General features: G+C 46.6%; 1 protein-coding gene across 2 annotated transcripts; it reads left to right on the forward strand.

The window, feature by feature from the left end:
- The first annotated feature begins 63,077 nt into the window (after positions 1-63,077).
- On the forward strand, positions 63,078-115,439 carry FMOD (fibromodulin). 2 transcript variants are annotated; one of them, XM_078644694.1, is made up of 3 exons: positions 63,078-63,196; positions 103,732-104,688; positions 113,618-115,439. In XM_078644694.1, exons 2-3 carry the CDS (start codon positions 103,758-103,760, stop codon positions 113,767-113,769), a joined length of 1,083 nt encoding a protein of 360 aa, XP_078500820.1. In that variant the 5' UTR covers positions 63,078-63,196; positions 103,732-103,757; the 3' UTR covers positions 113,770-115,439. The 2 variants fall into 2 exon arrangements, with proteins under 2 accessions (XP_078500820.1, XP_078500819.1); XM_078644693.1 differs by lacking the exon at positions 63,078-63,196 and adding an exon at positions 77,874-78,262.
- Positions 115,440-144,179: the final 28,740 nt, after the last annotated feature.

Here is a 144,179-nt window from a genome sequence, read left to right on the forward strand (position 1 = left end):
CTTTGTCATGTTTGGGCTGGCCTACTATCCTGTTGGGGTGTGGCGTTCCCTGTTTGGCCCTTGTGGTTCTTGCATTGCTTGGTCTGGGCACTACTTTCTCTGTTCTGTTCCCCTACTGGAGATGTGTGGTTTGGGCTCCGCTGTGACTGGGGGGGGTGGTCGCTGGGTCTTCCACTGCTCCTTCTCTGTTGTCATGTGCTGGATGCTTTGCTGTCGTGGCCCCGGACATGGTTTCGGGTGAGTCCTGTGGGCAGGCTTCATGGTGTTCTGCTACGTGTTTGGGACTGTTTGGGGTTCCCTTGGCCCTTGGGAGGTGGGAAGTCTGTAGACTTTTTCCCCTTTTTCCTGTTGTTGGGGCTTGTAGGCCTCCGTCTTTCTGTACTCTGTGAGCGGTGTGCTTGATGGGGGGTGGAAGGATGTTGTCACGCTTGTTTTTCCCCTGGCTCTGGCGGTGGGGTGTCCTTTACAGTGGTTCGCTGTGGTGTCCTGGCTGTAGTGATGGTCGATCCCTGCTGGCTGGTGTGCCTTCTCGGTGCCTGTTGGTATCTGTGGGTGCCGTTCCTTCTTATTCTGTGGTCCTGCTTGTTGCGTGGCCTTGGATCCATCTTTTTCTGCCTCTGGTCCTACAGTTCTGTCTGTGCCTTGCCCCTGCTTTTGGGTTCGGTTGCTTCTCTGTGGCTGTCGAGGTTTCTCTGCGGCCTACGGCCTTGCCTCCCTGGATTCGCCTGCTCTGGTCTGCTCTCGGGAGTTGGGCATGGTCGGGCCTGGTTGGTGCCTGGTTGGGAGGCCGCCTTGGACTACCGGGTGCTGTGGGCTACGTTCCCTCTGATTCTTTTTCCAGGTTGGGACTGCTGTTGCGTTTCCTGACGGATTTGTCCTTCGGTTCCCTTGGTACGGCGGCGGCTTGGTCCTCTGTGGCTGTTCGATGGCTATTGTGCTTCTGGCCTGGGGAGGCGGTGCTGCTTGTGGGGCTGCTGTGATGGGGCTTTCCTTCGGGGGCTCTGTCCAGTTTGGGGTTCCGTTGGTGCCCTAGTTCGATTTGGCGGCTGCGGTCGTTCTTGTTGGCTCCAGTCCGATTACTCGGTGTGGGTAGTTTACGGGTTGTGTGCGGGCTTTTGGTCTGCCTTTCGTTACCTTTGATTGCCCGACCCTTTTGTGGTGTGGTGCGCGGCCGGTGGGTTCCTTCCTTCCACATGTCCCGGGGTTTTCTGAGTGCTTCCTCTTCTTCTGGTCCCTCCTTGTTGGGCTGGGCTACTGGATGGGTTCTGCGCTGCCCCTGTTCCGGGTTCTCTGGCGATGTGTCGGACTTTCTTTCTCGGTTTTCGGGGCTTCGTTTCTGTTGGGCCTGTGTGGTACCCTCTTCATTCCTTCATGATGGTGTCTCTTCGGTTGTTTCTTCTCTTCCTGTTGGTGGGTTTTCCTGGATTCTCTGGTTCTTTGGGACGCCTGCTTTCATATGACAGTTCACGCGGCTTCGTGGTGGTTCCTCCGTTCTGTGGGGGTGTTCATTTCCGCTTTTTGGGGCTGCCTTTTGGATGGTCTGCGTCTCCTGGTGTGTTTGCTGACCTTTGGCTCCCTGGGTGGTTTTGTTCAGCTACTCTGTTTGCCCTGCTCTGGGGTTCCGGGTGTTCCCATCCTTGGCCGGTTGGTAGATTCTTCCTCTTCTTTCCTTCCGGCTCCGGCCCTTTCACTGGGTGTTTGCTGGCTCCTGAGTCGGTTTGGGTGGATTCTGGTCTTGGAGTCTTCCATTCTTTGCGCCACTCGGGTGCTACTGTTCGTTGGGTGGTTTCGGCGCCTCGGTTGGTGGGGTCTTCCCGCCGGTGCCCTGCGGGCTGGCTCTGTTGCGAGGACTGCGGTGGTTGTTGGGGGCTCAGTCTTCCTCTTCTCCCCGGCGGCTCCATGTTAGGCGGCTGTTGTCTGCTGCTGTGGGGTTTGTTCCTTGGGCCCGTTGGCGCTTGTTTCCTCCTGGTGTGTCTTGCTCTGGGGCTTTGGGTTCCGGCTTCTTTGGGCTGTCTGCTGTTGTTTCCGGGGGGTGTGGCCATTGGCCGCGGGTGGTCCTGTTGGCTGGTGGTTCGCTCCTCTTGCGTTGCTGCCCTTTTATGTCCCGTGAGCGGTTGCCTCTGTGACTGTCTTGGGCTTGTTGGGCGTTGATTGTCCTTGGACCTGTTACTCTATGGTATGTCTTGTGCCTCTGCTGCCGTGGGCTCACTCTGGAGTTGGGTTCATATCCTGCCTCTGCTTTCGTGATGTCCCTTGGTGGTTTTGGTTCTTGTGGTGCTTTCATTTGACCGGAGAGCTTTAGCTCGATGGTTTGTCTTGTGCCTCTGGTGGCGCGGGCTCGCACTGGTGTGGGTTTGGGTCCTTCTTCTGCTTTCTTTTTCTCCTGTGGTCGGTTCGGTTGGCCTGGCCTCTTTCTGCCTTGGCTCCTCTTGTGGTTCCTGTCGGTCTGGTCGGACTGTGTGGTGGTACCTTGGAGCTTTGGCTAGTTGGTGTTTCTTGTACCTTTGGTGGTGCCCGCCCTCGGAGGCCTGGGTTTGGATCCTGCCTTTGCTGTGACTATGTCCCCTGGTGGTACTTTTTGACATTCCCTTTGGGCTTTCTGTCTGCCGGGGGTTTTGTTCTTGTGGCGACTCACCTGCGTGGGGTGTTTCCCTCCCGGTCCGTGTTGAGCCTCTTGCTGGCCTGGTTCGAGGTTCCGTTGTTGGTCCTGTTTTGCATCTCCGAGGATCGCCTTGGGTTGAGGTTGTTCTCTGGTTTGGTCCGGCGCTGTCTGGGGGGTGGTTGCCCTGTTCTTCTGTTGGGTGGGGGCCTGCTGTGTGCCTTTCCTCTGTTCGGTTGCCCTTCGCCTCTCCTGTCCTGTGCCGGTCGTGGGGTTTTCCTTCCTGGTTTACTGTCCGGCACGGGGTGTGTATGCATTGGATTCCGGTGCGTGTCTTGGGTTTCTGGGCGGTTGGCTTCGACTTGAGTTGGGCTGTGTCCTCCCTGCGTGCTCTGTGGGCAGATGTGTTGGCCGTTCAGGGTTCGGGCGTTGGGCCGGTGCGCCCCTTGGTGTCCGGGTGGTTTTGGATGGTTCCTCCTGGTGCCGTTCTTTCGTTCCTTTGCTCCTCGTTGGAGTTTCTGGTTCTGCCTGTTTTCTATCCTGTTCCTCTTTCTGGGGTTTGGGTGCGGCTAATCTGTTTGACGGCTGTGCGGGCTCTGGAGGTGTTCCTCCTTCCTGCGGTGCCTTTTTTATGGGGTGGTTTTCCCTTTTTGTTGCCTTTAGTCTGGCTGGTCCTGTTTTGGGGCCTTTTGTGGCTGCTCTCCGTCGGTGGCTGTGTCCGCTGTGCGGCCTGCTGTTGGGCTTGTGGTGTGTTGGCGCCTGGGTCGGTTCGAGGTTCCTGGCCTCGGGGGTGGCTGCTTCTTGGGCTTGCTTCCGGGGGGCCTCCCTGGCTGTGTTCTGCATGTATGCTGCTGGGTGTTCTCCTCGCGCTTTTATGTCCTCTTGTCGTTGGTTGATGTGTGGGACTGTGTCTCCTGGGTTTGGGGACGCTGGGTTGCGTTCTGCTCGGGTTGTGTGCCTTCCCGCCTGGGCGACTTGAGTCTGTTTTACTACTGTGTGAAGCCGATTCTTGCTTTGGTATCTGCTCATTGGTAAGGACTGGGACGGGGAGGGCTGACGAGGAGGTAATGACCGGTTACTCACCGGTAATATTCATTACTCCGAGTCGTAGCCCTCCCCGTCCCAGTCCTGGTTCCCATCCCTCCCTCCCTGTTCGGCTTCTTGTGCTTGGTGGTACAGGATGTGGATGGGCGGGTCACATGGTTATATGCCTTAGGGTGTGGGTGTGGCCTGGAGGGAAGGGATGGGTTTTTAGTTGCTTGGGAGTTTCTGGTGGGAGGAGCTATGCTCATTGGTAAGGACTGGGACGGGGAGGGCTACGACTCGGAGTAATGAATATTACCGGTGAGTAACCGGTCAATCCCTTGTTCCAAGGCTTTCTGTGCAGTGTTTGTCTATGGGTTCGGCGAAGCTCCGGTGGTGCACCTCGGGGCCTCGCGGGCGCGCAGCCGCAGCGGATTTCTCGGCCTGGTGGCCACTTGTTGGTGTCAAATCCTCCCATGTCCGTACATTTCGTAGTGATATGCCTGGTATGTGGCGTACGACTTGAGCTAAGCGCCAATTTTAGGGTGGTGTGTCCGGCGTCTTTTGCGGCTTGCGGCTGGGTTGGACAGTTTGGCAATGGGTTGAGTGGGTCTGCGTAGGAGCATGATGCGCCACTCCAGGTCCCACGTTGTGGAGTAAACTAACAAAATTCTCTTATTCCGACCTTTGCAGGCCCGATTCTCCCCCCCCCCCCCCCCCGCCTTTTTGCACTTCTATGTGCTGTACGAGGTCCCACAGCTTCAGCCAATGGTGGCGAGGTTTGTATTCAGCGAAGCGTGGGGGGACATCTTAAGATTGAGTCGGGTGGGTGAGGGATCATGTGTAATGTTTGAGGCCTTACGTTGGCCGGGGTGTGGTTCCGGGTTACAAGAGTTTCAGTTGCCTGTTTTGCTGCATATACTATTTTCTTGTCTGAATGGTCTCTCCAGGGTAGCTGGCCGGGTAGCATGCCATGAAACCCTGCGCATATGTTGAGTGCAGCCCCGCCCACAGCTCGCCTATTTGGCCTTCATCTCTTGTGAGGGGTAGTTGAAAGTATATCGGTGCGTGACCCCCCCCCTAAAGTCTGCAAGCTTTTATTTTCTCGAGTAATATGGTTTGATGCGACTCCTTGTTCAGCCTGGTGTAAGTGCGTGGCTGCATGGTGCTGTCGACTATAGTGCGCCGTGAGGGTGCCTTGCCCCCACAAAAAAGAACTATCGCAGAGCTAGTCAGCCATTGCTCCTTTGGAATTGTGAAACCAGAGTTGACCTGATTCCAGTTATAACAGTTGTTCCTGAAACGAAGTCGTCGCAATTCTCCCTGCCTGTACTTCCTGTGTGATTTCCTTGGTCACTTTCTTTCCTGACCAGTTGTTGTCCGCCATGAGTTCTTGTTGGGTCATAAGCAGTTGGTTTTCGTTCAAGCTACGAGCGCAGTTTAACCCCCCCCCACCCCTCCTCTTAGTTCCTGTTGCATATGTGCGGGAGGTGCCGGTCATACTCGCTTCAGCCTCAGGAGATAGAACGGCTGGCAACGTCTATCGATGGTTAGCAGTAAAGTGACCGGTGGCCCACAGCCAGGAACTAACAGATGTAGATAAGTTAGACACGACAATATACCGACACACGGACGGCGTAATTGTTGCTATTCCTGCCCCATTATCACAAGATACCAACACGTATGTAGTTCCAAATGTGATTTCTGGTAGGAGTTCTGCTTTCTTCACTGTCCTTGCAGGTGGGGGCTATTCCTTGGGTTCGACTATGCTGTTTGGGGATCTGGCTTCTAGATTCGAGTATAGGGAATGCGCAGCAGTAAGCAAATTGCGCTACTAGATACCGGAGGGAAAGGTTTCTTCTGCGTGCCTATGCGAGGTGTCACCTTCACTGGGAAGGCTTTTTCTTCCCTACATTACATTATTCTTTATTGAGTGGATAGCCACCAAATCTTCTCGTAGTCTCCCTAGATCGGGTATTCGCGCCTATATTTAGCTGCGTCCTTGTCAGGGTGTGAGTGTTCTCTCTGGCTCTTGCCCCGGCGTTTACCGGTCTCCGCGACCACGGGCCCCGTTCTAGCGCTATGATATCGCTGCTATATGCAAGGTAGTGTGGCCCCCTCCCCCCCTTCTTTACTTGTATTAAGTGGACAGCCACCAACTCTCCTTGCATTCTCCATAGAGATGGTATTCGCGCCTATCTTTCAGCTCCCTTCGGGTCTGGGTGTGAGTGTTCTCTCTGGCTTTCTCCCCGGCGTTACCGGCCTCCGTGACCCGGGCCCCGCCCTAGCGCTGTGAACGTCGCGGTCGGGTCTATAAGTAAACCGGCCACGGAGGGATCTGCACGACCGCTGTGTAGGTGTCAGGGGTACAATAGAGAGAAAATCAAAGCTAGTCTGGTGAATTAACTATCATCAAAGACATCGTCTGCTCCATACGTAGGGCCAGAAAGCTTAGCGGGCTGAGTACTTCAGGCAGGCGGCCTTGGTGTCTGTCGGGCCTACTTATGGAATCTTTACATCTCCATAGGGCCAACACAGCTTTTCATCTTTCTGCCACCAGTGCAACGAGCACCTAAGTTGTGCCTTATAGATCTGCTCTCTGGGGCGGAAAGTGCTGCGTTCAGGTCATGTGATCACACATTTTAAAGCTCTTAAAACAGGAACAGTTTCGCGTCAGTCCTGTATGCCATATGTTTCGCTTTACGTCCTTTGGCATTTGTGTGCTGTGTCTAGTGTACGGATGTGTGTATTATCGAAAATCCACTTTCACTCAATTCTGTGAAAACCTGTAGCCTCTATCTGGGTATAGCAGCACGAGGTGGTGATTGGTAGATGCAGTCACAACCGTTGTGCCTTCATTTGCGTATGCTCATTTACATAACAAATCCAAATCGCATGATGGGGTCCTTGGCAGCGCGCAGGTAACTTCTATCAATTTCTTGTGGCTAGGTCCCTCCCCCCCACCCCCCCAAAGTGAGTGGTATAGCAGCAATATGTTATTGGTGCAATATTGGAGAGCCACACTTGTGCTTTTAGGAGTAGGACGTTTTCACATTTTGTTTGAACAGTTGCGCTTCTATGTTCGGCCTGACCTGCATACAAAGAGCCTCAGTCTTTCAAAGCCAATCACTGGGTAGTCACCGTTGTCTGTATGCCACCATAGTGTAAACGATCTCATACGCAGGGGGGCCTGGTCAGAAACAACGACGAGGAGCTGCATGGAACAGGCACAGGGTGAGGGCTGCGCAGCGTACATAGGAATGAACGCCTGTCTCCCGCAGGAGTGATACTGAGCAATGGGTCTTGTGTGCACATATGTCGTATGACTGACTGCTCGGTCCAGGCGAGGCGCGGAGTGGTGAGCTCGGTTGATATGTATGGGTATTCTCGCCTGCTCCTGCGCTTTTGTAGGGCCATGCATAGCGTTGTGGAACCCCATCTATCATCCCCTAAAAAAGAGGTTAGTTCTACTATCTGGACAGATGTACGTAGAGCACAACAGGGTAATCAGTGTGCCAAAGGTGTCAATATTCAGTCACGTTTATGCTTTTGGCGTCTTTTAGGTCTGTCCTAATATGGCTGCGTGGAATTTGCTTTGGCCCCTGTAGTAGTAGTAGTAGTAGTAGCAGTATATCGGGTATGCAGTCGGAAGCGTTCCTCTTTCCACATTTAGTGTTGTATCTTTGCATCCACTGCCGGAGTCTGGACTGCCAACAGTACCTAGACGTGGGCTCGAGTAGACTGTCAATATGGAACTGCTCCAGAAGTGCAGTTACTGCCGCACAAGCGTACATAAAGCGCAATTTACAGCTGAACTTTGTTACCTGGTCAGCAGAAGTTTTACAAGACTGGGTGGAGTCTGCCGAGGCGGTGTGTGTGGTGGTTTTCAGAGGCTGCGCTGGCGCTCCCTCTCTATTGATTGGGAGTGATAGCAGCAGGGGAGGCCGCCGCTTCCCTCGGTCTCTTTCCAGGGTTATGACTTTGCGTACCTGGGGATAGGTACACTATTGCTGGGGGTATATGCTGATTAGTGACTGAGGGGCTTTAGTTTTAGCAGGAGTGTCTTCCTACGTATAAACTATCTCAGAGGTAGCATGGCCATACGTCATGATGTAAGGCGGGATCTTAAGAGGGCACTTGGTTTCAGTCTCAGCAATCCACTGTCGGTGGTCCTAAGTTTTCCCATCTGACAAGCTATCTTCGAGGTAGCATGGCCTAGCTGCCTCCAGGCTTCATCCCGAGAGGACAGGTGTGGCCCGCCGTTAAGACCTGTCAATTCTGTAGTGACATTTGTAAACATCACCCAAGTCATAGGATAATTTGTACCGTTCTCTTCTTCGTCCCTGCGCTCTCTCTCTCTCGAGTTTAGCAGCACAAGCGTTCCTTGTAGGCGCCCCTTTCGCCATGTTTTGCAGTGAATGGCGTTTCCCCAGTAGGGGTAACAGCGGGGTTTGCCGGGGGGTGCCTGTGGTGAAGGATGGGGTTGAGTTGCAGGGCATGTGTGGTAATGCCTTTGATTAATAGCCTAAGTTGCCTTCTGTCTACAACCCGAGTGGGCATGTGTTGCCTGCTGTTACGCCAATCCTGTATTGGCACATGTAAGACATCACCCGAGGAGTATAGGATAAGATGTACTGACCCCCTTCTTTGCCCCTGTGCTCGTGAGCATTGCTGCACAGGCATTCATCGCAAGCACACTTTCTCCATGTTTGGCGGAGGATGGCGTTCACCAGTCCTTCCGTATTGGGGCGGCCACCTCTGCATTCAAAGCGGGGTTGCAGCCAGAGAAAGTTCAGAAAGTGGGGCGATGGGAGTCATCCTGTTATAAACGGTACTTTCGCCCTTGAACTGTTGTTGTTCCCATCAAACCTCTTGTACATATGTTTGCTGTGTTTTGGTCATAGATGTGATGCTCATTGTTTTGTGCACCCTTTCGAAATAAACTTTTGATGTAGATTGCGTTTGTTTCTTGACAGGGTCGAGAGTGTGGGTCTTGGGGCATTCCATGGTCGCCAGATTGGGTCGGTGGGCCACGATCAGGCATTGGACACAGGGCTTCACTGACATGGACTGTACTTGGTTGGGTTTTCCTGGCATGCGCTGGAATAGTCTGCTGTAAAGATTACAGGTGGCGCTAGCCACAGAGAGATCTCCACCTCATCACTTAGTTATTCACCTGGGAGGTAATGACCTCACGAACTGGGGGAGGTCTACTTTACTCCAGGAAATGAAAGAAGATATTGGGGCCATCTGTGGACTCATGCGTGAGTGCGAGATTTGGTGGTCTGTAATTGTACCACGTAGAGTGTGGGTAGGCGCTAAGTCATGCCAGGCGATTGAGAGGACCAGGAAGAAAATAAACTGTGCCATGAAGAAGTTTACACAGCAGAGGGGGCTGGGTTTCATCAAACATGATATGATTCAGGACAAAGTCAAAGGTTATTATGAGGCCGATGGAATTCATCTGACGCCTGTGGGCTTAGATTTATTCCTCCTGGATTTGAAAGAGGCTCTGCAGAGCAAAGGTTGCAGGTAAAGTTATAGGTTGGTGGGGGGCCCATGCGGCGGCGGGGACCATCGCATGGGCTGTGGCGGAGTTACAGGGCAATCCGGAAACAGAGAGGTGCAACACTACTTCAGCGGGCACATAGGGGTGCCAGAGCCTAACCTAGAACCTCATGGGAGGTCTAGGAATCCGAGTCGGCGCCCCAGTAGTCCTTCGGGCGGTTGCGGGCCTGCGCAACCGGGGGTTGCTTAGTTACGCCCCGCAAGGGGCGTGAGTATTATTACCATAATGTTCATCAGCTGGGTGGTTCGCCACGGCGCTGATTGGCTCAGCAGGTGGCGAGAATGCGGCCTGCCCTTGGATTGCCCGTAAGATAACCCACCGTGATTACATAATGTTGTATGTAATAATAAACCTGCAGCATATTTTCCCAATCTTAACAATCGTGTCTTGGTGTTATTTGCGGGATGATGGTTATGTGGGGGCGGGGGTTTTCCTGTGGCCCTGAAGTGACTATGCGCCTGCCCGAGGCCACCCGGTGGCCATCAGGAGGGCGGGCCCTTAGTCGCGGAGGGCCGCCCCGCCCCTAGACAGGGTCAGACACCCCACCCCCCCTCCGGGCAGAGTCGCCTGGTGGAGGGGGCGGCCCAGTGACGCACGTCCGGGGGGCGGCAGGCATGAAGAGGGTATATCTTCCCCTCGGGCCACTGCGGTGGTCTCTTTGCCGCCCCGGACGTTGCGTGGACGCTTGGACACTCTTTCCCTCCCTACCGCTTAACCAAGAGTGTCAGCTGAGGGGGGGGCTCCTGAGGGAGTTTTAATGTGTTTCTTTTTTCGTTGCAGGTGGAGTTACAGGGCAATCCGGAAACAGAGAGGTGCAACACTGTACTTCAGCGGGCACATAGGGGTGCCAGAGCCTAACCTAGAACCTCATGGGAGGTCTAGGAATCCGAGTCGGCGCCCCAGTAGTCCTTCGGGCGGTTGCGGGCCTGCGCAACCGGGGGTTGCTTAGTTACGCCCCGCAAGGGGCGTGAGTATTATTACCATAATGTTCATCAGCTGGGTGGTTCGCCACGGCGCTGATTGGCTCAGCAGGCGGGCAGGTGGCGAGAATGCGGCCTGCCCTTGGATTGCCCGTAAGATAACCCACCGTGATTACATAATGTTGTATGTAATAATAAACCTGCAGCATATTTTCCCAATCTTAACAATCGTGTCTTGGTGTTATTTGCGGGATGATGGTTATGTGGGGGCGGGGGTTTTCCTGTGGCCCTGAAGTGACTATATTTGCAGTGCAGTCTCAATGCACCGTAGACACTTGTATGGTAAGCGTATGATGTTGTGAAGTATCGAATGATTAGCACTGCATTTTGAAAGGCCTCTTGGCTCAGGCAAAGCGGCGATGATCCTGCAGGAAAAATATGGAAAATGCCTGCCGAAAGGAAAGGAGACCAGAAGCGAGGTGGAGAGGGGGGGGAGGACGGAAGGAACTGACAGGGAAGGTGAGGACCTGAGGCAGCAGAAAGGAAGGAGGAGAAAAGAAGATGGAAAGGAGTAAGGAACAGAGGCAGGCTAATGGAGGGAGACAGGAGTAATGCAGTCCTTACTTTGTAAAAAAAACAAACAAGCGTGCATGTTAAAGATGTAATGTTTCAATTGGAATGCGCCGCTCTTGCCATCATCAGGCAAAGCGGCAATGATCCTGCAGGAAAGTTATGTAAAATGCCTGCTGAGAGGAAAGGAAATCCGAAGTGATGTGGAGAGAGAGTGGGGGGTGCTACGGCGAACGGAAGGAAATGACAGGGAAGGCGAGGGCCTGAGACAACTGAAAAGACGGGTCCACAAAAATGATAGCAGATTTTTGCATTAAAAACGTGCTGATAAACCCACATTTTACTTTAAAAAACACAGTTACCCCACTGCACAAAGACATGGGCAAATGATATCGGACGTATACAGTATAACGTTTTCCACACAAAATGCAAATATGAAAACTTAAATACTAGACGACTGACCAGCTTAGCGTATGTACCACATGATGCCTTCATTCAACAACCGCAAGTGATGAACTGCGATTGCATTTCCAATATCGGACATAACTTGTTCATTACCATTCCTCCCTCTGCCACAACACTGTGCCAATGGTCAACATTTATCCACGATTCAGGATATGTCTGCACTAGCGTTCTAAACGCAACAACAGAGACCATCTGTGGTTCACTAGCACGTGCGGTTCCTTGCACACTTGTCAGGGCCATTACAAAGCTGCATTAATCCCAAGTGCAGAAGCACATTTATTTTCTGCTAATTAGGCGCATCAAGTAGATATTAGGCTACTTGATATTTTTAAATATTTAAACAAAAGCCTAACGCTCCTACAAACAGTAAATCTTCCACGGACCTGTGTGCACTAGTGCCATCAGCCCGGTCGTCTCCCGTGCACTTTGTTTACGCGGGCGGCACAGTCTGGGCTGCCAGTGACCTGGACTGGCCGAGCAGCCAGCCCATTTAGCATCAGCAAGACACCATCAGACAGGAACCTGCACTCGCGCATACCAGCGGCTATGACTCATCGGCAGCTGAGCACTGCGAATCAGATATGAGAAAAATGTCACAGCAATGCAGCTCCCAGCAGCAGGCCCGAAAAGGGATATGCCAAGTGATCAAAGCGCAGCATCGCACCGGTGGTAAACTAGCATGTTACAACACTGCTGCTGCAGGCAGGAATTTTACTGAGACAACATGGCCTACCAGCTACAGATCGCACTCGGATTTTAACTGGGCATAATTCTGACACACGTGTCCGTTACCCCCTCCTTGGCACTGCACATCCCATATTAAAGTACACCCTCAAATTCCGAGACGAAAACTAACGTGCCCCAACCAACTACTGAAAGCTCCATATTACGTCAAATGAACCCACCACTAAGCACAATCGCAATAACCTTAAACAAGCCAGGAAATAAGTTGTAAAAAAAAAGCTATGATTTAACATTTTTATTGACGGAGAAGAGATCGAAGAGGAAATGAGAAAAGGCAGGAAGAACAAAAATATCTGCAACGTAAGTTCATGGAAGGCCACAGCAGTTTATTGTTGAAGATTTCTTTTGACGACGTGACACAACGCCCTCTTAAGGCTTGGACGGTTGCTGCCACACTTAATCATATTTTCCTTGGCACTGTAGAAACCTAAGCAACTCCAGTAGTAATGCTTACTTGCTGCCGAGACACAAAGCTCACTTTCAACCAGTCCAATAGCAGTAGGCACGTTGAAACCTGTAATTTTCCTTTCTTGGAATGATTAGTGCCTATATGTACAAAATATTAGCGATGCAACTGATCTAAGAGCCATGATATTTATAAAAAAAATAAAAATCACGAAAGAATAACCTTGTATATCCGGTCTTCAGCGGATAGGTGATTAACTAATTCTCCGGCAGCGCGGCAGCCGCAGGCTACTCTTGCAGAGCACACAAACGCGCCCGGCACTTCAGAAAGATGCATTACTTAACGAGGCCTGACACGCAAATCGGATTTCCGGCCGGGAGAAAGGAGAGGCGTGACACGCACGAAGGAAGGAAGGGGCGGAGAAACAACGGAGCGGACTGCCGAGTCTGGACACAGGGAGGAACAGGATGAGAGGAGTATAACAGACTTGGTGAGGGGGGGGCGTCGGGGCACATTGACGGTGCCTGCCCCCCCTGTGATGGAAGCCCTGCGTGTGCCCGGTGAGTGGGGTTGGGAGGGTGTGTGTGTGCGCGTTTGTGTGTGTATGTAAGCCCTGCGTGTGGGGGGGGCATGTGTGTGTGCGCGTGCGGCGGCGGGGGGCTCTGTATGTCTGTGAGCGTGCGTGTGTGTATGTGTCTTGGAGTCTGTGTGTATGCATGTGTGTATGCGTGTGTGTGTGTTTAAAAGAGGCTGATGACTGTGGGGGGAGGGGGTGTGTGTGAGCGAGCGAGTGTCTGTGTGTGTGTATGCGCACGCATGTTGCTGAGAATGTGGACGGAGCCGACGTGCGCCTTCAAGCAGGCAAATCCAGCAGCAGTAGCGCGTGACACCCTCCTGTCCCTAATTCCCCCGAGACGGGCGGCTATACGTCTCTAGCTGGACGCATCCTTCGGATGCTACTCCAGCGAGACCTAAAAAGGAGACTGCTTAAAACCTTCGAACTATAGGCTTATTGCCCTGCTTGACCTCGAAGCCAAGGCTAACACTCGCCTTCTATTAAAGGACTTGGAGGGGTGGGCAGAAGATAACAGCATTACACCATCTTATCAAACAGGGTTAAGGTCAAAAACATTGACCATGGATAACGTACTGGCACTGGCCTATTTATCCACCCAGGCCACCACGAAGAATCATCCCCCACTTTTCTGCTGCTTTGTGGATTACAGCACATCCTTCGATAAAGTGGTGCGAAGAAGATTATGGTGGAAGCTAGATAACTGGGGCATTCCACTGAACCTATTGAAGGCAATAAGATCGCTTTATGAAGATACCTGGTGGGTAAGAGTCAAAACCAGCGCCAGCACTGTGTCCTCGAAACTCAACAGGGAGAACGGGCTCAAACAAGGTTGCGTGCTGGCTCCCATTCTTTTCAATCTTGACACGGCAGACTTGGGCAATGCCCTAAAAGGAGCCAGCCTAGTAACTCCAAGACTAGGAAATATGAAGTTGCCGGTGCTCCAATACGCTGACGACACTGCCATAATGGATCACACAAAAGTGGGTCTCCAAAGAGCCCTGACTGCTTTAAATCAATTTAATAACATCAATAATCTGACAGTAAATCAAGGAAAGACCATTGTTGTCATCTTTGGGTCCTACCATCAGATAAAGAAAGCACAATGGCATTTGGGCAACCTGCAAATCAGGACGGCGGTGTCATACAATTACCTAGGGGTCTGGCTGACGGATCGGGCCAAGGCGACTGCCCATTTGAAACATCAGCTTATTACAAAAAACAGTGGACCCTAGTAGTTTCGGTGATCAGGGTAAGAATAGACACAAACTGAAATAGTATTTATGTCCTTTGTCCAGCCGGACAGGAATTTATTTGGTGATGCACACAATCAGAAAGTAATGTCAAGGGGACACAGCCCGTGACCCACAGTGAACAAGACAAAACAACAAGTATAGGCAAGAACGAGCAAATCGGTCTGTATACTTATAATCAGTGAACAGACGTGATTATAGTTTGAGTGACCATTGTACATTGTATTCACAAGCATATTCAGTACATATGATCCTATTGTGTCGACGACGTTTCGATGCCGAAAAACAAAATAAATGGCATCATCTTCAGGACAAATATATAAATCATGTTTGTCTTGGAATTATAAACAATTGCCTTTCATGCAAGACAGATCCTTAGCCGGGGAGGTAGTACAGGTCGAGAGAAGTGGATCGATTTGGACCAATGGTAGCGTGTATTTCAGATTATCCCGCTTTTGAGTCAATTAGACCGCCCAGATCACAGCTCGAGTTGTGCCTATTGCAGAATCGCAGGACGCGGCATCTCTGGCGGGGATCGCTTTGAAACATCAGAGCACTAAGGCCAACAGGGTCATATATTCACTCAAACAACTAAACAATCAGCTGATTAGTCCAACCGCCGGCCCAATACTGAAAGCTATGAAAGCGAAACTGTTACCTGCAATCAACTATGGCCACCAGGCTTTCCCCGGGTCACTGCAGGCCTACTTAAATAAAGCGCAATCTAAAGCTTATAAAACAGTGTTTCAAATCCCAAGGGCAGCAAGGCAAGCAAGGCTAAGATTGGAGCTGGGAATGGCAAGGCCGGACCTGATATGCCAGGGTGACATCATAAAACTCTACCTCAGGATTTTAAGGGCTCCGGCATACTCCTTAAAACTCCAACTAAAATCAATCTCTGAAGAGCCTTGCACGCCCTGGCATTCTGCACTCGATAAAGCGATTCAGACATTGAATATAGTGAGAGAAAGCATTTCGAGGCCGGACATCCCCCTGAACATATGGAAAACAGTGATAAACAAACAAGTGTGTGAAATCTCATTTGATTTGGACCACAAATCCCTTCGCTCAAGTACACTCTTAGTCTCCTTGAATAGTTCTTACACAGTAGGAAAAGCCCAGGCTTATTTAAGTGACGCCATTACACCATCAGTTCGAAGTAAAATCTTGTCCATGAGACTAATCACCCTAGGAAATGTGGATTTCAATCCTGAGTGGGCTCACAGAGGGGAAGCCACTAAATGCAGACTCTGTCCATACAAGAGGGAATCGTGGCTCCACCTGCTATGTTGTTGCCCCAGTCTTATCAAGGAAAGAAGGAGATTACTGCGTCCTATTTGCTCCACTAATGGAACAAAATCCTGCAGCGAAGCATCAGCCATGTGTTTTTTCACAAACAGCACGATGATTCTAGCCAGACTGGGGAAATTTGTCCATCATATTAGGACTGACTTAAAACTGGCAAATGAATGCAATAAAACCCGGGAGAAGATCACTGCAAATCCGGCGCAAGGATGCTGAGGTGGCATAGTCCATGCATCGATGCTTGTCTGCACTTCCAGCATCCCAGTCAGGAAAACCTTTCTCATGGTGAATGGTCTAGACGAGGATAAGGGGAAGGAATCATAACCTTGCAATGCCACCTATAGAACAACATGGGAGCCCGGGCCAACCTTAAAGCCACACCTCCGCAAACACTAACTCTGGGGAAGACCGACTTTGGTGGAACTTGGGAGGGGAGTTAAACTTTCTTTCTTTTTTTTTTTTCTTTTTATCAAAACGTATTTTAAACCTCTGTTACAAATAATAGTTTTTAATCATTGTTCTAGCTGTATTATGATGAGCACTTTTTACTGTTATGATTTTAATTAATTGTACAGGTAATAAAAAATAAAAAATAAATTAGCCTTTGCACTTATCACCACCACACTTGTGCTCCAGACAGCACCTAGAACCTCTGGAGAGTGAGAAATCATGAATCCTGGCTATTGTGAGGCGTCTTTGGCTGGGTTCCATGAGTCTGATGGGATCAAAACCTTTGTGTTTACCCACTGGCTCCAGAAAGCTGATGACAGAAGGGTTTGCCCGCTGCATACATCTCCCAACCAGCAGGCCAGGGCTTTGCTATTCTCTGAAGCACAGCAAACGCAGTTTTCCAAGAATGACGAATACTCTCAGAGATTCAAAGTATACAGATACGTTTTTAGGTAAGCAAAATGAACCGTGGGAATTGTTCTCAAAGCTCTCTCTCTCCAGCCTGTGCACAAGCATCAGCTTTTAAATTATAGAGAAGGAAAGCCTATAGCACTTCCCACACACCTGCTCTGCATAATAGGTCCATCCATATTTCCTGGATCTGTTGAGCAGAAACTTCAACCTTATTAGGGTTCTGATCAAGCGCAGCTGGCATTTGACTTGGTGACCTTTGCAGTATCTGGAAAGCCAAGAATACATGTGTTTGAGCTGGTACTGTTCGAATTTGTTGTTACGCCAGTTGACACTGAGAGTATATCAGAGAATGAAAATAGCTGTGCACATGGAATGGGATGTCAGCCAGTGTTTGCAGTGCAAATTGAATGGTCTTTGCACATGCTGGAGTTTGTTTTACACGTATAGACCCAGGAATTGATGAAGATCATAGGGTTCCAGAACAAGGAAGATCCTGTCCCTTTACTTTTTCACAATCATGTCGTTGGATTAGTAGCTTTTACTCTTTTTAATAAGAACAGCAGGTACTTACAACTGCTAAAAGAAGACTTTCTGATGCTCTTCTAGGATATCCACAGATTTTTTTTGAAGCAGCGGTGGTCCTGATGAAAACAACTCTAGATATAGACCCTAGCCACCACAGACAACAGAGAAGATCCAGGAGTACTGCATGATTTAAGTCCACTGCAGAAATGGAGGAAAATCCCTTGTCTAACCCACAGGAGTGGGAAGGAATGCTAAAATAATACCTGAGTGTCAAGGGAGTCACTGGATTTATTTTGGTTTTTATTGAGGCTGGACTGCTAGACTTGGTCCTGCCTTTGGATATCATCTTCAACTGTAAGGAGGATGCATATAAGAGGAATGCACTGGCCAAAGGATTGTAGTCAAAATTAGTTCACACCTTGAAAGAGTGAAAGACAGAAAGTTTCTAGTCTGGTTAGCAATTCTTGGAAAGGGTCCAATGGCTTTGTTGTCTTTTTAAAGCTTGTGCATCTCTTTCTTTGAGGGACTGAAGATATTCTTCCCATCAAAGAACGAGTTCATCACCTTGTCCTGAGACCCCTGCTTTATGCTCGAAGACTGCAACCGAACCCGGTGCTTTATGACAGTTTGAGGACATGGCTCGAGACAGTATTTGAGCCACATCTTTCCTAAGGTTGAGCATAGATCTACACATCTCCTAGACTTCTGTTAATAAAGGGGAGAGCATGCTAGACTTATAACAGGACCCAGATTGGCAGCTTAACTTGCTCTTTATTCCTGTTATACCTTAGCCCATTGTATAAGGTAAGGAACCCCAACCAGAAGCATTGGTGATATCCCCTCAGCCCAGATATCAAGTTCCACAACAACAAGGTGATGGATGGAATGCTTGAATTAATCTCAGCCACTCGCAATCGCTTGGACCCACATTCTAGTCCATCGATTGATATCAATTTCCAACCTCAACTGAACCCCAAACACAGTCAAGCAACACGCATCTTGTAACAATCACTACCTCACAGGCTCAGGAGGAGGTAAGATCACAACGGAGGAAGCTTGCTCATAGGCATACACTAGTTGGGAAACAACATCTCTCCCTCTTCCCATAATAGATAACCCTCATATTAAACACAAGCAAAGAAGGAATGTTCTACTCACGCACCACAGAGAGAGCATGTATCTTCATAGTGCATCACTGACATTCCATACACAGACACACCTCAAAACAGAAAACCAAAGAAACACATCTAAGACATCACAACAAACAAAACTATCCCTTCCTTCTAAAGCATAACACAATCTACAAAAGAAATCCCACTACAACAGTACATTATTACAGTGTCCAAAACACCACACTGCCATAGAGAATTCCAAGGATCAAAACACAACTGCATAGTCATATCGGCATCACCACAAACCAGGCTCCCTGCCGTTAGCATCCTCCCTAACAACAAATACTGCCCCTTACACCATGGTGGTAGCTTCCTCAATCGAACAATCAAATATCAGAAACCTACGCTCCTCATACGTACTAACTTCTCCTGTACCATGTGTACCAACTTCCCATGCACATCCTTAACCCCAATAGATGCCATGTCTCCTGCACTGTGGACACAAACATCCCCTTCTAAGCCCCACCAACTATCACATTACAATAACAACTTTGCCTAAAAAGCAACGAAATATCGAATATCCTTGCTGAATACTAATTTTGCTTACAAAATAGGCACTTAATTTTTACAAAGAGCAATAAACATTGGCCTTCCACACACTCGGGACATCCGCCTTGACAATTTCAGCAGCCTCCTCTGCTTAAAGAATGATATACACCAGTGATAACTAAACCACAAACTTCACACAACTAGATGTAGCACCCATGAAGTTGATAATTCTAGTGATTGCATAAATCACGCCTCTTACTGGCATATGTTATAATAACACCACCCATGCTTTTAATTCTGTTTTGAAGCCTGCAGCACATAAAGTGTCAAATCCACTTAAGTATAAATGTTGTTTCTGAATCCAATCCTGTAAGCGCAATAAGCATTATAATATGCAACATTTGCTACTCTCTCCAAAATTCCTTTGAAAAGAATGACCGTATTCTCCAAAGTACCTACACTAATTATAGCAATTAGCCTGGCCTTGGTGCAGAAAGGGACATCTTTGAGTGGGACATAAGGGGGCCACCAGACAGACAACATGGTTTCTAGGCGGTCAGTATAACAAAGGAATGGGTACTGCATATAGTAGTGTTTTCATTGTGCCATGTTTTGGCATTGGTAGCCTATTATACACAACATTGATATTGTGCTGCTTTTGACAGACCCATGCAGAGTTTGATAACAGAATAATTCTTCGACAGCATTTTGCTGCCAAGCTACACTAGTTTGAAGAGGCAGGCCACAGTGATGCAATGCTTAAATAAGGGGAGGGCTGGATCCTTCCCCTTCATAGACACAATCCCAAAGACATACATTGAACAAATTCTACACCTATCTTATTATGCACTCTGAGAAGCTGATCACAGAGGTGTTTGCTTTAGACAGCAGAGGTGTGTCTGGTTAGACATAAATTGCATGTGCAGGTGGCACCTAGTTGAGCTATCTCTTGGTCAACCCATAGGTAAGGTGCCAGACACCTGAGCTTTCCCTTGGGTGACAATGCTCTCTCACCATTATTTCTGCTTGATTTCTTCTAAAATTGCTACTTACCCTGCAATTAGTGCTTGAAGGAACCCACGAAATATATTGAAACATATACATGCAAGATATGGGTTGAGCTGTTATTTACAAAGTGCAACGAACGCCCTAAGGTCAAAATGACTTACAACACCAGGAAAGATATGAAGATAATCAATAAAATAGCTGAATTTTAAGAGCCTAACTAAACATAGAACGGTTTTCTATTTTTCCCAGGTCAAGAAGAGTGCATTTCCCACAGAGAGAGCATCAAAAGAGAAGGAACATCCCTCTCTCAGGAGGGAAGTTCTAAAATGAAGGGATCACTTAGAGTTGGAAGCAAACACATAAGCAGCAAGGGCCCTGTTTCATAATTGGCTCTGTGTGGAAAGTGGAATGCCCTCTTGAAAATGACAATCTTATGGCAAGCCCCAGAGAATTCCTGAAATTCTTGACAGGTCTCACTGCCCTATTTTGAACACCTTGAAGCTTGTAAATAGCTGACTCAGGAAGATCAAACTAGCAAGTATCGGCATAGTTCAATCAAGAACTCACAGCTACATTAACAACACAATCTTTTAATTGGCAAGAAATAAAAAGACGTCTTTGTAGACGTGGTAGAAAATGATAACGGGCCTAGCGTCCATACTGATCTATCCCCAGGCACTATAAGTAGCCCAAAGCAAACACAAAGAGATGATGGACAGAGCACAGAAACTTTTCAGACACTCATTCCCAGACACAGATCTGGGTTGAATCCCTCATCGTTCTTGAGCTCACTTTGCCATCCCAGTTCAGACACAGCTATATGCAAATCAGACTTGACCCTGTACCTCTTTGAACAGTACAGCCTGAAGTGCCAAGCCATGTCTTCCCTGGACTGGATATAAGCATCCTGGGACTAATTTCGGGCTAACACCCCATTTCAGCCAGGCTAGCTTGAATCCAGTGGCAAAATGAGCAAGGGACCAACATCTGGGCATACCCTGCCAACTTAGGGTGAACAAAGCAAACACAAGGAGATGATGGACGGAGCACTGAAACTTTTAAGACACTCACCCCCAGTCACGGATCTGGGTTGAATCCATCATCTTTCCTTAGCTCACTTCGCCACCCCAGTTCAGACACAGCTATATGCAAATCAGACTTGACCCTGTGCCTCATGGGAACAGTCCAGCCCAAACTGCCAACCCATGTCTTTCCTGGACCGGAAACAAGCATCCTGGGACCGGTTTCGGGGTAACACTCCATATCAGCCATGCTAACTTGAATCCAGTGGCAAAGGGAGTAGGGACCCACGTCTGGGCATACCCTGCCAACTTAGGGCGAACAAACCCAAGGATAGAATAGACGGAGCACTGACATTTTTCAGACACTCACCCCCAGTCACAGATCTGGGTTGAATCCATCATTGTTCTTTAGCTCACTTCGCAACCTCAATCAACCAATCAATCAGGGAATTGTAAGCACGCTACTCACCCGTGAGGGTCTCAAGGCACTGAGGGGGATGGGGGTTGTCCACAGATCTGTTTAGCCGAAGAGCCAGGTCTTGAGGGTCTTCCTGAAGGTTCAGGGAGAGGACGCATCTGATGTCTGCCGGTAGCTCATTCCAGGTCTTGGCTGCAATGTGAGAGAAGGATCTTCCGCCTGCTCTGGCTTTGTGAATGTGCGGGGTTTCGGCCAGTGCGAGGTTGGAAGATTGGAGGTTTCTTTTGGGTATGTGGAAGTTGATTCTGTCATTGAGGTATTTAGGTTCAGTGTTGTGTATGCATTTGTAGGCGTGAGTGAGGATTTTGATAGTGACTCTTTTCTCCACGGGGAGCCGGTGCAGACTTCTTAGGTGTTGGCTGATGTGTTCGTGTCAGGGGATGCCGAGGACGAGTCTGGCTGCGGTGTTCTGTATTGTCTGTAGTTTGTGGAGTAGGGACTTGTTGATTCTGGCGTAGAGTGTGTTTCCATAGTCCAGTCTGCTGGTGATGAGTGCGTGGGTGACTGTCTTCCTTGACTCAGAGGGATCCACTTGAAGGTCTTGCGGGGGGATGTGGAGGGTGTTGAAGCAGCTGGAGTTGACGGCGTTGACCTGTCGGTTCATGGTGAGTGATCAGGTGAGTACGATGCTGATGTTCTTAGCATGGTCTGAGGAGTTAGGTGGGTTTCCGAGGGCGGTCGGCCACCAGGTGCTGTCCCATGCAGAAGGGGTGGTACCGAGGATGAGGACCTCTGTCTTCTCTGCATTGAGCTTCAGGCAGCTGTTGGTCATCTAGACTGTAACGTCTTGCATTCCTTTCTGGAAGTTGAGTTTGACAATGGTGGGGTCTTTGGTGAGGAAGAGGATGAGCTGGGTGTCATCGGCGTAGGATACGATGTTGAGGCCGTGTTGTCGGATGATGGCTGCGAGGGGGGCCATGTAGATGTTGAAGAGGTTGGGGCTAAGTGATGAACCCTGTGGAACTCTGCAGGTGATTTTCGTGGGATCCGAGAGGAAGGGTGGGAGTCTGATCCATTGGCTTCTTCCGTTGAGTAATGATCAGATCCAGTCCATGGCTGTTCCTTGTATGCCTGTGTCGTGTAGACTGGCAACTAGTGTGCGGTTGGAGATGGAGTCGAATGCCGCTGATAGGTCGAGTAGGATGAGGGCTGTGGAATGGCCTTGGTCCAGGAGGGTGCGGATGTTGTCTGTTGCTGCGAGTAGGGCGGTCTCTGTGCTGTGGTTGCTTCAGAATCTGGATTGGGACGGGTCGAGGACGGCGTTCTCTTCAATGAATCATGTCAGTTTTCTGTTCACTGTTTTCTCCACAACTTTGGCTGCTAAGGGGAGGAGCGAGATGGGCCGATAGTACTTGAGGTCGGTGGGGTCAGCTGTGTGCTTCTTGAGTAGGGGTCTGACTTCTGCGCGCTTCCAGTCAAGGTGCCTGTTTTGAAGGTGGTGTCGATGGTGCATTGTAGTTCGGGTGTGATGGCGGCCGCAGCACTCTGTTAGATGTGAGGGGGGCACGGGTCAGTGGGGGCCCCAAGTGAATGCTTTTCATGGTCGAGGCAGTATTTTCGGGCCGTGATCGGTGTCCAGTTGGAGATGGCGGGCTGGCTGGTGTTTCTGGGGGGCGGATGCCGGCTGTGGCGACTGGTGGATGGTCGATGAAGTTGTCGTAGAGGTTTTCCATCTTGAGGTGGAAATAGGTTCAAGTTTGTCACAGAGGTCTTGTCTGTGGCTTCATGGAGTTGGTAAATTCTTGAATGACACTGAAAAGTTCCTTGGAGTTGGTGGGGTAGGCCAGGATTTTGTTGTGGATGAAGTTCTTCTTGATGGCTCTGATCTGGTTGTGGTAGTCCGTCATGCGTCCTTGTAGGTCGTGTGGTTTTCAGTTGTCTTGGTGTTTCTCCAGTTCTTCTCCAGGTGCCTAAGGTGCGTCAGGCTTCTTGGAGAGCGCTGGTGAACCAGGCGGCTTTTCTGGGGCGTTGTCTGTCGGGGTTGCGTAGCTGGGCGAGCTCATCTGCGCAGTGGGAGATCCAGGTGTGGAGTTCTCTGGCTGCAACATTTGCATCGTTTGGGTCAGGTGCCCAGGTGTGGTTGACTTGGATGAGGGTGGAGTTAAGTTGCTCATCTGTAACCTTGATCCAGTTCCTTCATGGTGGGCGTGGGGCTGGTTTGGGTACATTGGGTTTATTAATGTCGAAGTGTGCGCAGTGGTGGTCAGTCCATGGCGGCTGCATTGTATTGCTCAATTGGAGGTTGTTTCCTGCCCTGAAGATGGGGTAGAGCATGGGTACTCACAAACTTTCTCTCGTGGCCAAATTTACAGTGTGGTTTGTGGCCGAGGGCCACACCGGTGGGGGCGGGGTCAGTAGGGGAGGGGGCGGGGCTCGAGCAACAAAAAAAACTGGTACCTTGAGGTTGATCACTGGTCCCTGCAGCGGACGCCTTCGTCCACTGAGCCACCTGACCCGGCATACACACATCTCTCTCTCTCTCTCTCTCTCTCTCTCTCTCTCGTTCTTTCTCAGTCTCTCTCTCTCTCTCTACCTCTTCCTCCCTCTCTCTACCTCTCTCTCCCTCTGTCTCTCTGTCTCCCTCTGTCTCACTCCCTCTCACTCCCTCTCTCCCTCTGTCTCACTCACTCTGACTGTCTCACTCCCTCTCTCCCTCTGTCTCACTCACTCTGACTGTCTCACTCTCTCTCTGTCTCCCTCTCTCTCTCTGTTTCCCTCTCCCTATTACCCTCTCCCTCTATCTGTTTCCCTCTCCCTCACTCTGTTTCCCTCTCCCTCACTCTATTTCCCTCTCCCTCCCTCTCCTTCCCTCTCCTTCCCTCTCCTTCCTTCCCTCTGTCTCCCTCTGTCTCCTTCCCTCTCCCTCCTTCCCCCTGTCTCCCTCTCTGTGCTTCCCCCTCCCTCACTCTGAGGTCTCCCTCCCTCACTCTGTCTCCCTCCCTCGCTCTGTCTCCCTCCCTTGCTCTGTCTCCCTACCTCACTCTCCCTCTGCCTCCCTACCTCGCTCTCCCTCGCTCTCCCTCTGTCTCCCTCTGTCTGCCTCTGACTCCCACCCTCGCTCTTCCTCTGTCTGCCTCTGTCTCCCTCCCTCGCTCTCCCTCGCTCACCCTCTGTGTCCCTCCCTCGCTTTCCCTCGCTCTCCTCTGTCTGCCTCTGTCTTCCTCCCTCACTCTCCAAGGTTCTCCCTTTGTCTCCCTCCCTCGCTCTCCCTCACTCTGCCTCTGTCTCCCTCCCTCGCTCTCCATCGCTCTCCATCGCTCTCCATCGCTCTCCCTCGCTCTCCCTCACTCTCCCTCGTTCTCCCTCGCTCTCCCTCTGTCTGCCTCTCCCTCGCTCTCCCTCTGTCTGCCTGTGACTCCCTCCCTCGCTCTCCCTCTGTCTCCCTCTGTCTGCCTCTGTCTCTCTCCCCCTCTTCCTCCCTTCCTCTCCCTCTGCCTCCGCCGGCGCTGGCTTGGATCTCCTGAGCATGAACAAGTGAGAGGACATGCATACTGTGGGCCTGGTGAAAGACCCTTGGTCGAGGGCAGCCCCAATAACAAACGTGCTTCAGTGCTGGGACTGGGTGTAATCTCGAGGTTTGGTGGGGGAGCCTTTGAACATTAGACAACACAAGTGATGAAGCAAAGCTTCGCATATTTTGCGGCTTGCCGAAGTCAAGAACCTCGTTTATGTGTAATAAGGTAACAAATGTATGTTTTACTAACGTTTATGTTAAGTTTGAACATAGATAGTGAAGCTTGCACATGTGTTATACTAAAATAATTTACCCAAGTCACCTAAAATGGCCGCCGCTTGTATTCAGTTACTGCGCATGCGTCAGCCACACTCACGTGTCCTGACGCGTCTGCAGAAGTGGAGGGAAAGTTATGCGCATGCGTAATTCATAGCTGTGCTTATCATGTGGTACTGCTCGTGCCACTGCTCTTGTGACTGTGTCAATGTAGCTAACATTTTAATGCAATAGTTTTATTTCTTGATGATGAGTCAAAAGTACAAATCCTGTGATGTATTTTCATAATGACATTATTATGTATTAATTTGTTTTTCGCTTACTTTTTATGTACCGCGGGGAATGGGGTTTGTCTGTGCCGAGAACCATTTTGGAGGTCCTTCTGCGCCTGCGCGACCTGCCAAGGCGGAACAGACCTTGAATGATGGAACTCAGCCAGTTGGCAGTGATGAGCAAGATGCTCCTGAGAACGACCCGAAAACTCGGCTGAACCAATCACATGTGCTCACAGAGCAACAATGTTAAAGTTGCCATTGTATTTCTGCACCAGTTCTCATGAGAACCCCAATCTAGTTAGGCGGTACCCTATTATGCAAATGAAGGCTTGAGACTCTATGTCGTGATTGGTGTGCTACCCAAATCCTACCTTAGGACCAATCCAAATTGAAGGATTCTGACACTTTGCAACATTGGGGGGTGGTACACTGACCCCAAACTGTATATCTACCCTGGGTTCACCTAGTGAACCGTCCGACTTGTCTGGTTTAGCTGACCTGTCACTGACCCAACGCACTCAATAGGTGACTGAAGATACAGAGCGCTGCGAAGCACTCTGTCCGAATTTGACCATAGACTGAGGTTCTACTGAGCCTTAAAGTGCTGGCAAGCACTTAGCTGGGAGTTCGCTGACCCAATCGGGGTCTTGATCGATAGCTGCAGAGCGGGTGGAGCGCAGGCGTTGCTTCCGAACTGTGGGTTCCGGTCCTGTCCTGAAGAAGGTCCTGTCCTGAGGGTTTGCTGTCCTGTCCTGAGGGTCCTGTCCTGATTCCTATTCCGAGGGTATCCTGTCCTATCCTGGGTGTCCATTCTGCACCTGCTGTCCTTTGAGGGGTATCCTTCCTTGAGGGTTTCCTGTCCTTAACTGACCCGTGGCCAGGGTTTGGTTTCCACACCTTTCTAGGTAAATATTGCTCTGAAAAACTCTTTTAAATCTTGCACCTTCTGAATTTCTGACTTTTGCTTTAATAAAGTTCATCATTGCATATGTTATATTTTCCATGCCTTTCCGCAACTATTGAAAGTCAATTACATATTTTTCCATAAGGTTTTGTTCCTATGTCTTCTCACTGGTTAGAAATTATATTTTGCATTGCAGTCTGTAATTTTATGATATGGTCTAGAACTTCATTGCCTAGATTGTTCAAAGGCCCATTCACCTTAAGTGAAGCGTGTTACTCTTTATAGGCCCTCCCATAGTTATTCATGCATAAACTGTCCATGCTTAAACATTTCTGAGATTTTATAGTATTTTCCATCTGCATTTCATATTACATTTGAATGATTACCCTGTCATTATTTCTTTATGCCTATATAATTTACGTTATCTTGGTTATTGATTGCCTTATTTTACTGTACCTCCTGCAAGAAAATATTGAATTTAGATAAACATTTTAAAACTTCCAGTTGTCCGTGGTCATTTAAACAGTATTTGAATGTTATTGTTTGGGTTTGCATTTTGCTGCCTTTCCTTTACAGCTAGCTCCCTGATTCATTGTGGTCATTAGATACCCGCATCGGTGGATGGTAAGTCGGGTGCACTGAAAATTATTAGCAGGGAACACACACACATCAACCTGGTAGAGCTCGTGAAGTCACCCGATCGATGTATATGGTTGATTTGAAAGTATATGGGCCCTGAAGCCGGAAACGGCGAAAACTATTGGTCGGGTGGCCTCGCGCGCTCTATCAGTTTTCTGGTAGCTAGAGGATGGTTAGGGACTAGTTGAGAGTAAGGCAGGGATTAGTTGGACTAGTTGAGTCGGAAGCTGCTATTATACTGATGCTGCTAGAAGAGCGGCTGTTCTAAGAGACCTGATCATTCTCTTGTGAATACGCTGCTGAAACTCATGAATTTTTGCATTTTTATTATTCTTGTTCTTATATTGTTATATGTACTAATCCATGCATTTGTCAATCGTTTAGTTTCATGTTGTCCGAACTCCCCAGGGAATTGAAAGGGCAAGTGGTGAATAGAATCCATTGTCGTGAGGTCACAGGTTCGAGGAAAGTTAGGTGCAGGTTAGGATAACCGGGAAGCACTAACTAGGGTTTTCTGAATACATGTGTGAATAAATGACAGTAACGGGGTTCATTGGCAAAATTCCCATAGTGGCGTAACCTAGTAAGGGTCACATCGGAAGAGTAGCAGGTTCCTCGGAGCTAGCGTGAAAGCAGAGGGGTCCGCTGAGAAACCTTAAAACTCGGAATATATCCCGGAAAGAAGTGGATGAGTTTAGGGGAATAACAGGTTCACCGATGATAGAGTGAAGGGTAGGCGGAAGAGATCTGCCCGCAGCGAGTGAAAAGTAAATGGAAGTAGTTTACTTGCAGTAAAACAATTCTTTCTCTGTCTAGACACTTGAGCACTGTGGCGAATGTGTATTTGTTGTAAAATAACCAAGCACTGAGCACTTTAAAAGAAAGAAAGTTTCCGTTACCTTGTGAAGGGAGGGAGTCAGTCGCGAAGCGCCTCTGACGTCACTCTGTGCCGCGCTGGGATTGGTAGAAGCAGCGGGCGGGTAGCGGAGCTGGAATTGTAAAGGAGGGGTGAGCGCCGGAGCGTGGGAACTGTCTCACGAAGGGGCCGCGCACCCATTGGCGGAGCTTATTTAGTGTCGCGCACCCATTGGTTGCACGAATTTCTGAAGCGCGTTCTGATTGGAGGTAGTTTGTAAACAAAGTTTAGCGCAGAAGTCGTATGTGGCACTCGCAGACTACAGGAACTCGACCTGATCCAAGGCACCTAGGGTTTGAAAGGGATCAGTGGAAGACTAATAGATACGATATTATGTACGGAACAAAGAGAAAAATGTCCCTTATAAGTAAGGTGAAAAATTATTTTAAAACGGACAAACCGATTAAATCTAGGGAAGGTGTTCTTGTCCCATCGCCTAATACTCCTGCCTCATTCATGATGTTTGACAGAGGGTACAATACCTGTGTGTGGTTGGAGAATTGGGTGAAATACACAAAAGATGACGGAGTATTGGCTTTCCCGTTAGATGGTACTTTCAATGGTAGGATCCTATTTAATTTAAGGACTCGGATGAACGAATTGCATCCCAGACCGAGACTAACGCAGTATGAGGCATTAGAGGAATGGGAGATTGAGGCTTTTGAAAGAGAAAGACCCCGAATGGACAAGGGTTTGACCAAGTGGTACCCCAGGCAGAAACAGGAGTCCAGGGACAAAAGGATGAAACAGTGGAGGCAGAGCATGATTTTTGAGGGTCTGTTTCCCATGATGCCGGCATGTCATAACATTGGAGCGGGTGAGAAAAGTACTGAAAAATGTAAGCATTCGGGGGCCCTGGGGGAATCAGATGATGAACTAATAGATGACATCTGTACCAGAAGTCCGCCACCTTACAATGAGGGAACCCGACCTTCCAGTGTAGGAGATGTTCCCCGACGCCACTTCCTAAAGGAAGAAGACAGGTCCCTGGGACTGGGAGGGGGTGGTCAAGTATTGCCCTATCCTGAAAAACCCGAACCGACGGAAACAGGGGATATATATCCCAAAGTGCCCGCGAGCCAGGAAGAAAAATATTCACGTACGAAAATCTTTTTTCCCAGACCCTTGTATGAAAGCGAAGAGAAACCATCGAATTCAGGACTGCCTTTTGTTCAACCTCCATATGGGGAAGAGCGCAGGTCCTTTAATACTGGAACTTTATTCCCGAAACCAAATTATGGGGGAGGACCAAGTGAAACGCATCCTACTGCCCCGAGTTTTACTCCTCCGTTGACCCCACAGATATTACATGACACAACTTTAAGAAGGGTACTAGTGGAAAGGGAGCAAGAGGCTCTAGCTAGACAAAGGACAGAAATAATTCAGAAAATTTCCCAGTTAAATACCAGTCCTGAGGCATTGACTATTCCAGTAACTATTGGACCGGTGGTCCCGTTATACGGAAATGGTCAGGGAAATCCGATTACTCCAGTTATGACCCCAGTCATGGCAACCCCGAGACAGGAACCGATCATCATAGATGATCAGTCCAGTGAGTGCGAGTCTGAAGTTGCGTTCTTGGAATTGCCCAACAAACAGACTGGAAAGGGAATACAGCAGAGGCATAACCCTTTTAATACAAAAGAAATTAAATTAGAGACAGCAACAGGTACTAGGAATGTCTCTCTGGTAACTCCGGATGAAATTGAGAGTTGGAGTCGTGAATTAGAGAAACAGACTCCGCAAACAAAACCTTTAGACCTCTACAAGCTGAGGGTCGAAATAGAAGAATTAATGGCAGGAAATGTGGGGTTGGATCGATTGAATACCTACTCTGAAGAAGAGTTGTCGTTCATATGTAAAAGCTTTACAAGGAACACCAGAGTGCTCCACGAAAAACTGACCGAAACAGCAGTTAGTATGGGGCTAGATATCTCAAAATCCAAGCCCTTACAGAAACCGTACAGAGCAGACTTCTCAGACAAGGATATAGAACACCTGAATGTGGCAGGGAAGAAGTTGCAGATTAAAGAATTAATGGGGGTACTGCAGAAATGGGGAGATGTGGAAAGATGGAGAAGCAGGTGGGCGAAAAAGAGGGAAGAGGTTCGCTCCCGACAAGTGACTCCTGAGTTTGCTTTAAGGGAGGTAGAAAAACCTGAGCAGTTATGCCCCATGCGCGAAGTTCCAGGAGGGAAATATGTGCATGTCCCCTGGTCTAGGCAGGATATTGTGTCCTTCACGAACGATTTTCCAAAATTACGAGAGAAACCAGTTGACTGGTACAGGCAGGTGGAGAGGTTCGTGAAGGTACAGAAATGTCTGTGGAAAGACCTGGATGGGTTTTTCGACATTGTGGTTCCAGTAGATTTATGGACCCAGTGTAAAATAGCCATAGACTGGCCCAGTGAGGAGTACCCCAGAAACAAGGAAACTGGGGAGCCATCAAAGGATGTCATGCGAAAATATGAGCAGGTAATTCAGCATTTGAAAGAAAAGGTGCCCGCAAAAGAAACTGATTGGACAAAAATAGATAGAACAACTCAGGAAAGGGACGAGACAGTGCACTCCTTCTATGAGAGGTTATTGCAGGTATTTAAAACATACAGTGGTATTGATAACATCGATTTGAAGGACATGACGCACTTTATTTACAGGTTTGTAAATGGTTTAAGACCTGAAATTTGTCAGTGGATAAAAGATAATAAAATCTGTTGGCATACTAAGAAAATGGATGAGGTCCTGCGGTACGCTAAGTACTGCGAGGACGAGATGGCAGAGAAGAAAAAGGCCCTTAAGGAAAAGGTGATGTGGGCTCAGGTGAAGCTCGCAGAACAGCAGGAAAAACAATTGAGTAACATGGTTAAGAATGCTGAGAACAAAAGTCCTGGGGGAGGGGGTGGAGGAAAGCCCCGGCCCAAATTTAGCAGGGAAGAGGCTATGAAGAAATTTCCCTGCCATCAGTGCGGCGAAATTGGACACTGGCGAAACGAGTGTCCCCAATTAGTAGATGCTAATGAAAAAACTCCTGATTTAACTCCACAGACGCAGAAAGAAAGACCAAGAAAGACTCAACCCCAGGTAAAAACAGTCCAGGTGCCTCGAGCACCCAAGCAGGTATACAGGGGAAGACAGGCAGAAGATGAAGAGATAGAGGTTTGGGAAAGCGGGGAGAACAGAAATACAGCAACTTCGCAGTATCTGCTAAATGATACCTTCCTTTGTAATGATCAGGACTGACGGGGCCTGAGAGGGGAGGACGAGGAGTGCGTACTTGGCGCTTCCTTGCCGGTAGACCAGTCTGGACCATATATTGAAGGAAAGGTTGACGGAAATGATGTCACCTTTCTGTTGGACACTGGCGCTACCCGTTCTACTGTAAGAACAGTGGACATTCCAAACCTACCCCTCTCGGGAGAAAATATCCAAGTAGTGGGTGTATCTAATCAATTGATTAGTACTCCTGTTACCGAACCAATGGAGATTTCAATTGGAAATTTTAAACAGATGCATAGATTTGTCGTCTGTGACACCAGTCCAGTGAATCTACTGGGTCGTGATTTGCTGTGCAAAATGAACTGTACCATCTTTTGCACACCAAAAGGTGTTGAAATACAGACCCCAGATGAAGATGGCATTTATAAATTATTGTTACTTAGACCTGACTCAGAAATTAAAAGATTGACCCTGCAGGACTTGCCCCAAGAACTCCAGGAAGCCGTAAAGCCAGAGGTGTGGGATTTCACTGGAAAAGATGTGGGGTTGATGAAAGATGTGGACCCCATACAGATAGCCATCAAGGACAATGCAGTATATCCTAACACTAGGCCCTACCGAATGAATGCTGAAGTGAAAGCAGGTGTCACTCTGGAAATACAAAAATTATTAGAAGGAGACATCATACAGGAAGTGATGAGCAGCCCATGCAACTCACCGATTATGGGCATCAAAAAGCCTAGTGGCAAGTATAGGGTAGTGCAGGACCTGAGAAAGGTTAACAAAATTGTAGTTCCTTGCTGCCCTATTGTCCCGAACCCTGCAGTGATATTGTACCAGATTCCTTGGGATGCTGAATGGTTCACTGTGATTGATTTATGTCATGCATTCTTTTCGATACCCCTGCACCCCGACAGCAAATTTCTTTTCTCATTTGCCTTTGAAGGTCACGTGTATTGTTGGAACCGGGTCCCTCAAGGGTATACAGAGAGCCCCTCTATCTTTAATCAGATCTTGAAAAAATGTCTAGAGACTTTGATCTTACCTGGGAACTCTGTGTTAGTGCAGTACATAGACGACCTTCTACTGGCGTCTAAAAGTCATAGGGACTGTGTAGTTGACACCATTGCCCTCTTAAATCATCTGTGTGAGAAAGGGCATAAAGTGGCCCCTGACAAACTACAGTTCTGTGCGAAATCAGTGAAATATCTGGGACACCAAATAGAAAAGGGTGTCAGAAAAGTCACATCAGAAAGAGTGAGAATAATTCAAAAGATGCAGTTGCCCCGTACTCAAAAAGATGTCAGAATGTTCCTGGGTGTATTAGGGTACTGCAGGCAGTGGATTCTGGGATTTGCAGCATTAGCCAGACCCTTGATAAAAATGACCACGAGAGGAATGCCAGATGTTGTAGAGTGGGACGATGAAAGCCTAATGGCTTTCACAAGACTGAAAAACTGTCTGTGTACAGCCCCTGCGTTGGGAATGCCAGATTATTCCAAAGAGTTTGCCCTATTCTGTGACACTCGCGATAATTGTGCATTGTCAGTCCTGACTCAAGAACATGGCACGACCAGAAGGCCTGTGGCCTATTTCTCTGCCACTTTGGACCCAGTAGCTGCTGGGTTACCAGGCTGTCTGAAAGCAGTAGCTGCTACCTGTGCAAGTTTGGAACAGAGTGAGTCCATTGTCATGGGACATCCTGTGACCGTGTATGTTTCACATGGAGTGGTAATTCTATTGACCAGAACTAAAACACAGTATCTCACCCCTAGTCGGCTGACTAAATACGAGAGGATTCTTGTGGGTGCAGCAAATGTAAGCATTGTTAGGTGCGGTATTCTGAACCCTGCCACTTTACTCCCCGACCCCTTGGAAATAGAAGGTGGGGATGATGATGAACATGATTGTATTGACCTGACAGAGTTCAGTACTAAACCACGCCCAGACATAAAAGAAGTGCCATTGCCTGAACATGATAAAGAACTATTTGTGGATGGTTCCTGTCTAAGACATGAACTCGGAGGCTTGAGTGCTGCTTATGCAGTAGTCTCTTTCACAAAAATTGAAGAAGCAGGTTACCTATATAACATCAAGTCTGCACAAGTAGCCGAATTAATAGCTATGATAAAAGCTTGCAAAATTGGGAAGGACTTACGCATAACAGTGTATACTGACAGTCAGTACTGTTATGGAGTTGTGCATGACTTTGGCCAATTGTGGCTGCAGAGGGAATTCATGACTTCCTCAGGTACTCCCATTCGGAATGCAAAAGTTGTTCATGACCTGTTAGAGGCAATCCAGTGGCCCAAAGAACTGGCAGTGGTAAAATGTGCTGCTCATAAAAAGAGCATGGACAAAGTATCACTGGGAAACGATTATGCTGATCGAGTGGCCCAATGGTGTGCCAAAGATCGGTATATTGTAAATCCAAAACGAGGGGGGCCAGGAACCAGCTGCCAGCTTCAGGTGTTTGAAGAAGTGCCTACATGGGATGAAGTGAGAGAGTGGCAGGAATCGGCTCCTTGGCAAGAAAGAGAGAAATGGAAGGAGGATGGGTGTAGACCGAGGCGTGTGGATGGTGTGATTTTGGGCCCAACTGGTATGCCTGTGTTACCCCGACACTTGCTTGGCGCAATGGCAAGATTAATACACGAAGGATCACACATTGGTAGGGATGCCATGATTCTGGTATTTCAACAGACTTGGTACAGTAAAAAGTTCAGGAAGGTAGCAGAGTCCCTCTGCCAGAGGTGCCTGTCATGTCAACAGATGAACCCAGGCAAGAGGACAATGGTTGAACTGAGCAAGATTGGGAGATCAGGGGGTCCCTTTATAAAAATACAGATTGATTTCATCACCATGCCCCGTTGTGAAGGAAAGCGATATGTCCTTGTCATTGTTTGTGTATTTTCAAAATGGGTAGAAGCTTACCCTACTCCCAAAAGTGACGCTCTGACAGTAGCGAAGTGTTTACTAAAAGAACTGATACCTAGATTCGGCATACCATACATTATTGAATCAGATAAGGGTGGACATTTCCAGAATGAGATACTGGCTGAATTATGTAAGGCCTTCGGAATAAGGCAAAAATTGCATTGTGCATACCACCCAGAGGCTTCTGGAATAGTGGAACAAGTAAATGGAACTATCAAAAACAGACTAGCAAAGCTGACAAATGCTACTGGCATGACCTGGGTGAAGGCCCTGCCCCTGGTCCTGATGGGACTGAGAAGTGTTCCTGACCGCAAGACAGGCCTAAGTCCCCATGAAATCATTATGGGAAGAGTGATGAGACAAGCATGGGTGCCAGGAAGCAAACTGTTGAATATTACTGATGATTTGGTGCTTGAATACTGCAGAAGATTGGGTGATCAAGTGCGTTCTATCTCTCGCCAGATTGGAGACGACGGCATCCTCAATCCAACGACTCCTCTCCACAGCTTGGTTCCAGGAGATTGGGTCAAAATAAAGAAGCACACTCGATCAAGCTGTCTGGCACCAAGGTGGGGAAAGAAACGCCAAGTAATCCTGGTAACAACCACTGCAGTGAAGGTCGCAGGTGTTCCCCAGTGGATCCACGCTGGACACACCCAGAAGGTATTACCAGACAGAGGATTTGAAGAAGAAGGGCAACCAGCAGAGGACCCTGAAGGAGCCAGACCAGAAGCAACTGACAACGAGCAGCCCAGCACCAGTCAGGTTGCAGGAACAGCAGACGTTGGCCCAGGAGTAGTTGACTACGAACTGCCAAGAATCCAGCCTGCTGAAGAGGTCCAGGAAACTGAGCCAGGAGTAGCTGAAGACGAGCTGCCAAGCATATGGCCAGAAGAATGGATACCGATGATTGATCTGACCGAAGATCCTATCAGAACAAGAGAGCGACTTAGTGAAGGTAGAGAGTGGACTAGTCAGGAAAAGCAAGGCACAGGCGAAGAACCTCAGCCGCTTGAGATTCACATCAAAACTGAGGAAGGAGAAGGTCAGACAGGGACAGAGCAGGTGTTCGATACACCACCGCTAACACCTGATGCAGATAAAGGAGAGACTAGAAATGGAGTGATAGTTCGAGCAGAAGAAAATCAAGAGATCGAAGTGCTTGAACAGGATCAGAGAGGGTTAGAAGAACGGGTTCAGGAAACAGAAACAGAAACAAAGACAATCGAAAGCCAAAAACAAAATATTCCTGAACAAGGCCAGATTAGCAACCAGGCAGAAGAATTTGATGCTAGCCCTGGAACTAGCCAGATAGGGGAAGTAGAAGAAGAAAGTGGAGAAGAATTACCACAAGATAAAGAGAACAAGAGAATAAGAGAAGAAAGTGAAGTCCAAGTACCGACTAAGAGACTAAAGAAAAGAAACAACCTTGAGCCTAGGTTTGTAAAAAGATTGAGACTAAGGATAAAGACAGTGGAAGAAAAACGTGCAGAAGCAAGAAGAAGTGTTCGGATAGCAGAACAAGAAGAAGACTCTTCCAAAAGAAGGAGTGAACGAATAAAAAGACAAAACAAAAAGTACAAGTCTCCTGAATGGACACTGGTTTTGGAAGAACTTGAAGATCTTGATATAACTGACGTGAGCGACGGAGAGCCCGTCCCTGAGTACTCAGCTGAAGAAGAAGACGAACCACCGTGAATTTGCACAAAGTAAGCTAATTGTGTAAAGCCAAAAAGAGGGGTTCGAGAAACTCCTTCTGAGCCAAAATGTCTGATTCAACAGTGAATGGTAGACCTAGTTGCAGCAGTTTTAAGACGTGTTGCAAGGTGTGTATATGTAGTGTAGTAGTACTGATAGTTATCTGGATAGGATTAACAATTTTCATTCCCTTTGCTGTAAGTAAAGATACTAACATTGTCCCTACTGAAGTTGTAAATACTGACAGTGAGGAGCTAACAACACAGAGTGTAGCACGACATGAAAGAGCCCTGAGACAAACAAAACAGAACTTAGAAGCATCAGATGAGGGAGGACTACATTATCATGGAGTTAAGAACAAGACACACTTAAATGTTTTCGCAAACTTATTAATACACTATGTAGAGACTATGGAAATTGAAGATTGCTATGTCTGCATGAAGCTACCTACTTCTGTGGCTGAAGGCGTGACATACCATCACCTGCCATTGACATATGGAATCTCCTGTAGCATTTTAGCTAGTTTATTTTACAAAAGGGGACCGTTACAGTATTATTACTCTAACAATGACGTGATCTTTTCTGAACTTCCTATACGTGGGAACTTGAATCCGGTACATACCAAAAGTGACACCATAAGATATATGGGAGACTACTTTCTGACTATAGGTAACATTGACATAGCAGACGCACACAGAGATAACTTGACTTGTTCTTTGCGTGAGCAGGAAAAAATGTTCCTGAACATGGCAGAGAAAAGAAGAATTAAAATTCAAAAGAAGGCTAATGACGAAAGTCAGAAAAAGCCAAAGTGGGCAGAGAACATGGAAGGCACCTCATCTGGTGGAGCGGGTCCTGCTCTGTTGCTGGATTTTGAAAAGAAAGGCAAGCTATGTCTTCACCGCGAGAAGACTAGCTATTATAATAATGTTTTCATTGGTTCCAGTGAATGCGAACATAATTACAAGGTAATTGGAGGTTGGGGTTTCAAAAATGGGTCAGAGCCTGTGTTTCCTGGAATTTATTATATTTGTGGGGACAAGGCTTATTTCAAATTGCCGGATCACTGGTATGGAAGCTGCTACTTTGGCATTGTCTTCCCGAAAATATACCATGTGAATGGGAAAGCTGGAAGCAATGAAGATACTAATGGCTTAGTGCGTAGTAAAAGAGAAAGTATAGGTGAAATTATGGGTAGTATTTTCAGTGCACTGATACCTGGAGTGGGAGTGGTTCTGAACACTCACAGAATTTGCAAATTGTCTACTATAGTAGATGTGCTGTCTACTGAAACAGCTCATGGATTTCTGCTGGTCAATACTGAAATGGTTGCGATCAGATCAATGGTTTTGCAGAATCGACTTGCTCTTGACACCTTATTAGCGAAAGAGGGCGGAGTTTGCCGGATGTTGAAGGCGCAACATTGTTGCACTTATATTCCGGATAAAAGTGTACAGATCAAAAGGTATGTGAAAAACATTACTAATTTGGCAAAGGAACTCAAACCACTCGAGGTTGATAGTGCCTGGAAGAGACTGGTAGATGGTCTCTCAAATGTAGGTCATTGGCTTGCTAGCATAGGAAAAAGCTTATTGTTCAAAATTCTGATGCCAATTGGTATTATAGGTCTCATTATACTTTCCATTTTCTTATGCTGTAAATACCGCAAGCGCACCAAAAAGCACGAGGTAAATGCAAGAGGAGTGAAACGAAGTGTGGATGAGATTGAATTAGAGGAAGTGAATGATCAGATATATAAAAAGGTGAAGACTTCTCACCTTGCTAAGACTGAGAGAGAAAAGTTAGAACGGTTGCTGGAAGAAATAGAACTTTATAAAGTGTGAGAGAAAGTTGGCATCTGGTTCCATTATAATTTGTGATGATAGTAAATATCATCAAAGAGGGGATTGATGAAGCAAAGCTTCGCATATTTTGCGGCTTGCCGAAGTCAAGAACCTCGTTTATGTGTAATAAGGTAACAAATGTATGTTTTACTAACGTTTATGTTAAGTTTGAACATAGATAGTGAAGCTTGCACATGTGTTATACTAAAATAATTTACCCAAGTCACCTAAAATGGCCGCCGCTTGTATTTAGTTACTGCGCATGCGTCAGCCACACTCACGTGTCCTGACGCGTCTGCAGAAGTGGAGGGAAAGTTATGCGCATGCGTAATTCATAGCTGTGCTTATCATGTGGTACTGCTCGTGCCACTGCTCTTGTGACTGTGTCAATGTAGCTAACATTTTAATGCAATAGTTTTATTTCTTGATGATGAGTCAAAAGTACAAATCCTGTGATGTATTTTCATAATGACATTATTATGTATTAATTTGTTTTTCGCTTACTTTTTATGTACCGCGGGGAATGGGGTTTGTCTGTGCCGAGAACCATTTTGGAGGTCCTTCTGCGCCTGCGCGACCTGCCAAGGCGGAACAGACCTTGAATGATGGAACTCAGCCAGTTGGCAGTGATGAGCAAGATGCTCCTGAGAACGACCCGAAAACTCGGCTGAACCAATCACATGTGCTCACAGAGCAACAATGTTAAAGTTGCCATTGTATTTCTGCACCAGTTCTCATGAGAACCCCAATCTAGTTAGGCGGTACCCTATTATGCAAATGAAGGCTTGAGACTCTATGTCGTGATTGGTGTGCTACCCAAATCCTACCTTAGGACCAATCCAAATTGAAGGATTCTGACACTTTGCAACATTGGGGGGTGGTACACTGACCCCAAACTGTATATCTACCCTGGGTTCACCTAGTGAACCGTCCGACTTGTCTGGTTTAGCTGACCTGTCACTGACCCAACGCACTCAATAGGTGACTGAAGATACAGAGCGCTGCGAAGCACTCTGTCCGAATTTGACCATAGACTGAGGTTCTACTGAGCCTTAAAGTGCTGGCAAGCACTTAGCTGGGAGTTCGCTGACCCAATCGGGGTCTTGATCGATAGCTGCAGAGCGGGTGGAGCGCAGGCGTTGCTTCCGAACTGTGGGTTCCGGTCCTGTCCTGAAGAAGGTCCTGTCCTGAGGGTTTGCTGTCCTGTCCTGAGGGTCCTGTCCTGATTCCTATTCCGAGGGTATCCTGTCCTATCCTGGGTGTCCATTCTGCACCTGCTGTCCTTTGAGGGGTATCCTTCCTTGAGGGTTTCCTGTCCTTAACTGACCCGTGGCCAGGGTTTGGTTTCCACACCTTTCTAGGTAAATATTGCTCTGAAAAACTCTTTTAAATCTTGCACCTTCTGAATTTCTGACTTTTGCTTTAATAAAGTTCATCATTGCATATGTTATATTTTCCATGCCTTTCCGCAACTATTGAAAGTCAATTACATATTTTTCCATAAGGTTTTGTTCCTATGTCTTCTCACTGGTTAGAAATTATATTTTGCATTGCAGTCTGTAATTTTATGATATGGTCTAGAACTTCATTGCCTAGATTGTTCAAAGGCCCATTCACCTTAAGTGAAGCGTGTTACTCTTTATAGGCCCTCCCATAGTTATTCATGCATAAACTGTCCATGCTTAAACATTTCTGAGATTTTATAGTATTTTCCATCTGCATTTCATATTACATTTGAATGATTACCCTGTCATTATTTCTTTATGCCTATATAATTTACGTTATCTTGGTTATTGATTGCCTTATTTTACTGTACCTCCTGCAAGAAAATATTGAATTTAGATAAACATTTTAAAACTTCCAGTTGTCCGTGGTCATTTAAACAGTATTTGAATGTTATTGTTTGGGTTTGCATTTTGCTGCCTTTCCTTTACAGCTAGCTCCCTGATTCATTGTGGTCATTAGATACCCGCATCGGTGGATGGTAAGTCGGGTGCACTGAAAATTATTAGCAGGGAACACACACACATCAACCTGGTAGAGCTCGTGAAGTCACCCGATCGATGTATATGGTTGATTTGAAAGTATATGGGCCCTGAAGCCGGAAACGGCGAAAACTATTGGTCGGGTGGCCTCGCGCGCTCTATCACAAGCACAAGAATCAAACTATTGGACAGCGTCCAGAGGCGAGGAATAATTCTCCTGAACACCCTGTCAGGCGCAGGGCATGAATATTTGAAGTGGGCACAAGGAAAATGCATGGCTGGAGTGCATGGAAGTGCATTGCCGCCGATGAGAAAACCCGGCACACATGATTCGGAGGTGCGGTTGATGGGTTCAACGAAGAGACTGCTGTCTGGAATAGTGGACAACCAAGAGACATTAATAATTCACACCGATCAAGTAAACTAGATATAGGCTGATTTTCTACCCATTTTATGTTCAATGTGCCCATTGTAGAAAAAGAATAAATACTGGGCAGATTATTAAGATGAACCTTGATCGTTGTTGTCCTATGTACATAGTGTTATCTTCAATAAATGGAATATATGATTCCAGAGAGAGAAAATAAGACATAATCGTTCATGTAGTTAATCTGTGCAGTCTTAATTAAATAAGACAGGCCTATTCATCTTCCTGTGTTTTATCAATAGGATACCCTTGGATTGACTTTGTAACGAAAACCTCTTATCCTCAAATTCGTTTTTATTTGATCCCTATATCAATAAAGTGGGACCTTTTAGTAAGTACCATAAATCGTATCCATAATAGTCTATCTTACATTTTTTCAACCTAATAGTCCAGTATGACTAAAAATTTCTTTATATATGTATATTTCAGGAAAATAACTACCATAAAGCTAACAGACTTAAGAACATAAGCGACTTTTAAAGTTTGTCTAGACTCTACTTAATAGTAAGTAAGTAGATTTGAACATCTATCACTATAACAGACTAAGAATTACTTTTCTTTATATTCACCCCCTCAGATATTCTTCTAAAATGTTCTCCCCCTTCTCCTCTTTATCTGTTCTACGATCTAATTCTGCCAGTTTATTCTTGGGTTTATTTGGTGTAACCTTTCTCCCTCTCACTTCACCATTTATCTGTCGCTTTATTATTACTATTTTACTACATACCAGAGTACTCTCTTAATAGATATGGTTTAGTTTAAATCATTGCACGTCAATTGTATAAACGAACAATGGAGTGGTACCTCATTAACAGACAGTATAGATGGATGTTCATAGATGCATAACTACATAAAGTTTGCCTATTTTTAGCTATTAAAACTGTACAGTCTATTGAGATAGGTATTCATATGGTGGACTATCATAGACTAAGATAGCCAACGATCAATAACTGCTATGTAATTAATTGATTATGTGGTGGTTATATAAGTATATAAAACAAATACAAATTTGTAACATTAATTTTTTATTGTAGGTTGAGTTGTAGTAATTTCCTGAAGAAGGCGTCCACTACGCCGAAACGCGCGTCGAATTATTACTACCTGATTCATTATTGATTGTATGAATTTTTACTGCCTGATTTACCACTGATTGTATAAATTGTACTGTTTATTGATTGGATTATTATTATCCGATTTATTATTGATTGTATAATTTTATTAGTTATTGACTGTATTCTATATCTGATTTTATTAATTGAAATTTTAAGTTATGATTGGAATGTATTATGATTTCTGTTTTTAACTAGTGATGTATTAAAAATATGATACGTACCTTTATGAACATTTCTTATTGTCTTTGATTTTTGTGATACCCTCTGCTCATATATTTGTATCCACTAGGATTGCCTATGTATTGTTTTTTCACATATGTTATTCCCTGTCCTAGGAATCGCATGATTAGAATTCAGGGGGCCTTTGTTTATTCCCTACACGAAGAGCACGTTTACCCACATGTTGGGTGTGGAGAATCTGCTACTGTGTAAGAGCAAGGCTTCAGGACTGTGGCTGCAATGAAGTTATTTCCCATCCACAGAATTAAAATTCACATTGACTCTGTATGCCAAGGGGAGGCTCTTGACCAATATAAGGCACTCACACCTGAGAGGGTACTAGCGCAGATTTCCCACCAACAAGTGGTAAAACTGCATACGATGTTACCAATGCCCCAGCACCGTGCAACTAGTGATCAAGGCGTATGTTTCAGATTTAAAATGGGAATATCCTTCGGGTCACTCTGTGTTCCATTTAGAAAGAGGTGAAAATCGTTAGCACTGTATAGTGTCGAGTTAGGGGTGCTGCACACTGATATCCACCGCACAATGCAAGATTCACAACACAACTGACAACTAGAGGCAACTGTGCCACATACAATAAAAAGTACACCCAACTACCAGTAACATCCACATCATAATAGAAAAATAATTCCATGAATACAAGTGGCATTCACAGTAGAATAGAAATAACCTTCGAACCAGTCACACTACAATAACAGTGGGCATAGCACGACTACATCACAAGACCATACACACTACAATCTCCAAGTCCCATCATCAAAAGACACAGTGACTCCCACACCAGAAGTGTAAATGTCAGAGTGTTGCATCCACACAATCAAAGAACGGAAACCTTTACTTCACATAGTAACAATGATACATCATAACCATGCAGAAAACACTGCTTTACATACTAACCAATCCCGACACGATTTTATGAAAGTGTCACCCACATGGCAGCTGTAAAAGTCATACAGCTGCTTCATACAGAAACTTCTACATTCTGAAACTGAAAAAATAAAGAGGTCGACTCTCGAATGGCAAATCCATGTATTCACAGAAAATATACCTAACTGTACAATCATGCAAGCAAGTAAATCGCCCTAAGGAAACACAGTGTGAATATCCAGTTGTCAGAATATTTAATTTGCACGTTATGATAGAAATACCACTATATCAAAACATTTCGCTGAGAATATTAAAATGCCAAATTATTCAAGGCCACATTTCCATGGGTACACTATTGTACAGCGTTTTGTCTAACAGGCACTTCGCAGCACTGCTGACAGCACTTAGCGGTGTTTCACCAGCATTTAAGATCACATCCACCTTGATGGAGTTATCTCCATGCCTTACAATCACAGCATGTGTTCCATATATAGAATTATATTTATATTTATTATATATTATGTTATTATATTATATATATAATTATATTTATAATTATAGATGGGTAGCTGCAAATTACGGGGATATTTTTTCGCTGAGGGGTTCTGAGTGACACCAAATAGCCAACAAGAGGGAAGCTCGAATTGTATATGATGTCAATGAGAGCCACAAGGTGAAAACCATCTCTGCAATTGACTTTTTACCCATCTGTAATTGTATGTTATGTATGGCCCTAAAACCATCTGCCCAGGCTTGCAGTTGCAACTGGTAGACAGTGGCAGAGGAGTAATGTGGGAGCCGTACATAACATGGCCTCTGTCTCTGTCCCAAAGATTTTAAAAAAAACTTACCAGCCATCCTTGACCAACCCCACCACCTTTCCTGCCTTCCTTTCCCCTCCTGCAGCTGTACTTTCTGCTTTCAGTCAAAGATGACAAACAGTGCTGTGAATCTCTTAGGGAGGCCTTAACCCTGCCAGGGAAAGGGAGATCAAATGGGCACTCATGCACACTGGCGCAGCCTGCACAGGTAACAGCAGTGGGGCGATGGGGGGAGAAGTGGACAGACGATGGTATAGGGAAAGTAAAATAAAAAAATAAATAAGAACCACTTACCTGGTGCGCGCCACATCACGGAGTCGGCGATGCGGCGAGCGCAAGATAAAAGGTTTTTACATTTTTTATTTTCCTGTGCCTATCCCGTTGTCAGTCCGCTTCTCCCCCACCCGCCCCCACCCAACCCACACCACTGTTACCTGTGCCTGCTCACCTGCGTGCACAGACTGATTTCAGTAGAAACAAAGAGATGGCACCGAGGTAGGGCTGAAGCATTACTGCCTAGAGGGAGGAAGGAAGACACAGTGGAGTCACTGTCACACTCCAGGTTATGCTGAGGGAGAAAGGAATAGGCATTCACAATGTCCAGAGAGGTGTCATTTCAGTGAAATTCATCAATAATTATACAATACTTTAAAAATCTGTTGCCATGTGCACCAAGTCATTCAGTACCAAAATGACCAAAATACATTAAAGAAGAATTTCTTTACTTTTTATGTAGTCAATTGCAGCATAAATGAATACAAAAAAGTATGTTCTCAATGTGTTAAGTTAACACACTGTGTTATTGACTTGGTGCACAGAGCGATACACTTTTTAAGTATTGTATAACTGTAGATGCATTGTTCTGAAATTATACCAATCCGGATATTGTCGTATGCCTATACTTAAAACCTTTGTCCTTTTGGTTCTACAGATAGCTCATGTTGTGAATATTAAGGGAGGAAGGAAAGCACAGACACCAGTGCTTAATTTGAGCCATGGTTTCCCAGTGCTCTACACCGGCACTTAATTGTCAACACCTGCAGTTGTGCCAGTCTGCCACAAGATGCCGCTGTCTGGTTAATTTAGAGATGACCACAACAACAGGTAATTATTAACTCAATATGCATGAAAAATTACTATTACATGCCGCCTAAGCCATTCTTATATCTTTGGAGGCCTGAAATAGTTTGAATTGTCACACTTGTATAAGTGATGGTTAGTAGTTGCGTTGCAACTATTATTGGCAGCATGACCGGGGCAACGTGTGGTGTAAGCTGCTGTGGCCTCCTGAACAGAGCCCTGGCACTTAATGTTTTACTAATCAAGCACTGACAGACACTTTTTTCTTTGTGTGTAGTAGTGGACTTGCAGCAGAGGCCATAAACCAGAGGGCGTGTTCTAGCCTTGGATAGAGTATCACTAAAAGGACCTGCAATTTTTCTGATGCTTTTTTTGTACTGTAGACCGAAAGGTGTGGGGCACTTGCAGGATTCGAGGGGACCTCAGCCTTTGCCTCTTCCACATGCAATGTGGCTCTTTGCTCACTACTTATCTCCTAAGCCCACGCCTGCACTGAGCATGTGCGGAACACAGCCGGTGGAGCAAAAGGTGGCCGAGAGCAGCACCGGTCCTGTCTGGATGTGACTGATAGGACCGGTGACTCCCTAGTAGGAATGGAATAGCCATTAGCCTCATCTGGTGAATGTCTAGTTGGTCAGCGAGCCCTGCAGGGTTATGGCTTCTTCACTGAATGTGATCATTGTTTGTTAGAAAGTCCACGCATGGCTGGGATAGCAGTTCCACCCTGCTGCTACTCAACTTGGCCTGTCCTGCACTGTGTTTTTTCTCTAGGTCTTCCAACGTCTATGAGTACATCGGAGAAGCTCTGTAATTGTTGAAGATGTTTGACCCCGTGTAGCGCTCTAGTGCCATTTAGATAGATTCATGCTACGCAAATACCACATATGCACATACGTAGAACAAAGACCTTGGCACTGCTGGTCGGGGGGGGGGGGCACACAAAAAGCACTCACGTTGAAAGTTGTCACTGCCACTCATGCCAGCCTATCACGAGAAAGTACTTGGCTTCAACTGATCAGAGTTGAGGGTACAGTCCTTTTTCCCATTGAGATCGCAGCCTACCTGTTCTCTTCTGGAAAATCTTTACATTTCCCCTTAGGCAGAATCATTACTGCAGAGGGTTGGGTGTGCTTGTGTGTGTGTGATAGAGAGTGAGTGTGAGAGAGAGAGCAAAGGAGAGTGAAAGATAGAGAGAGAGCGCGCAAAGGAGAGTGAAAGAGATAAACTAGGAGAGAGAATGGTGTCACAAGGAGGTCTTGAGTGTGCCTGTATTAAAAGCTGCCTTCCTTCAGGTTGTCTTTGTCCTTCCCTGCGAACAAGACAAGCTACATGGGGCTCTGACTCCGAGACAGTGTAGGTGTCTGGTGAACTCGGGGAAGGTACATCTGCTTTCATTAAATGCAGCCTCTGTCTGTCACAGTACATAAGATTCCCTTCCCAGCTTTGGTTTGACATTGGCAAGGTCTAGCAGGCCTGGGATGATTGAATCTGAGTGAGACCCCCCTTTCCTTTCATCAGTTGTTACCAGCTCCTCTTCAGACACTCCAGAGGTCCTTACGAGCATGTGAATATGTATTCTTTCCGGGCAGGAAGAAAACATGGACTTCGGTTGGCCTTGACTTCTTCCCAGTGCCTCAAAAAAGGCTCAATACTGGCCCTAAACAGACTGCATTGGTTCTTCATCAGGACTTTGAATGAAGACTCAGTACCAAACATTTTGCACAGACAGGCCTCTGACTGCTGCTGTTTCCCTTTTAGCAAAGAGCAGGCTTTATCGCTCTGAAGAAGCCCTGATGCTGGGATCTGCGCTGTGAGAACGTCTTACCCAGAGACTAGAGTTGAGTTTATTCAAGACCCAGAGGACAAAGGCCAGCTGACTGAAACCTGTGCATGTCATCTCAAAGAAGTGAGCCATCTGACACCTTGCAGCCCAGCTGGCCAGAATGGATCCAGGAAGCATATACATGACCATAGCATCAAATACCTGCAAAGAGCATTGCAAGGATACATCTGTGGTGATAGGCATCTTCTCCCACGCCTTAGCCCATCCCTGACTTTGGAATGGCCATTATTTGTACCCTGGTATTCTCAGAAGAATGTGGAGGGTACTTTTTGTTCACCCCATAACTTAGTGTGGTATCCTCGTGGCTGTAACCAGTCTTCATGAACCCTGACCTGTTCGCATGATCTACCCAGGCCTTACAGATCCAAAGATGTCATCATCTGAATCTTTAGTTGGACCTTATCCCTATATCTACATCCCCTAGTGCCCCTATGGCAACTGGTAAGCTTGTGGTTCCAGTAGGTGCCCTGAGTGCTTTACTGCACCTGTGTACCAAACTTCTTGACCGCAATTGTCCATTATCAGTTCAGTTCCCTCTGAACTGTGTCCAATTGTGGCACTGACTATGGGGCACCCACTTGATCCATTAACTGGACACTGAGGGTTTGGGAATAAGAGCATTATCACCCTTCTACTGACAGTGCACTGGACCGAGAACCCTACTGATTTGATTTGCAAAGTTTTCAGATTCGATTGAGTTTAGGCCATTATTTTGAATTCTCAGCCACCTGGGCTTAAACCCACTGAGTAGCTCAGCTTCACATTCAGGGCTACTGAGAAACTAGAGGAGGCTTCGCAGGCATCCATGCCAACTTCATACATCTCAGAATCGAGTCTGGCACCTCACCTGTGTGGACGATCAGGGGTTAAACGAACCCACAGTCAACTTAGAAGTTCAGAAGTCTGCTGAGACAACCAACCCTTTCTCGGTACATAATGCTGGCCACAGGGCTCCATGTTATTTGTAGCGGCGCCTCGGTGCCTGAGGGGCTCACCTGTGTGTTGTGCGGCGTAACATCTCCAGAAAGGGCAGAGAGGGTCCGTTTTTGTATTGGGTAGTATTTGAACTGCTCTTCCTAAAAGTAAGACATTATTTTTCTTGACATCGAGGTTACTGAGAGCAACTACACGTGTTATGTTATTTCTAGCTTCCCTTTACCGCCTCCTGGAAAGAGATGTCCACAGCTTAAGTCAGTATCCTTGTAGAACCAAGGGAGCAAAGGAGCAATGTGTTGATTCAATGAATGAGCAATAGGACCTGCGGTCTCGGTGCATCAGGGGTAAATGCCAGCATCCCCCATGGATGCTGCCTGGCAACCACGCACTGCTGCAGGACCTTGAGGGAAGGCCACACAGTCACAGCCCCCTGCATCGTTCCCTCGCACCAGCCCAGACCTCCATCTTTAGAGACAATCCAACACACTAATGTTTAAAAGCAGCCTCAAGAAAGAACTATTCTTAAACGTCGCCAGCGTGACACCTGTTGCACCACAACACTCTGACCGCCCAATGTCACCCGAGTAAAGAACGGGACCTGAAAGTGTTCTGAGCCCCAGACCCTCCCGGGCCCTGGTTTCACGGTGGGGAGTGCGGAGGGGACATGGGGTGGGTTAGCAGCCGGGCTGCAGCTGCATCCTGCTCAGGCAGCTGTTGTCTTCTCACTGCTCCATCTTACAAACCCTACGGGTCCGCGGAGCTGGGAGAGCCTTGGTCCTCAGAAGGAGTGCTCAAACTCAGTGCAAGTAGGGTTACCAACTGGCATGGTGCAAATTCAGGACGGTCAGTGTAAAAATTCAGGACAAAGGGTCAAAATTCAGGACAAAAAATCAGGACAGAAGGTCAAAATTCAGGACAAAAATTTGGGACAAAACATAAGTTTTACAGACATATCGGAGGAGGTGGCACAATAATATATAAGTAAGTAAATAAACAAAATAAATAAATACAAGTCAAAATAAGGTTATATATATATAAGGTTGAGCCAATCGTGCACTTCACAGTTTTTCAGTATGCGAGCAGCTTTGCAAAGCGACATCGGGCCCTTTCTGCAATAAAGATTTGTGCTGGTAACAATAAACATTAATAAATAGTATGTTTTATTTGTTTGTTGAAATCCGTCTTTTAAATGTACAGTGAAAACGCTGTTACTTAACGTATTTTTATTTTCTCCAGCATGGCGCCAAGACAAAAGCAGAATGCTTTGCCCTAGTCCCATGCAGGAGAAGGCACATGCAGTCACAACAAGTTGGCCCATTGTCATTCCAAAATGCTAATCAGCTGCAATCTCAGAATGACAATGGGCCACACCACAGTGTGCACGAGGGAGGTCAGGGAGGGGCCGCTGAAGGCAGCCTCTTCAGTTTAAAAGATAACTGCGAGAGGCCCCGAGTCGAAACTTTTTAACTCACGGGACCTCTCGCATGGGAAACAGCATTCCTTACTGAGATTTCCCATTTCGAATTTAGTATGATGTCTTGTGGACATTATACTAAAATGATGGACGGTCCGTGAAATTTACGGATGGTTGGTCACCCTAAGTACAAGAAACAGGACAGAGGCCCCAAGCTCAGGAGAACAGGTGCGCTCCATCCAATGACGCGGTGGACGACTGGGACCACCGCACCCGGGAAGGATGAGTCTCATCCCAACCGTGGTACTGTGGTTCTGGAGATCTGGTGCCAACTCCATGACATGGCAGCCCCTCCTTCGGCCATGGAAGCCCCCTCCCCTCCCCTCTAAGGGCTTTAAGACTGGCGCCAGCCAGAACTAGACATTGTGTTCCAGGAGCACCGCAGTGGTGTGAGAGGGGGCTCTTGCACTACTGCGAGCGTGAGCTCCAGGCTGGAGTGGGAAGACCCATAGATTCAGTAGCTACTACTCCCAGATGGGAGTAGTAGGGTGGCGAGGGGGTGGGAGGTGGGGTGGCGTGGCGTGGAGAGTGAATTTAACAAAATGGACTTACCTGGAATGGCTGGTCGGCCGCCACCTCTCCTCTAACCTCATCCTTTTCATCTTCCTTCTTCCTGTCCCGGGCAGCAGCAGTAGGCACCCGGCCTCACAAGCTCCCCTGAGCCAATCACAACGCTGCAATGCAATAAGGACAGGGAGCCTGTGCTCGATCCTCACCAGGCTGTGTAAGGCAGTGTGGTGGGGAAGATGCAAAGAGTACATGACTGTTTGGTCAGCCCAAGAGGGCTGGCCAAAGAGTCATGAGCACTTAGGGAGTGAAAACCACTCCTTCCCCTGCTCTGGCCAGCCCCGTCCCGCCACTGACTGCAATAGAAAAAACCCAATGATAATAAAGTTACGTTATTTTCATTTTATTTTTCATTTTGAGCAGTGGGGCGATGTTCCTGCACCTCCTTAGCGGAGGATCCGCCATTGCTTAGATAGCATCAAGCCAGTTCTTCAAGACCTGGAGACACAGACATACTGGGCGATCCTTCTGAGAAGTGTTGCTTAAAACCCCTGGCACCGTGGTCTCAGTACAACAACAGAGAACACTATAAAATGCAGAGAACCACCTTTGTGGGCCTTGACTTTGAAAGCAGAGGTTGGGTGTTCAAGGCTAAGGCGTGATGTAAGTTTAGGAACAAATGCAGTTAGGGGCATATTTACAAGTTCTGGCGCATCTCTGCAAATCAGCAGGGATGCGCCAGAACAGATGCGTCACGCAATCCCCTCCATGCGTCACCACAGATGCGCCGCATTTACAATGCGGCGCACGATGGTTCAAGGAAGGGCAGATACGTGACGTATCTTGTGGTGTACGGGCGGCGCATTGCTGGAGTCGCGTCGCAAGCGCGACGCAACTCCTGCAAGGCACAGGGGCCACCCATACTCAACGTGGTGCGTCACTCCTTACTCCTGCTTCAAGCAGGCATAAGGATTTGACGCAGCAGCGTTGTAAAACTGACTCAGTGAAATCTTGTAGATTTCACTGAGTCAGTTTTACGGGGCTTTCCTGCGAGGGAACGCCCACCCTGCGACAGAACGCCCACATGAAACCGGACGCAGGTTTCATGTGGCGCAGGGCTTTACAACGTGACGCATCTGCCTAGATGCGTCACATTATAAGTAAGTCGCGACGTGGCGCATTGTTTACTCCGCCTCTGCGTCACAAAAGTGACGCAACGGCGGCATAAAAGTGTCGCAAGGGGCTTGTAAATCTGCCCCTTAGTACTTAACTCCATGCGCGCTGCGGGTTTTCCCGCTGTGCGCTGACTTTTTTAAAAAGCTGCGGTTCATGACGAGCTCAGCTCGTCATGAGCGTACGACAGGCGTACCTCATGACGAGCTGAGCTCGTCATGAGCATCGAAGGGGTTAATGTAACTGGGCAAAAAGTTGATTGCCTGTGCTATTTAACAAAAAAGTAGGCATTCATTTGCATATAGGTTTTTAGTAGGAAGAATAGCTTGTAGCTAAGTCAGGGATTTTAATGATTACAAAAGGCTTTGCTAGCTCTGTGCCTGTGCAATCAGTAAGGATCTGAAAACCACTGTGTTACTCTGCTAGATCACTGCAGTGGGCAGTGGAGCCAGGGCACATATAACCCACCACCAACCAATGGTGACTTATCGGGATCTGCACACCAGGCCGAGCACGGCCCCATTCACATCTATCATGAAAAGGAAAGCTAGGGAGGTCTTACATGATCCCTTGAGAGTGGGGAGGGAGTGGAAACTGTGAAAATAGGACAGTAGAAGCTGGGGATCTGCAAAAGACTAGACTGTGTAACAGACCTGCCATAGACATTCACTTCCAGGTTAACTAGATTTGTTCTGGGGTATCTGAGGCAGAACAATATTTCAAGAATAACAGGGTATGTAGTAGTAGCGGGCCGTGGAACAGTGAGTTTTCTCAGCTTTAAACTGTGCTTAAGTTTACAGTCCCTCACCTTTCTTTTGTTTTTCCCTTTGTGGTTTTCCTGTGGTAAGGATTTTATTTACCCTTTTTCTGATTGTATGTTTATTGCTCCTGTTCATCTCCAGCTGAGTACATCCAGCCAAGACGTCCATCCAGCGACACCCGTGGCTGCACTGTGGTTTGGGGGCACCGCTCGTAAGTTACATGACACACCGCAGTCTGGCTCGACTGATGCCAGCTCCAATCAAACTGCATTGTTGCTTGCACCATGACATTTCAGCACCGCAACGAGCACCGCCTCACGACACCCGCAGCCCTGATCTCACCAAACACTGCTGGATGACCGTCACTGAGCCCTTGCCTGCACTGCGACTTGAAGGCACCACAACGCTACGCTTCACATCGCAACCGCGATGGTGGCCATGACCAGCTCGCACCAATGCAGTCGGCCGGAACCAAAGATACTGTTTACGAGTCTGCTGACACTAAAGTCAGTCCGCACCAACGTAGTCGGCCGGAACTGTTGGATTCTATTGTTTTCAGCACTGCTGTAGCTCCAAACGGAGCTACCGTTTTCAAGAAGCTGCATTTTTGAGTCATACTTTCAAAGTGCCTATTTTTGATTACTGTATGTTGGCCTTTTATCATTTTGGTCTTGGTTGCACAGATAAATATTTATTCATTTTCTAAAACTGATGTGGTGTGATTTTGTAATGTTTTCACTGTATTACTGTTGGTTATGTGTAAATGCTTTAAACACTGCCTCTGAGATGAGCCTGACTGCTCATGCCAAGCTACCAAGGGGGTGAGCAGGGGTTATTTCAGTAGTGTATCCCCCTTATCCTGACTAGAAGGATGAGTCCCTATTTGGACAAAGGTGCAAACCATTGCCAACTAGAGACCCCCATTTCTAACACAGTTTTCTTCTTTTTTGCAGGTTGCGTTGCTGGTCCTAGCGTGCCGTTATTGCCAATTTGGATTATTGGGCACTTGTTTCTTAAGTGGGCATCGGAGCAAGTTGACACACAGCCTTTTAGGAAGAAACCTGGCTTTTCAGTAGCTAAACTCAAGATTGGCTCGTGAGGCAGAGGAGGGATGAAATGGGTTCAATTATTGCTGTGGTTTTCCAATTTGGTGAGTGCGAGGCCTTGCCCGGATGCGTTATTGATTCAGCTGAGCAACCGTGACCTTGTGCAGTTTTCAATGAAGAGTGACCAATCATCATCAATAAACTTTATTTCGGTTTTGTTTGTAAACCATAAAAGTGCAGGTACAGTAATATAAAATTCATTGTTCTTTAAAAAATAGACCATATCAGGATACTGAAAAAATACAAAAAACAAAATAGACATCACAGCAAAAAGAATACATGATGTTACCTAAATGTAATAGATACAAACTTCAAATAATTTGATTAAAAAAGCATTACAAATCCAGGCATTTTCTATACTTAACAGTTGATTTAAAAAATTCAAGTACATGGAGAATACTGTCACTGTGTAATAGTTGTAAATACAACATAGCTGGTCTGATCTGACAAAAATTGAGTTTTCTTAAAAGTGACACCAGGTAGCATTTACGGGATGTTCATAAAATCTACATAAAAACATAAAATGCAGCATGTCCTGCGGAGACTTTCCGTCGCAGCCGCAGGGAGCTGCAACTTTACTAAAAATAGCAGTTCTTGGCCTAACAAGCAAATGATGAAATAGATTCAGCCGAAATCTGGTAAGTAAAAAATGTTCATGTGAGGTCAGAGTGCCCATTAAATAAGGCTCAGTAGATGCAGATGTTTTTAACATGACATATTTTCTGACACTCGGTTTCTGAATCTCAGGGGCTTCCCTCTGAATCTTTCTTTCCATGAGGAAGGCCAATTTTATTGCCTCCGGGTCCCTCTTAGTAATACAGTCGGGAATTTCAAACAACTCACTACGCCCTAATCTGAGGAAGCTTGTCTTCAGATATTTCAGACATGGAATAGCGAGTGCATTATCCTGAGACAGACAATCTTTTACAATTAAGTGCATGAGAGGGATATCAGAATTTAACCATATGTTTAACCAGCAGGTCAGTGGGCGTAAGGAGAAAATGTCACTAACATATTGTGTCCCCAGTTCTTCATGGACAGCTAAATTAGATGTGCCCGGGGGGACACACGGAAGATGTTTTAAAAACGAATTCTCCACGATCTGGAGTTGCTCTCCCTCAACATACCCCCAAATTTCACTGCCATATACTGCTGTAGCCACTGATTTGGCATTATATAATTGCAGCATAGCACCAGTGGGTTTTTTCCCCAGTTTGGATGCAAAGTTGAATATCGATGCATTCACCCTGGCAACGCCCCCTTTCTTTTTAAGAACATGCGGGCCCCAATTCAGTTTATTATCAAAGAGGACCCCAAGATAGGAGAACGTGTTGGATATAGGAATTGTTGCATCACCCACTTTGAATAAAAAATCCTTCTGGGATGCTGACCTACCTGCATGATAAATGATTTAGAGTTATTAATCGATAAATCCCTATCAGTCATGAAGGATTTAAAAGCAGTTAAAAGAGCTTGAAGGCCTCTTTCAGTCCTAGATTTGAGGACTGCATCGTCCGCATATAAAAGGACCGGAATACCCCGGCGTCCGACTTTAGGACAGTCAGCCGCCACCTCCTGAAGAATGCTGTCTAGGTCATTAATATAAAAATTAAACAGACAAGGAGCCAGAATACATTCTTGTCAGACTCCTCTTCTAATATTAAAATTCTTTGTCACACTCAGATCTTGAGAGAATCTAACATTCGCTCTGGTATTGCTGTGTAGATCTACTAGAAAGTCTACAATACCACCATCAACCCCCTTCGCCCTCATGAACTGCCACAACTTCCGTCTGTTCACACAGTCGAAGGCTGAGGACAAGTCCATGAAGGCGAGGTGGATGGTTCCCCTATGTGCCACTATATATTTACTTAATATTAAAAAAAGATTAAGACATTGTGTTGTCGTAGAACGACCACTGCAGAAGCCATATTGGGAGATAGACATAATGTTGTTATCCTCAACTCAGGTTGTAAGTCTTTGCAGCAGTACCCTTCCTATCAATTTCACCATAGAATCTATGAGTGAAATGGGTCTGTAACAGTGTGCACTACGTTTATTCCCTTTTTAAAAACAGGTACAATTGTGGAAACCCCCCAAGATTGAGGGCATCCACTATGTGCTGCAGCATTAAAAACGGACTCCAGAATTGGGGCCCAAAAAGAAGGCTGAGACTTAAATAAATCAGGGGGAATCCCATCTGGACCAGGTTCTTTCCCGGCTGTTAGTCCTAGAATTCCTTAAAGGATTTCAACCCTTTCAATTATGATTTTGTTATCACTACAGTCAGGTGCCAAGCTATCCGTTTCTTCCAAGGGGCAAGCATACAGATGCTCAAAGTGGGCTTCCCAATCCTCCTTAGGTATTTGGCATTGAAGACCGTCTCCGGTCTCCTGGACAAGAAATGTCTTTTTTATTGTACCCCAAAACTTAGAGCTGTTCTTGAGGGTTTCAGGGGCAAGTAAATCATTCCAAGCCTCATCCTTTAAGGTGGTCTCCTTGCATGTGGCTTACACTGTCTTATAATCCTTACGACATGTTTTTACATTAGCCTGCACTCTTGGTTTGGAAGCTAAGGCCACCCTTAAATTCTTAGCTGCTTTTGAGCAGTGCTGATCAAACCACTTGGGGCCCTCGTTAGTCTGTTTTCTATTTGGCACAGACAGCAGCTCCGTAACCTTATCAGAGATCGTCTGAAATGCCACCAGCACCTTCGTATGCTGGTGCCACCCCTGTGTGCAGGTAGCAATTTCATCTGCACAAAGCATTTTAATATCTTTATAAAATAATTCAGGAGTAACTTGGGTCCATTTAAGTCTGCGCTTTCCATCAGTTGTGCTTAATACTCCCTGTCTGGGATTTGATCCCACTTTTGCAATCCATGGTCCTGTTAAACACAGAGAGAGAGGATTATGATTGCTAAATTCACTCTCCTCAATTAAAAAAGAATCAACAAATATCTGCATAGGGGATGAGATCAGCACATAATCAATGAAGGTCCCCTTCCCGTGGCCCTTAAAAGTGGGTACCCCAAATCTAGTATACGGGTCCATCAGAGCCATGGTGGGTGTCATATCACAATCATTCAACATGTCATTAAGCAACTCCCCCTCAACCGAATGCTCAAAGTGCAAACCATGGATCCGAGGGCAACTCAGTTCAGAAATACATGTGAGTAGGGGGTCACCACAAGGATGTATGTTAAAGTCACCCATGACCATGAGATTATGCAGACTGTGACTCATAGATGTATTAATAAAAACATTCAAAGCATATATGTGACTATGATTCGAGCATGAAGACAGTGAATTATAAAAATTTACCAGGCCAGCTATACAATTCTCTCCCTTTAAAATTAAAGCAAGAATGCCTGGGTTAGAAGATGACACTATACGTACCATACAAGACAACACTACAGAAATATAAATAACCAGTCCCCCCTTTGGTCTTCCCAGATTGGAGGCAGTTGCTGGAACAAAATATGCCTTATATCCTTCAAGGAGATGGTTGCATTCAACCGACCATGTCTCCTGCAAACAAATTATCAGGTACTGCTTAATATAGGTGATCCAAGTAGGATCGTCCATCTTAGCAGCTAATCCTGCAATATTCCAGGGGACAACATTATTAGAGTTCCCCTTATGTGGTCTGTCTTCCATGGCTCCCAGGATGTTCAGTCTCCCTCCTCCCTGATCATCAGGTACCTTTAGTCAATCACAGGCTTCCAGGCCAGACAGAAGTTCAAATCTGTTATGAACTGGAAGTCCGTGCCCATACATAATTGGGTCGCTGAGGGTATTCTGTTGTAACCTGGAGAGAGAACAGTCAGCGTGAGATCTCACCCTCGACTGATCTCCCATACGCCAGTTTCCACCCTGGTTGAATCTTATCGTACCCCTCCCACTTGAAGGCCTATAAAAGAACCCTAAGGGTAGTAGTTCAATTGCCGTGCCAGTCATTCGCTGGTGGCATTGACCACTTAATAATAGCCGACCAGCGATAAAAGAGTTATCAAAATTAACAATGATACAGTCCCCGCTACCTGTCTTATTTGATCTACCTATCCAGCTGACCCTGCGTACCATTATTATACTGTTAGAGATATTCATCCCACCTGAGGTATTTTGACTGAGCCAAAACGTAGTTTTATTCCGTAATTGTTCATAGCTCTCAGTTTCTCCTGGAGGGAGAACAGGAGCATGGCCCAGTATGACCACATATGGGGTCGCTTCTGGATGGAGATCGATAACTACGGGTCTTTGTACCACACTAGATCCCTCACCAGTCCTTTGATGAGAATCAGGTATAGGTGTTTTCCTCCCTGTGCTTGGTGGATGTGATGTAGGGTAATTCCCTCTTGTGTTTCCACTGGAATTACTGGTACCATCTAGATCCATAGGGCTTAAGCTACTTGGTGCTGGATCAGTCACCTTAGAACTATTGCCATCTATCCTATTATTCATGCTTAAAGGGGGTATGTTTTTTGCATTTATATGTGCTGTGTCTGTCACTTTCAGGCAGTTCACCATTGAGGACTCCTAGAGCGAAAGCCTTGACTCTACCCCACTTAATTTTAACATGATAGGTTCCAACAGGATTTGCATCATACCTTCTAGATTCCCCCAAAAGTCTCCCCCACCATAACTGCAGTTCAATAATCCACCATCGCACCGGACATTGGCAGTTATACTTCTATCATCTCTTTTTCCAGTGTCATGTATTTCCGCCAAGGTTACCACCTTACAGCCTGCATCTGTGTGGTTCTGTTTAGTTACTCTACCTTTTTTTGAGATAATGGTGTTTTTTGAAAGAGTTAGAAGCTAGCTTTTGTTTCGGTCCTCTAGTCCGTAGTCTAGACTTTACTGGGCTAGGTGCAAGCTCTGGCGACCCAGAGATCATACTGTCACTTACTGAGGAGATGTCATCCTCTATCTGGGCAACCATTATTTGGCCCGGAGGGGGAGTAATTTGTGTCTGGTTGTTAATTGGGCCAGGAGTAGTTGATAATCTACCAAATGTGGGGTCCATAGAAAGCCTATGTTCTGTCAAAATGATTTCCTTGCTAACGGCTGATTCAGCCCTAATCAAATAAGCATCTAAAGTCCCAACAATCCCTGAAACACCTGCATCTTTCCGTCGTGCCATTACTGGATGCTAGTTAGTCAGGGTATCCTAGTTAGAACAGAGGGCTAACCTAAACCTAAACCTAAAGTAAGGGAGTGAGCCTAAAGGATGGTATCGGTATTGTTAGCACTAAGTATGGGCGAATTTTGCGAATTCGCCATTCACGAATTTGCGTATGTACGGATTCGCAATCCGCAAAATTCGCGAACTTTTGCGATTTTTTTTGTGTTCACAAGGGTTTCTGACAGTTCGCGAGGGTTTTTTACGAGTTCGCAAACTTACTTGTCGGGTCACAACGGTCGCGACCATGTTGTTTCTACGTCTGATTCATCATTCACAGCACCCTCTGTTTCACCACTGCCACCCTCTGGTTCACCCATGCCACCTCTGGTTCATCACACCCTCTGGTTCATCACTGTAGATTATGGGGGGAAAAGCACACCTGCCCTGCCTCAACTGACATGAGTTAATTTGGGGCTGTTAAATGTGTCACTGAATTTGATCTGGCACCTGCTTCCTTAGCTGTAAGTGCTTCCTGATTAATGATGAGCTTTCAGTTTTGCAAAATTCATTAGCACACCTGCCCTGCCTCAACTGACATGAATGAATTAGGGGCTGATTAATGTGTCACTGAATTTGAACTTCCAGTCTGGCACCTGATTCCTTATCTGTAATTGCTTTCTGTTGCAGTGTAATTTTTTTTAGCAGGACCTTTGTGGCATACTTGTAGCTATTCTCTGAGCCTGCTGTGAGGGTCAGAGCAGTGTCATAGAATAGTTGCAAGTAGGCAACTGGACTCTGGAGGGGCCCCTCAGGAAGCACTGCAGGGAATGGTTACTAATAATGAGCTTGAACTTTTGCACCTACTGAGTGCTTTCAGTTTTGCAAAAATCGTTTTTCTGCAATTTAGCGTGATTCGCGGGGTGCGAATTTGCGCGAGATCGAATTCGGAAGCCGCGAATTCGTGCGAATATGTGATTTGTTTTTTTGCGGCGTGTTAGTTCGCATGATTTTTTGCGTTTTCGCAAGCCGCTTGTAGCGCAACGACGCGAAGTTACGCTAGCAGTCGTACATGGGCATGGCCATCTTGTTTGCGTGACGTATTTCCATTTCCGGGCGCTATGTGTAATCTTACAAAGTGTGCGGCTCGCTAATACAAGTTCGCGTGTGATCGCGGGGGGAAATCTCACGCGAACTTACCCACGCGGTCGTGAATGGGCGCGGCCATCTTGTTTTTCATTCATTGCTATGGTTCTGGGCATCCTTTCTGTATCCTCTATCAATCTCTGCCATCCTTTGCTTGTTTGAAGTTTTTTTAATCTATTTTACTTATTATCTATCCCTCTATTTTTCTAGCTCTACATTTTTGTGTTTTCTGCTACTTTTGGTTAATTTTAAACTACTTTTTTAAACTCTTTTCTTTTCTTCTTCCCTATTCTATTTCTTCTTTATTATTTATCTTCCTTTCTGCCCGGACCATGGTAAAGGGAGCCGGGAAGCACCTCGAGAAGGGGAAGGGTCCCGCACCCCGTGCCCCTGCTCCCGTGCGGGCGTTTGAGGGGGGAGCTAGTGATGCCACGGGAGATCTTTAGCGCGGAGGAGGTGGCTGCACTAGTGTTCTTTGTACAGCGCCGCCTCCCCAGGACCATTGCGGCAGGTTGCAACATCGCAAGCGGCTACGGGCTCCGGGAGCGCCGGAAGCGGTGGGAGAAGGTGTGCCGGGCCATGTTTGAACACTCTCGGGTCCGGCGCACCTACAACCAGGCCACCCACCGTTGGACGGATCTCCTGGACCGGGAACACGACTTGCTCCCCGGGCTTGGTGAGTAGTAGTAGCTATTTCATCACTACTCTGTTTTCTCCTGCTCTGTGTGTTATTATATTGCACATTTTTGTTTTTTTTATCAAGAGCAATAATGCTGCCGATTACATTGTAGGTAAATTATATTTCAAAATCTTCTGTGTATTTCAGGTGCACTGCTCTCCTTCTCAGTAGCGTTGCTACTATGCTTATTTGTTTTCGATTTTGTGTTCATTTCATTGGCCTGAGAAATTATGTTTGAGTGTAGTTTACAGAACTGCAACACTAAGGGGCAGATTTGCAATTACCGGCGCATCCCTGCAAATTAGCAGAGATGCGCCAGTAATTGTGCGCCACGCCACCACCACCCATGGTGCGCCGTATTTACAATGCGCACCATGGACCCAAAACGTCACCGAAGCGTTACGCATCTGTGTCGTAAAGGCGGCGCATTGCTGGAGTTGCATCGCAACGATGGCGCAGCTCCAGCAATGCTCTGGGGTTCCCTTTCTCCCCAATGCTGCGTCAAGCCGTACGTCTGCTTCAAACAGGCGCAGGGTTTAAGTGACGCATCATTGTCCTAAAAGTGACTGATTGAAATCTTGTAGATTTCCCTCAGCCACTTTTAGGATGCATTCCTGCGCAGGAACCCTCCCTTGCGCCGGAACGCCCCCTGATGGTGCAGGGCTTCACAACGTGATGCATCTCCCATATGCGTCATGTTGTTAATATACGCCGCACCATGGCACCTCTTTTGTACTGCCGCTGCGTCACAAAAGTCACGCAACAACGGAGTTAAAGAGCCGCAAGGGGCTTGTAAATCTGCCCCGACTCAAGTCCAGTCCTTCCTTTGTACACCTGGCAATAAGAAGAAATAGTGGTGGTGGATTGATAGTTTGAGTATTTTATTGACTGGTTAATGTAGTAGGAAACTTTTTAGTGTTGTCACTGATCTGCAATCACAATGGAGTTTGTGTGTCACTTCGAGTGCTGCGGACTACTGCCTGCCAGTCCTAGGCGAACCTTTTTAGTACTTTGTTTAGTGAGTTACATAACTTTCCAAGTCGACGGTCCGCAAATCGAGCAATACTAATATCGTAGTAGACCACATGAGATAGGTCAATATATCCCGTGGGATAGTTGTTTATTTGCTATTTCGCAAAATATTTCGTTATTGTTCTTTTGAAATGTTTGATTTGGTTGACAACAATCATCCATGTTTTCGGGTCTTTCTTTCTTTCATGTTGTACATCAGCTCCCCCGAGGGGCAAGAGGACAGAGGAGGAGGTGGTTGTTGCTGCTTCTTTAGAAGGCCAGGATCGGTCAGGCGAGGGCTCCTTTGCTGGCCCCAGTAAGTTTTCATTTTAATATAGAGTACCTATTTATTCCAAGCGTTCCTCATTCGATTTTTTCTAAATCGTCTTTGATCTTCTTGTAGACTGTATCTAAATTCTTATCCTGCCTCTACTATGACTCCCTGTGGTATTACTAGATTATTCTTATTAGTCTGTCTGTGTAGCTAACTAAGATTGCACAGTTGGCAAAAGGTGTCAAACGAAACTCCCATTCTAGTCATCAATAGCTCTATGAACTGAGTGCAGTCCTCTGGGATTGTCCATAATGTCTTTTCAAGTCTTCAAAATGTTTATGCTTTGACAACTCCCAACAATAAAATGCGAATGACCACCAAGAAAGAATAAGATACTACTTTACTTTTGGTTTGGATAGGAGGACAATCCATACTACTACTGTTGCAGGGACAAATCTGCACAAACAGAACTATGGACACTAAATAGTGCATTGTTTATCAATTATAATTAGGGCTCCCGGTTTTATGGTATTTATTTTTTTGCCATTTCCGTCTGTATTTATCCATATTTATTTTTTGGGCATTTTTTCTGTATTTATCCGCATTTATTTTTGCCACAAGCAAAAAATGAAGCTACAGCTAGTATTTTTCCACATTTATTTCAGTCCCCAAAAAACACGGACACAAGAGCCGAGGGAACAACAAACTACATGGCAACAAACTCAACACACAACGATCACAATGAAAAAGGGACACCACAAGCCACCAGGCTGCAGACAGACATGGGGTTAAGTGTGCGTCCAGCAATAAAAGTTGGATCTAGAACTAGTTGTTGCAGACCCAGAACATGAGATAACATAGGCTAATGTTTTCCCAACATTCTGGGCCTGACCACATTATTTCAGACAGCCCTCAGCACATACAATCATCACTCACCATTAAACACTGTACAGGCACATGCGGCAGAGGAAGGGCCTATTGAGAGACCGCTGCCCTGAACTCTAGCTATTTGCAATAGAAGGTGTTCTTGGGGTAATGAGAGATAACGTTTTATGCTGGGGAATATTGTTATCAAATATAGGAGTGGAAACTGTGACTGGGACAACGCAAAACCTCACACCTCTCACAGGTGCACACCTGTCTACTTAACTATCGAGTACTCTCAATTTGAGAATTTCTGTTTTCCTCTGTGTAACTGCGTTTGCGCACTAACGTTTATTAACATTTTTTTTAATGAAATGTGTACATGTAGAATACCAGCCCTTAATGTAAAACAAATGCTGCTTGGCCAAAAACTATTCATCCTGCAGTGCATTATTTGGCATTATGAAAACCCAGTGCTGTTCAGTGTCATCACAGCATGGTTGCAGAATTTAAAGTGTGGATACAGAATATGTAATGGATCCTGACATGAAATAACTGATGCTTTTTCAGTTGATGAGTTAGTGTGTTTGCCCACTGTCACTCTGGGCGGGCAGACACTTGGAATGGGACTGCAAGATGGAGGCGGTAAATGGTTCTGAAAACGTTTCTAATTTCTCCTAATTTTAGTAAAGTTAACAATTTGCACAACGCTGCTTGTGACATTCTTTCACATTTCATGACAGAATTTCTGTGACTCATCAATGATGTCAGGCGTCATGAAATGTGATTTCCAGCTATTGCAGGTGCTCTCGGTGCAATGTGTGCTTGCGGGCCTTTCGTTGGTGGTGGCAGAGTCGAGACCCGTCCACTCTCGCAGTGTCTGTGAGGAAGAAGAGCATTGGCTAAGAGGGCCCTTTATTTTTCATGAAACAACCCTGGGCAATTAAATACACGGTCCAGGGTAAAAGCACCCAGTAAAGTATGAAAGGCATTTTAAACCTTTACACTTGAGTTTACGCAAATTGTTTTACAGCTCTGAAAATAGGAGCATAAACCACAACAGTGAGATAAAACAGGCTTCTGTGTGGGTGTCAGTGTTTGATTTTCGAGTGCCCTATTCCCCTTTTTATGGAGATTGATGACACAGGTTGCCTTCCTTTGGCGCCTGATGTGTAACACCTCCTTGATGGCTCGCTAATGTGCCCTGCCAAGAATCCTTTGTTTTGCAAATGCCCTGCTCCCTTCTACCTGGGCTGGGATGTAGAGCCAAATTACGGGGTGTGTGCTATGAAGAATTTCGGGGGGGGGGGGGGGAGTGAGGGCTGATTCTCCCAGCAATTTGCAGAGCAGAGATGCAGGGACGCTATGAAGTGAAGAGGTGAGAAAACACAACAAAGCCTCGTTATTAAATAAATGGTCTTTTAAAGACCTCTGAAGTACTTGTGCAGCTGTGTGTGACCCGGGAAGCCGGGCTGACACACAGGGGGGGCAGCGGGGGTCACACGTCTGAAGCACTTTGAGCCCCTTGGCGCTGCGCACCATTAATCTGTCCCCTGAGGCCACAGAAAGAAACTTGTCAACAGATGCGGAGTTCAAAGGAAGGGCTGGGGCAGCAACAAAAGGAACAGGGGCATGGCAACTCTGGGCTGAAGCACGGCCATTTACTAGTATTTACCCGTTTTTACATATAAATACAGACAAAGGAAAAAATGTTTTCCGTCTGTATTTATATGTAAAAATCCGTTTAAACGGAAAACCGGGAGCCCTAATTATAATAGGCGCAGGTAGACTTTCCACATACCTCAGTGATAACAGACTTTGAAGAACCCCCAATCTCCTTACTGACTAGATAGTGTGGCAGAGTCATTTAGCTCCCGAATTCATCGATGATTGATCCCCAATGATGATTATCCAACGCAGGACAAGAGTACGGAGTCAGAGTCCAGAAGTGTCAGAGGCACGGACTCATGCTTGCAAATTGCAAAACTTTTTTCTCAGTCACACTTGACCAAAAACCACAAAGTCTATTTAAGTTTTAAAGCTTTATTAAAAGTAAACACATTTATTAAAAATCAAGTTTGTCATAAAACATAAACGGTTGATTAAAAATGGGAAAGTGCTTACTTAGTGATTTATTTCACACATTTATTGTGGGCGAGCCGAGCCCTCACCTGGTTTGAACTTTAATTTTTCTTTTTGGTTCTGAATCATTGGTCACTCCGTCCTAGTGATGATGATCTGATCTTGCTCTTGTTCTTAGAAGTGAAGCTTCTGTCTGTTATGAGAAAAATGGTGCGTGTTAAAAAGGAAGCATTCATCAGTTGTGCCAAAAAGTGCAGCAAGACAACACCATTCCCTGGAAAAATGGACATTTTTACTTTAGAGTAGACAGTCACAAATTATTAGATTGGTTTCTGTATTCACATTTCTTCATTCCTAGACAAAATACTAGTGAGTGGTATATGTCTATGACATCTAACATTCTTAAATGTACTTTGTAGGTGGAACATCTGGTGCCGGGGCCAGCGCGGAGGTGGAGGAGGACACTTCTGGGGAGGGGGCGGTGCAAGTGCCGGAGGATGCTGCTGTGAGGGTTGCCACAGTAGTGGCGGGCAGTGGTAAGCTCTTATATTCCTTACTTATTGAGATTGCAGACTGCAGAGTGTGCTCTCTGCACGGGTGTAGTATATATGTTGTACAGTCAAGTTACTATATTGTTAAGAAAACTTTCAAAGTTAGAACAAAGTTTTTATCAACCAGGTAGTAGCCTCCTCTAAATGTACTTCAACTGAGCGGTGAATTTTTTTTCGAGAATCCAAATCAGATCAGAGATAAACTTGATGGATGGGATGAACGAAAAGCGAAAGAAGGGTGTAAGTAAGTGTGGAAGGACGAGCAAGTTAAAAGTAATGATGACTGACAAAGAAGAATGATACGTGTTTGATTGGTGCCCGAGGTGGCTGGGAAGGAATATGATGCATGGCTGGGTGAAGGATGAAGCAAGGATGGGTGGGTGGAGAACAGCCTTGGTGGGTGAAACAGAAACTGTATGTGTGCGCAATATATCCTTTGGTTGAAATTCAAGTCAAGAACGGATGTATGACTTGCGGTTTCCCAAATAAAATGAAAAGGTTGTTTTCCCGTGAGAAAACGTAAGGTTTGTCCCGATGAGAGACATGAAGAAGAATGATTGACATATAGTTTGAATGGATGGATGCCTGGATCATGGTACTATCTGACTCTTAGATAGCATATGTGTATCTAGAGAGAGTAGACGGTCACTGAATGAACTAAGTGTTACTTTGAAGAGCATGTACCACCGCACCCGCATGTCCGTTCCAGTGTAGGAAAGGCAAGGAAAAGAAGTTTTAATTTTGTCCGAATACTACCATGAATAGTAGCAGTAGTTTGTATTGCAAGCACAGCATATATCCGGCTATTACGATGGCCACTCACTACCTCTGTTAATAAGCTTAGTAGAACTCGGTCATTCATGTGTGAATGTATCACTGTTCACTCAATAAAAAGCAAAGCACCTAAAGTCATCCCATATGTAAGAAAATACATACCATGTGCAGTGATAGATAATCAGATTATTTATCTTCTTCATTTTCCTTTTCTAGTATTCATTGGCACTGTAGGGTAAAAGTTAAATTAATTAAGCAGTAGATCTTGTAACAGAGTATTCTCGGTGCCACCGGTAATAGAAAAGTAAGAGCATCACCACCTGCATGTACTGGACCGGTACAGTAACGCGAGTCTGTCTCACTCATCATGGCGGGCGTCTGTTTTTCTCGGGTGCAAGTTGACTGCGCTGGCATTATGCTGGATTGCAGAAGTTAACGTACCAATTTTGCTAAACAAGAGAGAAGAAGAAGAATAAGACGGGTGTACTGTTATAGTCGACTCTAATCGAGTGAGTCCATAGTGCTTGTAGAATTGATTCCTTAAACTCCCACTAATGTTAGAGCAAGGATGAAGAAGTGGGAGGCTAGATAGATACTGGCCACAATAGTTATGTACTGCGCTTGCAAGTTGCTAGTTCTACTGTGACACAACTTTCTGCTGAATCATTTTGTGTTAATCTTAAAGAGCATTGGTTACAGACTATGTCTTTCTTTCTTCATATAGATGCTCCTTCCAAACCAACATGGAAGGAGCTGGCTAAAAGGGCCCGGCAACGGAGGCTGGAGGCGACTGTCGCCGAATATCGGCGGCTGGTGGCCCAGGAGGAGGGGGACACGCAGTCGACCACAACATCGACCGGTACAGCTGCATCCTCCTCCGCGCTCCCTGTGTCAGCCAGTCAGCGCAGGTCTCCAGCGGTACGGAGCCGGGGTACCGCAGCCACCCTCCACCACCGAGCAGCAAAAAAATCAGCTGCCCCCCACAGCAGTACCAAAAAAAGGTTGCATCGCCTTTCACTGAGGGTGTCCTACCTCGAGCAGGAGCTGCTCAACACCAAAACCCTGCTCGAGACCCTCCGCAAGGAGCATGCCGACCTGGCCCGAAAAGTCAACAACAGCCAGCAGTAGGAGGAGACTGTCCCTTGCCCCTTTTTTTAAAGACTTCTGGGGGGTGGGAATTGGTAGTTGGGTTTTCTACTTTTTTGGACTTAGTTTTCATGGACATTCGTTGGGGTTCGGGAGGGGGGTGGGTTGGGTCTTGCGGGAGATTATTTATGTTAGGGCTATAAATATACTTTAAACTTTATCTTAGCATATGTGTTTTTTACTGCTTTTGAGGCTGGTGGGTGGGGGTTTAACAGTAAGTTTGTTTTCCTGAAACTTAAGTGGCATCTTGATTCAAGTTGTATAAGTAATTGCCCAAATGTTTTCAAAACTAAGTGCCTCTCACAGAGTAAGTGAATTCAATAGTCCTAGGACCGTCAGTCTCTCGTCTCTCCTAATACTCCATTATACTACCTCCCCCCAAACGCTTATCTTACCTGTAATTTGTGTTTGGAAATAGGGCTAGGCACAGGGCTGGCTGCACGGGAAATGGCGATTAAGGTTGGCAATCCTGGGCGGATGAAATGTCATCATTGCGGTGGTACTAGTGGTGTTACACAGTGGCAGTTGCAGCATCTGAAAAAAAAGAAAATGAAACCTTGTTTGTCCTTACCGTAGCATTAGAACGGTACGATAGAGAATATAGCAGGTGACAGTACACTAGAACAATGCCACAATGTAGCCTAACAAATGGTAAAGTATTGAAAGTATAACTACTACTTGCGTTGAATTTCTTTGACATTGGCTACTACTATAAGAAATAGTACTGAAGGTGAAGGACACAGCAGCGTAATCATTTGCCATGCCTAGGAGGAGGATGTTCTTGATGAGCAATCAAGTTGATGGCGCACATGAAAATCTGCTTTTATTTGCCAATAGTCATGGGTCTGTGTCAAGCTGAGTAAGATATATCCTCGGATTCCTTCACCAGCCTGTTGCTATGACCTTATCCTCCCCAGCAAGTGTGTGGAATTATTGCTGTCATTTAGTCACACATCAATCAAACAATAATTCAAGATAAACAAATCTTTGAGTACAAAGCTATCCATAAATCTTTTAAGTGACATAAAGGAAGTGCATGCACTACTGCATGCATGGTTACTGAAAAGTAAGTAGTACTTTAGACAACCGTGAATGAAAGAATGCGACAGTACAGGGCTGCAGTAATTATACGTTTTCACTTGCCTATCTCTGCACTCAGAGTAACACTTCGTACATTAAATTAGGTTTGAAAAATAGCAGAAGTAAAACCTATACAATGGCTGTAGGGATGAATTTAGAAGCAGAGATCAAAGAAATGCAGAGTCACAATCATAGAAGTTCACAGCAACAACATTACTTAAAAGATAATTAGAAAAGAACGGATACTGTATCTGTATGTTGTTGTAGTTGTCCTGTTGAATTTGGGAAGTTGCATGCATCCAACCATTCCTCTTATTAGCGGGACTCCTCCATTCCATCTGACGCTCCGTCCATCAATGTTGGTGACCAGAAGACACCCTGTCCACTGCCTGCCTGGCGGATGCTGAATTGCGGCTCGCTAATGTGAAGCCTGACTTCATCCTTTTTTCCCATTGCACAGGCTGAAACCCGGCCTGTAATTATTAATGGAAAAACAGGAAGTTATATTAGAACACCACTGACAAATAAATATAAGGTATCTACGCTGTGTAGTGCAAAAAGTCACACTTTGAGTTTCCTAATAGACAGTACAATATTTTTGAAAGTGCGTACTCTGAGTCTCCTTTTGAAGGATAAATAAGTATGGGCGAATTAATTTAGCGGATCTTTCCCCTCAAGCTAGGTGTACTGTAAACTGTGTTTTAGAACAAAATTAGACCTTCCCAGCAGTGCTCCCAGACCCTTACTAAACCCAGTCACAAAAATGTAGAAGACCCCCAATCAGATCTCAAAAACGTGCGATACTGCTACCTGTCAGAGGCCTAGTAGAAAATGGTGACCAAACGTATTTTGAAAGTAAAGTAGACCCAAATCCCCCTTTACCCACCATGGATTGTATTCAAACCACTTGCAAGCACGCAAAAGTATCCATACCCAGCATTGCTCCAAGACTCGCATACCCCCCCACAAACACCAGGAACCCCCACAAACAGCCCCCCGAAAACAGTAGAGTGAGCGAAATCTCAGAAAATGCAAAAACTTTTTCCCCAGGGATTGTCTCCAAAACACTTTCTTTCGGGTATTAGACCTTCCAAGCAATGGCCCCAGAACTGTCAACCTGGGCGAAAACAAGTTTAACACCCCCAACAAGCCAAAAGGCAAAATACGGGAAAAGCCACACTTAGAAAACTTTGGGCCTACCTGGAATGCAGTCCAAATGAGCTCTGCAGCTAGGCCCTAACTCCCCTTTTCCACCATGGATTTCCTGTAAAACAAATGCAATCAACATTAGAATGTGCCAGCAGTGCTCACAGACCCCAAAACCCACCCCCAACAACCTAAAAGCCCCCCAAACAGCACCCCAAAGACAGGCAAGTGATCAAAAGCGCAAAAACTTTTTCTGCTCCGAATTTCTCCAAACCACTTTTAGCCGGTATTACACCTTCCAAGCAAGGCCCCCAGACCTGTGAACCCAGGCAAAAACAAGTTTCACCCCCCCCCAAAAAGCCGAAAAGCAAAACTGGGAAACGCCACACTTAGGAAACGGTGGGCCTACCTGGAATGCAGTCCAAATGAGCTCTGCAGCTAGGCCCTAACTCCCCCTTTCCACCATGAATTTCCTGTAAAACAAATGCAATCAACATTAGAATGTGCCAGCAGTGCTCTCAGACCCCAAAACCCACCCCCAACAACCTAAAAGCCCCCCAAACAGCACCCCAAATACAGGCAAGTGATCAAAAGCGCAAACACTTTTTCTGCTCCGATTTTCTTCAAACCACTTTTAGCCGGTATTACACCTTCCAAGCAAGGCCCCCAGACCCGTGAACCCGGGCAAAAACAAGTTTCACTGCTAATTCAGACGGGAGTAGGTCAGTTAACAGGGAAGAACTTCCCTCATCTAAGTTGGTGTCCTCCTCGTCTTCTTCCTGCGTGCATTCTCGTATTTTGTAATCTGGTGGTATGAAGTGCTGATTCATCTTGATCATTGTTAACCTCTCCACATTTTTGGGCGAGAGGCGGGTCCTTTTGGAAGTTACAATGCCACCAGCAGCACTGAAAACACGTTCAGAAGACACGCTTGCGAGTGGGCAAGACAAGTAATTTATAGCCAGGTTGGTGATCTCTGGCCACACATCTCTTTTCCCATGCCAATACGCCAATGGGTCATGAGGAACATGGACCTCTGTTGACTCATTCAGATAGGCCTGCACCACCGACTCAGGCTTCTCCAGGGTTCCTCCACTTTGCTTACTTTTTTCTGGGACTATTTGAGAAGCAAACCCAAGCTGAGTTAGCCAATACTCTTCTTCACACAATATTACTGTTGTGTCTGGTGCAGATGATACGGTTGCTGGTGTCGTTAACGGCTGAGAGGGAAAATCACTCACTTCTGCCACAGCCGCAGATGCAGAAGTGGATTTTTTTGACTGCGGATGGCCTGCTGATGCTGATGCACTGCCTTTTCCTTCAATTTCCTGCTGTTCTCTTTCAAAGCAAGTGGCTGACACAGCTAGCTAATGTTTGTACTTTGTATCATCTGCGTCATCAAAAGGAAAGAATACTCTGCCTGCCACTGCCTTTTTGTACCGTGAATCCAGAATAGTAGCACAAATGTAATGCTGTTCTGTGTGGATCATTTCAAGACGATCATCGCGAAGTAGGCGGTGTAATAACTTCTCCGCCAACTCAAATGCTTCTTCCTTTCCATCTTTTTCAAACGTAGAAGATACCGCCTTCAGTTGGTGCTCTAGCATGCGCAACAATGGGATAGCTTTTCCCAAATTACAGTCCTCCCTGCTGACTGCACGCGTGAAGACCTCAAAAGGACGAAGCATGTCTGTCAGGCTTTTAACTAGCTCCCATGTCTATCATAGGTGTACCCAGGTTAAAGAAATACTGATCGACTACCGCATACTGCTCATACAGACGCTCAAGCATGTAGAAGGTTGAGTTCCAACGTGTTGCCACCTCCTGGATGAGTGATTTCACTGGCACTTTACGTTCATGTTGCAGGCACCTCAGCTGCTTCCAGGCCTTAAAAGAATGGTTGAAATGTGTGCACATTCATCGGCAGGTGGTCAGTAACTCGGAGACTGGACTTTCTTCACTCAAGAATTTTTTAACAACCAGGTTTATACAGTGCGCCAAACACGGCACTCTGAAATAGTTACCCTTATCCATGGCCTTAACTACATTGGCGCCATTATCCGTGGAAACATAACCAATCATGCGTTTTCTTGGGGACAGCCATTCAAAGACCTTTGTGTTAAACTCATGCAAAATGTTTTCTCCTTTATGACTTTTCTCCATGGCAAACATGGCTATTGTTGCATGTTTCCGAGCAGCTTTATAAACTTTGTCCGTGTCAACATCTGTGTTTAGCTTTGCTTTAACCCCTGAAAAAGAGACCCAGTGTGCAGTGATGCACATGTAATCAGTGGCTTGGCAACTGGTCCACATGTCTGTTGTCAGATGTATAGTGTGAACAGCACTCTTCTGCAAAGCTGCCCCAATCACCTCCAGCACATCTTCATGTAGTGCTGGAACCGCAACTCTGGCAAAATAGAACCGGCTAGGAACCTTCCATTTAGGGCATAGCGTTGCCACCATTTCAAGAAAACCCACCCCTACCACAAAAGAAAAAGGGAGAAGGTCCAGCGCTAGCATTTTAGCCAGCTTAGTGTTATACAGACGCGCCGTTGGGTGGTTGCGTTCAAATGGCGCATCTGAAAACAACATGCTTCTAATGGTGGGCTAGACCATTGTACGGGATGATGATGACTTCTTCGACCCAGTTACGCTCAGTCTCACTCTCTCCCACACTCTTAGTTTGGCTCATATATCTTGCAGGGGGTGTGCTGCTGACAGGGGTACTGGGTGTAACTGAAGAAATGTTTGACGCTTCTTCCTCCTCGTCATCAGCAGATGAAACATCAACGGATACAATTTGTTGGCTTGCAATTCGGGCTGCCTTGATCTCTCTTAGGTGCGCATGCCATTTGACAGTGTGCTGTCTCTCAAGATGACCTCTCTGGCCTCTGGTACCATAGTTGGTACCAAGCTTACCACGACTAACTCGAACCTTACAAATGGTACAAATGGCTATGTTTTCCCTTGTTGGGCTAACACTAAAGAAGTCCCAAACTGCGGACTTCAAATGTCTGTGGGGCCGGAGGAGGCGATACTGGGAATGCTGCTAATGTCAGATGAACTGGAGGATTTGTGTTGCCGAAATTTAGTACGTTGTGCACTTACAGCACCACTAATTGAGGAATGGAGGTCGAGGTGGATGGAGGTCCCTTCTGGCGAGAAAATATGGAAGCTGTAGGTGGTGGTGTACTAGTTAACTGCATTCGTGGTGGTCCCATTGACACGTCGTCAACATCACGCTCAGCAGCATTTCGGGCTAGGGTGAAAATGTCTGTTTGCTGCATGCCCGCTGAGGCTGGAGTGATGTCTATGAGGACTGCGTCGTCGTCGTGAGAGTCTTCATCAGCAGGAGTATACGCCACTTCTTGTTCAGCGTCATCATCACACTCCATAACTCTGAGACTTTCGGGGACCTTCCTTTTACGCTTAGCTACCTTTGTCAGATCATGGTGTGCCTCACTCTCAGGTGGTTCCCAATTTTCATCCATATCATCAGAAGGAAGGGGGCTTGAAGAAGATGTAGACACCATCCTTGATCTTTTCCTTGCTGGGGATCTGGAAGACAATGAATCATCAGGAGGAGTGGCTTCCTCATATGATACCTCGGCTTGAATGTCGATTTCCTGATGTGCCCCTACTTCGGGAGGAACAACTATTGTGGGCACTTGTGCCGCTCCATGCACCTCTGCTTGCGCCTCTCCTTGCGCCGCCTCTCCTTCCATATGTACTTGGGCTTGTACTTGCACATGTGGTTGTTGTTGCGGCTGTGGTTGTTAAACACTCGTCAGATGAGTTACAACAACCTGTGTTGATTGAGGGATGCTGCTACTTTCTTGTGATGAGCTCTCATCACTGCTCGATGGTGATTGAACAACTATACTGGCTGCCTCTGCAGCACTCAAGGGCTTGGACCTAAGTTGGCGTGGTGATGGTGGCACTGAGCCCAATGGAGCGGAGGTGCTGCTCCCAGCTTGGTCCCCAGCAGACCCCGCTGCTGCTGCAGGCGTACTTTTTTTTTCCCCAAAAAATGCGGCGGTCGGCACACCAGTCTCCTTGGTAAGTGGCGCCACTTGCTTCTTCTGCTCCTTACTGGCAACTTTCTTGCTAGAGGAGCTACGGGCAACTTTTTTTGGGGCTATCTTCTTCAGATGTCAGAACAGCAGGCCGCTGTTGCACAAGTTGCAGAGTTGTCTGTGGCCACACGTGACATTGTGCTGCACACACCGCAGCAGGACTTCTTCCTGGCACTGATGAGGAACGATGAGGCTGATGATTCCTCTTTCTGCACCAAAAAGCAAAGGAAGCCAGAGGAACATCAGTTAAATAAATGTTGCATATGTAGCGCTTCAATTAATAGTTTGCAAGTAAGCATTTTTATTATACCCACCCCCCAAAATGGAAAGACAAATAAAATGCACCACTGACAGAGTACCCCTGGGCATAATGGATGAAAGCATGTCAGACTGGGTGCAGGCCTATGGCACAACAAAGCATACTGCCTGGCTTCAAAATGGCCCCTAGACCCCCACCACATGGCCAGGCCCTGCCTGTACCAGTCCTCAAAATGGCCCCCACCCACATGGCCATGCCCCACCAACAGCCCAAAAAATCGAAAAACACACAAAAATCCCCACAATCCAATGCCATCCATGCCCTCCATGATTTTTACATTAAAGAGACTCCACAGAAAGACTCAGTCCATGCACCACTGAGTACCCCTGGGCAAAAGGCCCCAACAACATCCCAAAAATCGAAAAACACACACAAATCACCACAATCCAATGCCATCCATGCCCTCAATGATGTTTACATTCAAGACACCCCACAGAAAGACTAGGCCCATGCACCACTGAGTAACCCTGGGCATAATGGATGAAAGCAAGGCACATTGGATGCAGGCCTATGGCACAAAGCACACTGCCTGGATTCAAAATGGCCCCTTGACCCCCACCACGTGGCCAGGCCCTGCCTGTACCAGTCCTCAAAATGGCCCCCACCCACATGGCCATGCCCCATCAACAGCCCAAAAAATCGAAAAACACACAAAAATCACCCCAATCCAATGCCATCCATGCCCTCCATGATGTTTACATTAAAGAGACCCCACAGAAAGACTCAGTCCATGCACCACTGAGTATCCCTGGGCAAAAGGCCCCAACAACAGCCCAAAAATTGAAAAACACACAAAAATCACCAAAATCCAATGCCATCCATGCCCTCAATAATGTTTACATTCAAGACACCCCACAGAAAGACTAGGCCCATGCACCACTGGGTAACCCTGTGCATAATGGATGAAAGCAAGGCACATTGGATGCAGGCCTATGGCACAAAGCACACTGCCTGTATTCAAAATGGCCCCTTGACCCCCACCACATGGCCAGGCCCTGCCTGTACCAGTCCTCAAAATGGCCCCACCCACATGGCCATGCCCCATCAACACCCCAAAAAATCGAAAAACACACAAAAATCACCACAATACAATGCCATCCATGCCCTCCATGATGTTTACATTCAAGAGACCCCACATAAAGACTAGGCCCATACACCACTGAGTAACCCTGGGCATAATGGATGAAAGCAAGGCACATTGGATGCAGGCCTATGGCACAAAGCACACTGCCTGGATTCAAAATGGCCCCTTGACCCCCACCACATGGCCAGGCCCTGCCTGTACCAGTCCTCAAAATGGCCCCCACCCACATGGCCATGCCCCACCAACAGCCCAAAAAATCGAAAAACACACAAAAATCACCCCAATCCAATGCCATCCATGCCCTCCATGATGTTTACATTAAAGAGACCCCACAGAAAGACTCAGTCCAGGCACCACTGAGTACCCCTGGGCAAAAGGCCCCAACAACAGCCCAAAAATCGAAAAACACACAAAAATCACCAAAATCCACTGCCATCCATGCCCTCAATAATGTTTACATTCAAGACACCCCACAGAAAGACTAGGCCCATGCACCACTGGGTAACCCTGGGCATAATGGATGAAAGTAAGGCACATTGGATGCAGGCCTATGGCACAAAGCACACTGCCTGGATTCAAAATGGCCCTTGACCCCCACCACATGGCCAGGCCCTGCCTGTACCAGTCCTCAAAATGGCCCCCACCCACATGGCCATGCCCCATCAACACCCCAAAAAATCGGAAAACACACAAAAATCACCACAATACAATGCCATCCATGCCCTCCATGATGTTTACATTCAAGAGACCCCACAGAAAGACTAGGCCCATGCACCACTGAGTAACCCTGGGCATATTGGATGAAAGCAAGGCACATTGGATGCATGCCTATGGCACAAAGCACACTGCCTGGATTCAAAATGGCCCCTTGACCCCCACCACATGGCCAGGCCCTGCCTGTACCAGTCCTCAAAATGGTCCCCACCCACATGGCCGTGCCCCATCAATACCCCAAAAAAATCGAAAAACACACAAAAATCACCACAATACAATGTCATCCATGCCCTCCATGATGTTTACATTAAAGAGACCCCACAGAATGACTCAGCCCATGCACCACTGAGTACCCCTGGGCAAAGGTCCCCAACAACAGCCCAAAAATCGAAAAACACACAAAAATCACCACAATCCAATGCCATCCATGCCCTCAATGATGTTTACATTCAAGACACCCCACAGAAAGACTAGGCCCATGCACCACTGAGTACCCCTGGGCAAAAGGCCCCAACAACAGCCCAAAAATCGAAAAACACACAAAAATCACCACAATCAAATGCCATCCATGCCCTCCATGATGTTTACATTAAAGAGACCCCACAGAAAGACTCAGTCCATGCACCACTGAGTACCCCTGGGCAAAAGGCCCGAACAACAGCCCAAAAATCACCACAATCCAATGCCATCCATGCCCTAAATCATGTTGAAATTCAACAAAACAATTGTATCATGCACCCATAACTAACCCTGGTCCTACTGGATACTACTGTGGCTAGCCACAATATGTTTTATTTAATGTTCTGAAAAAGTTCCAAAATTGTAGTTGCAGCAACTGTAATGCCCCAAACAAACTTACTTGTGAAATTTTTTATCCAAAAGTGATCCAAAGAAAGTCAAAAAGGCCTCAAATCCAAATATCCAGCAGCATCCACAAAATGTAATCCTTCCACGTCAAGATCCAAATCAAAGTGACCAGCACATGAAGAAAGCACTGGGAGGAGCCTGCAGGACAGGAACAGGAAGTTGGAGACTGTGGGGCACTTCCTTCCTCCCAACCCCCACCCCCCCCCAAATGGACTCCTTGCAAAAAAAAGTGCTGGCAAATGTCAACCTGAGGAGTAATTCTGATAAAAATCATCATTTTCAGAAGGTTTATGCTGACTACTGGTGGATTTCTTGTGCGGAATTGCAAATTTTGCAATTTCCCAATTGCGAGATTGTCGCTGCCCGCCGCATCTACGTGTTCACAAGTGTTTACTCCCACGATGCGTGATCACGGGCCTTTATGACGTACTCGCGTTGACAAACTCTCGCTGTGCAAGGTGGCAAGCTGCGATGACGTAATCGCAGTCGACAAACTCCCGCGAGATCCCGCAGCAAGATCCAAAATGGCGCAGCACACGCAAACATGGAGAAAAACAACTCTTCAAACGCTGAATGAAGGTAAGTGAACGCCGCGCGCCGCAAAATTGTATAATATTCTATTTGTCAAGCGCGACCAAGCAAAAAAATCCGCTTCGTGCGAATTTGCAAATTTTCGGCAAATTCGCGAGAGTTCGCGGATTGCAAATTTGCCGAAAATCCGCAAAATCCGCGAGCGGAACAGATTTTACGCCCATGCTTAGTTAGCACCACCTATTTAGCTCAGCGCAACCATTGCTGATTCAAAGTTAAAATCTAAACACAAATGTAACCTGATACACAATGAATAATATTACGACCAGTAAAAATAAAGTATTATCTTTGTATACATTCAAACAGTGTAAAATTATTCACTTAATGCTGAGTAGCTAGAGTTAGCACTTTCCAAGCAGTGTCTTTAACTCAGTACCTTACAAATATATAAACTGTCCTAGGTACTATGCAGTTACTCACAAAGTTTGTGGCAAAATTTGGGGGGGGGTCCAGCCCGGCCTCTTCTGGCCCCTGACGGCCACAGAGACGGCCCGCCCTTTGCCCGGGCTTAGCCTGGCGCCGCCCACGCGCGTCCCACGATGCGTGGGTAAGGGCGCGCTTTGAGGGCTGGGGCCGGCGCGGTGGTGACGTTGCTCCCCTGGAGGCTGCTGGGAGTTGTAGGCGGTGATGGTTATAGCCGCGATGCCGTTCCCCTCACGGCGCGAAGCTAGCTGAAACAGCCGTTCCCCTCACGGCGCTGGGTCCACTGATGCCAGGAAAAGCTGCCCGCCACACAGCGCGGCAGAGAGGGACCCAAGGACAGCCGTTCCCCTCACGGCATCGAGGTATGTCAAATGAGTGACCAATCAATAGTTGGAAGGTTTTTGTCAGGTACATGCGATTTCTGGATGGCGCTGATTCCCAGAAGAGTTTGGTGGGGGTCCTGTGAGATCTAATATGGTTGGAAAAGCCAGGAGGAAGGTTAACCAAGATATGTATTGTTTTTATCAATCTAGGGATATTGGTGTGATTGATCATAGTGACATTACAAGGAGGAGTTTACTGTTGTTTGCCAGGATGGGGTACGTTTGTCGTTCATGGGTAAAAAGCTATACTTGTTGCAGATATTGGACAAATTATCTAACAAGTTAGGTGTACAGCTCTAGTGTTGAGTTTGTTTGAAGGACTGACTGTGCGTTTGGTATTTTGTGGCTGTTGGAGATACAGCCAATTAGTTAGATAGGACCATGCAAAACAAAGGGGTGCAGGAAAATACCTGGAGTCAGGGTTTTCATGGTTGGCAGACAAGCATAGGGCTCAGACAATATGTCCGAAGGGTGGAGATCTTGCAGAGTGGATGCTGGCAGAAGGAGTGCAGGGAAAAAACGCTTTGGTCACCCGTGGATGTGGCTTAATGGCTAGAGAGTTCAACTTTGAACCTGGGGAACCAAGTTCGAGTCTGGCTGGAGGCTCAAGGGTCCTGTGATTCTGGGCAAATCACTTAATCTCCCAATGCCTAAAAATGTATATGTCTGTCTATAACGCAACTGGTGCTCATGTAAAGTGCTCTGATTTGTTGAGGTCGAGTTTGCGCTATATAAAAATGCAACAACAAAAAAAGGTTGGTAAATGAAAGTGGATGGTGTTGAATGTTTGAATTGTTCACTGGGGGTGTTTCATGTTGGCGTGAGGTTCTAAAGTTGTTTGAACGTGCTAGTGGGGCATGGTTTGCTATATATTGTATTTAACTGTGAAGCTCTGTTGCTTACATAACCTAATAAAAGCCTTTTGCTCTTTTAAGTGCCTGGTTATTTAGCTCCGTACCGCCCACTGGGGGCACCTGGGGGGCAGCTTGAAAAGAATACACAGTGGGTTACTTCGGGCGGATGGAGAGTGCCAGGCCAGAGGGTCAGCAGGATTTCGCGGTTGGGATTTATGTGACAGGGACAGTGTAAGGGCAGTGGGCACAATTCCAGCTGTGCTGTGGTTATGATAGGCAGTGTCCTTTCCTGGTCCCTCCCTTTCTCGTGGTTAGCTGTAGTGCAAGCTTTGAGAAGTCTTTTGCTCCACTTTATTGGTGTGGATGGCTGCGTTTCTCTTGTCACTGATGTTAGTTAGGACAGGTGGCAGACAAACATGGGGCTCAGGTACAAGGCACAAAGAGTTGGGGCCTTGCTGGGGGGGGCATTGGCAGATGGAGGACAGGGGAGCAACTCTTGGATCAGGTGTAGAATGGTGGTGCATACGTTGAAGGGGCTGGATCTGAATGTTTGCATTGTTTGGATGGGGCTATTCATGTTGGGGAGGTTTAAGGGTGTGGGAATAGGTTGTTCAAATGTACTAGTGGGGCGGGTTTGCTGTAAATTGCATTTAATTGTGACTTTCTGCTGCATACCGGTCCTTGAAAAGCGGACTTTAGCTCGTGTCTTGTAGTTTCGTGCCATTTCGCTGAGGGGCTTGGCCTGAGTGAGTGCCTGTGGTAGGGTGGGTCCCACAGCGCCGCGGGTGGACACAGTTCACTCGGTCTGCCAGGAGCTATGCGAATGTCCTTGCTCGCGCGCATACCTTCTTGGCCCCAAAGCTAATTGCTTTAACTTCGGTGCTACGGGCTGCCCAGACTGAGGCACCCAGAAGACAGTCAGGCTGCGGAGGCCTTGTGTCTTTCTAATGGCGCTAAACTATGCGCGCTATGCAGCTCCTTCCTGGCGCGGGAGTGCGCATGGCGCAGCCCCTGCCCTCACGAGGGCCGCGGCCAGACGCTACCGTCAAAGCAGGCAGCCCGACCCCGGTAATGTGTTAAACAGAAGCAGGTTTGGGTCTTAAAAGTGCGAGCGTAGAGGACTGGCGCGGGAGGCAAATAAAAGTATTTATTCAGCAGCGGGCGGGCGGGCACGGCTGCGGCCGCTTTTTTTCCATAAAACTCAAATTCCCGTAAAACGGCAGCTGCAAGGTCGCTCCACAAACAGTCTCAGGAGTCTGGAGGTAGAGTCAGACCGACCAGAGGGCCAGAACGCACCTCAACAAGGCACCTGCACTAAAAGGTAGCCTCTGCCTTCAGGCGCACGCTTGCGCACGCACGCACGCACCCACCCAAACAACTTTACGCATGACTGAACCTAGGTAACTTTACGCAGACTACTAGCACAACTTTCCATGCACGCGTACACGCACATATAACTATACAAATAGCTCAACAAACACAACTTTGTACATACACACGCAGCTACAGACCTGCACGTGCCAGCAGCTGCCAACTCTGCAAGTGGCACGGGTCAGCAGCACCCTTGGGACTTCACGGACACAAGGCGCCGCTGGTAAGGTGATTTCTATGCATCTTGGTTTGGAAAGCTGTCGTGTTATATTTATTATTTAATAACTTGTTGAACTGAAGTTTGAGTGTTATATGGTGTGTCGGGGTGCACCAGGAGAGAGATTGTGACAGGGAGTGTCTGGAGAGAGATTGTGCCAGGGACAGCACTATACAAAACTTGTTTTCAGGGTCAACAAACGTTGATCCGGGGTACTTCATCCATGCCGGATGTCCAGGATTGCCACGTGCCATAAATATACACACAGTTAACCACAACGCAAACCCTGGCACTTGATGGGCATTCCTGGACCTCGGGTGACACCCTCCGCTCGGAGGGCGGCGGGAAGGCCTGAGTGTCAGTTTTGTTCTGGCCAACACATAGACCCAGCAGAGGCGCGCGCTATGGGAAGAGACTCCAGTGGAGGGCAAAGTGGACGGTAAAGTGGGAGACGTAGATACATGTGCTATATCGTTTGTATTGTGGAGACCGTTGTCGCCTGTATCCATGGCCCGGGATTTAATAACGAAAACCCACCCAGGAGGCGAGGGGTGCGGTATTGTGCAAGGGTGGGAAATGATGTAAAGAAATGAGACGGGTGGGGGCCATTCAGGGTTGGGTGGAGGGAAATCCAGGGGCTGGGTAGGGGCATCCAGCGGGTGGTTGTTGGGGCTTTCAGGGGCTGGGTGAGGTGCATTCAGGGTCTAAGTAGAGTGGCATTCAGGGGCTGGGTGGGGGGGGGCATTCAGGTCCTGGGTAGAGTGGCATTCAGAGTCTGCGTGGAGGGGCATTGAGGGGCTGGGTGGGCTGCATTTAGGGGTTTCTTTAGTGGCATTCAGGGGTTGGGTGGAAGGACATTCAGGGGCTGGGCGGGCTGCATTCAGGGGCTCACTTGAGTGGCATTCAGGGGTGGGTGAGGGGGTTTTAAGAGGCTGGCTGGGGTCATTCAGGGGTTGGGTGGGGTCATTTAGGGGCTCAGTTGAGTGGCATTCAGGGGCTGGGTGGGGGCATTCAGGAGCTGGGTAGAGTGGCATTCAGGGACTGAGTGAAGGGTATTCAGGGGCTGGGTGGAGTAGCATTCAGGGGTTGGGTGGGGGCATTCAGTGTCTGTGTGTAGGGGCATTCAGGAGCTGTGTGGAGAGGCAGTCAGGGGCTGGATGGAGGGGCATTGAGGGGCTGGGTGGATGGGCATTCAGGGGTTGGGTGGATGGGCATTCAGGGGTTGGGTGGAGGGGCATTCAGGGTCTAAGTGGAGGGGCATTCAGGGGCTTGGTGGAGAGGCATTGAGGGGCTGAGTGGAGGGGCATTCAGGGGTTGGGTGGAGGGGCATTCAGGGTCTAAGTGGAGTAGCATTCAGGGGCTCGGTGGAGGGGCATTGAGGGGCTGGGTGGAGGGGCATTGAGGGGCTGGGTGGAGGGGCATTCAGGGTCTAAGTGGAGTAGCATTCAGGGGCTCGGTGGAGGGGCATTGAGGGGCTGGGTGGAGGGGCATTGAGGGGCTGGGTGGAGGGGCATTCAGGGGTTGGGTGGAGGGGCATTCAGGGTCTAAATGGAGTAGCATTCAGGGGCTGGGTGGAGGGGCATTGAGGGGCTGGGTGGAGGGGCATTCAGGGGTTGGGTGGAGGGGCATTGAGGGGCTGGGTGGAGGGGCATTCAGGGGTTGGGTGGAGGGGCATTCAGGGGCTGGGTGGGGGCATTCAGGGGCTGATGGAGGTGCATTCAGGCAGGTGCGTAGGAGACACTAAAATTCTGGGGGGGACAGGGACAACCTTGTGGACTTCCCAGTGACCTTATACAAATCACCGCCCGTTAAACAAATACAATCGCATACTTTCGAAGTGAAATTTTGAGAAAAGCAGGCATGTTGTCACAGTTTGCATGTATGCTTCTTTGTTATTTCATATAGTAATCAGACCAAATGTTAAAAAAACATGTATATGAATCTTGCATCTTCATGCACCAAGCAAACAAAGGTCGCAGACTTAGGGTGTGGACATCGTGTTTGCAAGTGCATTATGGTTTGGAAAATACCTGCTGCTGCATTCCTGGTATCCAGAAATTTTCAGGCAACAATAAAAATGTGAAGATAACTTTGGTGATTAATAACCTTTATTGAGAGAGATCGGAGGTTTGTCTAGTGGAAGTTTTGACTCTTGGTAAGGTAGCCAAAGTGGTGTAATATGCCTGCAGCAAAGAACGTGTACCACGCAGATCACAACATGCATATCATGTAAATAGGTTAGTGAGTTACTGCTTTTGTCTGAAAGATTCTTTTGGTATTTGCAGTTTATAAGTTAAAATCCTAACATAGAACAGTGAGCTATTAACCATCATCAAAGAGCTGCATGAAAACTTCAAGGTATAGATTAGAACGTTATGATTTTTCCCCAGTCTTTCCTTATCCTAATGTTGGAAAATGGGTTCATTAGGATAGAAATCAATTCTGATTATTAAAGAGAACCCCACAACCATGGTGTTATGTTTTAAATTCTGAGTTTGTGCTTCTTTAGTGGTGCAAAGCCATCCTCTGCCCTGGGCACTCCCCAACGTTTTGCTGACTGGTACTGGTGGTACCTGACCCTGGCCTCTATAGGGCCAGTGCTATTCCTAAAGAGACACCTAAAGATACTGTGAAAACACCTACATACACTAGCGTGCACTATGGGTTAGGGTACCCCTATGATTGGCATGACCTCTCCTATAAGGCCCTAGTACATAATAGGGCAGGGGGATTAGAACTACCTTTAAGTCCCTAGAATATAATAGGGCATGGCAGTTTTGAGGCCAGCAGCCCTTTCTGTGTTTGCATGTGTGCACTGTGCAGTATTCTTTGGAAGAAAGGAGGATATGTAGCATCTTGGTTATTATGTTTTACATGTCTTCCACTGCTTCACAAGTGGAACACTCTTAAGATGATGTCACTCTCCTCTCTAGTTCTTCCTACTAGCTTATACATCTGATTATACTTTCTTCTCTTTTGTTTTCTTTGGAAGAAAGGAGGATATGTAGTATCTTGGTTATTATGCTTTACATGTCTTCCACTGCTTCACCAGTGGAACACTCTTAAGATGATGTCACTCTCCTCTCTAGTTCTTCCTACTAGCTTATACATCTGATTATACTTTCTTCTCTTTTGTTTTCTTTGGAAGAAAGGAGGATATGTAGTATCTTGGTTATTATGCTTTACATGTCTTCCACTGCTTCACCAGTGGAACACTCTTAAGATGATGTCACTTAGAATGTTGATGTATGAATCAAACAGTTGGAGAAGGGCTGAGCACCTTGCTGGCTGCTCCTGGTGGGGCTGAATACTAGTGTACTTCTGATCTCCCTCTTAACTTCAATAAATCCTCATGAAACTCATCTATCTGCGTGGAGTCAGTTACTACACACTGCTGAAGCCTGAGGTCAGTTTACAAGTAGCCCTGTGTTGTAGGACTGCTTTTAAAATGCTAATTGTGCCCAAACCTGACTTTTGGGTTTGGGGAACTTGCAAATTGATCAACTAAAATGCTGGGGCAAAATTAAGTTAAGTGGAAAAATATTTTCCACGTAACTATGGCTGTATCATATTTGCCACATAATACATCATCTGCTGCATAATCTAACAATTTCACCCAAAACAGTTTTGTTGCTCAAACGGATCAAAAATTACCAAGAGAAATGTGACTTATGTTGCTGTGAAGTGTAGGGCCCATTGCAAAGGTTGACTGGTCACCTTTCCCACTGCTGCATTTGTATGTTATACAGTTACTAATGAGGCAAAAGCTTTGCAGAGGCTGTTAGTATGTATAAATATGTCAAAATAATAAAGTATCATAAAATGCACTGCATTACGCTGCAGCCTTTTTATTGTTGCATAATCTAGTCAACACTGCAACATCTTTTTGCCCTGCATTGCTGCTTAACTCCAGTGGCCCGAAAGCAGGCTGCACATGTTAAAAGTGTTTGTGCATGAAGCAGATACCATGAAGTTTGCAAACTTAGGGGCTGACTACGATGGCAGGCGGACTTCAGTCCGTCCGCCATCGAATCGGGGAATGGGACAGCTGGCCTTCAAGGTGGCGGCCTCACGATAGGCATTACAATGCGACCGCCACTATGGCATTCGCAAGTGCCTATCTTTTACATTGTAGCAGGTACTGCTGGCTGCATCATCTGCCGCAATGTAAACAAGCATTTACAATGCAATGGTCTCTGCATTCTTAAAGTTAGAGCTATTGGCATTGCTCATGACATTATTTTTATTTATGTTTTTGTTTTTAAAACATAAATAAATGGCATTGTCATTTACAATGCCAAGAGCTTAATTGCTCGCAAATGCGAGACCTATTGCATTTGCACCCACACAGAACCGCACACAAAGCCACCCACACACATACAGAGCCACCTACACCAAGTCATTCACATAGAGCCACCCACACAGAGCCACCCACACCCACACAGAGCCACCCACACACACACAGAGCCACCCACACACAGAGCCACCCACACAGAGCCACCCACACACACACAGAGCCACCCACACATAGAGCCACCTACAAAAAAAGCTACCCACACAGAGCCACACACACACAGACAGACACAGCCACACACACAGACAGACAGAGCCACACACACACACAGACAGAGGCACAGACAGACAGAGCCACACAACACAGCCACACACACACAGAGCCAGACACACACAGAGCCACACACACACAGAGCCACACACACACAGAGCCACACAGAGCCACACACACAGAGCCATACACACAGGGGACAGAGGCCAGAAAAAACGCTCACAACGAGGGAACAGGGGGCAGGAGAGCAAGCACAACCAGGGGGTAGGAGAGAAAGCACAATCAGGGGGCAGGAGAGAAAGCACAGCCACGGGGCAGGAGAGCAAGCCCAATGAACGAGGGGGCAGGAGAGCAAGCATAACCAACTAGGGGGCAGGAGAGCAAGCACAACCAACGAGGGGGCGGGAGAGCAAGCACAAAGAACAAGGAGGCAAGAGAAAACAATGACAAGCAAGGAACAGAAGCAAGAAAAAACGATGACAGGCTGAGAACAGAGGCAAGAAAAAACGATGACAAGCAGAGAACAGAGGCAAGACAAGTGGTGGTGTTGGGGGGGGTCTGGAGGGGAAAGGGTGGCCTGACGCTGATGGAGGGAGTAGCTCACCTCGGAGCTCCTCGCGACAAGCCTGATCCAGCGACATCCAGAACCCCCTCCCTCGCCCCATAGAACTGCGGGGGCAGAGCGTTGTTGAGTGCAGCACAACCAATTAGAAGGTGCTCCGTGGCCTGGAATACGCCCTACCAAATTGATTCACCCGTAGCTTCGCGTCCCAAGATGGCGGAGCCTGGAAGACCTAACAGAGTCTGGCAGAGGGAGTCAGAGTGCAGTGGGGACTGAAAGCGGCCTGAAACAAGATCAGGGACCGACCCACCCTGCCGCCGCAGTGAAGTGAGGCTGCCGGGGCTGACTGTGACCCCGAGGCGGAAGGGAAGGTGACACGTGAATTCTAAGCAACCCATCTGCGCGGCGAGATCCTGCTGCAGGGGTGGCCACCGGGTGGGGGCCCCTGCGCTGGCTTGGGCACCGCAGAGATCGGGCCCAGCAGGGGTAACGTGCAGCGGCTTTGAGCTGATGCGAGCAGAGCTTATGTACAGGGGGGGCTGCGCTGCATACGCCTGGGACTTGTGTAGGGGGCAGAGCTGCTGTCAGGAGGTGAGCGAGGGCCCCTGCCACCATGAGGACAGCGGGGTCTTGCGGGCTCGCACGGGTGCCTGAGGCCTCACTTGACTAGTGACCCGAGAGGGAAGGACTGGGCTGTATATCGCCTGCCGAGTTGACCCACCTGGCGCGACGACTAGCATTAACCGCCTCAAGAACTGAGAGGCCAGCGGAGAGATGCCTACATTGCCCTGGGGGTATGGGAATGGGCCTGCGCGGCTGAGCGGCGCTGTCTGGATAAGTGGAACTCATGTGGCTGCCGCTCTAAGAGAGAGGGAGAGAGATCGTAGAGCGAAGCTACCCCTAGCCTGTGGGAGCTAAAAAAAAAAGCCATCAGATTCACACGATGCCGTGAGCACAAGAGTCAAACACCACCACATTTCTCCGAGGCGAGGCAGAAATGCCTCGGAGAACCCAGCGTCATTTTTGGGATTGAGGGGCGTGTTTTCTTTCTCTCCTCTTCCCATTGGCTGGAATGTAAAATACCAGCCAATGGGACGAGGAGAGAAAGAAAATAGAAAGAAATTTAAAAAAAACACCCCTCAATCCCAAAAAGACGGGGCTTAAAAGGACAGATGCCCCTCTCGCCCAATGGCTGGCCTCTGTTTAGGAAGCCAGCCAATGGAGAGGAGGGGCAGGTTCAAGCCCCCATACTGTAAACAACATTTCTCACCAGTGGGACTGCGCAAGCGCAGCCTACGCAGGCCGAGACCTAAAAAGGACATGTTCCATATAACACTGCACTACGTGGCAGGCACAATGAGGTGCCTGCCACATGGTGCAGTGATATGTAGGGGGGCATCTTAGAAACCCCCCCCACCGAGTTCCATGTCTGGGGGTTGGAGGGACAGGGGCCTGCTACGGGCCCCCAATGTCCCTTTCCACCAACTTTTCCATGGGTGGTGAACAGCCATGGATAGACTGGCGGGTAAAGGGTATCATAATCCCTACTGTGGTGGCTGGTAGGCACCACCAGTATTGTAGGAACCACGAGCCCTTCCGCCGCACTGGCGGGCTCAAGGCACCAGTTGGATGTGTGGCGGGGGTCTTTCCGACCGCCAGGGAACCACCCGCCATTGTAATATGGCTGGCGGTAATGCAGTCACCGATGGTGGTGGAACTGCCACTGACGGGGTGACGTGGCAGTCCCACCTCCATTATAATCACCCCCTAAGTTTGGTGTGCATGCAAATCCTTCATTGCTGATCCCTGGTGAGTTGCACACCTACTGCTGAAAGAGGCGAATGGAGGTACCAATGGGTGCGGTGGACTGGCCTCAAGGATCTTGTGACCTCAGTGACAGTCACTGTTGATGGTGTGTCTAGGGTGTGCTTCTTTGTATGCCTGCTCGCAAGACTGGAGGTGAACTGTGGTGGACAGGCCTTCAAGGTTAACACACACTTGCCGCCGTTAGGGTCCACCTGCGGGTGCTAAGACACCAGGGCTTCTAAGGTCTTGCGAAGCCTTCTAAGGTGTAGCATCAGAATGAGTTCTGTCAGGAGTGTGGTCTGGTGGACTGGTCATGAAGGCTGAAAATGGTGCTCACGTTCCAAATTCAGCAGCTCTGGCCAGAGTGCCACATCCTTTCCCACACTGAACACCATAGTGCCCCACTGAGAGAAACTTGCACTGCCTTAAGCTACAACTCAATTGTGCTGCGACTAAATTCAAATTATGCATTGGACAAGAGTAAAATGCTGCCTGAAAAAAACGAATAACACCCTGGAAAAAGCAAACACTCATTAGGAATGCAAGAGAAAGCAAAGCATGTGAAATATTTTCAGGAACAACATGGTTACCTTAACAGTTTTAAACTCATTATTCAGAAATCAGTAAGTGATTTTTCCTGTAAAATTCAGGACATGGCTACAGGACCAGGTAGGAAGGGACCTGTTTCAATGTCCATTGCTTATATCCTTTCAAAATGTAAGCAGTTTGGTTTAAAAAACACCACATCCACGAACAGAGAGCCGCAGTACACATTTTATAAGCAAAAATAATTAAAACAGTTGAAAACGATCATATGAAACGTTTCTACTCCACTCAACCAGGTATTGCAGTCCCTTTAGGAATGGAGCACTTCCCCGCCCTGGAAAAACAATGTTGTTCAAAGAAAGAAGAAAAAAAGAAAGTAGCGCTTTCACTGGCAAACTCTGTAAAGTGGTGCTAATGGGTGTAAATAACAATCTGGCCTGTCTGCTGACCACTCTGTATCGCTTTATTTAGGTATTTCATAATTGTTTCTCTCCGTTCCGAGGTTTTTCTTTGGAATTATAAAATCAGCAAATGAGGACATTTCCAGCCAGTGTTCTTCCTATTTTGGATCCATTTCACAAGGAAACAAATAAAGACTAGGAAAGGCAAGAGAGAGAACGTAAGAGCTGTCTCTTGAAATCAGAACGTAACTAGGAGGGAGACAGAGACAGAACGAGATAGAGGTAAAAGAAAGAGAGAGGGGGGGGAGGGTCGCGACGCTGCCAGAGGAAGATCAGGAGAAGTTGACACTCTGCTTGCCTTCTCTGGGTATGAAGGAAAAGAATCAGAGTTTTTTTCCTTCTCTGCCCTGAGGATGCCGAGCCTTCCTGCAGCATAACAAAGGGCAGAGGGCGGGTGGCCTCTCTGACTCCAGGCAGGTCAAGTGCAGGGCCATTAGAGAGCGCTTTTGCGCGCTAATGGCCCTGTGAATAACAGAAGGGCGAGGGGAAATTCTTTTGTCCCCTCGCCCCTCCCCATGCTTGTCCCCCGTGTCCCCCACACTTTAAAATCTGGGGGGGATATATCCCCTGCGTCCCCCACAGTTCCTACGCCCATCAGGGGTTTGGTGGGGGGCATTCAGGGGCTCGGTAGAGTGGCATTCCGACGCTGGGTGGGGGCATTGAAAGGTGGGTGGGGAGCATTCAGGGGCAGGGTGGAGGACCCCTTTTTGACCCCCATGTGCTTGAGGATCTGTCAATGGCATACAGGAAATGAACAACTGCATGAAAGAGGAGCCGATTTAGAGCGCGTGCATGCTACTGCGGACTTACCAACTTGAGAACACAATCGGTCCTATGAGGAGGGGCCTTGGAAGGGGCGGGGCTTAATGGCTATAACCTCCTGAGAGGACCTCCTGCCTCTGTCCCCTGCCCTCATCAACGCTCCCAGGATATGGAACACTCTCTCTGGAGTCCTCAGATACAACCCCTCTTTCTCCTGTTTCAAAAGGGACCTGAAACTCCGTCTCATTAACAAATACTTTCCTGACCAACATCAACTAACCTAGACTTCAATACCCGAGTTGACTCCCATTCAAGGATAGTTGGTGAACGGACTATGCTAATCACCTTTTTCTTTTTATTGTTCTCTCTCCCTCCGTTGCACTGTTATTTATTTTTCATGCTGTATTCTTTATCCTTGGTTTGCTTACTTACTGCCAGCCTTCTATGTAATGTAATGTCTTTTTGTTTTTCACAGTGTGTATGTAAAGCGCTCTGATACCTACGGGTCAAGCTAGCGCTATATAAAACTTTTAATAAAATTAAAAATATGTTGCCGAGGCTGCTGGTGATGTCCTGGGGTGTTTTCACACCCCTTAATGGACATTGTCTGCTTGCAGCCTCAAAAGACAAGCTGGAAAGCCACTCTTTGCTGTGGTGTCCAGCTTGACCTGCTGACACCGTGTGATCTCGACTCCTTGGTGGGGTTGACCGTGTGAAGGGGCCCGAAATCGTGACACGATGGCACCATGTGAGTTGGCAGTTCTGGCAAGAGCGTGTGCATAAGCAACATCAGGCAAATTACATAGAGATGTCTATAGATTGAATGCAGTGAGCATGTATTGCACAATCTGCGCTGCACGCCCTGGTGAGAAGCCAGGCCTATGCGGTCAGTGTCTCGAGCCTTGTTCACGGGACGTCCCCTCGCTGCTGCTTGCACAGCAGGGAGTGTGGGAGGTGTGGGCGTTAGGGAGACTGCTCCCGGGTACGCAAGTACTGGAAATATTGTGAGGCTACTAGCTGTGGACATGCGCGCAACACCCTTTGGCCTCAAAGGGCTTCAGCAACAACCCCCCCCCTCCCCCGGTCGTGTGTGGCAGCCCGGGATGAGACACTTCCCGGGAGCACTCACAGCCGCACCCGAGCACTTCACAGGTCTTTAAAAGACCTTGTGCATGTTAATGGGGCTTTGATGTTGTTTCACCCCATCTAAGAGCCCCTGCAGCTCGACTCTACTGATTGCCTAAAGATTCAGCCCCCCCGAAATTTTTTCTTGCCCCCCCACCCCCGAAATTTTACTCTAGTTGCGCCTCTGGCTGTGGGCATTCTTTTACAGGGTACATTAGGGGGCGCCATTGCCTAGTACACTTTTTCAATCACTGTCCTGTCTATGAAAACAAGAATCGTACCTATTGTATGTGTATCTTTGTGTGATGCACGGCGCTAGCTGGTGAAAGCACACTAGACATAACGATAAACAGGGCTCGAGTCGGGGTACCACGCGGGTGGACGGCGTCCCCCCACTTATTTTACCGGGAGCTCGATAACTGGAGCAAAAGGAGCCACACATTCACTCTTTGGCCTCTCCTGGGCGAGATCGGAGCTCATTCAGAACTCTGCTCACGCGCTGGCTTCTCTGATGCAATCGCATCTAAGGGATGAGCGAGGGGTGGCAATGAGTCTGATGGTGCAAGCCACCTTTCGTGACGTCACTTCCCGTCGTGACGTCAGAGTCCCCCCACTTCTTTTTTTAGGACTTGTGCGCAGGATAAACATGTGGCCGCAGCTGTAAGGCGTCCACTTAGCACGCGACAATAATGTCAAGGGTACGTGTTGTGATAGGAATGAAAAGATAGAGTGAGTCTTGGTCTAACTATCGAAGTGTACTTATCAAAGAGCTCTTCTTAGCTTTAAAGCACTGCTCGATCATGACATGCGTAGCTTCTATAGCGCCAGGGTTTCGGAGCACTACTTGACATGCTGCCGAAGGTGTGCATCAAGGGATACATACACGCTGTGGAAGGTGGAGCTGCAGTACTCTATACGACCGTGAACAAATATTTAGCCTATGGCTACATGGAGTCGAACGGTGATGCCTCGGAGCGCTATATGCTGCTGGGGGAGGGGGTTGTAGGTGGGATGCACCCCTGAGCGATGGAAGTTGCCAAGAGAGTGAGCGAGGGGTCTGAGAGGTGACCCGAAGGAATGAGGCTCCGTGATTCAGTTATGTGACCCCGAGGGAGAGGTGTGAGGCAGATGAGGGGGGGGGGGGCGGCTGTGTCGCGATAACGGGATTTAAAAGCAAGGGACGCTTTGAGAAGGGGATAGCCAGGCCTGCGGGAGGAAGGTGACCGGAAGGCAGAGGTGTGACCCTCTAAATAGGGTGTCGTGCAGAGCAGTGCAAATGACCCCCTGGGAGGGAGGACACGCGAGCAAGGGGTGGGAAGGGGGCTGGCCTCGAGGCTGAGATGTCACCCGGGGGAGGGCTGTGAAATAATGTGACCGTAATCGAAGTGACCCTTGTGGAGGAATGTTACCCTGAGTGTTGTAGTGACCTGACCACCAACACAGGGCACTAGGACCCTGTGGGCCACAGGGCAGTGTCCAGGTCACTGGACACAACTTCCTGTGTACGGACAGGAAGAGGACATTCCAGACTAGGACGACGACGAGGACAGACGTGCTGAGGCACCCTGCGCATGTATACCAATAAAGAGTACTGAAACCATACCTGGTGTCCTGTGTGTTCCCTGATGAGCGGATGCAGCGGTATATGACAACTGGCGACGAAGGTACTTGACGACTCCACACGTGTGTGTCCCTCGTGAAAGAATTACTGAAAAACAGGAGCACGCCCTGCATCGCCGGAAAAAGAAGGAAGAGCAGCCCCTCGATAAAGTGCGGCGACACGGGAGCCCACCCCGGCTGACAGCGGACTGGGAGCAAGATCGCCATCTGAGCCCCCACCGGATCGGGTAAGCGCTGGGGAGAAGCGCGCGAAGGAGAAGAAATCGACGCGAGCTCTCGCGAGAGTCTCGGCGGCCATTTTGGGGTCAGGCGGTCTGAACCAATAGGAGCGCAGCAAAGCGGAGCGGCCATTTTGAAGTCAGGCAAACGAGGATTGGGCACGAAAGATCGCGAGATTTGGCGGCCATCTTACGGTCAGGCGACCGGGCCAATAGGAAGAGCAAAAAAATGAGCGGCCATCTTAGAAGCAGGCAAAAAGTCGAGAAAGGCACAAAGAAGAGATAAAAAGCTCCGAAATAAGTAGAAAAGAGGTCAAAGAAGAAGGAAAGTAAAGGGGCAAAGAAATTACAAAGGAAATTACGAGGGGGAACAAAGGGCAGCCAGGAGAAAGGCAAGGAAAATAAATAAAAGTACAAAGGCAACAAAAGGAACAAGAAAAGAGAAAATGACAGAAACAAAACCAAGTGCGCAGTATCGCACACCACTACCGTTCAGTGTATCAGAGCCACAAGTGGGAATACGATGGGAGAAGTGGTTTGTGAAATTCGAGCGCTACGTGGAGGCGACCGATGTAGTGGACGGAAAGAAACTAGGACTATTCCTAAACCTAGCGGGGGATGAGGTGGAGGACCTCCTCATAACTGCCCCCGAGCGAAATAAAAACATACGACAAATTGATAAAATGTCTAACGACCAAGTTCGACCCCCAAAGGAACGTCGATTTTGAAAGATATAACTTCAACATAGCATTTCAACAGCTGGATGAGTCAATGGATGATTTCGCAACAAGGCTGAGAAAGCTAGTGGCTCACTGTGAATTTGAAAAATATGACAATGAACAGGCCCTTCGCCTAAGACTGATAGAAGGCTGTCGCGACACAGAATTTCGCACGAGACTACTTAAAGAACCTATCACTGTAGAAAAAATTCTAGATTTAGCGAGAGCGGAAGCAAGGGCAATGGTGCAAGACAGGCAGATGGACCGGAGAGGAGAACAGATACACCGAATGACAGATACACGAAAGACGGGCAACTGGAAGAAAGGATCAAAGGAACAAGGGACAAGGAAAGAAGGTTCTCAATGCTACAGATGCGGTCTGGATTTGCCACACCGAGGAGCATGCCCGGCATTCGGTCAGACATGCAGGAAATGCAACAAAAGCGGCCATTTTGCCACCATGTGCCAAGGGGCACATTTCAAAAATGAACGAGGAAGACCAAGAGCGACAACAAACAGGCATGTACGGCACATGGAAGCGACAACCAGAAGCTCGTCGGCAGGGTCGGGAGATGAGGAAGAAGAGGAAAGAGCAGCTGGAAAGGTAGAACGCCTTTACCTCATGTCCACGGATGAAGGGCATGAAGAGGAGCACATCAGATTGGTGGATAGGAAGTCAATAAAAAAGACAGATTGGGTGACCATCGACGTAGGGCCCCATCAAACAGAATTTGTGCTGGATAGTGGGGCCACATGTAACATCATGTGTGCTACGGAGTATGATAAGATGAAGAAGAAACCACCACTAAGACCGTCAAATGTCAAAGTATTCACCTGGGGTGCACAGAATCCAGTAACGAACATGGGAAAATTCACGGACACCATGACGCACAAGGGCAAGACTGTCACAGAAGAAATACATGTGCTACGAGGAGACATTCCCGCACCATGTCTACTGAGCAACGTAACGGCGAAGATCATGGGCCTACTAAAGATGATGTATCACATGTCGGACAGAGAGAACATCTTACAAGAGTACCCAAAGCTAACAAACGGACTTGGAAAGCTGAAAGGAAAACAAATAACTCTACACATAAATGAATCAGTCAGGCCAGTGGCCCAGCATCACCGAAGGGTGCCCATTCATCTACAACCTCAGGTGGAGGAAGAAATAAAGGCACTACTAGACCAGGACATCATTGAGCCAGCAGAGGGGCCAACGCCATGGGTGTCCCCAATAGTGGCGGTACCAAAAAAGGACGCCGCACAAATTAGAATATGTGTGGATATGAGAATACCCAACACAGCCATCGAACGAGAACGACACCCAGGGCCGCATCTAGATGACATGATAAGTTGCCTGACCGGAATGAGGAAATTCTCCAAGCTCGACCTATGCAAAGGGTACCACCAACTGGAGCTGGACCAGCAGTCCAGATACATAACGACCTTCTCAACGCACTTCGGATTATTTCGCTACAAGAGGTTAAGCTTCGGAATATCGTCAGCAGCAGAGATATTCCAGGAAACGATCAGGCAGATCATCAGACCGATCAAAAAAAGTCTGAACTATAGTGATGATATCCTGGTGTTTGGAAAATGTGATGACGAACACGATAAGGCTCTGAGAGAAGTGTGTTCACAGCTAGTAGAGGTGGGCCTAACAGTAAATGAGAAGAAATGCGAGCTGGGCAGAGAAGAACTAGTATTCTTCGGACACATCTTTTCGAAAAAAGGGATAAGACCAGATCGTGGCAAAATAGACACCCTTGAAAAAACAAAAGAACCAAAAGATGTTGCTGACGTGCGCTCATTCCTCGGCCTTGCCAGCTACTGCGCGAGATACATAAAGGACTTCGCGACAGTGAGCACGCCGCTGAGAGAATTGACGAAGCAGGGCCAAACATTCGAATGGACCACAGAGTGCCAAAGGGCGTTCGAAGAAATAAGGGCATCAGTAACGGCAGTGGACCACCTAGCCTATTTCGACCCGAGACTATGCACTGAATTGACAGTAGATGCCAGCCCGGTAGGCCTTGGCGCGATACTAGCACAACATAAGCCCGGAAAAGACTCACCTCGACAGATAGTGGCCTACGGAAGCAAGAGCTTGTCGGACATTGAGAGGGCATACTCTCAACCAGAAAAGGAGAGTTTGGCGGTAGTATGGGCATGTGAGCACTATCACATGTTCATATACGGAAAACCGTTCACGATAATAACAGATCATCAAGCCCTAGTAACAATATACGGAAACCCAAACGCAAAGATACCACCAAGAATTGAACGGTGGGGGATCAGGCTGATGGACTACAACTTCACGATTGTCCACAAACCAGGGAAAGATCAAAATCCAGCGGACTACATGTCACGGCACCCGCTTCCCTATCAAAAAGGTGGCCCCACAATGGCAGAAGAATATCTAAACTTCATCGTGAGACAGAACACTCCGGCATCAATAACAAATGAAGAACTAGAGCGAGAAACAAAAGGAGACCCCACAATGAAGGCCATCGGAATGGTGGTACGGCAGCAGAGGTGGAGACACATCAACAGTAACACCATCACAGAAGAAGGAGTCAATAAAGAGGAACTACTGGCATTCAAAAAGATAAGCGAAGAGCTGTCTGAAACAGAAAAGGGAATTCTGATGAGGGGCTCAAGAATTGTAATACCACGTCGGCTAAGAAAGAGAACAGTTGAACTAGCACACGAGTCGCATCGAGGCATTGTAGCGACAAAGAAGATGTTGAGAGAAAAAGTGTGGTTCCCGGGATTGGACAACATGGTGGAGGAAGAGATATCGCACTGCCACACCTGTCAAATAACAGGACCTGCTGCCAAACCGACACCATTGAAAATGTCGGAACTGCCACCTGCAGTATGGACAGAGCTTGCAGCAGACTTTTATGGGCCACTGGAGAGTGGAAAATACCTGCTAGTGGTCATCGACGAATTTTCAAGGTTTCCAATAGTGAGAGAAGTATCGTCGACGTCGGCAAGTGCTACACTACCAGTGCTAGACGACATATTTGGGGCCTGGGGCTCACCACAGACACTGAAAACAGATAATGGTCCTCCATTTTCTGGAGAGGAATTCCGTAGATTCCTGGAATATCTGGGGATTAAGCATCAGAAAATAACTCCTTTGTGGCCACAGGCCAACGGAATGGCAGAACGATTCATGGGGACTATCAAGAAAGCCATCCAGCGGGCAAAATTGACACAGATATCAATTGGACAAGCGCTTTGTCAAGTGCTCAGAGACTACAGGAATACCCCTCACAGCTCCACTGGCAGGTGCCCAGCAGAGCTGGTGCTAGGGAGATCAAGCAAAACAAGGATACCTCAGATAGATGCAACTAAAAGTACGACCAGAAGTGACATTTCAGAAAGAGATCACCAAGCAAAGAAGAGAATGAAAGAATATGCTGACAAAAGGAGAAATGCAACTGAACACCAGCTGACTGAAGGGGATCTGGTGGTAGTGCGACAGAAACAACAAAGAAAGTCAGACAGCCCATTCTCAAGAGACCCGCTGGTTGTGACTGACGTAAAAGGGTCAATGGTGACTGCAGCTTCTGACAACCGAAGAATAACAAGAAACAGTTCCCATTTCAAGGAATTCAAAGTGGAAGAGGAAGAAAGTGCAACAACAACAGAAGGCAGAGAGCAAGGAACAACAAGAGAGACAACACCACTAAAAGAGGAAAACAGAGGACAAGAACAGAGCAGAGAACAAAGACCAAAAAGGGAGTGCAAGAAGACAAGAAGACTACTAGAAGAAATGTAGAGACTGTGCAAGAAGACAAGAAGACTACTAGAAGGAATGTAGAGACTCTCTCTCTCTCTCTCTCTCTCTATCACCATCGGTCTATTATCTCATCGTCATGAGGTACTGTGCCAAGGACTTGTACATGTGACAAAGACGTTCTGTTTGTGACACAGGGGGAGATGTAGTGACCTGACCACCAACACAGGGCACTAGGACCCTGTGGGCCACAGGGCAGTGTCCAGGTCACTGGACACGACTTCCTGTGGACGGACAGGAAGAGGACATTCCAGACTAGGACGACGACGAGGACAGACGTGCTGAGGCACCCTGCGCATGTATACCAATAAAGAATACTGAAACCATACCTGGTGTCCTGCGTGTTCCCTGATGAGCGGATGCAGCGGTATATGACAAGTGTGGCGTGTGAAAAGACCCTGGGAGGGGATCTTAAAGGGAGGGGGTGACCGGGCGAGGGAGAGAGACTGGAGGGGACCCTAGTAAAGGGAGGGGCTTGAAGGGAATGTGACCCTGGGTGGGGGCTCGACAGAAGAGAGGGCACTGGAAAGAGGGATGGTAAATGGCACTACCCTGAAGGATGGATTAGAAATGTATTTATTTTTGATGCATTTTTATAGAGCGCGGACTTTACCCAAAGGTGCTAAAACTTTTTACAATAAAAAACATTTCGTTTCAAGGACATTACAGATGGTTTAAAATGACCAGATACAAGCAAAATATTTACAGAGGTCGAGGCTTACAGAAAAAACAACGTCTTAGCTAAATAGCCTTGGCGGGAAGGGCTAACCGGTCCGTTTTGAAAGTCACTGCCGAAGTGGTTGTGCGTAGATTTGGAGGTAATGAGTTCCAAATTCTGGTTGCGCTATCCCTGAAGGGTTGTGCCATGATTCATTCCTTTTCAACCCCCTCCGCTGCGCTGAACGTTCCGCGCTGGTGCAGAACGTTCTATTGCGTGGGCGGGGCCGCGAAGTTCAGCGGACGTGCGCAGCACTGTCGAGGTAGTGCACGCGACGTCCGCTGAACGTGCGCCGCACTTAACGGGTTAAAGGATGGTTATGGTATTAAATAGTTGTGAGTGTCTTTGGAGCTGCTCATAAGCTGAGTCCAGAAGGGATCTAAAGTGATTGGATTTACAACAAAAAATGAGACCTTTTTGTTAAGGGACATGGCATTTCTGAGTTCTGCACTCCAAATGTAGTATATGGCCTTATGTTAAATATAATAATCTGTTTATGTGGTCAGTGGGCTGGCCCCTATGTTCCTTATAACCTTTCTTATATAATTTGTATAGAGTTATTTGTATTACTATTATGCGGATAGTTGATTGCCACATCTATTCTCCAAAACAATTAACTTTATACAATTAAACTGTACCATTGTGAATCTCTATGTTATTATCCACATGGGTGCATTCTCTGTGTCGCTCCATTTCGTCTCTAAATGGTTGTTGGAAATAGTTTTCACTAGGGTTGGCTTGCCGAAACATTATAATAGCAGAAATGTAACCACGTGCCTGGGTTTGGATGTGCGTTCTCTTCTACAGGGTCAGAACCACGGTTCATATATTCCCCCCAACAGACATTCTGTACTTTTTTTTTTGTTGCAGATTTTTATATTGCAAACTCGACCCGAAGCATACAAGATTGTACAAGAGGTTGTTTTGAGAGGGAGCGACTATCTTCAAGCACTAACTTTGATGAATATAAAAAAAGGTTCTCTATATTACACTTGCTCTGAATAAGTTCTTAGGGACAAAACACGTTGGTTACAGTCGTTTTTAAAAAGAAATTAAATAAAAAAATCTGAAACAAGACCTGCTGAATGGATTTGAAACTTCTTTTTCACTAAATACAGTATTTGATGGACACTGTTTGGAGTGCTGGCTCATATTGTTTTACCAGCATTTTGGTGAATTGACATCCATAAGCTACTCTCCAATGGAGCCACTCGAGTTCTGTGATTATGCGGCTGAGTAGCTTTATGCATAGTAATGTATTTGCCACATCTGCTACATCCGTTGCATGACCTTCAGATCTGAACAAAAACTATTTTGTTTCTAGCTCAACCGGATCATAAATTACTAATAATGGAGTGGCACTTTGTTATATTTAGCTTGTGCCTTACACACTCTTTGTGTGTAGGGCACGCGCCCTGAACACCTCGAGCACAATAGAGGCTTTAGAATGTGGGGGGAATTCGATTGAGAGAGGTGATTGGCACTAAAGGCAGTTATCTCTAGCCGGTCAAGAGAGGGGTCCGCCACTAACTGTTTCTGAATAAATCCTCGTTTCTCCTTTAATCTACGTTGCTGGCTCGTCATTTAATAAAAATGTTGGCGACGATCTTGTCCGGTGTCATTACCAGTCAAGGCAAATAGGAGAACGAGCGGTGAAAGAACAAGAGGAGTGCCACAGCGAGACACAGCTGAAGGACGATTTAAGAGCAGAGGAATGGAATCCATGTGACCACTGCTTCATCCAGCAGCTGAGGATATCCGTCCATTTACAGTGTAAGCCATGACCCAGAAAGCTACATATCTGGAGGGGCTGGTTTTGAGTCCTCCATTCGGCAACTTCAACTCAACCAGAAAGTGGTTTTGAGTCTCAGCCACATTTGAATGTGGAACAGTGGAGGCTCTATTTATTCACATTCTGCGCCATTTATGAAAGCTTCTTCGGAGTCTCGTACGCGAGCGATGCTGGTCTTCGAGGCATCTCAGTGGACGGTTGTTTTCCTTTCATCTGCATCTTCTAGATTTCGATGGTGATGTGTACACCACAATGGTGATCCTTGTCTCAGTTAGCACATCAACAGTGATGTGCACACCTGGTATGATCACAGTAACAGCTGTGATGTGCACATCTTAAATACACAACTGAGAATATTTTTGCTTTAATGTAACATGTTTTGGGGAGGTTTCTTCTCTATGGTTAATGTTAGTGTGTAACCTGGAAATCTAATTTATTTTTCAACAAAGTAGTTAATCTCTTTTGTAGGATTCTATCCATTTCCTCAAACCACGAAGTTACCATACTTTTTGCCATATATACAGTATTCTCTGTTTTTTTTTGCTATATCCTTCTACCTGTTCTTGACAGTACTTACTTCTCATTGACAATGGAGGCATCAGGGGATAGCCATACCGTGATATTACCCACACCTGCCACATCACATGTTTCAGTAATTCCACAACCTTCCTTTCTGATGCAGCCTGGCACACCACCCATTCCTTGTGATGATTGGATTTTAATGTTTGATAATTACTCGGAAGCATTAGATGGAGGGAAGTTTAAGACATCGCACAAGAAAGCCTTATTATAGAGTTTTTGGGGTAAAGAGGGTCAGAGAGTGTTTAGGTATATGTCACCAGCTGTTGGAGATAATGGCCAAGTTATTCAGGATGTGTATATGGAAGCCAGATGCAGATTAGAGATTTGTTATGCTAAGGAGGAGAACTTAGTTATGACTAGGTATAAGTTTTACACTCAACATCAGAAAGTTGAGGAGAGTATTGATGAATTTGTATCTAGACTTGGGAGTTATCCCCTAAATGTAGTTTTGGAGCAATGACAGGTGAACTTATAAGAGACCAACTTATTGTACAGTGTCCGAACAAAAAAAATCAGGAGAGATTGTGGGCAGCCAAAAATTCAACCTTAAGTGAGGCTACAGGAGTAGCTAAGGTATTAGAACAATCAGACCTATGTATGAAGGAACTAGAGAAGAAGGAACAGAAAGTTGATATTTTTGAAGTTGGTGCTAGAAGTAAGTCAGCCCAGGTTACCTCCTCTTCTACCAAACAAATTGATGAAACAAGGGGAACATTTGCCTCTTCTGCTCCTGTTAGGATTTGCAACCATTGTGGCAGTATCAGTCACAATTCTGACTCTAAGTTTGGTTTTGTCCAAAACAGGGAATGCAGAAGATGTGGTTGTCTTGGACATTTTGCGAAGATGTGTAGATTAGCATGGACAGGGAAAGTAGCTTGTGTCATTGAAGAAACAATACAACAGACTGAAAACTCTGATAGGATTTTAAGTTTAGACAGTGGTGATGATGTAGAAAATAAGATACACACACTTAACTGGGCCAAGGCGATGTTTAGGGTTAATGGCAATGGAGTGTCGCTTATGACTGACACTGGTTCTAAATAACCCATTGTCCCCAATCAGTTTTTACATGTTTGTGGGGAGGAACAGTGCTGAAAACCAGGGACATTACACCTACAGGTTACCACGGTGAGACAATTCACATTATAGGATTCATGGTATCCAAAATAGAGTTCGGGGGAAGGTCTGTGCTAGAAAACTTTTACATGCCTGAAGATGGACCTACTATTTTAGGTTGGGTTCATCAATATGACTTACACATAATAATTGATTCCAGGGCGCCCATGCAATTAATGGTTGTAGAGGATGAATCAATTAATAACATTTTGGACTCTGTGAAGCATGGTTTTGATGATAAATTGGGCATGCTCAAAGGTTATGTGCACAAGATTCAGGTAAAAAAGGTGCAATTCCAGTGCAACATAAACCCAGAAGAGTCCCTTTAATTGTCAGGGAAGGAGTGAAAGAATTGTTAGAGGACTTGTTAACGGAAGGGATCATCGAACCGTTGGAGGCTTCCTATTGAGTGTCACCAGTGGTTATAACACGCAAATCCAATGGCCATCTGAGATTCTGTGTGGACTTGAGGTCACTCAATCAGAACATCATACCGTACACTGTTTCTCTACCTAACATTAATGTCCTAGTACTGATGCTAAAAGGTGGAAGATTCTTTTCAAAGTTTGACCTCAAGAATGCATATCACCAGATCAGGCTCCACCCAGATGCAATGCCTCTCACCGCCTTTATCACCTTAGACGGAATATTCCAGTTTACTTGTATGCTATTTGGACTCTAATCTGTGGTGAGCGTATTCTAACGTATGATGTCTGAAATTTTTAGAGGAATGGATCACGTTCTCTATTTCCAGGTCAACATTTTAGTCTTTGGCGAGACAGTTCAAGATCATAACGCTGTGTTGAAGCAGACCCTACAAGGAATTGCAGATGTGGAGAAAAAGAAAAATGTTCTTTTCTCACTGAAAGTGTTGAATATTTGAGTTATACCTTGTCTGCGGATGGAGTCAAGCCTAAGCGAAGCTTACTTAAACTCATTGAACAAGCACTGAGACCTGTTAATAAGGATCAATTGAGATCTTTTATGGGCCTCATAGAATATTATGAAAAGTTTGTTCAGTGTTTTGCATACAAAACAGAAACACTCAAACCCTTGTTGAGGACAGGTCAGTGCTTTGTCTGGGGGTCTTAACAACAAGAATGTTTCAATACCATTAAGAAGGAAATTTGTAGTGCAGGGATCTTGGTTCCTTTTTATATCAAGTTAAAGTCTATAATAACCATTGATACAAGTGCAACAAGTTTGGGTGCTGTCCTTACTCAAAAACATGGTTGTGCTGAGAAGACTGTAGCCTTTGCATCCAGAATTCTAACCAACACTGAAAGAACCAACTCAGTAATTGAAAGAGAAGCATTAGCTACTGCTTGGTGCATGGAGTACTATAGCAATTTTTGTTCTGTTCTGACCATAAACCACTGCTCAAGATTCTATCACCTGAGGGAGCTGGCAAGGGTTCTGCATGATTAGCCAGGTTGGCAGCCAGGCTGCAAGAGTTTCGTTATGTCTTAGAGTAGATTCCTGGCTGGCAACACTTGCAGGCAAACTGTTTATCTAGGTTTGCACTAGATGGTATGCATACTAATGATATAGGTAACTCTGACAGACAAGACAACTAGTAGCCTCTGTTGAGGATGTGGTGTTCGAAGGTGCAGGTGCATTCTCCATCCATGGAAGAGTGGAGTGAAGAAATGGCAAAAGACAATACCCTCATCGAAGGGATGCATATGGTCCACTGGGAGCAGAAGATAGAGGTGGGTAGCGGTGTCTGTACAACCTTTCCTCAAACATTTAGATGTGCTTTCTACATGTGGCAGAAAAGTGTTAATGAGAGGTGACAGGTTTGTACCTCCTTTAGGTGTAAGGGGGAGAATCATAAAAATGGCATTTGAAAGTCACCTTGGCCAGGGTTTGATGCAACGTTGGATCAAAGCTCAATTTTGGTGACCAGGCATGGATAACCAGACTTCGGAGTGGGTTGTTGGATGTCAAATTTGTAAAGAGGGAGAAAAGAGGCTCAAAGTCGGCAAACAAGCAATAATGGGGCACATCTCAAATCCAGGTAAAGCTAGGCACAGTGTTTGTATTGACTTCATTGGTCCCTTGTCGGAGTTGAAGGATGAGTGCAAATTTGCCTTGGTAGTGGTAGATATGTTTTCCAGGTGGTCCTCTGTGTCATACATGAAAGAAATTACCACTATATCCACCATTGTAAGTCTTCCTAAAATTTTTTGGGGAAGAAATGACTCGCTCTATCATTATCACTGATAATGGCACTCAGTTAGTCACTCAGGACATAGAACACTTTCTTAAAACCAACAGCATAACTCATTATTGTACTACACTCTACAACCCCCAAGGTAATAGTATAGTAGAGAGGGCCAACAGGTTGGTGAAAGGTGTGATAAAATGGCGGGTGCTGCAGGGTTAGATGTCAAGGCAGTGCAAGATTTGGTTTGGGCCTATCACACTACAGAACAAGAAACCAAGTCCAAGTTTCCTTTTGAAATCATGAGAGGAAGATCTCCTGGAAGCAAGATGGTACCTTCTTGGTTGAGAGAGTGGGTAACTAGAGGTGGTACTCAGATCTCTGAGTTGAGGAATGATTTGATTTCAAAGGGAAGGATTGTTTATGGTGATTGGGTCAAAATCAGTTCTGCTAGCACAGTAAAGGGGCTTTCAAAATGTAAAGGTCCTTACAAAGTTTTGCGCGTGTTTCAATTCTATGTCATTCTGGAGAATGGTGAATATTGGAATGCACGCAGAGTAGCTTTCTATCAAAGGGGAGGTGAGTGTGTTGTGAGGGAGGAGAAGAGATGTGGTGGAACCATGTTTATTGATGATGAGGAATTTCGTTCAAGTGATCCGAGCTCCACGGAAAACAGCGGTCAAAATGACCAGGCTCCTGCAGTACCAAGGGAAATTGCCCTGCCCATGGAGAATGCACTGATAGGGAATTCAATATTGGTGTAACCACCAGAGATGTCCGAGTTCGCAGACCACATGCGTAACAAGACTTTTGTTCTTAAACTATGCGTCTACTTACTGTTGGGTTGTTCATCATTATCGACCTGTTCTGTGCTTTTGTTGATCTATGAAATTCTGCTTATAGCTTTTCCTTTCAATAGTTTTTATCTGTAGTGTATACCCAGTCATATTGTTTTTCTTTCCTTCACTATTATGTTAACTGGAGCTCTATTCTTGCTCCCACAGTTCTGGCATTTTCCTGTGTTTAGTTTCTATTCCTGTTTTGCTGAACAAAAGGGGATGTGTTATATTTAGCTCATGCCTTACACACCCTTTGTGTGTAGGACATGCTCCCTGTATGCCTCGAGCACAAGAGAGGCTTTAGAATGCAGAGGGAATTCGATTGAGAGAGGTGGTTGGCACTATCGGCAATTAGCGCTAATCGGCCAAGACAAGGGACGACTCCTACCTGTGTCTGTCAATAAATACTCTTTTCTCCTCTAATCGAAGTTGCTGGGTCTTCATTTCATAACACACTTGATGCCAGACAGAGGCAAGCCTTACTGAAAAGCTCACTGGTCACCTTTCTTTGCTTCTTGCTGTATTTGGGTGTCAAGCTGGTTCTAGTTAGGCGGGCGGAATTAGCGGAATTTGGTAATTCCACGTTACTCTCGTCGGTGGAATTAACCCCGTCGGTGCTCATGACGGATCCGCGCCATCATGAGTCACGGTAGGAGTGTGCTCATGACGCCATGGAGTCGTCATGCCACTGCCGCTCCTCCCACGCGGCACTAATTCCTCCGCCTGTGCTGGAGAATTAATGAGTGGGCGGGGTTGTGACGGAACCACGACGTCATGAGCACAAGCCGCCCGTGAGGCATGACAGCATGGAGCCGTCATGAGCGCCCAAGTGCCACGCCCACTCCCTAGCCCCCCCGCACCACGGCGGAATTCACGGCGCAGGGAAGGGGTTAATCTGCAGGGGTTTTTAAACATAGAGGGGCTGCTCCTTCCTGCAGCCCTGTTTTGAAATCACTGCTCTGCATACCCCTCGGTGCCCTTTCAATCTCTGAATCACTGCACAGTATGTAAGGGCCCCAAAGGGTATGCACTGCAGAGTGATAGGCAGAGGTTTCTAAAGTGTAAAAACCACTGCATACCATTCGGCAGTGACACCCTTACATCCTCTGCAGTGATGTAAGGGCACCGAGTGGTATTTGGCTGCGCTGTTTTCTTAGCACACAATGCATCCTCTCATCCATTTTTTGATGCAAGGGTACATTTTGTGGTAAGAAAATAGTGCCAAACACACACTCTACTCCGTTGCAGTATTCAGCAGAATCTTGCAGAATTTTTATGGAATTTCGAAGAATCAAACTCACATAGTTCTGCCAATTCCACCCACCCCTAGGACTAATGAGATGAAACCTTTGCCCAGAAAGTGTTAACGTGTGTGAAAAAAAAAACCAAGGAAATATAGAGGCAATACTATCATAAAATGTGTCGCATTATGCAGCATCATTTAAAATAGCCCCCCTTGCATAATTTAGTAAACCCTGCCAAGTTATTTGTGCCTCCCTTTTCTCATAACTCTGGTGGCCCTGCTGTCCGGGTCAGCGTTCTGACATTCTTGCTCACGGTAGCCCAAGTAGGAAGCCACACTGAGCCTGCTCACGTAAAACCAGGGGCGCTAGTAACTGCCTGGGTGTGTGTGGGGGCTCTTTGTGAGCACAGAACGTCTGTGCCGGCGCAGTGTCCTCTGCGTGCGACTCAGTCGGAGACCCACACAGCCTCAGAAGGATATTTCCGCACTCCGAGGCATCAGTCTTAAGTAGTTCAGCATGAGCCGCCCCGCCCGCCCCCTGAGGCCTGAGGGGCTTCTTTATGCTGAAGTAACGTGCTTAACCTGGAATATTCCTATATTATGTTAAGACCAGAGCATTAGCCCTCATACCTTTGCTTTGCATGTATGTCTTCCACGTAGTATAAGCAGTACGCTGTGAATGCCTTGAGAGTACAGTCTCTTTTCTTTGTAGTGTTTGTGTGCTGACGTTTGGCATAAATACAATAAGACCCATGTGTGATGCTGACCTCTTGGTTTCATGCTCTCGCTCTAACATGACTGTGCCCTGTCTCTTTCTTTTTCAGGGAAGTTACTTCAAAGCCCCTGAAGCATGAAGTGGCTCTTGCTGGTGCTGGTGGCGGAAGTGCTGTGGCAGGGATCCCTGTCCCATTATGAAGACGACACACTCTGGTGGCTTTACTATATAAGGAGCCGCTACTATAGCTCTGGCCCCTCCTACAACTATGGCCCCTCCTACTACTATGCCCCCTCCTACAACTATGGCAACTACTTTGAGGACATCAGTGGTCCCCCTAACTTCCCAACAGCCATGTACTGTGACAGCCGTAACCTGCAGTACCTCCCATACGTACCTTCTAGGATGAAGTACGTTTACTTCCAGAACAACCAGATCACTGGAGTCCAGGAAGGAGCGTTCGAGAATGCCACTGGCCTGGTGTGGATCGCGCTGCAGAACAACCAGCTTCTTAACGAGAAGGTTGGCAGGAAGGTTTTCTCCAAGCTCCGGAGCCTGGAAAGGTTGTACCTGAACCACAACAACCTCACCAGGGTGCCCGCCGGCTTGCCACGGTCCCTACGTGAGCTGCATCTTTCCTACAACCAGCTGCAGAGGATCCCAAACAATGCCCTGGAAGGCCTGGAGAACCTGACTGCTATCCACCTGCACAAGAACCAGATCCAGGATGTTGCAGCTGCTTTCAAAGGCCTGAAGTCACTGATATTTTTGGATCTGAGCAATAACAACTTGCGCAGAGTGCCAGACAGCCTTCCAGACACCATAGAACAGCTGTACCTGGAGTACAACAACATAAACACCATCCCTGTTGAATACTTCAAGAACTTCAAGAACCTGCAGTACTTGCGGATCTCCCACAACTACCTGACAAATGATGGCATACCCTCCAACACCTTCAACACCAGCAGCCTGCTGGAACTGGACCTGTCTCACAACAGGCTTCAGAGGATCCCCCCGGTGAACACCAACTTGGAACACTTCTACCTACAAGGCAACCAGATCCAAGGTGAGCATCTGTTGGCACAACCTCACCACTCAGTGAATATCTAGCATGGTGAACTAAACTAGTCACTGGTACAAGAGTACCATGAGTTCAAGAGAAGTTGCAAGGGTCATGGACAGTAATACACGCTTCCTCTCCTGTGATCAGCAGGGATGGTCTATTGAACCTGGACTACTAAGAGTGAGAAGGAACATAAAAGCAGCAGGTGTCATTCTAGGAAATCTACAAAGCTAAGCCTATTACACGCCAGACAAGGGAAAATCCCATATTAGCCAGCCCCGACCCAATGTACAGTACCAACATCTATCTGTCACAAAACTTGATTCCTTGGAGCGGATTCTTCCCTCACGAGCTCAAAGCACCACAAGAGCATCTATCTATCTATCTATCTATCTATCTATCTATCTATCTATCTATCTATCTATCTATCTATCTATCTATCTATCTATCTATCTATCTATCTATCTATCTATCTATCTATCTATCTATCTATCTATCTATCTATCTATCTATCTATCTATCTATCTATCTTTCTATCTATCTATCTATCTATCTACCTACCTGCCTATTTAGCTATCTAAAAAAGTATGACTATCACCCAAAGGGATCATGTGACTCCCACATGAAATACAAAATACAAAAGCAGAAAAGGCCTATTGGAGCAAAAGAAGTAGCAGAACAAGTCAAAGGTGCTCTGTATCTTAGACTTAGATTGTATGATGAGGAGGGATCAGCATCCTACTCATTAATGAGCACTGACTGAGTACGAGGCTTACCAGGGTTTAGGTAGCAAAGGCCTGGCTAACTTTGAAGGTGGGATGCTCCATTCAGTACACACGGAAGATGAAACACCTGTGTTCCTGAGAAGAGGGAATGCACTGCTTCCCACCCCTTCCTCCTCCTTGCCTCCAAAGCGTGGGCATGCAAGGATTCTTCCCAGGACCTCCCTCTTCCTTCCCCCCAGTTCTAGAACCCCTAAATGTCAACCTGACAGCCTTGATGGTACTGAGTGAAGAAGATAGAAATATATACAAAATACACCTAAAAACACAGTCTGTTATGTTGTACCTGTTTCTATTGCACATATTGTGCCATTGCTATCAATTTCTAATCAGGTTTAGTACCTTCTTCGCTGATTTTGAGGATTCCATTACAGACTAGAGTCCAGTAGTGCACTGTGTGGATATTGATGTCCGGTTGTTTATAAGCAGATACATTATATGTTTCAATCAATCAATCAGGGGTTTTAAAGCGCAACACTCACCCGAGAGGGTCTCAAGGCGCTGGGGGCAGGGGAGGTGCGAGCAGCTTCGTAGGTCATTCGAAGAGCCAGGTCTTGAGGTCCTTTCTGAATTGGTACAGTGTCAGGCTTCGTCGGATGCGGTGGGGAAGTTCATTCCAGGTGTTGGTCGCGAGGTAGGAGAAGGATCTGCCAACCACTCTGGCCCTGTGGATGCGGGGGACCGTGGCTAGAGTGAGGTCGGCAGAGCCGAGGTTTCTCTTGGGGGCGTGGAAGGAGATTCGTTCATAGAGGTATTGGAGTCCGGTCTTATGCAGGGCTTTGTAGGCGTGTGTGAGCAGTTTCAAGTTATTCTTCTTTCGACGGGGAGCCAGTGGAGGTCGCGGCAGTGCTGGATTATGTGGTCATGGTGTGGGATTTCGAAGATAAGTCTGGCTGTGGCTTTCTGGACGGTCTGGAGTTTGCAGAGGAGTTTTTTGTTGATTCCGGCATAGACGGCATTTTCTTAGTCCAGTCTGCTGGTGATGAGTATGTGGGTGACGGTCTTGCTGGCATTGGGAGGGATCCATTTGAAGGTCATGCGTAGTATGCGGAGGGTGGTGAAGCAAGTGGAGGACACGGCGTTGATCTGGCGGTTCATGGTGAGTGAAGGTGAGTATGATGCAGAGGTTGCTAGCGTGTTCCATTGGGGTGGGTGGATTTCCGAGCGCGAGGGCCACCAGGTGTTGTCCCATGCAGAGGGGGGGAGCCGAGGATGAAGACTTCTGTTTTCTCCGAGTTGAGCTTCAGGCAGCTGCTGCTCATCCAGGTTGCAACATCTTTCATCCCTTCTTGAAAACTGTGCCTGGTGATGTCGGGTTTCTTGGAGAGGGAGAGGATGAGCGAGGTGTCGTCGGCGTATGAGACTATGTTGAGTCCATTTTTTCTGATAATGGTTGTGAGGGGGCCATGTAGACGTTGAAAAGCGTGGGGCTGAGGGAGGATCCTTGAGGTACTCCACATATGATCTCTGTTGGTTCGGAGAAGAAGGGCAGGAGTCTTGTTCTTTGTGTTCTGTCTGAGAGGAAAGATCGAATCCAGTCTAAGGCTGTTTCCTGGATGCCGGAGTTGTAGAGTCTGGCAGCTAGTGTGCGGTGGGAGACGTGTCGAAGGCTACTGAAAGGTCCAGGAGGATGAGAGCTCCTGTGTGGCCATTATCAAGGAGGGCACGTATGTCATCGGTGGCTGCTATGAGGGTGGCCTCAGTGCTGTGGTTGCTGCGGAATCTGGATTGAGAGGTGTCTAGGATGTTGTTGGTTTCTATGAAGTGTGCTAGCTGGGTGTTAACGAGTTGCTCGATGATTTTGGTGGCGTAAGGGAGTAGTAAAATGGGCTTGAAGTTCATGAGATCCGTTGGGTCTGCCTAGGGCTTCTTGAGGAGGGGTTTGGCTTTGGTGCGTTTCCAGTCGTAGGGGAAAGTGGCGGTCTCGAGGAAGCAGTTGATGGTTCGGCATAGTTCGGGTGTGATGGTGGTGGTGACCCTGTGGAAGATGTGCGGCGGGCAGTAGGTGCTCCGGAGTGGATGCTATTCATTGTCTTTGCAGTGTCTTCTGCGGTGAGAGGGGTCCAGGTGAGGAGGGTCTGTTGGATGGCATTGCAGGAAGGAGGGTGTTGGGGCAGTGCCGTCGTCTTGGTCATCAAAATTGTCGTAAAGCGTTTTGATCTTGTGCTGGAAGAAGGAGCTGAGTTTGTTGCAGAGGTCTTGGGAGGGTGAGGCACGTCGGTTGCTTCGCTGTTGTGTCTGGGGAAATCTTGTAATGATGGCGAAGAGTTCCTTGGAGTTGTGAGAGTTGGAGAGGATTCTGTCTTGGATGAAGTTTCTCTTTGTTGATTTGATGAGTTGGTGGTGTGTCATGGTGGCGGCCTTGAAGTCGAAGGGTGCTTCTGGGGGTTTGCTGTTTCTCCAAGTTTTCTCCAGTCGTCGGCAAGAGCGCTTGGACTCTCAGAGTTCCGTAGTGAACCAGGTGGCTTTCGTGTTGTGTCGTCTGGTGGTGTTCTGGAGGGGGGCGAGAGTGTTGGCGCAGTTGGCTATCCAATGGTGGAGGTTGCTTGGTTCTGTACTGGTGTCTGTCGTTGTAGGTGGAGGAGTGCAGCTGAGGGCAGAGGTGAGGTGTTCTTCATAGACTTTTTCCTAGGTTCTGTGTGGGAGGCAGGGCGTGCGCTTGTGTGCATGGGTTTCGAGGAGGAGAAATGGATGCAGTGGTGGTCTGTCCAGAGTGGAAAACAGCAAAGCTCTCGCACACAACAAGCAAGGTATTACAATGGTAGTTATGCAAAAGTAAATGTTGTAAACATGTAGCCAAAGAATTGACAGATGCAATTTCTCATTTAAAATTCTTGAAAGATGGGTAGTTTAATGAATCCACAACCAGCAGACACGTGTTTCGTCGTGTGGGAACAACTCACAACGACTCTTCAGGGCTGGCAAAAAAACATAAAGGAATGTGTATAGAATATTGGTTTATATACAGCGCATTTAAGGAAGACAAATTGTCTGATAGACATCATGCACTGGTGAATCAAGGTGAAAAAAGGATGTGATGGTCACTAATCCAACACCCTATGCTCACGAAACATAAGTGGAATTGATGTAGTTTACGTGATAAGAGTGGTGGTTTAGGAGAAAAGAAAACAATTGTGCAATTGTAATGTGTGTCCAAACATATTGTTTCTCCTTATACGACATGATAGTCAATCATATTATTGTGGGAATGATAGAGTGGCACTCATTCACCAAGGTCATGATCTAGTACCGTATTGAAGCAAAACCGTCACACAAAGGTCTCATGCGAGAGCGTGATTGGTATGGTGTCAAGTCATAAGAAATCATTCTTGGACTGAGTGCATGCAGGCCCCAGGTGAGTGAATATTGAAAAGGATCATAGGTGCCAGAAGGAAATTGCCTACCTTGTGGCACGACCTACACTTATGTAGGTCTGGTGGGAAATATTCAAAGGGAATCAGAATTCTGTGATGAAGGAAAAAGAAGCATATAAAGGGACAAAATTAGAGCGAAAATGCCAGTGCGGCAGAGAGAGAGATACAACACCAATAAATTCGGGAGACTACGAACGTTAATGTGCATAAGTTCTACATGTCTCAGTGATATCTGAACCAGTATACCCCAGTACGACTGAGTGTATGACTGATGACCAACGGGCATGTCTATCTGCCCTTTCTCTCACCATATGGGATTACTAATAATTCACCGTCATGGACGTACGTGAACATTTCTGGCAAAAAGAGGTTAACGGTGCACGGATGGGTTCGGAGAATAGAAATGACTGAAAGGTTATACGATATGCATCAGTGACGAACCCATAACTCTGCCTGTTATTTAGCGTATACAAGGGGTCACAACTCACCATTGATCACAGTGACACCGGTTTGGTTGTCTGTCTTTATTGTTGAATATTAGAAAAATCCTGGTATTCATGAGCACATAGGGTCAAAGAGTGCTATATGAGTCACGCTACAATGAAAGAAAACCGAATGTTACGGTATTTCAAAATTGCTACATAAGTCGGATAAAGGTGCAACATTTATTGTCTCTCTCTCATAAGAATTGATCGAATGGTACCTTAATACGTGTACATATTAAGCCTATAACCGGGAGGGGATCCACGATCTGGTTCCAGATCCTGCGAGTGTAGCTGGAATCGTGGAAATATCTGCCAGAGAAAAAGGGGTGGGGGGAAAACGGTAACAGCCAATGTTATTGCTGACATCGACTTAGATATACCGTATCGTGTGAGAGCATAATTCCTAAAAATTATACGTTATATGTGTTGCACGGTACTTACCAACTTTGTGGCATCCCTCCTTTGATTCCCGGTCGCCGTTTTCCAACAACGGACACGTGACCGGGAGGAGGAAATGAATTTAAGGAATAGCTAATGGAAACACTAGACCGTGGCTATCGATTTAGGCGCCGCCATGTTGGGGATCTCGATTTGACTCGTATCAAGTCTCTCGTCGAAGCGACCAGCAAAAACATTCAAAAACGAACCGAAATGTGTCTCATAAGAAACAGTGTATTGGCACTAATAAAATGCCTAATACGAGGTCATGTACGAATAGAACCGACGTGTGTCTAAAGTAGTATTAAGATCACAATTAAAGGTGAGCACCTGATCATTGAAAGCAAAATAATGTCAATCTGTTTTCCGTCTACTGCAATATTGTATCTGGAATTAGGTTCCAAATATAATAGGACATGGGTGTGTCCACAGCGTTAATCGCGTGTGAGCGAGTGAGTCGATATTTCCTAAGAAGATTCATGTTAGTCTTTTGTGAAGTGAAGTTAACCCACCCCCTAGTGGTTTTCGTGACTTTTTACACTTAAATATCAACAGCGTGATGCTCTCACATGATAAGTACAAAATCTTCATATTATAGTTGACCACAAAAAACACATTTCATGGTCTGGGTTATAATACAATATACGATTTCATGGATATAGTTACAGATTAAACAACAGTGTCATTTCTTGTATTGTCACTAGATCAAAAGATTGCACATATTCTGTGGCCAATTATAGGTTGTTGAAGGAGATGTCATTCATACTATGGGTTCTAATTGTTAGCTGTATTTGATCATTCAAGAGTCTACGTGGTATTATGTCTGTCCAGAGTGGTTCCGTGGTGTGGCTGAAGCGAATGTTGTTTCCTTCAGCGAAGATGGGGTTGAGGGTGTGTCCTGCTGTGTGTGTGGGGGTGGAGATAAGTTGCATCAGTCCTATGTTGGTAAGATGCTCCAGGAGGGCGATGGTGTTGGGGTCGCTGAGGTTATCTAGGTGGAAGTTTGTGTCTCCGAGCAGTATGTAGTCCGTGGAGGAGAGGGCGTGGGGAGCGATGTAGTCTACGATGACGTTGGTGAAAGAGTAGCGGGGTCCGGGATGTCTGTAGGTAAATGTTACATGGAGCATCGTTCTAGGATTGGGCTGGATCTGGAAGTGGGAGTGTTCCATGAGGTTCCATGTTTCTAGTGTGATTGGCGGTCTCACCAAGAAGCGTACATGGTGAATGGATTATTTGGCTTTCACATTGCCCAGCAGATCTATGTGTGTGTGAAGTAGCAGGAAATTTGGGGAGACGCGAGGGATCCTTATATCCATCTGCTGGCCTATTTAGGCTGTGTTGAGTGTGTGATATGAGGTCTGTTTAGATGTGTACTGTTGACCGACAGTTAGTTTTGCTGGAGTGATTTAATGTTCTGGGCATGCTTATATCAATCAGAGGCTCCATTTTCAAGTTATGCAAGAATATCACATTGGTATTCCCACTCTTGGAAGTAACAATACAACAGGGGCCGTATTATACAAAGTGTCCCGGGGAGCGCACTTTTCGCGTACCCGGGGCACTTTGGTAGTACAGAAGGGGCCGCAGATGCTTGTGCTGCCCCTTCTGTAATACTGAAAGTGCAGGCGCACATACAGTGCCAGCTCTTTCTCAAGAGGGTGTTCCCTCATTTGTATGGGGATGTGCCCCATGCAGATGAGGGAATCCCTTTGCCTCTGCGCTCACACCATATTACTGATGTGGGCGCAGAGGCAAAGAAGCTATCAGGTGGCGCACTGTCAGTGCACCCACTGATAGCAGCCCTCTGGAGGGGGTAAACGGGGTCCTGGGGACCCCCCAAACATTCCCTTGCAGTTGAGTTCACTTATTAACTGCACTCTCCTGGAAGGGGATCTCTTATCCTCTTTAAAAGTGCAGGCGGGTTGCCGCCTGCACAGTGAAACACAGAGCGGCTGCTTCAAAGACGCTCTGTATTTCACTTGAATGTGCTGCCCCCAGGGCAGCATGAGTACTCGACTGCCCTGAGGAGTGGGCATTCTATGTAATAGGGTGCACTTTCCCTGCGTGCACCCAGCGCATCTGTTTTAAGGTGCGCCAGGGCGCAAACAGGGAAAGTGTGCCCTATGCATAATAGGACCCCAGGCATCAGTACTTATTGGTCTTGGCAATACCGGCCTATAACAAGATTGCTCTTGCTCATTGAGAAAAACAATGACAGAATCCATGTTTATGCACTAATTTTCACATTATTCCAAATTCGTTAGCCAGTTTTTACCTAGACATTTCCCTTGCCTTGAGAAGGAGAAGTGCCTTGGTGAAAGAATTCCCTGAGAATTCAACGGGTCATATTATCAAGGACTAGTGTTAAAATTATCGCCGTATTATCGGCAGGAAACTGCAGATAAAACGGCGATAATGGGCTTGATAATTCGCCCTTGTTAATTCCCATAGAAGCCCATGTTAACATCAGAACATCTATATGGAACTTTTAACCATTAATATGGAACCAACTCAACACTTTCTTAATATAGGCGTCCTTTTGGTTAGGAGGCTCATGTTTAGGAGAAAGCAAATGAGAGAAAGAGCGAGAGAGAAATGAACTTGATTGACATGCTGCTGAAACGTTAAGATCAAGCAGCCAAGATGTGCATCAACTGCCCTAACAAAGCGTAATTGGCCCACATTGAATGCTTATGTCACTCTGTATCATTATCATGGCCTGGTTGAATTAAGGCAACAGCTGGCACCTCAGTAGCTCTCCTGTAGAAATCTTCATTTAGCATCATCACACGTTTCAGCTTCATCCCTTCACCATGAGAAGCACAGAGTATGTTTCATGTTCAGACTCCATGTCCATGACTTCTGAGTCAGAAAATAGCAAAACAGTTAACTTTAACACCTAAAACAATACCAGGTGCAGAATGTCAAAAGCTGATAACCATTCATCCTGACAAGACTCCAATGCTATGAAATTACTTTGATCACATGCTATGACCCAGATATACACACTCTTTGTGGCAGGTTTGTATTACTTTTCTAACGCAAACCCGATACAGTGCTCAGGTAGGATTTATTCTTCAATGAAAATCATGATTTGCATTGGATAGTAAGTAACCCAAAGTAATGCAAAGTTGTGCAATGCGCTGCCTTGCATTACTTTGCGTCAAGGGGGAATTTCACGGTGGTGCCTGGGGGTTCCCATGAAACCCATGGGTTTGGACACAAATCCCTATCTGCGAAGAATTGTTGACTGTTATTTGCACCAACATCTTAAGCCTCTCCGATAGAGTTTATCGGACTACATGTAGCATCATTCCAATTTTGCAGCCTTCAGGCAGGTTCCTAACTTCAGGCAATAGATATTTCTCCTTGCCACATCTCCCATCATTGCCTCTCTTCATACCCAAAAAGACCTGCAGTGATCCTTGAAGTGGTTAGATTCCAGACAGGTCAAGCAAGAGCACACGGATGGCGTGTGCTATGAGCAGAGGTAAGTGACCCCTCCAATTCAGAGCTGTTCAATCAGTTCATCCGAACCCCTCGCACTTCTCTTCACTATCAATGCCATGTTATCAGATAATTCTTTTTTTGTGTTAAAATATTTTATTGTATTTGAAAGAAGAAGTATACAATCGAAATATACTCCGATACATACATGCAAGAAGTGATACATAGTGCGCATGCCAGCATAATGAAAACAGTATAGCAAGAGTCGCAGCTGGATAACAGCAAAGAGAATACTCGTAACAGTGTGAAAGAGGTGGATCAAAACTGTCATATGATTGCAACAAAATCAGATAAATCTAAGATCCCTAATCATGTCATGTTTTCTCTCACATTCTTCTCTCCCCAGAGTTCTCCGTCGGCAGCTTCTGCTCCTTTGTTGACATCACCAACTTCTCAAAGCTCCAGGTCCTGAGGCTGGAGGGAAATGAGATCCACGCCAATGCGATCCCAAGCGACTCCTCGCTCTGCCTGCGCCGGGCCAACTACATTGAAATCTAAGTCCTACCCGAGCCCGCACTCCCTTCCACCACTGCCATAAGTACCACACCTGCAAGCATGACCAGAACTACCAGCAACCACCCGCCATTCTCCTATTCTTGGGACAAACTGTAATACTCAACTTTCAAATATTGCAAATTCGCAAAGGACCAGCTAGGAAAGTAATGCTGTACAGCATGTGAGCAGCTAGCTTGGTCACTGCTCCAGTCACGTGCAAGGACCTCTAGCTTTTCAACATTTCACTTCCTGTTCAGAGACTCGCTTCCGTACGTCTGTTTTTGTCAGTATGTGATGATGTCATGACAAGGCAGAGTGAGGCTTGGCTTCCACGAACGCATTTGATTATGAAATTACTAAATATTACTCAACAATGCCTGTAAATATCACCCGGAAGTGCCTCGGGGAGGACACGTGCCAGCTCCAGAGGAGCTTCGCACGTGCGGGCACCCCTCCGATTACTACACCGAAGCAGAAAAACCTCCCTTCTGCACAGACGATACTTCCTTTTATAGTCATTCCCACCTCCGAGTTCTACTAAAAGAACACGTACATACTCCTCAAATTAATAAACACACTGAATCCAGAATGGAATACTTACCTCAACTAATATTAACTTTTATACCTAATTTCTGGGTGGTAAATCTTGGTTGTGACTAGTCATACAGTCAGAACGTTCTTGAAGACTCACATACTTTGAGCCACTCAGATGTCTTTGGGGAAATCTGAGATCTTAAAACCAGGTTTTGTACCTGCTCACCCTATGTGTTTTCAAGAGGCCTCTATCAGTTACATATGTGGAGCGATCCTGATAAGCAACTGACTTATCTCCAGCCCTGACAGTCTTTAAGAGCTTTGGGCTTTCAAGACAAATCTCCCAAATTGCCCTAGAACAAGCATTTTCTGAATAACTATTTATATATTATGCAGCATTTTACTTTTTAGTCTCTGTATATTATTTCGATCCCATATACCCAGCTCTGTAATATCATGCTTAAATCCACTGACGTCCCCCAACAAATGTACTGCAATGACAAGATTAAAATTAAAGAAATTTCCAGTTGCTTAGAAACAGCCACATGGCAACATGCCAGTGCTCTCAAAACTAAGTAAAATAAATAAATCAAACAGAACAACATGGGTTGAATGTTAGCTGTCTCACAGGCGGGCACACCCCTGATTGTACTCTCCAAAATGTGTTCATAGTACTGGCCCTATAGAAATTCTTTGTTAGTATAAACAAGCCCATCAGGTTTAATTGACTTTGAAAAGGGTATAGGGAACACAACAGAGACAACAGAATTGTACGTTTTTATTTAAAAAAAAATTGAAACAATTTTGAAATTCCAGAAATAATCCTATATATTATAATACTTCCATTGAGCCTCTGCTACTAAACAATCATTAGAAGTGCCCTTGAATTTTTATGAAATTGCTAGTGAACAACTACAAACAATTTAGGCTTTCAAAGATTTCTACAGCAATGCAATAAGTCTTTCATTTTCTTTTTCAACATTAAAATACTCAAATATAGGTGTACTAACGAAAAACATGGACATACAGATTGTCCGCAGTGTGCCATATAATATTGCTGAAATTCGATGGAGACATTATTGAAATGTAACATTTTAGAATATTAACCACAGCTTGTATTAAAAATTATTACAATTGTCTTATCTTGATGCTGACCTTATATATCCTGCAGATGCGACTCTGTTGACTGATGGTGAGAGGTCAGTGTGATTTGGACAATGTGTGATGACTGGATGGAGGGTCTGCTGGCACCAGTTTTGGGGCAGGCAAGCCCCATGAGGGCCTCTCTTTTCACGTAAAATTGTGGTGTGTGGTAATCCATGCTTCTTGAGAGCCAGATGGCACAACAACTGCAGGCTGTGACTTTTGTCCAGGTGTAAAACGCTTGTCAAGTGCTCAATGCAGCAGTGAACACCGATATAAGCCACCAGAAGAGAGGAGTTTGGTACAAGTCATTCATTGAGTCTTGTAACCACTTCAGAAGGCTTCATCTGGTGTATGGTTCTCATGTTCGCTATTACAGTTCTTGACACCAAATCTAGAGGATGCCCAGCTCTAGAAGCCTCAAATGGTGTACTGTGTCCATTTTAAGGTAACAAATTAAGGTCAGATAGGGTGTATTATGTGCATCTCTGTGTACCTGATATGAATATTGTGCCTAGTTCTGCATGCAACATCACCAATGCAGTGTCCAAATATGGGGTCAGACCTATAGTTTTATAAAGAAACCATGTATCGTTTTCCATTTTGGAGGACATGGGCCAGATTCCTTCATGACTCATAAATGCCTTTCAGAATCAGTGCTGAAATGTTCAGCTCCCTATTGGTAAAAGTGTAGAGGTCCCAGACCTTTCTACTTTTACGAACTGTATATGAATATTCCTTGAATTTTACCATTTTAGATGTTTTATGGGCAATTCACAAAGGCATTTAAGAGTATATGAGGTAGTACTACAGGAGTCCAAGTCTCACAAGGATCAGAACATATTAAAGGCAGCCCCTGTCTCCCTGTGAGGGGAAGATTAAACTGATTTAATTGATGCACCTAGAAGAACCAGCAGTGTTAACGCCAGTTGGGCGGCTTATCTTTATAGTAAGAGGGTCAGATTACTAGTTTTTACCACTGCTTGTTTGTAAAACATTGTTTAGAAAAAGGCAAGAAAAAACTCAAAATACCGAAGGAACACACATCTTAATGTACCTTAAAACCACACAAAGAATTCAATATTTTCAATCTGTATAAATGGTATGGTTTGTTTTTCAAATAATGGTCACTTAGGAAACTGAACAAATTGTAAAAAGAATAAGGACATTTAAAGGAAAACACTGCCACGCCCTATTTTAATTATTACGGGAATCAGAACTGAAACATACTCCAGCCATTTGGTCCTCTGCAGTAGGGGAGGGAGCACATTTATGGGCCTCCAGGAGAAGAGGCGTCTCCCTTTCAACCATGCTCAGCATCCCTTCTGCCAGCTGAATGAGTGCAGTAATCAACTCTCCCGCAGCGTAAAAGCCTTTGAGTGCCAAGGCCTGAGCTTGTGTTAAATATGTGGAATACAGAAGATAAAACAAAAGGAACCCTTCAAGTATGCTGTTTAGTCACGCCCTAGAAAATGAAAACTATTTGTGTGCTTTTACAGACCAGCTGGGACGGGAGGGGGCGCATACAGAGCACAGGACTGGTATTTGATGAAAGGAGAAGCATCACATGTGGGAGACAGCAACAAAAGAAACAGTCTCAAAGAGTGCTGAATGAAAAAGAAAAATGTAGTTTCTGAAATGGAAGCAGTGAAAGGATACCAATCAAAAGGATGGTGTTATGCCAAGTTAAGGGACACCATAAGAGCAGCAAGATACACTATTGAATAAGAACATAAGCAAATCAGAGTGACACTAAAGCCAACAAATGTTAAATAACATGGGATTGCTCTAAGCATATTGTAAGTTTTTGGGATGGTCCGCACGAGGCGTCCCCCTAAAAGCGGTCCTCAAGAAGGCCATTCCCGGAGGGAAGGAACACAATTTATGTAATTGAAAAAAACATTATCCCTTAATGATATGCAGTATACCAGACTGGAGCCACTAAGGGAGAAATAATTAATTTTCTATTTCATATTCATTTCTTTTCGATTTACTTTTTTTCTTAAGCAATTATAATTATCTCTGCAGCAACGTCTTTATTCGGTACAGGAGCGCTGACAACAGGACACAGCCGATTCCCTAGTATGTAGCAGTATTCGATTTGGCCACGCGATGGCAGTGTCTCCTCATCTGAGAAGTCAGAAACTGATTCAGAAACCAATCCTCTGCCTGAAAGTCTGGCTTTATGATCGAAAGCTGCAGTCAGTGACAGCCCTGCCAAGTCGCATTTCAGTGTGGTAATCCGCATTACCGCACTGAAATGCATTGTCACGCATATCTTTATTGTATCTCAACCTTAACCTAAAGCTCCATGGGCACGTAGCAGCAGCGCGCCGCCCGTAGCGTGAACTTCGTGCACTGTGCTCCCACAACAGGCTTTGGCTCTCGCACTGGGAGCTAAGGCAGTGTTGGCAGGCTCACGATGACAACTGAACTGCTGTGCCTGATTTGTGATGGATTCAACAGCATATGAGACCATGGGCGCAGCGGCTTGACATCAGGATCCCAGGTAGTGTCCAATGAGACCAGTCAGGTTGTTGCTTAAAATTGCGCCGCGTGGGACGTCACATTGTGCTGCCGGGAAGCGGGAAGTTTGGAGGAAGGCGCTGCTTTGCGCTGGCTCGTTCGTTTGCGTGTGGCGCCGTAATAAAAAGAATGCAAGTAAGAAACCTCTTTGGGAAAGGTCATAACTTTTCACTTCGAGTCTGTCAGACGGTGGACTAAATTTTGGAGAGATCAGAGAGCACGTATGGAAGAGGCTGGCTGACAGCGGGGGCGAGGAGATCTACTCTGCAACAGTAAAAGAAGCTCCGCTGCAGGGTGAACTGTGCGAATAAGCTTATACTAAAACCAACGGTAAAACATAAATGCAGCAAGTTTCTTTTTTAAATGACATAAATGGTTCCTCATTGCTACACAGTCCATGCAGTTCCCTTATTGACTCATGCAAGTAAGTTATCTGTGTAGGGGGGGTGGCGCGCAGGTTACCGGGGTAGCTTAATTTACTGGAGTGACATTTCGAAATAATACAGCCTGCCTGGCTGTGACCGCTGTGTATGTCTCACAGCCTCTCGGGCTTGCCCGGAAATCATGCTGTCGTGACACTGCTGAGGGCGGCACCCAGAGTCCGTGAGTCAGAGAGCTGACTCTAATTAATTTATGGCATATAGCGGTCTGGGGCACCCGGCAGCTGAGATTTATGTTAGGGCCTCTTTTCTTCTCGTAGCATAAACCCAAGTGCTCTGTCTTTGTGGTGTTAATTCTTAGCTCAGCAATGTGACCTGCTTTCTAGATGTCCGTTGTTTTATTGTTTTCTAGTGGTGACATCTGAGGCTGCTATTAGTAGATACTTCAAAAGTGTTAGTTTCCTGCTTACAGTATTCACTTATGAATAAGGTGGCCTCTGCAGTGGCAGCTTTCCAACTCAGTTCACCCCACAGCAAGTGATAAACCTTTTCCCATTACATTACTTTTTTGCGTGACCTCGTCTTGGACAGCAAACACCACCTGGTAAAAGTGGTTTGTTTCATTCTCCTTATTTCACCATGGCATGCTGCTCATCTTTTATTTTTGCCCATTTGGCAATGCTTCTGCTTTTTTATTCTTATTAGTCAATACAATATGCCATTCAAAATTCATAGTTGATTATATGATCAGCATTGTACAAGACAAGCATTTAAACAGTAATAGGATTAAACACACACAGTCTTCCTATCACGTTTAGGAAATAAGTGCGAAAAGAAGACTCGGTGTCAAGAACAGGAGTATGGGCACGGTCTTAAATGCTATGTCATGTGAAGAGATGCCTGCCCTCTTTCATAGTTGCCAAGGTTTCCGACTGCTGTGTGTGACATTTTGATAACTTCGTTGTAATTATGAGCCAGCCACCTCAGACATTTACAGCAGTTGCATAATCTTCTTAGTTTCTCGTATCTCAAATGAGTCTAACTTCTGATATTTATACGTTTCCTCATCTTCATTGCTTGATTTTCTGCTCACAAGAAAGTGTCACTCATAGTCGTTGAAATGTCACTCATACTTACACTGAAAACATGACAATGTCACACGTAGCAATCTGAAACCTTGGCAGCTATGCAGTAAACATGTGTAACTCGTCTCCACAAATCTTCTACCAAATTCAATGGCTTAATAATATTTAACGTAGAGTACACAAACTGAAACAAAACTCCCACAGAAACTCTGCGCCTCCCCGAACTGTAAACAAGCGTTACCTGCCCATAGATCGACCCAGTGCGATAGCACCGCAACGCGAGAAATGGCCCGAACGGTATCTACTACCGGGCAGGCACTATAAGCTCAAATAAACAGCCCCATAAAGCGGCGGCTGCCCAGCATTGGCGGAGGAGCGTTGCCCCGCACACCACCCGCAGCTTTCAAAAATTGAAAATTAAAATGGTAATAAACCAGATTTATTATCATTTTATTTTTCTCTCCTAGGCGAGTCATGGGGGAGGGACTATTCGGGGGTGGAGGGAGCAGTTACGGACGTGGTGAGCACTGTGATTCAGTGCGCATGTGGGTTTGGCCAACCGTCTCAGGCCGGCAGAAGCATCATGCGCACTGAAGCTCTTTCCAAGTCGAGCAGCATTGCTGGGTTGGAGAGAGCAGTCACAAGGCTCCCAGTCTCGCTGGGAGCGCAAATCAAGGGTGCTCAGGCCAATCCTGATGCTGCTCTCATGAATGGCTGCAGGGGATTCTGGGAGTCTGTGCTGGCGAGGAGGAGAAGTAGAAGAGCGGGGGGGTGGCAGGATGGGCAGATAAGTTATTTTTCTTTTTTTTATTTGTATTTTGTTGTCGTCAGTCTCCCCCGCCCTGCCACTCAGTGCAGACATCATCTGCTACTGCCCATTGAGAGGTTCTATTATCCCGTGTAAGAGCACGATCCATGCTCCAGGCAGCACCTCTACTGACACATATCTTGGAAAACCACATGCAAGAGGGTGTATGTATAAGAACCCCTTACAAGGCAATACATGCAGTGGTATCTTAAAGTTTTGGGTGCCCTGGGAAAGGCATATACTAGGGGGCCCCGTCCAGAACAGCTCTGAATTGTATTACCCGTACTATGCTACATCAAACCCACATGATGCCTAACAATGCTTAATCATATGCTAAACGTTCAGTAAAAAGGGTCACACAAACACTGTTAAAATATGACTTGCCAGGGAACTAAGCATGGGCGTAAAATCCGTTCCGCTCGCGGACTTTGCGGATTTTTGGCAAATTCGCGAACTCTAGCGAATTTGCAGAAAATCCGTCGATTCGCACGCGGCGGATTTTTTTGCTTGGTGATACAATATTGCGGCGCGCGGCATGGCGCACGGCGTTCACTTTCCGTCATTCAGCGTTTGCCGAGTTGTTTTTCTCGATATTTTGCGAGTGCTGCGCCATTTTGGATCTTGCTGCGGGATCCCGCGGGAGTTGGCGCCCGCGAATACGTAATCGCGGCTTGCCACCTTACCTTGCACAGCACGCATCGCGAGAGTTCGCAATTGCGAACACGTAGGTGCGGCGGGCAGGAACAATCTCGTACTCGCGAAATAGAGATTTTGCAATTCTGCACAAGAAATCCACCAGCAAACAGCATAAACCTTCAGAAAATGATGATTTTTATCAGAATCACTCCTCAGGTTGACATTTGCCTGCACTTTTTTTTGCAAGGAGTCCATTTTTTTTGGGGGGGGAGGAAGGAAGTGCCCCACAGTCTCCAACTTCCTGTTCCTGTCCAGCAGGCTCCTCCCAGTGCTTTCTTCATGTGCTGGTCACTTTCATTTGGACCTTGACCTGGAAGGATTACTTTTTGTGGGTGCTGCTGGATATTTGGATTTGAGGCCTTTTTGACTTTCTTTGGATCACTTTTGGATTAGAAATCAACTTTCACAAGTAAGTTTGTTTGGGGCATTACAGTTGCTGCAACTACAATTTTGGAACTTTTTCAAAACATTAAATAAAATATATTGTGGGTAGCCACAGTATCCAGTAGGACCAGGGTTGGTTATGGGTGCATGATACAACTGTTTTGTTGAATTTAAACATCATTGAGGCCATGGATGGGCTGGGATTGTGCTTAATTTTGTATTTTTTGTCGATTTTTTGGGGCTGTTGTTGGGGCCTTTTGCCCAGGGGTAGTGAGTGGTGCATGGACTGAGTCTGCCTGTGGGGTCTCACTCTCTTTAATGTAAACATCCTGGATGGCATTGGATTGTGGTGATTTTTGTGTGTTTTTCGTAATTTTTTGGGGTGCTACTGTTGATTTGGACTGGCCATGTGGGTGGTGGTGGGGGCCATCTTGAGTGCTGGTAGAGGCAACATGTGCTTGGGGTGCAAGGGGCCATTTCGAAGAGAGGCAGTGTCTGAGGCCTGCACTTATTTTGCCTAGCTTTCATCCATTATGCCCAGGGGTAGTGAGTGGTGCATGGGCCTAGTCTTTCTGTGGGGTGTCTTCTTGAATTTAAACACCATTGAGGCCATGGATGGGCTGGGATTGTGCTGAATTTTGTCGTTTATGGTCGTTTTTTTGGGGCTGCTGGTGGGGCCTTTGCCCAGGGGTAGTGAGTGGTGCATGGGCCTAGTCTTTCTGTGGGGTGTCTTCTTGGATTTAAACATCATTGAGGCCATGGATGGGCTGGGATTGTGCTGAATTTTCTGGTTTTTGTCGATTTTTTTGGGGCTGCTGTTGGAGCTTTTTGCCCAGGGGTAGTGAGTGGTGCATGGGCCTAGTCTTTCTGTGCGGTGTCTTCTGGTATTTAAACACCATTGAGGCCATGGATGGGCTGGGATTGTGCTGAATTTTGTGGTTTTTGTCGATTTTTGGGGGGCTGCTGTTGGGGCCTTTTGCCCAGGGGTAGTGAGTGGTGCATGGACTGAGTCTGCCTGTGGGGTCTCACTCTCTTTAATGTAAACATCCTGGATGGCATTGGATTGTGGTGATTTTTGTGTGTTTTTTGTTTTTTTTGGGGTGCTACTGTTGATTTGGACTGGCCATGTGGGTGGTGGTGGTGGTGGCCATCTTGAGTGCTGGTAGAGGCAACATGTGCTTGGGGTGCAAGGGGCCATTTTGAAGAGAGGCAGTGTCTGAGGCCTGCACTTATTTTGCCTAGCTTTCATCCATTATGCCCAGGGGTAGTGAGTGGTGCATGGGCCTAGTCTTTCTGTGGGGTGTCTTCTTGGATTTAAACACCATTGAGGCCATGGATGGGCTGGGATTGTGCTGAATTTTCTGGTTTTTGTCGATTTTTTTGGGGCTGCTGTTGGGGCCTTTTGCCCAGGGGTAGTGAGTGGTGCATGGGCCTAGTCTTTCTGTGCGGTGTCTTTTTGGATTTAAACACCATTGAGGCCATGGATGGGCTGGGATTGTGCTGAATTTTGTGGTTTTTGTCGATTTTTTTGGGGCTGCTGTTGGGGCCTTTTGCCAGTGGTGCATGGACTGAGTCTGCCTGTGGGGTCTCACTCTCTTTAATGTAAACATCCTGGATGGCATTGGATTGTGGTGATTTTTGTGTGTTTTTCGTTTTTTTTGGGGTGCTACTGTTGATTTGGACTGGCCACGTGGGTGGTGGTGGTGGCCATCTTGAGTGCTGGTAGAGGCAACATGTGCTTGGGGTGCAAGGGGCCATTTTGAAGAGAGGCAGTGTCTGAGGCCTGCACTTATTTTGCCTAGCTTTCATCCATTATGCCCAGGGGTAGTGAGTGGTGCATGGGCCTAGTCTTTCTGTGGGGTGTCTTCTTGGATTTAAACACCATTGAGGCCATGGATGGGCTGGGATTGTGCTGAATTTTGTGGTTTTTGTCGATTTTTTTGGGGCTGCTGTTGGGGCCTTTTGCCCAGGGGTAGTGAGTGGTGCATGGGTCTAGTCTTTCTGTGGGTTGTCTTCTTGAATTTAAACACCATTGAGGCCATGGATGGGCTGGGATTGTGCTGATTTTTGTGTGTTTTTTTGACTTTTTGGGGAGTATAACTGATGTTCCTCTGTCTTCCATTGCTTGTAGGTGCACAAGAGAACCACCAGTGCCAGGAAGAAGTCCTGCTGCGGTGTGTGCAGCACAACGTCACGTGTGGCCACAGACAACTCTGCAACTTGTGCAACTGCGGCCTGCTGTTCAGAGTGACATCTGAAGAAGATGGCCCCAAAAAAAGTTGCCCGTAGCTCCTCTAGCAAGAAAGTTGCCAGTAAGGAGCAGAAGAAGCAAGTGGTGCCACTTACCAAGGAGACTGGTGTGATGACGACCGCCACATTTTTTGGGGAAAAAAAAGTACGCCTGCTGCAGCAGCGGGGTCTGCTGGGGACCAAGCTGGGAGCAGCAGCACCTCCGCTCCATTGGGCTCAGTGCCACCACCACCACGCCAACTTAGGTCCAAGCCCTTGAGTGCTGCAGAGGCAGCCAGTATAGTTGTTCAATCACCATCGACCAGTGATGTTGGCTCATCGCAAGAAAGTAGCAGCAATGTCCCTCAATCAACACAGGTTGTTGTAACTCATCTGACGAGTGCTGAACAACCACAGCCGCAACAACAATCACATGTGCAAGTACAAGCCCAAGTACATGTGGAAGGAGAGGCGGCACAAGGAGAGGAGCAAGCAGAGGTGCATGGAGGGGCACAACAAGTGGCCACAATAGTTGTTCCTCCAGAAGTAGGGGCACATCTGGAAATCGACAATCAAGCCGAGGTATCATTCGAGGAAGCCACTCCTCCTGATGATCATTCATTGTCTTCCACATCCCGAGCAAGGAAAAGATCAAGGGTGATGGTGTCTACATCTTCTTCAAGCCCACCTCCTTCTGATGATATGGATCTTACTTGGGAACCAGCACCACTGCCGTCTGAGAGTGAGGTTGAGGAGGGGGCACACCATGATCTGACAAAGGTAGCTAAGCGTAAAAGGAAGGTCGTCGAAACTCACAAAGTTATGGAGTGTGATGACGCTCAACAAGAAGTGGCGTATACTCCTGCTGCTGAAGACTCTCACGACGACGACGCAGTCATCATCACTAACGTCACTGAAGCCCCAGCGGGCATGCAGCAAACAGACATTTTGACCCTAGCCCGACAGGCTGCTGAGCGTGATGATGAAGTCGACGAGGAGGCAATGGGAACACCAGAATCATTGATGTTAACTAGTACACCACAACCTACCGCTTCCATATTTCTTACTCGCCAGAAGGGACCTCCATCCACCTCGACCTCAATTAGTGGTGGTGAAAGTGCACAACATAGTAAAGTTCAGCAATACACATCCTCCACTTCATCTGGCATTAGCAGCACGGCCACCACCAGTATCGCCTCCTCCGGCCCCCACAGACATTTCAAGTCCGCAGTTTGGGACTTCTTTAGTGTTTCCACAAAAAGGGAAAACATAGCCATTTTTAGCATTTGTAAGCTTGCAGTTAGTCGTGGTAAGCTTGGTACCAACTATGGGACTGGAGGCCAGAGAGGTCATCTTAAGAGACAGCACACTGTCCAATGGTTGGCGCACCTAAAGGAGATCAAGGAAGCCCGAATTGCAAGTCGAGAAAACGTTGATGTTCCATCTGATGATGACGAGGAGGAAGAAGTGTCACACACTTCACTTACACCCAGTACCCCTGGGAGCCACACTAAGAGTGTGGGACAGAGTGAGACACCAATGTGAAAAAGTTCATCAGCGAGCGTAACTGGGTCGAAGAAGTCATCATCATCATCCCGTAAAATGGTCCAGGGCAACATTAAAACAATGTTGTTTTCAGACGCGCCATATGACCGCAACCACCCAATGGTGCGTCTGTATAACACTAAGCTGGCTAAAATGCTAGCGCTGGATCTTCTCCCTTTTTCTTTTGTAGAAGGGGTTGGTTTTCTCGAATTAGTGGCAGCGCTCTGCCCTAAATGGAAGGTTCCTAGCCGGTACTATTTTGCCCATGTTGCGGTTCCAGCACTACATGAAGATGTGCTGGGGGTGATTGGGGCAGCTTTGCAGAAGAGTGCTGTTCACACTATACATCTCACAACAGACATGTGGACCAGTGGCGCAGGCACTGATTACATGTGCATCACTGCACACTGGGTCTCTTTTTCAGGGGTTAAAGCAAAGCTAAACGCAGGTGCTGACCTGGACCAAGTTTTTAAAGCTGCTCGGAAACATGCAACACTAGCCATGTTTGGCTTGGAGAAACGTCATACAGCACAAAACATTTTGAATGAGTTCAACACAAAGGTCTTTCATTGGCTGTCTCCAAAAAAACGCGGCATTGGTTATGTTTCCACGGATAATGGCGCCAATGTAGTTAAGGCCATGGAACTGGGTGACTATTTCAGAGTGCCGTGTTTGGCGCACTGTATAAACCTGGTTGTTAAAAAATTCTTGGATAAAGAAAGTCCAGCTTGCCAGTTAGTGGTCACCTGCCGAAAAATGTGCAACCATTTCAGCCATTCTTTTAAGGCCCGGAAGCATCTGAGGAGCCTGCTACATGAACGTCGAATGCGAGTGAAAGCACTCATCCAGGAGGTGCCAACACGTTGGAACTCAACCTTTTACATGCTTGAGCGTCTGTATGAGCAGTTTACGGTACTCGATCAGTATTTCTTAACAATGGGTACAGCTGTGAAGGAGGACCTGAGGTTAAATGCGGCGCAATGGGAGCTAATTAAAAGCCTGACAGACATGCTTCGTTCTTTTGAGTTCTTCACGCGTGCAGTCAGCAGGGAGGACTGTAATTTGGGAAAAGCTATCCCATTGTTGCGCATGCTGGAGCACAAACTGAAGGCGGTGTCTTCAAAGTTTCAAAACGATGAAGAAAAGCAAGAAGCTTTTGATTTGGCGGAGAAATTATTAGAGCGTCTACGTGGAGATGAACGTCTTCAAAAGATCCACTCAGAACAGCATTCCATTTGTGCTACTATTCTGCATCCACGCTACAAAAAGGCGCTGGCAGGCTTTGCATTATTTCCTTTTAGTGATGAAGATGCTACAAAGTACAAACGTTGGGTAGCCTGGTCAGCCATCAGGTTTGAAAGAGAACGGAAGCAAATTGAAGGAAAAGGCAGTACATCAGCATCAGCAGGCCATCCCCAGTCAGAAGACTCCACTTCTGCACCTGTGGCTGTGGCAGAAGTGACCTCTCAGCCGTTAAAGACACCGGCAACCGCATCATCTGCACCAGACACAACAGAAATATCGGGTGATGAAGAGGATTGGATAGCTGAGATTGGTTATGGTTCTGAAAAGGTCCGAGCGAAAATTCAGCAAAGTGGAGGAAACGTGGAGAACTTTGAGTCGATGGTGCAGGACTATCTGAATGACTCAACAGAGGTCTATGTTAATGCTGACCCATTGGCGTATTGGCATGGGAAAAAAGAATTGTGGCCAGAGATCTCCCGCCTGGCTATACATTACTTGTCTTGCCTACTCAAGCGTGTCTTCTGAACGTGTTTTCAGTGCTGCTGGTGGCATTGTAACTTGCAAACGGACCCGCCTCTCGCCCAAAAATGTGGAGATATTGACAATGATCAAGATGAATGAGCACCTCATACCACCAGATTTCAAAGTACAAGATCGCACGACGCAAGAAGACGAGGAGGACAGCAATTTAGATGAGGGAATTTCTTCTGTGTTAGGTGACACTGACCTACTCCTGCCTGATGATTTCGCAGAGTATGAGGACAAACTCTTCTTCCCTGGCACCGAGGCCTGAAAATGAGCCAATGAATTCAGACATTTTCTTTTTCGTACTTATTGACTTTTATTCCTGTGTTTCTGTCTTTCTTTGTTTTGCACAAGTTAATATAATTAAAACTTTAATCACCTGTACTTTTGCTTTTTGGCTGTTTGGGGGTCTTCTCTACTTGTTTTCGACTGGGTTGACGGCTCTGGGGCCATTGCTGGGAAGGTCTAATACCGGATAAAACTGGTTTAAACAACATCCATGAGGAAAAAAGGTTTTGCCTTTTCTGACTTTTCGCTCAATGTAGCGTTTTCAGGGGCCTGTTTGGCGGGCTTCCTGGTGTTTGTGGGTGGGTTTCGGGGTCTGGGAGCACTACTGGGTATGGATAGTTTAGATAGCAAGAGGTTTGAAGGGAATCCATGGAGGCAGAGGGGAGTTAGGGCCTAGCTGCAGAGCGCGCGCTGAGTGATTTTGGAAATTTTCACAAAAGTGACTAAGTCCACATTTTTGTACTTTGCTTTTTGGCTGTTTGGGGGTCTTCTACTTGTTTTCGCCTGGGTTGACGGCTCTGGGGCCATTGCTGGGAAGGTCTAATACCGGATAAAACTGGTTTAAACAACATCCATGAGGAAAAAAGGTTTTGCCTTTTCTGACTTTTCGCTCAATGTAGCGTTTTTAGGGGCCTGTTTGGGAGGCTTCCTGGTGTTTGTGGGTGGGTTTCGGGGTCTGGGAGCACTACTGGGTATGGATAGTTTAGATAGCAAGAGGTTTGAAGGAAATCCATGGAGGCAGAGGGGAGTTAGGGACTAGCTGCAGAGCGCGCGCTGAGTGATTTTGGAAATTTTCACAAAAGTGACTAAGTCCACATTTTTGTACTTTTGCTTTTTGGCTGTTTGGGGGTCTTCTACTTGTTTTCGCCTGGGTTGACGGCTCTGGGGCCATTGCTGGGAAGGTCTAATACCGGATAAAACTGGTTTAAACAACATCCATGAGGGAAAAAGGTTTTGCCTTTTCTGACTTTTCGCTCAATGTAGCGTTTTCAGGGGCCTGTTTGGGGGCTTCCTGGTGTTTGTGGGTGGGTTTCGGGGTCTGGGAGCACTACTGGGTATGGATAGTTTAGATAGCAAGAGGTTTGAAGGAAATCCATGGAGGCAGAGGGGAGTTAGGGCCTAGCTGCAGAGCGCGCGCTGAGTGATTTTGGAAATTTTCACAAAAGTGACTAAGTCCACATTTTTGTACTTTTGCTTTTTGGCTGTTTGGGGGTCTTCTACTTGTTTTCGCCTGGGTTGACAGCTCAGGGGCCATTGCTGGGAAGGTCTAATACCGGATAAAACTGGTTTAAACAACATCCATGAGGAAAAAAGGTTTTGCCTTTTCTGACTTTTCGCTCAATGTAGCGTTTTCAGGGGCCTGTTTGGGAGGCTTCCTGGTGTTTGTGGGTGGGTTTCGGGGTCTGGGAGCACTACTGGGTATGGATAGTTTAGATAGCAAGAGGTTTGAAGGAAATCCATGGAGGCAGAGGGGAGTTAGGGCCTAGCTGCAGAGCGCGCGCTGAGTGATTTTGGAAATTTTCACAAAAGTGACTAAGTCCACATTTTTGTACTTTTGCTTTTTGGCTGTTTGGGGGTCTTCTACTTGTTTTCGCCTGGGTTGACGGCTCTGGGGCCATTGCTGAGAAGGTCTAATACCGGATAAAACTGGTTTAAACAACATCCATGAGGAAAAAAGGTTTTGCCACTTTTTGTAACTTAGGGTTCGTTAGGGTTAGCCCTAGCAGTAGGATTGCCTGTGTTTGGGTGTTCTTGATTTTTGCAACTGAGTTCTGGGGTTTTAGAGCACTCGTGGGAATGTGTAATTTTTGTTGCAAGCGATTTGAAGAAAATCCATGGTGGGAAAGGGCGGATCACTTACTCGGTGAGAGGCACTTACTGTTGAAAACATTTAGCCATTTACACTTAAAGGAAGAAAATGACACAGACTTAAGTTTCAGGAAAACTAACTTACTGTTAAACCACCACCCACCAGACTCTAAACCAGTAGTATGGTGGGAAAGGGGGGATTTGGCATAGTTAAAGAAAGCCTTTGCCACTATTCTTAACTTAGGGCTCGTTAGGGTTAGCAGTATTTCTATTGCATGTGTTTGGGTGGGGGGGCTTTCGAGTCTTGGAGCGATGCTGGCTATGGATACTTTTGCTTGCTTGCAAGTGGTTTGGAAATACAATCCACGGTGGTACGTTTTATCACCAGTTTTCTGCTAGGCCTCTTTTTTTGAGATCTGATTGGGGGTCTTCTACATTTTTGCGACTGGCTTTAGTAAGGGTCTGAGTGGGAGGCGGGATCACTGCTGGGAAGGTCTAATTTTGTTCTAAAACACAGTTTACAGTACACCTAGCTTGAGGGGAAAGATCCGCTAAATTAATTTGCCCATACTTATTTATCCTTCAAAAGGTGACTCAGACAGAGTACGCACTTTCAAAAATATTGTACTGTCTATTTGAAAAATCAAAGTGTGACTTTTTGCACTACACAGCGTACACACCTTGTATTTATTTATCAGTGGTGTTGTAATAGCACTTCCTATTTTTCGTTCAATAATTCCAGGCCGGGTTTCAGTCTGTGCAATGGGGAAAAAAGGATGGAGTCAGGCTTCACATTAGCGAGCCGCAATTCAGCATCCGCCAGGCAAGCAGTGGACAGGGTGTCTTCTGGTCACCAACATTGATGGACGAAGCGTCAGCTGGAATGGAGGAGTGCCGCTAATAAGAGGAATTGTTTGCTGCATGCAACTTACTTACCAAATTCAACAGGACAACTACAACAACATACAGATACAGTATCCATGAGTGTGACTCCATTTCTTGGATCTCTCTCTGCTTCTAAATTGATCCCTACAGCCATTCAATAGGTTTTACTTCGGCTAATTTTTAAACCTAATTTAATGTAAGAATAAGAAGTGTTTCTCTGAGTGCAGAGATAGGCAAGTGAAAACGCTGCAGCCCTGTACTGTCGCATTCTAGTACTACTTACTTTTCAGTAACAATGCATGCAGTAGGGCATGCACTTCCTTTATGTCACTTAAAAAGATTTATGGATAGCTTTGTACCCAAAGATTTCTTTATCTTGAATTATTGTTTGTCCATGCTGTGCTTTTTTTTTTCTCTCAACAAAACCTACCCAAAAAGAAACCCCCATTCCCATCCATTTTCCAAACCCTAACCCTCTTACCCCGGGCTGTGTGGTTTTGCTTGATGTGTGACTAAATGACATCAATAATTCCACACACTTGCTGGGGAGGATAAGGTCATAGCAACAGGCTGGTGCAGGAATACGAGAATATATTCTAGACTTACTCAGCTTCAGTACTATTTCTTGTAGTAGTAGCCAATGTCAAAGAAATTCAACGCAAGTACTAGTTATACTTTCAATACTTTACCATTTGTTAGGCTCTGTGTGGCACTGTTCTAGTGTACTGTCACCTGCTATATTCTCTATCGTACCGTTGTAATGCTACAGTAAGGACAAACCAGGTTTCATTTTCTTTTTTTCCATAGGCATGCAACTGCCACTGTGTCACACCACTAGTACCACCGCAATGAGGACATTTCATCCGCCCAGGATTGCCAACCTTAATCGCCATTTCCCGTGGAGCCAGCCCTGGGCCTAGCCCTACTTTCAAACACAAATTACAGGTAAGATATGCGTTTGGTGGGAGGTAGTATAATGGAGTATTAGGAATAGACGAGAGATTGACGGTAGTACTACTAAAGTCCTAGGACTCTTCAGGAAAACAAACTTACTGTTAAACCCCCACCCACCAGACTCAAAAGCAGTAAAAAACAGGTATGGTCAGATAAAGTTTCAAAAAGTTTATTTTTGTAGCCCTAACAAAATAATCTCCCGCAAGACCCTCCCTAACCCCAACGATTGTCCTTCAAAAGTCCCACAACCCAACTCCCAATTCCCACTCCCCAAAAGTCTCTAAAAAAGGGGCAAGGGACACTACACTGCGGGAGGGTGCTGTTGACTTTAGCGGCCAGGGCATCATACTCCTTGTGGAGGGTGGCATGGTCGAAGCGGAGGCCCTCCACCAAGTTCTTATAGGTATGGCCCTCCTGCTCCAGGTAGGACACTCTTAGGGATAAGCGGCGCTGGCGTGCCTTGCAACTCCTGTAGGGGGCAGCTGCTGTATTTGCTGCTCGGCGGTGGCGGTTGGCTTTGGTAGCCCGGCTCCGTAACGCTGGAGCACTGCGCTGGCTAGCAGCCCGTGGGTGCACAGAGGAGGATGCAGCTGTCCCAGTGGATGTTGTTGTTGTACCGGTAGACTGCGTCTCCTCCTCCTCCAGGGCCACCAGCCGCCGATATTCGGCGACAGTGGCATCCAGCCTCCGTTGCCGGGCCATTTGAGCCAGCTCCCTCCTTGATGATCTTCTGGTTGATTTGGAAGGAGCAACTATATGAAGAAAGAAAGACATAGTCTGTAACCAATGCTCCTTAAGATTAACACAAAATGATTGAGCAGAAAGTTGTGTCACAGTACAAGTAGCAAATTGAAAGCACAGTACATAACTATTGAGGACAGTATCTATCTAACCTCCCACTTCTTCATCCTTGCTCTAACATTAGTGGGAGTTTAAGGAACAAATTCTACGAGCACTATGGACTTCCATTACAGTCGACTATGACAGTACACCAGTCTTATTCTTCTTCTTCTGTCTTGTTTAGGAAAATTGGTACGTTATCTTATGCAAGCCGGCATAATGCCAGCGCAGTGAACTTGCACCCGAGAAAAACAGACGCACAACATGATGAGTGAGACAGACTTGCGTTACTGTACTGGTCCAGTACATGCAGGTGGTGAAGCTCTTAATTTTCTATTACGGGTGGCACTGAGAATACTCTGTTAAAAGGGCTACTGCTTAATTAATTTAGCTTTCACCCTACAGTGTAAATGAGTACTAGAAAAGGAAAATGAAGAAGCTAAATAATCTGATTATCTATCACTTCACATGGGATGTATTTGATGACATATGGGATGACTTTAGGTGCTTTGCTTATTATTGAGTGAACAGTGTGCCCACACATGAATGACGTACTACTACTAAACTAAAGTTATTAAGAGAGGTAGGGAGTGTCCACCGTAATAACCGGATATATGCTGTGCTTGCAGTTGCAATACAAACTACTGCTACTATTCATGGTAGTATTTGGACAAAATTACAACTTCTTTTCCTTGCCTTTCCTACACTGGAACGGACGTGCGGGTGCGGTGTTACATGCTCTTCAAAGTAACACTTAGTTCATCCAGTGACCGTCTACTCTCTCTAGATACACATATAAGAGTCAGATAATACCATGATCCAGGCATCCATCCATTCAAAGTATATGCACACATACAGTTTCTGTTTCACCCACCCAGGCTGTTCTCCTTCCACCCATCCTTGCTTCATCATTCACCCAGCCATGCACCATACCATATTCTTTCCTTCCCAGCCACCTCGGGGACCAAGCAAACACATATCATTCTTCTTTGCCAGTCATCATTAAATTTCTCGTCCTTCCACACTTACTTACACCCTTCTTTCGCTTTTCGTTCATCCCATCCATCAAGTTCATCTCAGATCTTATTGGGATTCTTCTCGCCAAAAACTTCACAGCTAAGTCGAAGTACATTTAGAGGAGGCTACTACCTGGTTGATTTATAATACACCCATGCAGAAAGCACACTATGCAGTCTTCAATCTCAATAAGTAAGGAATATATAGCTTACCTCTGCCCGCCACCACCGTGTGAACCCTCACAGGCACGTCCGGCACTTGCACCGCCTCCTCCCCAGAGTTGTCCCCCTCGTCCAATACCACCACCTCCGCGCTGGCCCCGCCACCAGATGTTCCACCTACAAAGTACATTTAAGAATGTTAGAATACACCACTCACTACTACATAATATTTGGTCTAGGAGGAATAAAGAAATGTGAAAAAAACAGAATACAATGTAATAATTTGTGTCTGTCTACTCTAAAGTAAAAATGTCCCTTTTTCCAGGGAAGGCTGTTGTCTTGCTGCACTTTTTGGCACAACTGATGAATGCTTGCTTTTTATTTTTAACACGCACCACTTTTTCTCCTAACAGACAGAAGCTTGACTTCTAAGAACACGAGCAGGATCAAGTTCAAACCAGGTGAGAGCTCGGCTCGACCACAAGAAATGTGTCCAATTAATCGTCAGCACTAAGCACTTTTCCATTTTCAGTTAAACGTTTAGTTTTATGACAAAGTTGAATTTTATAAATGTGTTTACTTTTAATAAAGCTTTTAAACTTAAATAGACTCTGTGGTTTTTGGTCCTCCAGACTAGAGTGGATGAGCTAAAGGTTGTGGAATTTTTGCAAGCATGAGTCCGTGCCTCTGACACTTCTTGACTCTGACTCCATACTCTTGTCCTGCGTTGGATCATCTAATCATCATTGGGGATCAATCATCGGTGACTTTGGGAGCTAAATGACTCTGCCACACTATCTAGTCAGTAAGGAGATTGGGGGTTCAACTACAAAGTCTGTTATCACTGAGGTATGTGGAAAGTCTAACAGTACATATTATAATTGATAAGCTAAGCAATGCATTATTTAGTGTCCATAGTTCGGTTTGTGCAGATTTGTCCCTGCAACAGTAGTAGAATGGATTGTCCTACTAGCCAAACCAAAAGTCTACAAGAAGATCAAAGACGATTTAGAAAAAATCGAATGAGGAACGCTATGAAAAAATAGGTACTCTATATTAAAATTAAAACTTACTGGGGCCAGCAAAGGAGCCCTCGCCTGCCCGATCCTGGCCTGCATCCTGAACAGCACCCCCCTCCTCCTCCTGTGTCCTCTTGCCCCTGGGGGGAGCTGATGTACAACATGAAAGAAAGAAAGACCAGAAAACATGGATGATATTTGTCAACCAAATCAAACATTTCAAAAGAACAATAACAAAATATTTTGGCGAAATAGCAAATAGACAACTATTCCACGGGATATATTGACCGATCTCATGTGGTCTACTACGTTATTGATTTGCGGACCGTTGACTTGGAAAGTTTCTATGTAACTCACTAAACAAACTACTAAAAAGGTTTGCCTAGGCCTGGCAGGCAGCAGTCCGCAGCACGCGAAGTGACAGACAAAGTCCATCGTGCTTGCAGATCAGTGAATACTCAAACTATCAATCAATCAATCAACCGACCACCACCACTATTTCTTCTTATAGCCATGTGTCTAAAGGAAGGACTGGACTTGAGTCTGTAGGGGCTGATTTAGAAGCCCCTTGCGGCTCTTTTGCTCCATTGTTGCGTGACTTTTGTGACGCAGCGGCAGAACAAAAGAGGCGCCATGGTGCGGCGTATATTAACAAAGTGACGCATATGGGAGATGCATCACGTTGTAAATCCCTGCGCCATCAGGGGGCGTTCCAGCGCAAGGGAGGGCGTTCCTGCGCAGGAACGAATCCTAAAAGTGGCTGAGGGAAATCTACAAGATGTCAATCAGTCACTTTTAGGACAATGATGCATGACTCAAACCCTGCGCCTGCTTGAAGCCGACGTACGGCTTGATGCAGCATTGGGGAGATAGGGCACCCCAGAGCATTGCTGGAGCTGCGCCATCGTTGGCACGCAACTCCAGCAATGCGCCGCCTTTACGGCACAGATGCGTAAGGCTTCTGTGACGTTTTTGGCCCATGGTGCGCCACATTGTAAATACGGCGCACCATGGGTGGTGGTGGCATGGCGCACAATTACTGGCATTACGCAGTTCTTTACACTACACTCATACATAATTTCTCAGGCCAATGAAAGGAACACAAAATAGAAAACAAATAAGCATTGTAGCAAGGCTACTGAGAAGGAGAGCAGTGCACCTGAAATGCATAGAAGATTTTGAAATATAATTTACCTACAATGTAATCGGCAGCATTATTGCTCTTGGTGAAAAACAAAAATTTGCAATATAATAACACACAGAGCGGGATAAAACAGAGGAGTGATGAAATAGCTTGAAATAGCTACTACTACTCACCAAGCCCGGGGATCTCTACGCCGAGCACGTCCAGCAAGTCGCGTTCCCGGTCCATGAGATCCGTCCATCGGTGGGTGGCCTGGTTATAGGTGCGCCGGACCCCAGAGTGTTCAAACATGGCCCGGCACACCTTCTCCCACCGCTTCCGGCGCTCCCGGATCCCGTAGCCGGTAGCGATCCTGCCGCCTCCCATGATGGTCTTGGGGAGGCGGCGCTGGACATGAAAGACTAGTGCGGCCACCTCCTCCGCACTAAAAATCTCCCGAGCTACAACTGTCTCCCCCCTCAAACGCCCGCACGGGAGCCGGGCACGGGGTGCGGGACCCTTCCCCTTTGCGGGCTTCTTCCCGGCTCCCTTTGCCATGGTCTGCGCAGAAAGGAAGCAAAATAAGAAACAAGAAATAGAACAGGGAAGAAGAAAAGAAAAGCGTTTAAAAAAGTAGTTTAAAATGAACAAAAAGTAGCAGAAAACACAAAAATATAGAGCTAGAAAAATAGAGGGATAGATAATGAGTAAAATAGATTAAAAAAACTTCAAACAAGCAAAGGATGGCAGAGATTAAGAAAGGATACAGAGAGCATGCCCAGAACCATAGCAATGAATGAAAAACAAGATGGCCGCGCCCGTTCACGACCGCGTGGGTAAGTTCGCACGAGATTTTCCTCGCGATCACACGCGAACATGTACAAGCGAGCCGCACACTTTGCGAGATTACACATAGCGCCCGGAAACGGAATTACGTCATGCAAACAAGATGGCCGCGCCCATATACGACCGCCAGGGTAACTTCGCAAACGTTGCGCTACAAGCGGCTTGCGAACATGCAAAAAATCACGCGAACAAACACGCAGCAAAAAACAAATCGTGTATTCGCAAGAATTCGCGGCTTCAAAAAACGATCTCGCACGGATTCGCGCCCCGCAAATTGCGCGAAATTGCAGAAAAATGATTTTTGCAAAACTGAAAGCAATCAGCAGGTGCAAAAGTTCAATCTTAACATTAGTAACCATTCACTCTAGTGCTTCCTGAGGGGCCCTTCCAGAGTTCAGTTGCCTATTTGCAACTATTCTATGACCCTGCTCTGACCCTCACAGCAGGCTCATAGAATAGCTACAAGTAGGCCATAAAGGTCCTGTGAAAAAAAAATTGCACTGCAACAGAAAGCAAATTACAGATAAGGAAGGAAGCAGGTGCCAGCCAGACTGGAAGTTTAAAAATCAGTGACACATTAATCAACCCCAAATTAATTCATGGCAGTTGAAGCAGGGCAGGTGTGCTTGCTTTTTTTCACCCCCATAATCTACAGTGATAAACCAACCAGAGGGTGGCAGTTAGGATGTACCAGAGGGTGGCATGGGTGTACCAGAGGATGGCAGTGGTGAAACAGAGGGTGCTGTGAACCTGTGATGGTGAACCAGACGTAGAAACAACATAGTCACGGCCGTTGCGAGCCGAAAAGTAAGTTCGCAATTGCGAACTGGTAAACAAACCTCGCGAACTGGCAGAAACCCTTGCGAACACAAAAAAACTAAAAAATCCGCAAATTCGCGAGAGTTCGCGGATTTTGCGGATTGCGAATCCGTAAATACGCAAGTTTGCGTACGTCAGATTCGCTACATCCGCCCATGCTTACAGGGAACAAACATCTTTGAGATGCCACTGGGTAGTGAAAGACAGAGTGGGAATTAGAGGTAAGCAGAGGAGAGGCAGGCACGTTAAGATAAGGAGGAGGGGGGATTTAAAAAAAAAAAGAAAAAATTACCTTACCGGGTCCCGCGCCACCTCCGCTCCTGGCCGGGTCTCGCGGCATGTTTTCCTGGAACAGGAAGCAGGCATCCTCCCTCCCCTCCCCAAAGCCAATTACAACACTGCAATGGCAGCATTGTGATTGGTCTGGACGGCGCCCAGACGGGCGCCTGTAGGGAGGCCATTTTGTCTACGTAGGCTGCATGCAGCTTACATAGAGAAAATGGAGAGTGCGCATGACCGGTTTGGTCGGCCCCAAAGGGCCGACCAAACAGTCAGGGCCCACAGCATTGGGCAAGCCACTCCTCCCCGAGCCGCCCACCCGCCCGCCTGCCCCCAACCAGGCATACTATTTTGCTTTCTCGCAGCACAAGAAGCAGAAACATAAAATGGTATTTAAGATACTATTTTATGTTTCAGCTTCTCGTACTGCGAGAAAGCAGTGGGGTGGCGTTCCTCCACCCTAATGGAGGAGCCGCCCCTGGGAGGGTACTGTCAATTACCAGTGGTGCCAAAGGGCACAACACTGGCACATCCACTTTGCTATAGGCTTGACTCGGTCCGGGTAGTGAGGGCAAACAGCCATGTTGGAGGGATTCTGTGATACATAAGAAACACCATCAATCTGCTACTAGTGCCTTACTGTAGAAAAATACATTTGCTTTTTTTAGCACATAAGTAAATAAACAGTTCAGTTAAAAGTAGGATTAACACAAAATACCAGAGGGGCAGATTGAAGATCCCAAATCTATTACAGAGTATTAGCACCATGTGCTTGGTTGGGTTCACATAGGTTTCTGCGATAGTGCTCACCTTTTGGGTATTGGTATGAGTTTCCTCTTGCTAAGGTGTCTAAATGTGTTCTAAAGGATCCCCCTGTAATCCTCGGCCAACCTTGGACACCACTCATGTACCAACGCTAGATTAAAAGAGCCCCTCCTACAAACATAAATGCCCTAACAAGCCGTCAACCAACCAACTAGGGCAGCAACCAGCAAGATGGTCTTAAGTGCTCCTGCTGGTGATGTCCTGGTACTATTTTAGCTGTTTACCATTGTTTGTTAATGGACACATCCTGAAAAAGTCTTGAGTTACTCACGTCCTGGTGTCAGTCCAGGCCCAAACTGATAGCCCTGATTCCTTTTAGGATCCGATAGAGTAGTGAGACAGGTGATTGATTTTTCCTTTTAGGGGCCTGGATCATTGGATCTACCATCATTGTCAAGTGTTTCCAGTGGCAACCACAAGACTGGGTGCATCCAGAGGAGGAAATGGATCAAACAGGACCAACCAGAACCTGGTCTTTTGGAACTAGATGTCAACCACAACTTCAATCAGTGATATATTCTGAAAAGTAAGAACAAGAAAGATAATTCTAATGTGTTATAATCAGGATGACCTCCTTGAACCAGAAACTAGGCCTGGGCGGAGGTCGCGGAGAACTCCGCCGGACTACACAGAGTTCTTCAAGCAGCAGAGCGCATTATGTCACACCATTTGCGCTGCTTTTCAGCACCGGGTGTTTGTCCCGCACTGTAAAATCATCACGAATGGCACCACGCACAACGCTAGATGGCGCTGCTTCTTTCTGCCACTCGAGTAGATATTGTAAGCGAGCAGCAGCTTCCTTAACGCGACCGGAAGGTTTCTCAACGTGAGCGGTAGCGACCATCCATGACTGCCCGTGTTGAGAAATCTCGCCAGGAGTTGGTCTGGAGTAAGATTTTCCTCGTACGAGCTCTTGGCGAACGCGAGCGAGGAATAAACTCTGCTAGGCTAAGCTACGCAGAGTTTTTGGGAACTCCGCGCTCTATGCCGAGCACAGAGTGGGATAATTCTGCAAACTACGCGAGCAGAGAAAAAATGTCACGTCCAGGCCTACCAGTAACTGGACATCGGGCTGCGGTGTGATGGGCCATTTCCTCCTGATCCTTAAGGGGTTGAAGAGAGGGCCTGGGATGGTTTGAGGATTGGTCAGGCTCCCTCTTTTAGCTGTCTTAAGGGATGCAGTAGCTACTTGACCCAGTTGGTGCATCTCTTAATGCTCACTTTCCTCCATGCTGGTTGGGATGAACTTGTGGCTTTTATACAGACTTAGTCTGTCAAGATATCCTTCTAAAGGTCCTTCAGCTGGCTGGGCCTTGGGTAGTCGTCTTGTGGATCAGACCAATTCCGTCTGGAAGGCATAGTCCTTCACTTCTGCACTCAGGTATGCCTCCATTTCAGCACAAGTCATGGCAGCAACTCCTTTAGCCTTCCCAGACTCAAGCCAAATATGGTGGGAGAATAGCAACTATGCATAGGTTCCTCTTTGATCCAGTGTGTTCTGCTCTTACACGTATGTAACGGCTTCCTAGGTATCCAGATTTCAAAGAATGAACTAAATACTGAATTGGTACTCCAGTACCTATACTCCTTTTTTGGTAAACACATGATGCCAGAGTCAACTACTTGTACATTTATGGGCTTCTTGAGTACCAAAGGAGCATCTTGTCATTATTGTTGCAATATTATGCTTTCTCAAGAGTACAGAGTCCTCAGTCAGACTAGTTCCAGGTAGTCTAGGCCCTAATGTGTATTGGCCCCAGAAAGGCTCTGTTGTGTTGCTAAGGGAAATGGCCGATGCAAAGGACATGGGAGGTGGGTGGGATTGACACAGCACAGGGGAAATCCACTTTAGACTAACAGAATGGGCCCACCCACTACAAAGGGACCTCCATTTTGTGCAGCCCACACACAGTGCCCAAATGAACCCCATCATACACCAGCCCACATATGAACCACACATTCCACGTGTATATGGCATGCATACTTCACACATATAAGAGACACCTCAAAAGCAAATGATCCCAATTATGGAGTTGAGTGTGAACAAATCTTTACTGGGGAGAGCTGGAAGGGAGTCTTCCCTCAAGGCATAGATAAGAAGGCATATGCTATTGGACAATAATCTTGGTCCCAACATTCCAGTCGCAGCATAGTCAGGGGTATAGAGCAGTTATCCAAAGTGAAAAAAGGGTACAATTTTAGTGCACCCAGACTGGTGTGTAACACAGGCCTTTGAAGCCCCTGAGGCGCAGGTGGGCCCCCAGCCCTTCAAAGGGGCCCCGTTCAGCCCAAAATCAATGAATATATGTGAGATATAGGAGACTCAGGGGACCCGTGTCACATTCTGCAGGGGCCCCATCATTTGGTGCCCCTAGAAATCAGATCACAGGTGTGAGGTTGACAAAAACCAATAAACATTGGCAAAGCCAAAATGTTCTGCTCTATAATGAGAATCCCATACTATTCGCTTTGCCAGTGCTTGTTTGTAAGCATTGTTTAGAAAAGTAATAGAAAAACATTTTAAAATACTGGAGGAAAATTAAACACTTTTCTTAAGATTTTTCAAAACAGCACATTGCATTTTATATTTTCAATATTTATAAACTGTCTGTTTTACTTTTCAAATACTTTTCACGCAGTAAACTCTGTAAATAATTTAGCAAGAAAAACAAAGCATCAGAATTTAAAGAAAAACACTGGCAAAGCTTAATTTACTTTCCATCAGACTCAGAGCTGAAATAAATGCTTCAGCCATTTCACCATCTGCAGTGAAGCAGATTTATAGGTCTCAGAAGAAGAGACATCTCCTTTAAGTATGGCTAATTTTACCCTCCCGGGAGGCTGGAATATACACTTTGATTACCCAAGTTACATGAGTGCAATGCAATAAATATAGGATTTAACCTTTGCAGGACAGTAGGGTCTGCGATCCTATGGTCACCCCAGATTTTTGCTTTTTGCTTCACTGGTTTACGACTTTCCCTGGCTGTGGGCCCGCTAATCAGACCCACAGCCTAGCTGTTCTCTCTCTAAATTGACACTCATGTACTTTAGGTGCATTTACCAATTGGTATTGGGTCACCTTATCAGCCCCTGTACAGTGTACCTTAGGTACCCAGGGCATAGGTGCACCCAAGGCCTACCAGGGGCTGCAGTATGTATTATGCCACCCCTGGCTGGCCATCCAAACAAACACAACTGGCTGATAACACAGCTGGGGCAAGGTGGTGTAATCAACCTTTGCTGTATATATAGTATACCTATATCTAACCACAAAATGGACACATAGATTCCTATAAGTCACTCCTATGGCAGGTCTTATCAATCCTGAAGGCAGAGTGCTTATGTGAGATGGTGCTCTAGCATGAGCTGAGCCTGTCTGCAGCTTTCGGAACCAAGTCCTTATAGCTGTTCCATGATAACGCTATACCATATACTCTTAAGTGCATTATAATCCTTGCGATTATTGCTAACTTTGGTATAGCATTATCAAAACATGTCGTGTAAGGTGTCATACGCTTTGGAATACTACCCCCTCGCCAATTCCGGTGACGGGGGTAGCATTCCACCCTTCTAGAGGGATAAGACATGTATGTAACTGTAACCCCGGTTAAAGTTAACCCGAGCCTCAGCATCACAAAATGGATGCTGCCACCACAGACACAAGTCTGACCTCCGGCTGCTGGAAGTCCTTCCAGCGCGGGAGGCTTGGACAAAGGGTTTCCTGCCTTGGGAGGTGCTAGCACCACCCCAGACAGGACTTTGTGTATTGAGGTAGGAAGGGCTGAAAGGAATGAGACATGCCTGGGGCACACAAGGTGTCCCTGTGCATACCCCGGTTCAAACCAGTTGCTGGGGCACTCCAGCCCCAGCTCTGGCGCGAAACCGGACAAAGGATAGGGGGTGTAACCACCCCACTTCCTGGTCCCACCCATGGGAAGGACCTAGACACTAGTACAGCCCCCTTTAGCAGAATAAAGGTAGGAGCTGGTCCCATTCCAAATTAGATTATCCTGAACAACTCTACAAAGAAGAAACTCTGGACTTCGACGTTCTGCTCCACAGAAGACTGAAGAAATCTCCCTTGTGGCCAAGGAGTGACCACCCTGCAACTGCAGGCACCATCAAGCGTCCTAGCGGATCACTTTGTCGTCCTTCCTGCCGGAACCAGACTTTAGAGCCCGACGAGACCTGGACTCCCAGACCTCTCCGACCTCTACCCACATCTGCAGCACAGCTGTAATCCGTGGGTGCGACGATACACGTGGGACCGGCCATCTTGGAGAAACTGCACTTCGCTTCCAGCACGACTTCAGAGGCATCCTCGAGTAAGTGCTTTGGGGATTGAGAAGCCCCAGCCCCGAGCAGCTCTTGCACAGAAGACCAGCCCTCCAGCATCCACAAGATCTGCGTGGGGCCCTTTTGCTTGATTGCTGCTCAACGCGTTGTCTGGTCACTTGCCAGCTGGCTAGTGGCCTCCTAGACGACGACCCAAGAAATCTACACTGCTGGTCTGGTTGCTCTAGACTGGCCCTTGCTTCCTTCCAAAAGAGAAGCACCCCGGACCCTCCTGGTCCGCACCAGATGCCATCTTCACTCACCGTGTTGGTTGCCTTTGCCAAGGCCTGTTGACTCTGAATACGGATCAGACATCGCCGACAGCGAGAGCCTGCGTGGGACAGCTCGTGCCTCCATCCTGGTCATCGAAGACACCTCCTGGTCACGTGGCTGCAGAGTCAATCGTCCTCTCTTCACCTGATCACGACGACAGCATCTGGTTCCTTCCTGGTTCCACTCTGGTCACTGGCTAGTGACTTTGAACACTGTCCCCTCTGCTTTCAGGTCTCCATCTTCCTCGATCCACTCTTTGATCGCTCCGGACATCTTCCTCCTGGTCGCCTGCAGCATCTTTCTTCAAGGCTCCATTGACTTCGACGCGGAAACCCAACACACTTTCACACCTATGCACCTGCAGCCCGTGGGTGAGGTAACAAGAGCATTTCTGTGCTCAAGGGTAGATTGACTCTCCTAGTGTCCAGGTATCCTGTTGTTTTAGTCGTAACTAGTCGGAACTGTCTTTACTCACCTTTTTCGTAAATTGTTGTGCCCATTGACTTTGTTCCGCATCTCGTGTGTGAGTTCACACTCTGCACACGCGTCCCGTGGGCCTCCTGCTCCTTACCTAAGGTTAGGGTAGTGTAGCCCCAGCAATTCTACAGCCTCTGGGCATCTTCATTTCCTCTATCGATCTCCTTATACCATTTACTTAGTATATGGTTTGTCGTGCCCCTAGGGCACCATTGTAATTTGTGCGACTTATCATATTTTTCTGAAGAGTATTGTTATGTGCTTAGCCCTCTGATCTCATAAAGAGTTCAGAGGTGTTTGATAGTAATAAATATATTGTTTATTTTTATATTAACCTGTGTGGTGTCCTTTCATCTGGTATCCAAGGGGTTATATGTGGTAAAACAGCTGGCTTCACATGCCAAAAGAGTTTAGCCTAAGACTGCTTTGTCCATGCTACCATTAGGATAGCTGGTCTATAAGGTTGCTTTACAACCAATCACCATAAGGGTTGTTTGGACTGATACAATGTGATCACTAGAACTAGTGAGCATCATATATCAGGCCAACTTCTCACATTGGTGGCAGCGGTGGGATTCAAACCCACGCCTCCGGAGAGACTGGACATGACATCCACAAATGGATGACTGCTCAGGAGAGGGCCTGCAAAGTACAGCAGGTACCGCAGAGTCAGTGGGCAGCTATATTGTGGCTCTCCTTTGAAGGTAAAGGAAGAGATAAGCTCCTCACTGTTAGAGATGAGGATGCTAATGACTGCCAAGTCCTGGAAAATGCACTGATTAATGGGTTTGGCTTAACAACTGAACAGTACAGGTTGATGTTCAGAGACACCCAGAAAACTCAGGCTCAGGATTAGACTGACTTTGTTGATTGTGCCACTAAGGCTTTGGAAGGCTGGTTACTGGGAAGTAAAGTTACTGATTACACAGGATTGTACAATCTTATAATGAGAGAACACATCTTAAATAATTGTCAGAACCAGTTGTTGCATCAGCACCTGATTGACTCAGATCTGACCTCTCCCCAAGAATTGGGAAAGAAGGCAGACAGATGGGTCAGAACCAGGGTTAAGCAGCAGAACCAGAACCAGGGTGGTGGCCAAAAGAAAGCAGACCAAAAGGGTAGTAATCAGAATCAACAAAATGACCAGAAGTCTTCAACGGGGCCCCAACAATCTAAGGAGGGTGGGTCCCAGAATCCTCAAAAGAAGAAGAATGAGGTTCCAAAGAAACCATGGTGCCAATACTGTAAAAGTAAGACTCACTGGTTTAGTGAGTGCACCAAGAAAGGCTCAGCTCCTGCCACTACTGCCCCTAAGGCAACTGCACCCCCTAGTACAGTTAGTAGTGGTAGTGTACCC

Source organism: Lissotriton helveticus, chromosome 5_1, assembly GCF_964261635.1.
Source record: "Lissotriton helveticus chromosome 5_1, aLisHel1.1, whole genome shotgun sequence".
Classification (NCBI taxonomy): Eukaryota; Metazoa; Chordata; class Amphibia; order Caudata; family Salamandridae; genus Lissotriton; species Lissotriton helveticus.

Excerpts from the sequence above, each read along its gene's own strand:
- FMOD (XM_078644694.1), top strand. The coding sequence starts at position 103,758 with ATGAAGTGGCTCTTGCTGGTGCTGGTGGCGGAAGTGCTGTGGCAGGGA. Across the intron at positions 104,689-113,617 it reads ACAAGGCAACCAGATCCAAG|AGTTCTCCGTCGGCAGCTTC; the intron begins GTGAGCATCTGT and ends TTCTCTCCCCAG.